This window comes from Phascolarctos cinereus, unplaced genomic scaffold (genome assembly GCF_003287225.1).
Source record: "Phascolarctos cinereus isolate Bilbo 61053 unplaced genomic scaffold, phaCin_HiC Scaffold_5;HRSCAF=322, whole genome shotgun sequence".
NCBI classification, from domain to species: domain Eukaryota; kingdom Metazoa; phylum Chordata; class Mammalia; order Diprotodontia; family Phascolarctidae; genus Phascolarctos; species Phascolarctos cinereus.
The window spans coordinates 380,167,315-380,283,659 of NW_027555958.1; the positions used below are offsets into that span (position 1 = coordinate 380,167,315).

General features: G+C 42.1%; 5 protein-coding genes and 1 pseudogene across 6 annotated transcripts; all 6 read left to right on the forward strand.

Moving 5' to 3' along the window:
• Positions 1 to 8,514: 8,514 nt before the first annotated feature.
• Positions 8,515 to 9,889, forward strand: LOC144457703 (putative E3 ubiquitin-protein ligase TRIML1 pseudogene; annotated as a pseudogene).
• A 15,956-nt stretch (positions 9,890 to 25,845) lies between these two features.
• Positions 25,846 to 31,551, forward strand: CYB5R1 (cytochrome b5 reductase 1). Its single transcript, XM_021003202.2, has 9 exons — positions 25,846 to 26,175; positions 26,615 to 26,764; positions 26,871 to 26,943; positions 27,564 to 27,670; positions 27,955 to 28,084; positions 28,873 to 28,956; positions 29,599 to 29,684; positions 30,214 to 30,313; positions 30,691 to 31,551. Exons 1-9 carry the CDS (start codon positions 26,161 to 26,163, stop codon positions 30,861 to 30,863), a joined length of 918 nt encoding a protein of 305 aa, XP_020858861.1. The 5' UTR covers positions 25,846 to 26,160; the 3' UTR covers positions 30,864 to 31,551.
• A 1,664-nt stretch (positions 31,552 to 33,215) lies between these two features.
• ADIPOR1 (adiponectin receptor 1) lies at positions 33,216 to 53,804 on the forward strand. Its single transcript, XM_021003083.2, has 8 exons — positions 33,216 to 33,513; positions 44,913 to 45,148; positions 46,234 to 46,350; positions 46,840 to 47,011; positions 48,529 to 48,715; positions 49,554 to 49,741; positions 52,526 to 52,719; positions 52,887 to 53,804. Exons 2-8 carry the CDS (start codon positions 45,008 to 45,010, stop codon positions 53,013 to 53,015), a joined length of 1,128 nt encoding a protein of 375 aa, XP_020858742.1. The 5' UTR covers positions 33,216 to 33,513; positions 44,913 to 45,007; the 3' UTR covers positions 53,016 to 53,804.
• A 6,694-nt stretch (positions 53,805 to 60,498) lies between these two features.
• Positions 60,499 to 83,769, forward strand: KLHL12 (kelch like family member 12). Its single transcript, XM_021003240.2, is given in 13 exon segments — positions 60,499 to 60,582; positions 66,780 to 67,013; positions 71,308 to 71,461; positions 72,293 to 72,510; positions 74,434 to 74,583; positions 76,281 to 76,395; positions 79,245 to 79,270; positions 79,272 to 79,352; positions 80,044 to 80,239; positions 81,011 to 81,169; positions 81,462 to 81,560; positions 82,406 to 82,592; positions 82,773 to 83,769. Coding segments are annotated over 12 exon segments (1,695 nt in total). The 5' UTR covers positions 60,499 to 60,582; positions 66,780 to 66,830; the 3' UTR covers positions 82,900 to 83,769.
• Positions 83,770 to 85,869: 2,100 nt separating this feature from the next.
• RABIF (RAB interacting factor) lies at positions 85,870 to 91,289 on the forward strand. Its single transcript, XM_021002970.2, has 2 exons — positions 85,870 to 86,354; positions 90,163 to 91,289. The coding sequence occupies exons 1-2, from the start codon at positions 86,229 to 86,231 to the stop codon at positions 90,406 to 90,408; spliced, it is 372 nt and encodes a 123-aa protein (XP_020858629.1). The 5' UTR covers positions 85,870 to 86,228; the 3' UTR covers positions 90,409 to 91,289.
• Positions 91,290 to 95,377: 4,088 nt separating this feature from the next.
• On the forward strand, positions 95,378 to 103,253 carry LOC110219648 (tubulin alpha chain, testis-specific). Of its 2 annotated transcripts, none has more exons than XM_021003187.2 (5): positions 95,378 to 95,487; positions 96,954 to 97,176; positions 99,426 to 99,574; positions 100,930 to 101,610; positions 102,865 to 103,253. In XM_021003187.2, exons 1-5 carry the CDS (start codon positions 95,485 to 95,487, stop codon positions 103,156 to 103,158), a joined length of 1,350 nt encoding a protein of 449 aa, XP_020858846.1. In that variant the 5' UTR covers positions 95,378 to 95,484; the 3' UTR covers positions 103,159 to 103,253. The 2 variants fall into 2 exon arrangements, with proteins under 2 accessions (XP_020858846.1, XP_020858847.1); XM_021003188.2 differs by lacking the exon at positions 95,378 to 95,487 and adding an exon at positions 96,666 to 96,764.
• Positions 103,254 to 116,345: the final 13,092 nt, after the last annotated feature.

Below are 116,345 nucleotides of genomic sequence, written 5' to 3' on the forward strand. Positions count from 1 at the left end.
GGATGCCAGAAACAAAAGAGTATTTCAATACAAGCAAGCCGTTCTGAGTCTCTGAGCTTCATTGTCTCTTCTGTGAGACAGAGAGCTGTATTAGAGCTTTCCTAAGGCAGCTTCCAGCTCCAAATATTGTGATCTTATGGCCCCTGTGCTAACTCCAAGTGCTAGCTAGAAGGCTAGCTAGCTAACACACTGATTGACAGAATGAAAGAATCTCAGGGTTGGAAGGGATCTCAGGGACCATCTGGTCTAGCCTATATCTGAACGAGAATCATCCTTAACATACCTGCCTTCTTCTGCTTGACTACCCTTATTTGTTATAAGGATTTTTTCTGTTTTTATTTGGAGGGGAGGGACAAAGGAGGGGGACAATATCAATAATGATACCATCCCCCAAAGAAAGCCCCTGAAATATTTTTAATGCACAGAAGAGAACAGAAAGAAGTACAGACAAGCAAGACAGTTTTCAAGGTAATGATGGAATTTTTTCTTTGCTTTTCAAAAAAAGCAAGTGGTATGAAATGGAGACTCATGGTTTCATATACTACAATCTTGTATCGCTTTCAGTTGTGTACATAAAAATGTTGGAGGGGGTTTGTTGCTTAAATTCAAAATTAAAAAAAAGTGAAAAATGAAAAAAAAAACCCTAAACATATTTTGAGATTTGTGATTTTAATGCAAAGGTAGGACTAGGTGAGGACTATAGAAAACACAATGGGAAATATGAAAGATTGTAATAAAACAGAGAGAAGCAATGGCATATAGGACTAGTTTAAAGAAAGCTTTGGGAGAGACCCAAGGAGCAAAACCATTTTCAAAGGACGTATGAGAATAAAAATAGGAGGTCACTAAAAAGGATAAAAATCGAAAAGGCTCACAAAGAATTTTAAAACAAACTTTTATTTTCTACAACCAAGGACTGTAGAACCAATACACTTAGACTGTAAAATCATAGTCCTGGGTGTGCTTATAGAAGAGATAGAAATAGCCCTAAAGAGGAAATATACTTAATTTTTCACAACAGGACTACTATGGAAGAGTTTTGCATGACTACACATCTATAACCTGTATCAGGATGCTTGTCTTTTCAGTGAGGGTGGGTGGGGAAGGAAGAAGGGAGAAAATTTGTAACCCAAAGTTTTAATAAAACACATGTTAAAAATAAAAAAATAAAATGAAACAACAACAACAACAAAAAAAAAGAAATAGCCCTAAAGAGAATAAAGATAGAGAAAATAGCTAGACTAGATCAATTGTATGTAGAAGAGATTGATGGCAACACAGACTGAAGGATAGAGACCCAAGAAAAGGAAGATAACACAAATGTGGAAAAGTCTTGAATTAAAAAAAAAAAGTGACCAAGATGAGAACTACTGACTTATGAATGTACTTTCCTATCTATATAAAGATTTTTATCAGAATCATCTACACGGGTATTTGAGGACATCCTTAATGAGGATATCAGTGGAGAGCAAAATAGATTCAACACCTATGTAAGTGGTCCAAAAAGGGAATGGAGCTGCCTTGTGAAGCAAAGAATTTCTCTTCATTTAAGACGTTTAAACAGGAGGTATATGATGACTCATCAGAAAGGCTGTTAAAAAAAAGGTTCATGCTTCAGGTTGTTGTGTTATTGTTCAGCCTTCATTTTAGAAGAGGACCAATGATATCAGGCAGTGATGTCTTGACTCATGGGTGAATTGGATTTAGGCAAGGCAGAGTTAAGCAAAGTTGCCTGCCTCACTCTCTCTTCCAGAGTCATTGAAGTCCAGTGGCATGGCAAAAGTCAGGACGACTGGTGATGGACCAAGATGAAGTAGATGACGTTGGCATCTTCAATGTCTGACCAAATTCTAAGCACTCCACAGCACCTGTTTCATGGCCCTTGGAACAAATTGTTCTCATCTGCCCATTCCCCCGGGATGACTTCATATAGTTAGGGTAAACATCTCTCTAATTCACCCACAGGTGGGTCACCCTCAAACTGGTTTACCCTGCGTGCTGAGATGGTTTTACTGAAGTGTGACCTCTGCATATGCTACAGCTTCTTGGAGCCATAGGTGAGAGTTGGGTGAAAGGTGGGCAGCCAAGGTGGATGAGAAGTACTGAAAAGGGCTCAGCAAGTCCTCACAGCAGAAGTGATAGTCCTCCCTGAACACCCCATACAGGCAGAGGTAAGAAGATAAGAAGAGGTAAGAGATAAGAAGACCTCTAATGTACCTTCTGACTCTTAAGTTTTTTTAATTTTTAAATTTTATTGCCAACAATTCTGTTCAAAGGTGGCCATCCCTTTCCCTTTTCTCCAGAATCAGAGACAAGAGAGGGAATTAAGACAACCCCTGCTCCCTGCTTCCCACTATATTTTTTGAAGTTCATGCCATATACAATAGGAGGGTTAGTTTTTGTGAAGTTGGAGGGAGAATCATCAGGTCAAATCATTTTCTTTTTTTCGGTAAAGGACACAGCAGCAACATTGGCTTTCATGATTTTTTCTCCCTTTCTCCCTGGGGAAGAAGATGTGCTTACTTATTGATGACGTAGGAATGTGGGTGGATAGACATAAAATGGAACAGATCTGCCAGTGTTTCTATGGCAATCTATTCTCATCAGTGACGGCAGAGGAGCCACAACATTCAGTCTCTACCATCTCGGTAGTCAACGTAGTATTTGAGAAAGTAGCAGTCAGATTTTCAAGGTTGTTGTGAGAGTCCTGAAGTCAAAAAGAGCAGGTGGATCTGATTAAAACTATACAGACAGTCAGTCAATAAACATTTACTAGTAATCTACCATGTGCTAGACACTATGCTAAGTGCTAAGAATAGAAAAGAAAGGTAAAGGATAGTCTCTGCTCTCAAGGAGCTCAGAGCAGGAATCCATGACAAAGGGAATCCAATTTTAAAGTCACTAAAACATCCATTTTCTAATATCTCAAAGGATGGAAGGTCCCAAAAGGATAGAAAAGATCATGGAAGGAAGTATTACCAATGAATCATTTACATTTACTTAGCACTTTTAAGGTGCCGAAGGGCTTTCCTCACAGCAAATCTGTAAGTTAGGGGACAGAAGAATGAAGCACATTTTGCAAATAATAAACCCCAGAGAGGTTAAATAACTTGCCTACCAACCAGTAATTACCAGCTCCAACACTGAAATAACAGCAACAACTACCAATTCATGTGCCTACTTTTATATATATATGTATGTATGTATGTATGTATGTATACATATATTTATGTATGTATTTAGTGTGTGTGTGTATATGTATATGTATATTGTTGTTGAATTGTTTCTGTCCTGACTCTCTGTGACCCTATTTGGCATTTTCTTGGCAAAGATACTGCATTTCATTCTCTGGCTCATTTTACAAATGAGGAAACTGAGGCAAACAGAGTCAAATGACTTGCCCAAGGTCACACAGCTAGTAAGTGTTTGAGGCTGCATTTGCACTCACATCTTCCTGACTCCAGGCAGGCCCGGTGCTTTATCCACTGTGCTACCTGGGTGTGTGTGTGTGTTTGTGAGTGTGTGTGTGTGTGTGTGAATATATATATGGATGTATTTGTGCATAGATATATACATATATAAACATTTTTATGAGGATAGCTCATTAAAATGTACAAAAGGAACACCCAAATTTTCAGAGACAATTTTCTATAACAGGCAAGATCTTCACAGTCACAACTGAATAAAAGGTATAAAGAATATGTTCCTAGCATGTCAAGTATTTGTTGATTATAAGCAATAATAATAATAATAATGATAATAATCAAGTCAAGTCACCAAGCATTTACTGGGTACCTATTATATAGCATGTGCCAGGCGCTTTCCTAAATGCTGGAAGTACAAAGAAAGGCAAAAGATAGTTCCTGCCCTCAAGGAGCTCATAGTCTAATAAGGCAGGCAATATGCAAACAACTCTGTACAAACAAAACATATACAGGATCAATTGCAAAGAATTCATCTCCAACTTCAGAGGGAAGGCACTAAGATGAAGGAAGCCAGGGAAATGGCTTTTAAAAAAAATTTTTTTAGGCAATTGGGGTTAAGTGACTTACCCAAGGTCACACAGCTAGTAAGTGTCAAGTATTTTGTCTGAGGTCACATTTGAACTCAGGTCCTCCTGACTTCAGGGCTGGTGCTCTATCCACTGCACCACCTAGCTGCCCTAGGAAAATGGCTTCTTGCAGAAGGCAGAACTTTGGTGAAGACTTGAAGGATTCCAGGGAAGCTAGGAGGTAGAGATGAGGAGGGAGATTCTTAGGGGACAGTCAGTGAAAATGCCAAAGGGAGTCAGGTTATGGAGTGTCCTTCAAAAAGAGCAGCCAGAAGGACAGTGTCAGCAGATCACAAAGCACAAAGAGGGAAGTAAGATATAAGAAGAATGGACAGGTGGAAAAGGACCAAGTTATCAAATATTTGAAAAGTCAAACAGAAGATTTAATATTTGATCATGGTGGTAATACAGAACAACTGAAGTTGAATGTATGGGAGAGTGACATGGTCAGATGTGTGCTTTAGGAAGATCTAGGAAGGATAGGAGTGGGGAAAGACTTCTGGCAGTGAGACCGAACAGCAGGCTGTTCAATAGTAGGGATGTAAGGTATAAGGCCTACACTAGTATGGTGGTGCAATGATGATGGATGACGGATGATAGATGACAGATGATGATGATGATGTGCCTACTTCGTGCTCAGCACTCTAGTAGATGCTGGGGAATACCAAAATAAGACAAAACTACCCCTGCCTTCAAGTCTGCATTCTTCTGTGGTAGGCAGACGCTCATCTAAAACATTTCTATGGATAATGCCTTGCACAAAGTCAAATAAAAGAGGAATTCTCTTTGCAAAGGTTCTACAGATGTCTCTCTTTACAGATTACACAATGCTGATTACATTAAGCCCAGAAACTATGGGGTCTCCTCAGTGAAATCTATGATCACTCAAGAGAGATACACTTAGCCATCCATATGACAAAACCGAAGTTAATAAAGAGTAAATTTTCTTTTGCACGATTGCACATGTATGATCTATGTCAAATTGCTTATCATCTCAGGGAGGGGAGAGATGAGAGAGGGAGGGAAAAAATTTGGAACTCAAAATTTAAAAAAAATGAATGTTAAGGATTGTCTTTACATGTAATTGGGAAAATATGACGTATTATTTAAAAATAAAGAATTAATATTGCTCAGATTTTGACATGCATTTGGATGGGTAAAACTACTGAATTAGTCCATTTTGAGCCAACATTGCAGATGGACAGTAAGCTGAACCCAGAACTGAAGGGAAGATCCATGTGAGTGCACTTGGTAAATTGCCCAGCACCTTTAGTAATAGCAAGTTGCTCCCTGATGTTCAAGCAACCCTTTATCTTTATCTTTATCACCAATATTCTCCTGGTCATGCTGTTTGGCTGCAAATTTTAGAACACCACAATCTCGGAAGACCTGATCGTCAGTAAAAAGACTCATCACTCGAGATGTAAGCTGAAGCACATTACTAATGTTATGTTCACAAGCAGGGACATAAAAGATATCACCAAGTACAGGTGTGACTGCAAAAGTTGCACTTCTAGCAAAGACAGGCAGCTGGGGCAGGGAGAAGGAGGGAGGAGGGAAGAGGGGGGAGGGAGGAGGAGGGAGAGTGAGAGAGAGAGAGAGAGAGAGAGAGAGAGAGAGAGAGAGAGAGAGAGAGAGAGAGAGTCTGCACCCAAGTGGCATACTGCTATCCCAGCAATATTAAAAGAATCAGAAGACCTTCAGTATGTTGAGTAGATCCTCTCTAAAGGATTTATGGAAAAACATGCAGGAAACATTGCAGGAAAAGAATGGACAGATGGTTTTCAATCTGTAATGGTGTGGAAATACTGATACAAATGAGATCATGGTGCCACTGAAATATTGAAGTGAGTTGACAAAACCCTGCCCTTTATTAAGAGGCTTTCTGGAAGACTAAGAATAGATAAACTGATGAATGAGCTTGTCAAATGGACAATTTGTCCATGTGGAAAATCTCTGTGAAACCCTTACAAAGAGTTGCTATCTTTGCTGCCTCTACTTGGCATTTCCCACTCATTTCCCAACTCTCTACAGTCTGGCTTTTGACCCCTCCACTCTACTGAAACTATTCCCTTGGCGGTTACCAGTGGTCTCTTAACAGCTAAATCCCATGATCTCTTCCCAGTCCTTATCCTCCTCAACCTTTCTGAATCTTTTCACCCCAATAACCACTCTCTCTCTCTTTGCTTGAATACGGTGATATTTATCTCTCCTACCCTTATGATTTTGCCTCAGTTTCCTTTGCTATATCATTATCTGCTTCCAAGGATGTACTAGTAAATGTTTAACAACCAGCTCTCTGAAAATTTACAAAAGACTTTCTTGTGTAATCTACATTATTAACATTTTTGCGATTGCTTTCTTAACTCTAGACAATCAACAAAATAATAAATCCATCCTAATTTGTAGCATTTGACAGTTTGTGAGGTGTAAATGCTCACATTGAAAATTTAACAATCTTCCCCAATTGATAAATGATCAAAGGATATGAACAGGCAGTTTTCAGATGAAGAAATTAAAGCTGTCTGTAGTCATATGAAAAAATGCTCTAAATCGTTATTGATTAGAAAAATGCAAATCAAAACAACTCTGAGGTACCACATCACACATATCAGATTGGCCAACATGACAAAACAGGAAAATGATAAATGTTGGAGAAGATGTGGGAAAATTGGAACGTTAATACATTGTTGGTGGAGTTCTGAAATGATCCAACCATTTTGGAGAACAATTTGGAACTATGACCAAAGGGCTACAAAAATGTGCATATACTTTGATCCAGCAATAGCACTTCTAGGGCTGTATCCCAAAGAGATCAAACAAATGGGAAAAGGACCCACATGTACAAAAATATACATAGCAGCTCTTTTTGTGGTGGCAAAGAATTGGAAATTGAGAGGATGCCCATCAATTGGGGAATGGCTGAGCAAGTTGTGGTATATCAATGTGATGGAGTACTATTGTGCTATAAGAAATGATGAACAGGCTGACTTCAGAAAAACCTGGAAAGACTTATATGGTGAGTGAAGTGAGCAGAACCAAGAGGACTTTGTACACAATAACAGCCATGTTATGCAATGACTAAGATTGTTAAACTGAACCTTTCTCAGCATTATGAGGATCTAAGACATTTCCAGAGGCCTCGGAATGGATAATGCTGTCCACATCCAAAGAAAGAACTATGGAAGTCGAATCGCTATCACTTATTTTTACCTTCTGTTGAGTTTTGTTTCATCTTTCTGATGGTTCCTCGTATTGGTTTTAATTTTTACTTACAACCTCACTAATGTGAAAATATGTTTAATGGGTATGTAAATGTAAAGCCTATGTCAGATTGGGCGCCGTCTTGGGGAGGGTGGGGGGGAGGAAAAGGGAGAAAAATTTTCAACTCAAAAGCATATGGAAAAAATAAAAAAATTTAAATTAAAAAAAAAAAGAAAAATGATTACCAAGAATGACTAAATTAAACTCGCACTATTACCCTTCATACAAAAAAAAAAAAGAAAAGAAATATTTGGAACTCATTTTTCACCTAGCTATACTACTTTGGGACTTCTCTCATTTAGTTCTCTATAGTTGCCCACCTTCCCCCCACCCAACACCATCTTTTTAGGCTTCTCCAGAAGATGGTCTGTGGGAAAAAGAAAAAAAAATTTGTATTTTCTCTCTCACCTGACCTCCTGAGTAATATTTCTAAAGCACAGCCCAATGGCAACTGAAAATCAATAGGAATACATCTGAATTTAACATCTTTCCTCAAAAACTTGCCCCAGTAGGGGCAGGGAGGTGGTGCAGTGGATAGAGCATTGGCCCTGAACTCAGGAGGACCTGAGTTCAAATCCGGCCTCAGACCAAACACTTGACACTAGCTGTGTGACACTAGGCAAGTCACTTAACCCCGATTGCCTAAAAAAAAATTTTTTTTTTAAAAAGCTTGCCCCAATGCCCAGCTTCTCTCTTTGATTCTGAATCTCTGCCTCAGGTCTTGATGCTGCAAATGAAAACAGTTATATATGTAGTAACTAACTCATAGGATTAATTTAAGATTTAAAAAACAAGATAATGATGGTAACATTCATAAATTTAAACAACTATATAATATTAGCAATTATTGTTTGAACACATCACAAAACTACTATCACACTGAGTTGTGTCTTCTTTACCTAGAATATTATAGGCTTTTAAGAAGTGCTTGTTAAAATACTATCAGTGAGGTGTGAAGCATTTGCTTGGCTAGCTCAGTCTCCTGTGAATACAGCCCTGGAACCAATTCCAAGGCAAGCCCAGAACAACAAAGGTGTGATCCAGGCAAGTTAACACCTTCTGGGGTGTGAATTCAGAGACTGGGACCTGGAGGCTCAGGGAGTTATAACAGGGAATACCAGGAGCTCTGAGAGTTCAGATCTGGAGCTATAGCCTCTGAAGGAAACTTCCTATATCAGAGGAAATAAAGTCCCAGGAACATGGATGTCAATGATATGATGGAAAATCTCAGGACAGAACTTACCTGTTCCATTTGCTTGGATTACTTCACCAAACCAATGACTATTGATTGTAGACCAGCTTTTGTCAAGAGTGTCTCTTCTGGAGCTGAAAGGAAGCCCATGCACCATGGACCTGCCCAGTGTGCAGGAGAACCATTCAGCCCAGAGACTTGAGGCCAATAAGCCCCTGGAGGATCTAGTAGTGATCATTACTAAATAGTTCAGATATCATTTACTACAATACTTCAGTTGCCCAAACATCTGTGACCAACACCTAGCAATTCAGAAGCTGTTCTGTGAAGATGACCAGAAGCCACTCTGTCCTGCTTACTCTCCCAAGAACACAGAGCTCACAGTGCGTATCCCATAGAAGAGTCTGCCAAGAACTACAAGGTGAAACTCCAGGAAGCCTTTAGTAGCTTACTGGGGAAAGTGAAAGAGGCTCAATTTTTTTTGGACCAGGAGAGGAGAGTGGCACAGTTTAGGATGGAAGCAGAGACACTGAAGTGGGTCATCACACCGGAATACATCAAAATGCACCCTTTCTTGACAAAGAAAAACCAGGTAGATCTACAAAAGCTGGATAAGGAAAAAAGAAACAATGTGAACAAATTAATGGGGACTGAGGCCAGAGTTTCCCAATATATCCAAAACCTAAAAAAGACAATTGATGAGCTAGAAAAGGATTTTGGGAAGCCAGTGATGGAGATGCTCCTGAATTCCAGAAGCATATTAGAAAGGCGTGAGGTGCTGTTGCTTCAATGTCCAGAGTCTGCTGCTCTAAATTGGACAAATTGTGGAATGAGGGAAATACTATTGACCTTCCAAAGGAATATTACTCTGGATCCTGAGACAGCAAATCCCAATCTCATCCTCTCTGAAGATCTGAAAAGTGTGAAGCTTGCAAGTGTCCAAGTGGAACATGCTATTTTTGTATTAGGGGCTCAGAGCTTCACCTCAGGGGGCCACTATTGGGAAGTGGAGGTGGGAGACAAGAGTGAGTGGAAAGTGGGGATCTATAAGGAATCAGTAAGCAAGAAGGGAAAATTACCTGGGGATGGGCTCTCCCTCATGTGCCTCAAAATGGGAGAGGATTCCAATTTCTGGATCTCCCATACCATGGAAGGTATTCCTGCAAGAGTACCTGTGCACAAGCTAGGCATTTTCCTCCATTATGACTGTGGACATATATCATTTTACAATGTGACAGATAACTCCCTCATCTACAATCCATCCCCCGGCCCCCCCCCTTACCTTCCAAGGTCCACTCTGGCCTTAGTTTTCTCCTGGCCTTCCAAATGCAGAGAACAATCCCAATTCTCTTACTATCTGTCCACTGAATACTCATTGCTGATGCCTTTCTCTCCCACTCTATATTCTGTTGCAGTAGAAGGAGCCCATCAGGTTCCATACTATTGGCATACTGGGATCTACTCTTCCTTCTAAGAGTCATCTAAAGGAGAAGTGTCAAACACATGCAGGCCACTGGGGGAAGCAGATTAAAATGTAATTTGGGAACAATTAACAAAATTAATAATACAATAAAATCTGTGTAACATTACATTTTAAAACTAAGTCAATATGGGGTCAACAGGCATCCTTGTGTGTAGATTAGTGGCCTCTTTTCTACTTGCATTTGACACCACTAATAATGTGAAAATGGAAACCTTGATTTGCTTGAGCTCCCCCCCCCCAATTATCCAGGTAATCAAAAGAACTGTATGAGGAGTGCCTGTATTGGCTTGACATACCAATAATCCTTTGCAGTAACCTAGAGTAAAGCTAGCTAGGCATGCAGAAAACCAATAACTCTGAAGCCAATTCAGCTCATACCAGCTTTGAAGCAGACCTGAGCCATTTGGTAGTTTATGGACCTGCAAGAGACATCCCTGTCTTCAAAGACTTTCCTGCTTGCAAGTTATGAGACTATGGACATATCCTGTTTTATGGTTTTTGGAGACACCCTTATCTCCAGAGACTCTCTTAACTTTGGTTATGGCTCTCAGAATATTCTGTTTTTGGAGACATCTTATCAAGCCTTGAACTATGGACTGCTTATCACCAAGGATGCCTTCTAATTTATGTATCAAAGGGCCACATTCTGATACCTGGAATTCCTCACTCCTCCCTCCCCTTGGGGATGGGGCTCATTGACTCTCCTTTCTAAATTCACCTTTCCCCCCAAATTCCTTATCTTCCTTTGTTTAAAAGGTGTATAAACTCTTCCCATCCATTACCCGGCTTCCTGTTCAGCACAGACTGGACAGCACCTATGTACGTGGGTTTTTTTTCCTTCTCTGCTTAATAAAAACTTTCTTTAACTGTATTCCTCTGGTTTTCTTACCTTTAGGGAGAAGGGGGGCTTAAATCTTGAGAACTGGCCTTTGTGTTCTCCGGGCATCTTCCCGTTTGGAGGAAAGAGAGATCTAAATTCCCTCAAGAAAGTGTCTGCCTCTGTTTACAAATCTGAAAGACGAAAAATTCCAGGAAAAGGGCTCTGGTATCCCCAACAGCCATCCTGCTGTCATTTATATTCATAGCAATGTCTATGAAACCCATCTGCCCAAAAGGCCGATAGCCTAGAGCAGTGCTTCTTAAAACTGTGGGTCACGACCCCATGGGATCGCGAAAATTTTGGCGATAGTAAAAGATTTCTGAACGAGCAACGACCAAAAATTAAATAAAAATCAAATCGTAATGAATCTGAGGTGTTTGGGGGCACTTGCCCACGGTGCATCATAGCGCATGAATTTTACTGAAGCCTTGGTGCTGAACGTGCACTTTGCACTGCGCATGCCCTCACGCCACGCAACACCAACAAATGCTGCTGAAAAGTGAGAAGGAGATCTGGAGTGGAAAAGTTTAAGAAGCCCTGAACTGGAGGAAGCTTTCTGGGCCGAGGAGCCAAAGCCCAGAAACCATCTGATGAAGCCAGCCGAAGTGACCCACATATAGGTCCTAACAGGCACGGTGCAGTAACAGCACGAGCAGCTTCAGGATGGGAATGTGGAGCTGGGTTATGACTCTGCTGGGGATCCTGAGGACTTCGCAGCTTGACGGCCTCTCATAAACGGGGAATTGGACAGGGAGGTGTTAAATGAAGGCATTATGAAATGGGTGAGGTGTGTGTGCTCTAGTTATAGCCCCTAAGGCTGAAGAATGGCTTATCAGGCACGTCAGCATCTGAGGTGAATCCAGGTAATGGTGGGAGACCGAGTGTTGTGGCAAGGAGGCGCTGAAGGATCCAGTATGCAATCGGGTTGACATCAGTGAAAAAATTAAAACTTTAAGCCCATCTAAAAGCCTCTCCTTCTGGATTGGTCCAGGCTGCTAAAATGGGGTGGGAGTGAGTAGGTGTGGGGGGCATGCAAGGTGACAGAGGGCAGATCTAGAAAGAAAACTGACTTATACTGCAGGGGAGGCATATGTTGAAAAGGGGTGATGTTGAAAAAAGAATTAAAAAAAAAAAGAAATGAAGATGTAATTAGGATGCCGTGCCAGGCTGGTGGGAGTAGGTGGTGTTCTTGGTAAGAAACAAATGATCACCATTTATCCCGGTTCACTGCACTGCTTTGGGACATAAGAGAGTTTTACAGAAGACACAAATCAGCCAGTGATACTAATTGTAACTGTGGTATGGGTTGCATGTACATTGGATGGGTGTACTAGAAGGTACTCAGGTGTATCTTCCTCCCTTGGCTTGTATCCTGACTTCTTTAAGACTACAGATACTTAAGATATCATTTTATCATTAGCCAGCAAGAGAGGATTGTGTAGTTTTGCTTATCAGATAGTAGCACTGCTCCAGCCAATAGCCAAATGTTCCCTTTGATATGTGTGTGTGTGTGTGTGTGTGTGTGTGTGTGTGTGTGTGTGTGATTCACTCCATGTACATGCATAGGTGGGCTGACTCTGTCAACCCACTGGCTTCAAAAAGGTATGGCAAGGGGCAGCTAGGTGGAGCAGTGGATAGAGCACTGGCCCTGAAGTCAGGAGGACCTGAGTTCAAATTTGACCTCAGACCAAACACTTGACACTTACTAGCTGTGTGACCCTGGGCAAGTCACTTAACCCCAATTGCCTTAAAAAAAAAACAAACAAAACAAACAAAAAGGCATGGCAAGAAAAAAAAAACCCTCCCTGACCCACATTCTGAATTCTCCTCTATGGATTAATAAATGCAAATAATATATATTGTGCAAAAAGATAAAGGGAAAGATATGGAGTAGGGATGAGACCTGTGATTGCTTTAGTATAGGGAGCTCATATGTGAGAAAAGACCTTCTACCAATGTAGGCTGGCAACTTATCATCTTAGAGAACATTGAGAAGTCAAGTGACTCGTACCTGGTCACACAGCCTGTATGTGTTAGCAGCAGCATTTGAATCTATGTTGACTTCAAAAATAGCTATCCACTATGCCACACTGCCTTTATTGAAAGAAACATCATTAACAAATTAAGGAAAGGTCCTTTTATTTCTATACTTTTAAATGTTTTTAACATAAAGGGATGTTGAATTTTGTCAAAAATCTTGTTTTCTATTTTGTATCTATTGATATAATCATGACTTTTATTATTTTTATGAATATGGTCAATTATGTTTAAAGTTTTTATAATAATGAATTTGCTCTGCAATCTTAGTATAAATCTAGCCTGGTCATAAACATATAAAATTTTACAGATGTTGTTCTTAGCCTCTTTGTCAATATTTTATTCACTATTTTTACACTGATATTTATTAGAAATGGTGGTCTCCATGTACAACAAAATATTTATCACAGCACTTTTTGTAATAACAAGGAACTGGAAACAAAGAAGGCTATCAATTGGAGGACAGCTAACAAATTGTGGAACATGAATATAAAAGACTATCACCATATTATTAGAAATTATGTGTATGATAAATACAGAGAAGCATGGAAAGATCTACAAGAATTGATGAAGAGTGAAGAGCCACAGTAACAATATTCACAATGACTACAACAATGTAAATGTAAAGAACTTGGCTGCATAAAATCAAAAATTAATGTTGTAAAATTATAAAGAACAAGCATGACTCAAAAGAAAAGATATGAGAAGATACCACCACTTTACCCTTGAGGTCCATGAAGTCCAGGAAATTGTACACATTTTCAAACTCTTTAATGTATTAATCAGTTGTAGTTATTTTTCCCTCATTTTTCTTTAAAAAATATCATATGAGATAACTCTCTAGGAAAGGGGGCCTAGGGATACTTTAGAAAATTATGGTGATGTAAAACATGATATCAATAAAAACTTATTTTTTTTAAGTTTGATAGACTTTTCCTATAAAAAAAAAAGGAATGGTCTATAGATTTCTTTCTCTGCTTTATCTCTCTCTGGTTTAGGTATCAGGATTATGTTCATTTCATAAAAGGTGTTTGTTAGGATCACTTCTTTATTTTTTTTTCAAACAATTTATATAATAGAATTCACTCTCAATTCCATCTGGTCCTTGGTAATTTTCCTTTGGGAGTTCCTTTATAGCTTACTGTAGTAGATTTTTGCCAGACACTGCTTTGATTTTCACTGAAACCTAATTTCCATACATTGATAAGTTCTTTAAGGAGGAAGGGAAAATTCAGTGTTTAACTAGATTGAAACATGAAAAAACAATATTGTAAAGTGGAGGAGGGGGAGAGAGAGTTAGAAAGACAGGTGGTGAAATGTAAAATTGACATGTCTCAAAAATCACATTGACCTTGTTGTGACAAGTGCCCAAGTTACCTCAGAACTGAGGCAGCCTCCAGAATTTTCATCCAGCTTTTGAAAATAAAAACAATCATGATGAGGGAATTTGATATTCTTCTTGATCTCACGTGATGACTTGTTCTTAAGCTGCCTACTGTGATCAACACCTGGTTTGAGACTCGGGGAAAATAGAGAGTCATGGGAGTCAATTACTGTTAACTGGATCTGATCTTCAATATATATCCTTATCCTGTGTCTGTCAACTGTATCCTTACAAACTGAGAAGAGCTACTCTTTAATAACCATCTTGCTGGTATTAGGTCAAGTCATTTACTTCATTTCAATTCCTGAGGCTACAAAGACTGTAACCTCCTACTATACCTGTTCAATTTCTTTTTCTAAAATTGGTCTATTTAAATTTTCTATTTCTTTTTCCATTCATCTAGGCATTTATATTTTTGTAAATACTCATCCATTTCATTAAATAATCAGTTTTGCTGTCACGGCATGTAATGGCAAAATATTTCTTCATTTGAGTTTTTATTTTTCATTTTCAATACTGGCAATTTGGTTTTCCTCTCCCTTTTAAAAATTAGATTAGCTAACAGTTTATGTATTCCATTAGTTTTCTTTAAAATATCTTCTAGTTTTATCAAGAGGCTCTTTTTTATTTTTGGTTTTATTTCTTCTTTCATTTTCAGAATTTCTATTTTTGTGTTTGATTAAAGTTATTTAATTTGTTGCTTTTCTAGTATTTTTTAAATTGTATGTCCAATTTGTGGATCTATTTTTTCCCCTCTTTTATTTTTGGTTGAAAGTTTCCGGATATATAATTTTTCCCCTAAGGATTGGTTTAGACTTATCTCAAAAGTTTTGATAGGTCGTGTTATCTTTGTCATTTTATTTGATGAAATTATGCTATTTTTATAATTTGTTACCAATTTTTAAGGATTAAGTTATTTGGTTTCTATTCAAGTTTTAATCCTTCATTCAAATGCCTTTTATTTATTATAATTTAACACACTGTGGTCATTAAAGGATGTTTTTATTATTCCTGCTCTTTTACATTTATGAGGCTTTTATGCCTTAAAGCAGGATCAATTTTTGTAAAGGTCGTATGCTCAGCTAAGAATATGTATATTACTTTGTATTTCCATTCAGTAAGCATCAGAAATCTAGGATATATGTCTAGCACATTCTATTCAGCTCCTTAACTTTTTCTTATTTATCTTTTTGTTAGATTTGTCTAGTTCTGAAGGGTGAACTTTGAGATTCCTAACATGGGTTTGCTTTATACTTCTCCCTATAATTAGTTAACTTTTCCCTTAGGCACTGATACATATATATGTATGCATATAGTTGATATTATTTCATTATCTGTAGTACTATTAATCATAATGAAGTTTTCCTACTTATCTCTTATTAACCATAACTATTTTTACTATTGCCTTATTTGAAATCATGATTGCTACACTTGTTTTTTAAATTTGCCTGTAGCATAATAAATTCTGCTCTACTCTTTCATTTTAACTCTGTATGAATATTTATTTATGTTTCAAGTACTTTTCTGGTAAAAAATATATAATTTGGATTCTGCTGTCCTCCCCTTTAGGCCTGAGTTCATCCCATTCACATCCAGTTATAGTTATTTATTGTATGTTTCCCTTATTCGATCCTCTTTGCAAAGGAGGTGGAGAAAGAGAAGGAATCTAATCTAAACAAGTTTTTAAAAACTGAAGTGGGGGGCAAAGCCAAGATGGCAGAGTAAAAGCAGTGACTTGCTTGAGCTCTCCCCCAAACCTCTCAAAATACCTGTAAAAAATGGCTCTAAACAAATTCTAAAGCAGCAGAACCTACAAAAAGACAGAGTGAAACAAATTTCCAGCCCAAGACAACCTGGAGAGGTGATTAGAAAGGTCTAATGCATGTGGGGAGAGGAGCGCAGTTTGGCGTGGGCACACAGGCAAAACAGGCCTCAGCAAACCTGGAGCAGGCCTCAGAGGACTGAATCACAGGCAGCTGTGGTAGTTTCCAGACTTCTCAACCCATGAACGCCAGAGACAATTTAGGTCAGTAGGAAAAGTCTGTGAACATGGTGAGAGAGAAGCGGGGTCCCAGGACCAGTCCATGAGCTTGGCCCTGGGGTGATAGCTGCTTCCAGAGCTTCCAGCCCACAGACTGAGGGGGAATCAAATTTTGGCTGATCAGAGGGGGATTATAGGGATCTCTCTGCTGGTGCAGGAATCTCTTGTTTTGCCCATGCTTGGATCTGGGTCACAATTCTGGGTGGCAGTCCTGGGGCAAGGAACAGTGCTGGCATGGTGGAGCTTATAGTGGTGGAGAAGAGAAAATTCTCCTCACAGTTCCAAGGCAGAAAAGAGTGCTTGTGGTCACTCATAGACCAGAGCAAAGGCCAGGAAAGGAGTAAACGTCTTGCCCTTGAACATACCACCTTGGGAGAACTGAAAACTTACAGGTTCCCAGAAGTATCTCTGAAAATAGTTGTACAAAACCCCCGAAGCTTGGGACAGTACATTCTCCACACTGGAAGCAGACCTCTACCTTAACAAAGAGTTTAAAACTCAAGTAATTGGCTGGGATCATGAACAAACAAAGGCACAAAAAAAGTCAGACCTAACCCTTCCCAGCAATACAAGGATCTAAGACGTCTCCAAAGGCCTCATCATGGAAAATGCTATCCATATCCAAAGACAGAATTATGAAATTTGAATGCAGATCAAAGCATAATATTTGCTATTTTTTTTTCTTCTGTTGAGTTTTGTTTCCTCTTTCTGGTGATTCTTCCTTTTGGTTCTAATTTTCACTTACAACATCACTAATCTAAAAATATGTTTAATAAGAATGTATGTATATATATATATATCTCCTATATCAGATTGTGTGCCATCTTGGGGAAGGTGGTGGGGAGGAAGGGGGAGAAAAAGTTTAAATTCAAAAGCACATGGAAGTGATTGTTGATAAATCAAAACAAATTAATTTTTTAAAAAAGTAAGACCATAGAATTCTTCTTCGGTAATAAAGAAAATCAAAACATACAACCAGAAAAAGACAACAAAGTCAAAGCTCCTACATCCAAAGCCTCCAAGAAAAATATGAATCAGTCCCAGGACATGGAAGAGCTCAAAAAGGAGTTTGAGAAACAAGTAAGAGAAGCAGAGGAAAAACTAGGAAGAGAAATGAGAGTGATGCAAGAAAATCATGAAAAACAACTCAACAGCTTGCTAAAGGAGACCCAAAAAAATATGCTGAAGAAAATAACACCTTAAAAAATAGCCTAACCCAAATGGCAAAAGAGGTCCAAAAAGCCAATGAGGAGAAGAATGCCCTAAAAAGCAAAATTGGCCAAATGAAAAAAAAAGTCCAAAAGCTTACTGAAGAAAATACTTCCTTAAAAATTAGAATGAGCAATTGGAAGCTAGTGACTTTGAGAAATCAAACACTGTAAACAAATCCAAAAGAATGAAAAATAGAAACAATGTGAAATATCTCATTGGAAAAACAACTGACCTGGAAAATAGATCCAGGAGAGAGAATTTAAAAATTATTGGACTATCTGAAAGCCATGATCAAAAAAAGAGCCTAGACATCATCTTTCAAGAAATTATCAAGGAAAACTGCCCTGATATTTTAGAACCAGAGGGCAAAAAGAAATTGAAAGAATCCACAATCTCCTCCTGAAAGAGATCCCCAAAGGAAAACTCCTAGGAATATTGTAGCCAAATTCCAGAGTTCCCAGGTCAAGGAGAAAATATTACAAGCAGCCAGAAAGAAAAAATTCAAGTATTGTGGAAACACAATCAGGATAACACAGATTTAGCAGCTTCTACATTAAGGACAGAGGCATGGAATATATTTCTGGAGGGCAAAGGAGATAGGATTACAACCAAGAATCACCTACCCAGCAAAATGTAGTATAATCCTTCAGGGGAAAAAATGGTCATTCAGTGAAATAGAGAACTTTTAAGCATTCTTGATGAAAAGACCAGAGCTGAACAGAAAATTTGACTTTCAAATACAAGTCAAGTGGAAATGAAGAGTAAACAGGAAAGAGAAATCATAAAAGACTTATTAAGGTTGAACTGTTTACATTCCTGCATGGAAAGATGATATTTATAACTCATGAGACCTTTGTCAGTATTAGGGTAGTTGGAGGGAAAAAATTATATGTATGTAGATAGATAGATAGATAGATAGATAGATAGATAGATAGATAGATAGATAGAGGGCACAAGATGAGTTGAAGATGAAGAGGTGATATCTGGAGAATAAAATTAAGGGATGAGAGAGAATTATACTGGGAGACAAAGAAAGGGAGAGGTAGAATGGAGTAAATCATCTCACATAAAACAGACAAGAAAAGACTTTTACAGTGGAGGGGAAAGAGGGAAGGTGAGAGGGAATGAGTGAATCTTATTCTCATAGGATTTGGCTTAAGGAGGGAATAACATACACATTCAATTGGGTATGGAAATCTATCTTACCCTACAGGAAAATAGGGGGGAAGGGGACAAGAGAGCAGGGGAGTGATAGAAGGGAGATAGATTGGGGAGGGGGTAATTAGAAGCAACCACTTCTGAGGAGGGACAGGGTCAAAAGAGAGAACAGAATAAAGGGGGGCAGGATGGGATGAAGGGAAATATACTTAGTTTTTCACAACATGACTACTATGGAAGTGTTTTGAACGTGTATAACCTGTATTGAGTTGCTTGCCTTTTCACTGAGGGTGTGTGGGGAGGGAAGAAGGGAGAAAATTTGGAACCCAAAGTTTTAAAAACATGTTAAAAAAATTATTTTCACATGCAACTGGGAAATAAGAAATACAGGAAATGGCGTATAGAAATCTGTCCTCCTCTACAGGAAAAAAGAAGGGGAAGGAGATAAGAGAAGGGTGGGGGGAAGAAATAGAACAGAGGGCAGATTAGGGGAAGGGATATTCAGAATGCATGCCATCTGGTGGGGGGGAAGGGATGAGATGGGGAGAAGGTTTGGAATTCAAAATCTTGTAGAACTGAATGTCGAAAACTAAAAATAAATAAATTTATAAAAAACACAAAAACTGAAGTGGACTGTTCCTACTCTTTCCCTTTCCCTTTTTACCAAACTAAGAGAAATGATTATTTCTCTCAAGTCACTGAGATCTGATTATCCATTTGATTTTCCAAGGAGTCCATTACTGGGGTAAGGTTTTTCACCTTCTCTTTTTGTTTTTTTTTTTCCTTTTTTTGGTGAGACAGTTGGGGTTAAGTGACTTGCCTAGGGTCACACAGCTAGTAAGTGTTAAGTGTCTGAGTCTGGATTTGGACTCAGGTCCTCCTGACTCCAGAGCCAGAGCTCTATTCACTGTGCCACCTAGCTGCCCCTCACCTTCTATTCTAAGTTATTCATTCTATTTTCAATTTTTACCCTAGAGTTCTTATTTCAATTCTAATTTCATTTGTCTTGTTTCATTTCTTTCTGTCATTCTCATAGAACTTGTGGCTGAACCACTTCCCCCCATCTTTGGCTCTACTTGTTCTCCTGGCATTCATCTGAGATTGTCTCATGGGCTTCTCTTAATTTATAGTATTTCTTTATTGTGCTTAGTGATTTTTTTTTCCTGTTTCTTCACATTTTTCCTCACATGGATCTTTTTTCAGCTTCTTCAGGCTTCAGGTTCATTTACCAGAACTTGAGTTCTTCTGTGTTGTGAACTGTTTCCCAGCCTACACTGGGTTCTGGTGACTTGTTTGTGTGTTTGTATTCCTGTTCTTGCCTTATCTTTAAATTTCCTTTCGTAAAAGCTAACCAATGCTAATCAGTGAAGATATGTATATGTATATATGTACACACATGTCAGCAAAGATATACATATAGATATATTACTATGTTGAATGATAAATGATAAATGCTGGAGATACAAATACAAGAGGGAAAAAAAGACAGTCCTTGCTCTCAAGAAGCTTATATTCCAATTGGAAGAAGATGACACATAAAAGAGAGTTGAAAAGGAGAAAGGACTGGGGTGGTACTGGTCACTGGCCCCTTGTCCTAGGGTAACACACCAGAATGAGGGCTTGAGCTGATGGCTTTAGAAAAGATAGTCAAAACCCTTAGAACCTTGAAGGAGAGATGTAGCCTGCCTTGCTTTGGGAAATCAGTGCTAGACTATTCCATATATATTAGTAAGCAATTTAATTGGTTAAGCCAAAATGGCAGTAACTACAAAACTTTACAACTGGAAGAGACCTTATTTATAAATATAGGGCTAGAAGGAGATCTTAAAGGTCATCTAATCAATAAGCATCTACTAAGTACCTACTATGTCCCAGGAAACTGAGGCAGAAAGGAGTGGTTAGCCTAAGGTTAAACTGATAATTAAGTGGCAGAGTGGGGACTTGAACCCAGGTCCTGCCTCTGAAATTATAGGGGGGTCACCAGTTTGCTAAAGAGAGGCAAAGTGCCCCAGGTGGGAAACAGAGAAAGCCAAAGCTCCTTAGCCAATCAGAAGTGAGATAAGGCTTATAAGTGACCACTGCACTTCCATCCTGAGGAAGAAAGGGAAATTCAGCCTCATAATATACATGTATGCACGCGCGCGTGCATGCACACACACACACCCACACACACCCCTGCACAGGTCTCAAATGCATTCATTTATTTTTTTTAATTGGTTTTGCTGTGACATTCCTATGTACTTGGGTACTATGGTTAATTCAAAGAAGAATAAGACCCAGTTTTCAAAAAGCTTCCCTCTAGGAAGAAGTCATGGAATCTTTGCTTGGGAAGTGCGAAAAATGATTATTTTCTTATATTAATAACCAATTTTATATATGGGACCCAAAGATCTTTTTTTTTTTAAACGCATTTCCCCTCATTCAAAGACAAGCCTGTCAAGGACATTTCTGCCCTTGCCCAAAGAATTCATCCTACCCAGACCATTTGATCTAGGTAGAATTCTTATCCCACCATTGTTCATTGACTGGGTGGAGAATAGGCCCTTTTGCATAGACTGCCAGAGGTGAGTGGTCTGGTTTGAGAGGAGTCTCTTTGTAAGAGTGACATGATCAGAGTCATGTCCTCCAGGCCCTATATAGGATAAGCCCGCCTCTCATTATAATATTCATTCTCTCATTAATTGTTAACCAATCAGAGTTGATTTCCACCCATCAGGGACAACCTCTTTTTCCAAAGGCATTTAACTATTTGATGGTCCCCAAGGTTTGTCTTTGGTTTCTGAGACAACCACTGACCTAAATTTCTTGATTATTTGCTAGCCATAATTAATAAATTGATTATTAATTACTCAGAAACTATGTCTCAGACTTTTCATTCACTTTGGAAGGGAATTCATCTAGGTAAAGTGCCTCTATAGCATCCCTGACAGATGGTCACTCAGTCTCTTGGAATTCCTTAAAATCCATGACTTCACAGGTTCCTAATGATTATTAATTCTTTGTTACGTTGTTAAAATCTGCCTATCTATAAAGTCTACCTATACATTAGTCTTACTTCTCCATAGAATCATGAATAATAAAGTCTAATTATTCTTTCCCATGGCAAGATTAATACTAGCTAGTACATAGCACTTTCAGGTTTGCAAATGTTATCTCATCTGAGCCTCACAACAATCCAAGGAGGTAGGTGCTAGTATTATCCCCATTTTACAGATGAAAACACTGAGGCTGAAAGAAGTTAAGTGACTTGACCAGATTGTAAATGTGCAAAGCAGGGTTTGAATTTAGGTCTTCCTAACTCCAGGATAGATGATAGGACTCTTATGCATTGCGCCACCTAGCTGTCTAAGACCTCAGCTCTGCCTTCATAAAGATGAGAATTCAATATATGAGGTGAGAGAGAAAAATGAAAGAAAACATGAAAGTTTTGAGCATAGGTAATCGAAATAAGGAAATTAATGGGAAGGACACATTTCTCAGGAAAGATAAATTGTTAGAGAAATACTGTATTTAAAATGCTCACAGGACTTCCAGATGGAATTGTTGCTCTAAGCATGGGTTCCTAAAGTGGGCGATAACACCCTCTGGGGGGTGCTGGGATGATAGGGGGGAGGGAGTGATAGTAGCCTCAAGTGCAATTGGGGGGGCATTAAATAAAAGTAAGAGGGTGGTGAAAGCATAAGGAAAGAAGCGAAGAAAATTTTGAAAAAAACATTTTGAAAAAAAATTTTGAAAAAATGTTGGTAACTCTGTTGTGTAACAGAGTTAAAGTTGTAGTGATTACATTTTCCAAATAAACACAAAAAAATGCAAGTTATAACCAATCCATTAGTGGTCAAGTCCAAGGAGAAGTCTTAACAAGCAAGTGTTAGCAGGTGAACTTGCAGTGTATATCAGGAAATCCAGCACGCATCAGCAGGAATATGTGCATGTAATGAGCTGTTCATAGGACAATACTATGTGGTTACATGATGCAATATTGCATCATTAAAAGTTCAATACAGGAAAAACTCACAAATTTACAATAACTTATTAAATTTTAAGATGTGTCATTTAAAAAAATAGTATAGAAGAGGAAATGGTAAATCTTACCAAAGTAATCAATGGTGAATGCCTCAAGGTGTACAAATATTTTGGTACATAGCTTCTGTGGATTGCTGGGCAGCGAGTCCAAATCTGGCCTCAGACACTTAGTAGCTGTTTCATCTTGGGCAAGTCACTTAACCCTGTTTGCCTCAGTTTCCTCATCTGTAAAATGGGCTGGAGAAGAATGGCAAAGTGCTCCAGTATCTTTGCCAAGAAAACCCCAAATGGGATCAGGAAAAGTCGGACATGACTGAAATAACTAAACAACAACTGTGTGGATTCATTTTGCTTGACTATGCTCATTTGTTACAAGGGTTTTTTTTTTCCCCTCTGTCTCTCTCTCTCTCTCTCTCTCTGATTTTCACGGGATGTGGGACATGGAAGGTAGCAATAGTAATGATGGGGGGAAAAGGGGCCATTGAACATTTTTTAAAATGCACAGAGAAGAACAAAAGAAAGTTTAGAAGGAAGCACAGACTAATATGGCAGTTTTGAAAGCAACGTGGAATTCATTGTATAATTTTTCATGAAGTAAACTCTATGAAATTTAGATTAATAGTTGTATAGGCAATCCTCTTTTTGTGATCTGTTGTGCATATGGAAATGTTCTTTCCTTTTGGTATTCAAGTTCAAAATCAAAAATTATTTGCCTGCTTCAGCTGCCTTCAAGGCCATTAGAACAAATTGTTCTCATCTGCCCATCACGAGCTTGGGATAGGCATCCCCTAACTTACCAACAGGTTTAAAGGCTATCAGTTACCCTCAACCTGGTTTAGCCCATCTGCTGAGACAGTTTACTGGGGTGTGGCAGCTGAGTGTGCTCCAGCTTCTTGGAGCGACAGGTAAGAGTTGAGTTTCAGGTGGATACCAAAGGTGGATGAGCAGCCCTGAAAAAGGCTTGGCAAGCTCTCACACTAGAGATGCTAGTCCTCTTTGCACACCCCATATACCCATTCAGATATGGCAACAAATTTTTGAATATAGGAAAATTAAGTGAATAGTGGTGCCACTAACAGACATAATGAAGGTACTTCACAGTGTCTCATTCTCTTTAAAATCAAGAAGTCCACCCTAACATCTAACTTCAATACATCTTGCTGCTTTTTCCTCAGTGAACAAAGTTCCTGGCCTAAGTGAAGAGCAAATTTCTGTGCTAAACCACTTTATAACCTGAAATAAAGTAATACAAGAGTTAGGACTGACAGATGGAACTAGGGATGTTTAGCCTAGAAAGAAGAGCACAGAAAGAATGTGACAGCTGTGTTCATGCTTTTGAAGCATTGTCAAGTGGAAGAGGAAGGAAGAAAACAAGCATTTAAGTAGCTACTATATGCCAGGCACTTATCTACCCAACAACCTTGGGAGGTAGGTGATGAGGTAGAAAAGAGTGCTGGAGGCAGATGGAGCAAGCAATACCTCCCTGAGATAGGAGATAAGAGGAAGGATGTGACCAGCCAGAAAAGTGATCAAAGACTATGCATTGAAGCCCCCATCATGGACTTAGCTGTGTGCTTTCACAAAGCACCCTCAATTCCAGTACGACTCTTCCCTTCCCCTTTGTTGTTTTCTTTGCTCATCACCTCCGGACTACCTGATATCCTAGAGCCATGCTTCCTCCTCCCATTCTCTTGTCCCCTTGCACCATTCCATAAAATAGTATTTAAACCATACCTTTAACCTGGCTAACCACCTTTGCCTCCTATGGGAAGTAGGGGCCACTCTGCCTGTGGCCTATGCTCTGCTTCCCAAGTGGAGTAAAGCCCATTGAGGCTCTACCTCATGGGGAGCAGGCCTGGTTGGGTGCATCACTCCAATAAATGCCTTTCTTTAACTTGAAGACTAAGTGAATTCTTTCAGGACATTAGGACCTGCATGTCTATTCCTCATCATTTTAAGTAGCACCCCCACATTCTTGGCATCCACCCTGCACTCATCATCAATGGCTACAGAGGTCTAAGTGAATTCTTTCATACCTGAACTGCTCTCCCAAATCTAAACCTCAACAGCAGGTGTTATTATTATCCCCATATGTGACTTGTCCAGGATCATATAGTTAGTAAGCATCTGAAACCAGATTTCAAGGCTGGTCTTTCAGATGCAGATGAATCTGACCCCTTCTTCTAGGTCCCAGAAGGAAACAATAGGAACAAAGGAGTGTAAGTTACAGGAAGACAAGTTTTGATCCCAGGTAAGGAGAAACTTAAAACCATCCAAAAGAAAAAAAGAACTATCTCCAAAAGGAGTGAGTTTCCCCTTTTTTTCTAAGTCTTCATAGGTTGTAACAGCACTTGGCTAAGCTGGAGTGAGGATTTTCCTTCAGCTCTGCTTGGACTAGATGGTCCCTGAGGTCCCTATCTGATTCTAAGTGTCACAGGGTGAACCTTGTGATCCTCTTCTTCTGGTGACTAGAGGACCGGAGGCAGGTCCCCTTCTTTCTCTCTCCTCCTCTCCACCCCCCAACTAGGCACAGAAGTAACAGGCTCAGGTAACAAAGACTAAAGATTCTGGTGTTTGGGGAGGTACAGATGGTTTACAAGGACATCCCTAAGAGTTACTGAATCCTTCTTTCCTTTTCCTTCTTCCACTCCTCTCCCTTATCTTCTATTACCCTTCTCTTCTTTCTCCTTCTCTCCTTTCCTTTTTTCTACTCTTTTCTCCTCTCCTACCTGATGTGGATACAAACAATGCCCTAAGGGTTAAAAAGAATATTGAGGTTTCACTTTGTGAAACCCCTTAGCTTATTCTGTAACTTGAAAGGCATCCTAAAGTCCTTTCCTGTTATCCTGAATCTGTACCAAAAGAATTGCTTTTGTGCCCCTTATCCTATGTTCTTCTGTCCTTTAATTTTTAACCTGTTCTCATGCCCTTCATTCTACATCATAAAATCCTTTCTTGTCCTGTCTTTAATCTTTAACCCCCATAAAAACCTCTAAAACTACATCATCCTGAAACCTCTCTATAATATCGGGGTCTCGTTTAGCTTTCTGGCTAAGGAGCCCCGTGACGCTTTCTCACGTAATAAAGCTCCCAATGACTTCAGAGAAGGTCTAAGTGAATTCTTTCACACATGAACCAGCTCTCCCAACTCTAACCTCAACACTACCTTCCTTTCTCCTCCGCCTCCCTCCTCTCCTCCCCTTACCCTCTTCTGTCTTTTCTTCCTTTCCTCTCCTCCCCTCCTTTCCTTTAATCTTTCCTTTCTCCCTTCCTTTCTCCTCCCCCTTGCTCTTCCCCCTCCCTTCTCCCCTCCTTTCCTCTTCTGATTTCTTCCCCACCTCCGGGTCTCCTCCTATCCCGCCCCGCCCCGCCCCGCCCCGCGGCGCATTGTGGGATCGGACCTGGGAGGCTTCAGAGCGGACTCCGCACTTGACCATGGGGGTGCAGCCGGTGAGAACCCGCTATTCTTCGTGCCTGCCCCCACCCCGCTTTGCACCGCAGACTTCACCTTATCAGGACTCCGAGGCCCCTTCACCACGACCTGGGGCTCACTCTAGAAGCCCTCCTTTCTGTATTCCGCAGCCCTGCTCTGCATCCCACCAGCACCCAAGCCCAGCCCTGGATCCCTTCTTTGAAGCAAGTTCCCCTGCCCAGTACAATACCCGTTTTTGGGGACAGCCCTTTCACTTGTCTCATACCCCCAAGACACGCCTCACGCTAGACCCTCGGATCTTCCCCTACCCTCCAGCAGCTCTCCGCTTCGCTCAGTCAGACATCACTAGTGAGGCACCACCCCAGTGCTGTAGGACCTGGAGGCTCAGCTTGTGGATATCCCCGTGCTCACAGGCTGACCCACTTACTCTCTCATTCAGACTTCTCTCCCCGACAGAGCACTGCCCTGCTGACCTCCGTGGGAGTGGGACTTCTGTCCCTGCTAGGAGTGGCCGTGGGCTCCTACGTGCTTCGTAAGTATCGAAGGACACCTGTCACTCTTCAGGACCCCAATGTGAAGTACTTTCTGAGGCTGCTGGACAAGACGGCAAGTTACATGTGGGACTGTGTGGTGGGGGTGGGGTGGGAGAGGAGGTTAGAAAAGGGAACAAGGGATGGCCAGGGTAGTGAGATGCTCTTTTAACTGTTTTTAGACTGTCGGCCACAACACCAAGAAATTCCGATTTGCTCTGCCATCAGCCAATCACATCCTGGGACTACCAGTAGGTAAGGAGAGTCTCTGGTGGGCAGAGGACTAGGAAAGGCAGTACTACTTGCTCACTGCATAAAATAGGAGCCCTCTTTCCCTCCTCCCAATCACCTATTACTCCATTTCTTCCTCTTTTCCCTGGATCCTATAGTTCCTTTCCCTTCATGATTTGATTTCCAGTCTGCCAAATGCTATTATGTTCCATTACTAGGGTGTGGGCTCCATTTTTTGCCTACCTTGGCCAGTCACAATCCCCTCCTATCCCCCCTCCCCAGGGATTTGATATCATTATTGCTGACTCTTGCCAGGGTAGGGGACATTAACCTGGACCAGCTCCTTACTGGGGCCCTAGGACAAATTGATCAGGGTTCTTCCAATTTTGTCTGCTGGAATTTGGGGATCATGAGGATCTGACTAGGAGAAAGAAGGGTTCTCCTTTCTTCATAAGTACCTGAGTATCTAGAATGAGCATATTGAGCACACTTCTTTTGCTCCATGATTCATTCTGACCTGGAAGAGAGAGAATTGGTGGGCTCAGATTCAAAACCTACTTTAAAACTTACTGGACCAGAAAGCAGGAAGGGCTGGGGGACCTTCCTGGCTCATCCTCACACCCTACTTCCTACGTGATCACCAGGAAAGCATGTCTACCTCTCTGCCCGAATTGATGGCAACTTGGTTGTCCGGCCCTACACACCTGTCACCGGTGATGAGAATAAGGGCTATGTGGATCTTGTCATCAAGGTATGAGATAGGGCCCCAAATATTCTTCCTTTCCTCCCTTCTTCCAACATTCTCCTGGGCTTTCTGGGAATTCACTGGTGGCCTTTGGGGGTTGGAGAAAAGACGTATGTACAATCCTTACCCTAAACTCAAGCTCAGTCAAGCAGCTGACTCAGTCACTGGTAGCATCTGGAGTTTCTGAAGCTTGGGTTAAATCTGTGAGGAAAAGGCCAGAAGTGAGACTGGGAGAGATGGGGTTTTACAACTGGTGAAATTGGTCAGATGCTATTCTCTCCCCTCTTCAGATCTACCTGAAAGGAGTACATCCCAAATTTCCTGAGGGAGGGAAGATGTCTCAGTACCTAGACAGCCTAAAGATTGGAGATGTGGTAGAGTTTCGGGGGCCAAGTGGACTGCTCACTTATAATGGGAAAGGTATCAGCCCTACTGCTTTCTAATCCTACTAGTTTTTTAGGTCCTGAGGCCTTCCAGTCATTGTCTGCATTATGAATGTACCTGCATTATGCATACCTTTTTGAATGACCTTTATTCTTTGTATATTTCTAAAACTAGGGCTCCTTTTCCACCCATGCATACCTCTGATAATATGAGATCTATTATCCAGTCTCATCTGCCACAGGGAACAGCCACTGTCCTGAATCCCATCAGTTGTAATAGACATAGATATGACCAGAGCAAACATTTAGCTTCCTTCTGTGATTCCCCAAAAGAGCTTTCTCAGCTTCATTTTCATAGTGAGCTAGAGATAGATTTCATTGTAGTTCCTCCCTATTCTTCCCCCACTGGAACAGCTGGGCCTATTAGCCTAGCCTCCTGAGCCCCATTGGTGTCACTAGGGAATGTTGAGTCACACCTGGCCCCATGCCTGTCTGTCTCACCAGGGAGGCATCTCACTGCCTAAGATTGCTCATGACTCATGGTGTAGCCCTAGAACAACTCTGTTTCCTGAGAGTACTGGGATCTGGCAGTAATGAGAGACAGGTGGCTCAACCCTACTCCTATTCCCAGGATATATTACCATCAGTGGCTAGGTCAACTTGAATCCTCCAACCAGTCTGTGAATAAATTTGCCACTGCATTGAGATCCAGAATTAAGGTTCATAACCACTTGATAAAGGGCCCCTAGGGTTTCTCATACATTTCCATTTTCAGTTCCTTACAATGATTTCCCATTTGTCCTCCCTGCCCTTGACTTCTCTCAGGGAAATTTGACATTCACCCCAGCAAGAAATCTCCAGCAGAACCCCGAGTGGCAAAGAAGTTGGGAATGATTGCCGGAGGGACGGGTGTGTGTCACCCTTGTGTCTGCCCCCAATGCTGCTGGCGGTTGGCATGGAGCTGGTAGCAAGTGACACTTGGGTTAGATGCTCATAGCCGGACTGGTAATGATGGGTTGCTGGAGTTCCTGGATCTGTGCAAAATAAAAAAGAGGGATTGAAATCGGGGGTGGGATGTTTCGAACAATCTCAAATCTGGACCTTTTGCAATTGGAATGGAAAGAAGCAGATTAGAATGGCAGAGCTGGGAGGCAGCTCTGCAGCCTCTCACTGAATCATTAGATATTTGTTGACAGCTGCTTCACTAGTCCTAGACTGTGAATTTTTTTTTAAGGAAGTCTTAGATTGTTTCCTTAAATGAATTTTACCATCTGAATTTATATGAATCTATGTGACGTCACAAGATTTATCCAGACCACTCACTAAATTCAGACTTCAGGTTTTCTGGGGGTGAATTGTAATTCCTGTCTGGAAATAGAGGAGTTCTAGAAAACCAGAGAAGAGAAAGAATCAGGAAACTAGGGAATGGGAAATGGAGTAAATATATGGAGTAGGTAATAGGTAGGATTGAGGAGAAAAAGGGCTAACCAGGCTTTTGGCAGGAGGAGCAGTTCCTGACACACAACAACAAGGGGGGGGGTCTTTATTCAGGGATCACCCCAATGCTGCAGCTCATCCGGGCCATCCTAAAGGACCCTGAAGATCCAACCCGGTGCTTTCTGCTGTTTGCCAACCAGGTTGGTTGGATTTGTTATGTACCAAGGCTGAAGAGTGGCTGATGACTGTGGGGCATGATATGCAGAGTGCCGTAGGCTAGGCCTGGGGACTGTTTGAAAACCCATCCCAGCAACAGGCTGAGGTTTGGGCTATTGGAAAGAACATAAACTGGTTTCTGGAAAGTGGGGAAGATGGAAGACCAGGTTCATATCCCAAATCTAATGCTTCCTATGTGACCCTAGGCAAATCCTACCTCTGGCTTTCAGTTTCCTCAGCTGGAAAATGAAGGCATTGGACTGAAGGGCTCCTTCCAGCTACGATCCTAGGAGCTTTCCATTTACTTTCAGTTCAACTCTGTAAAATTCTTATTTCCTGGAGTTTGGAGCTATTCCTTTAATAATGACTTTCCCCACTTCTTAAGGGAGCATCATAAGGTCTGGAGATTGAGGTGTTGCTTTAGAGATTAGGCTTTTGCTTGGGTTTTCTTTGAGGGGGAGAGGTGTTAGGTGGTTCTAAAGGAGTTTACTTTCTCTTTCCCTGACATTTCAGACTGAGAAAGACATAATCCTACGAGAAGATCTGGAGGAATTGCAGGCCTTATATCCTGAACGATTTAAACTCTGGTTCACCTTGGATCAACCTCCAGCAGGTAACTCAACTTTTCTGTCCCTTGCCACACCTAGACATTTTCCTCCTTCGCCCCCTTTTCCCTTCCTCCCTAGCATCTGGGTCCTAACCTTCTCTGCCCTGTTTTCTGATTCAAATGGAAAAAGTCTTTAGTGGAGTACCCACTGCCATGTCTGAATAGGATGAGACCACCCCAAAGACCCTTTTAATATCTATTCATGTTCCACAAGTCCTTGGCAAGGGTGGTACCGCTAACGTGGCTGTGCTTGTGGCCACTTCCTCCATTCCTTAACACTACTTAATAATATAGAGCCTGTGTTACCGTCTACCACCCCCAAGCCATACCCCAGGTGAGAGGGGGAGTCTCAGTTCGGTCTCTCCTCTTCCCACCCCCTACAGATTGGGCCTATGGCAGGGGCTTTGTGACAGCTGACATGATCCGGGAGCACCTGCCTGCCCCAGGGGAAGATGTGTTGCTGCTGCTATGTGGGCCACCTCCCATGATACAGCTGGCCTGCCACCCCAACTTGGATAAGCTGGGGTATCCACAGAAGATGCGTTTTACCTACTGAGGCCCTTACCTTCCTCTAGCTTTGCTCAGCCTAACAACCCCCATCCATCTCCCTATCAGGTGCTCACACTGTAAGCCCCCTGCTACTGACCTACTATCACTGCCCAGTCTTGTTCAACCTCTGCCAAGCCTTTGATCTGGTGTTTTCTCCTGGATCAGCCTCCCTTTAGCTCTGGGAGGAGGCATTCAGCTGGGTCTGAGCAGACTTAGACACTGCCCTTCTTCCAATTCCTGGGCTGCAAGCCTCAGTCTATAAGATCAGAAGGGTGGTGCCTAAGGATATGACTTTGGGAGAGAGGGTTCAAGGATTTATACCCTCACCTTCACTGTCCAGGGATGAAAAGAGCAGTTGGGGGGGCACAGTTTGACTGAAGATGCTTAGTTGTTGCTTCTGAAAGATGGGGGTAGATTTCTTGTGTGTGCAGTAGAAGGGGAGCATTAAAATGGAAAAAGCAGTACTGCTGGTGAGATGTTGGGACTGGGGGAAGGGTGCTCTTCCCCAGACTCCTAGCCCTCATAAGTAAGGAGTCGGAGATATATGTGCCTCTCTTCAATACCAGGACTCCTATTTCCCTCTCCTCATGTCCGCTGGAAGATACTGCCTGCCTAGGGTCTTCTTAGACCTTGTCTTTGTGTAAGGAGCCTCTCTGGCTGTGGAAATAAACGGGCCAAGGCCCCCATGTGGCTTCCATGGGGCTGGTGTGTCTGTGTGTCTGGGGTGACTTTTAAGAGCTTCAGCTGCCAGAGGGTGGTAGCTATGTCACAGTATAGTATTCTTCCCCAACCTTCCATGTGAAGACTGTTGGCACAGCTCTGGTTATGTGCTGAAATGTGCAGTGCCACATATACCACCCACTGTTTTTCAATTTGAGCAGCTGCTTCAAGGAAGGGAGATGGTTCCTAACTTGGGGGAGGGGGAAGAAGAGGAGGGAGATGGGGAAGAGTAGCTGGAGGAGTTGTAGGACAGTTGGAGTGAAGGGACCCTTTCTGAGGCCTGAGGACAAGAATATACCATTCAATGCTATCATCTGTCTGGAGACATTTATGACATTCTACCTCCTCAGGAAGGAAGGAGAGGATTTTAGCTCTTAAAGCAAAGGGTGGTGGGGTATTTTTTAGGTTTTTGTTCAGGTACAGGTTGAATTAGATCACAGGTGCTTAAGCTGGGGGGTGCGAGGAAAGAGATGGGGAGGTGGAAATAGGGGGAAAGGAAGAGGAGGGAACAGGAAGAGGAGAAAGGAAAAGAAGAGGAGGCAATCTTTCCTCTTTGGAGAGGAGAGAAAGGTGAAGAGAAGGGGAAGTGGAAGAGGAGGGGAGAAGAAGGGGAAGAGTAAAGATGAGAAGGAAGGTGAAGAGGGATAGGGAAGAGGACAGAGGAGGGGAAGAAAGGGGAAAAAAGAGAAGGCAAGGAAAGGAGAAGGGAGGAAGAGGGAAAGAGAAAAAAATGAGAGGAAGGAAGAGGGGAAAAGAGGGATTGAGGATGGAGGGAAAAGGGGGAGGGGAAGAGAAAAAGGAGAATGGAAGAGAGGAGAAAGAGGGAAAAAGGAAAGAGAAGGGAAGGGAAGAGGGGAAGGAAAGGTGAAAAGAGGGAGGAGGGCAGAGGTGAAGGGAGGAGGGGAAGGGGAGGAGAAAGAGGAAAGGAGAGGCAGGGGGGAGAAGAAAAGAGGAGAGGGAAGAGGAAGAAGAGGAAGAAAGAGAAAGGGTAAGACGAGAGGAGGAGGGAAGGGGAGGAAGAAAGGAGAGGGGAGGAGGGGAAAGAAGGAAGAGAGAAGAGGGAGAGGAGGAAAAAAAGGAACAGAAGGAGAGGGGAAGGGAGGGCACAGGAGGCAGAGGAAGGAAAGGAGGGGGAGGGGCGGAGGAAGGGGAAGAGGAAAGAAAGGGAGGGGAGGAGGGCAGAAAAAAGGGGAACGAGAGAGGAGGAGGAGGAGGGGAGAGAGCAGAGGAAGGAGAGGAGGAGGAGCAGGGAAGGGAGGGTGCGGATGAAGAAGGAGGAGCAGGGGAGGGGAAGGGGCAGAGGAAGGAGGGGGAGGGGAGGAGCAAGGAAGGGAAAGGGGCGGGGAAGGAGGGGAGGGGGCGGAGGAAGGAGAGGAGGAGGAGGAGCTGGCAGGGTAGGGGGGCGGGGAGGAGGAGGAGAAGCTGGTAGGGGAGGGGGGCGGAGAGGAGGAGGAGGAGCTGGTAGGGGAGGGGGGCGGAGAGGAGGAGGAGGAGCTGGCAGGGGAGGGGGCGGGGAGGAGGAGGAGGAGCTGGCAGGGGAGGGGGCGGGGAGGAGGAGGAGCTGGCGAGGGAGGAGGAGCTGGCGGGGGAGGGAGGCGGGGAGGAGGAGGAGAAGCTGGCAGGGGAGGGGGGCGGAGAGGAGGAGCCGGCCTCCGAAGAGGGAGGCCGAGCAGCTGCGCTCCAGAAGCTGCCCCGCCGCCGCTGCTGCCGCTGCCGCCGCCGCCGCCTCGTCTCTCGCTCAGCCGGGCGGAGGTGACGCGGCGCCCTCTCGCGCTCCTTCCGGGGCCGGCGCCTCCGCGTCCCCGGGGGGTGGAGGCTTCTCCGCCGCTGGGGCCGAGGCCGGTGTCATCACCCGCGCCGGGGATGTAGCTCCAGGGAAGGCGGCCCCGTCAGAGCCTTCGGCCGCTGCCGCCGCCGCCGCTGCTGGAGCTCGGCCCGTAAGTGTGCCCGCGGCCGGGGTCTCAGGGCTCCCTGGGGCCTCGGTGGGTAAACATTTCCGGCCCCGCCCCCGCCGCCGAGGGCCCTCCCCAGCCCCCGGGTGTCCCAGTCGGCCGGGGGAGGGGAGAGGAGCCGTGGGCACCAGCGCCGGGGAGCTCGGGGGGTCAACTGAACCCGCGAGCTGCGCGTGGGCCGGAGATGGGGCGCTCCTGGGGGGACTTCCCGGCCCCACTCCGGACCGGGCGGCCGGGACCCTAACCGGGACGTTCTCATCCTTGGGGGGTCAAAACCCCGAGAACGAAAGCGACCCCTGGCCCTAAAGCCCCGATTGCATGGACACGTTTTCGATGGGAAGGAAATCTCTCCCTTCCGATGTACCAGGTTTAAACATTGGAAGTGCTCCTCTTCCTCCCTCCCCCCGGTTAGTCCAAGAACACGCCTTGATGACTATGCTGGGCCCCCCTCCATGCCCCCTCCGGGCTTTGGCCTCCTGAGGGGCTGGGGAAACTGACCAAGCAGATTATGACTAGATCCGGGAAATGCTGTGGATATAGTCTATCCAGATTAGGAGTTCTTAACCTGGCATAGAGAAACTGCTTTGTTTGAACATATTAATCATTCTATTTCAGTATAATTGATTTCCTATGTAGTCTGTTTTGTGCATTTAAAAGTATTCTTAGAAGGGAAGCTCCCAGGCTTCACCAGCCTGCTAAAGGGGTCCGTGACACACAGTGGTTAAGAACCCCCGATCCAGATTTGTCTTTTAAGTTTTCAGTACTGGCTTTGACATCTGTATCATGCTTAACCTTCCCAGGGTCTGGGAGTGACCTAAATTGAGAATGCCACTAATGTGGTCGGAAAGCAAGAAAGAATAGGAAGCGATTTTCCGGGGGGGGGGGGAGTGGTGGAGGTAGACCCAGGGAAGTTGGACCTAGGTCCTATTAATTCTGAGACATTAGGTAAGTGAGACCTAGACTACAGGGCATAAGTCTGTCTAGAATGAAGTGATAATGACAGATTTTCTTCATTTCCTTAATTCTGGGTAAATGGTGAAATTTCCTATGATGAAGCTTCAGGTTTTTTTTAAGTTTTGCAACAGTTCTCAGTGCTAGAAATTAGACTGGGGGCTACATCCGTGGGGTTTTGACTGATAGAATTATCAAAAGATTTTCTGTCTGGTTTCTTCCTATAAAGTAATTTAGAAAAGCATTTCTAGTCCCCCAAAGGGTGGAGTGTTGGTTGAAATTAGTCTTTGGAACTTGAGTTTCTGTTGGAAACTCAGCTTCAAGGGAGACCCCTGCAAAGCTGAATCTTAAGACGACTGAGAATTGAGAAGCTGTAGTCCCAATGATTGTTAGAATTCTATGGTTCCCAGGGACTGCAAAATGTTAGTGCATTTGGCCTAAGAGACCATTTCCCTCCAAAGTGTTATGGTAACTCTAACAAGTAGTAGAAATTAGTATTACCATTCATTAGGCTTTCTGTTGCCCAAATCATTAAATACAAACTCCATGATCTTGCTTCAGTGGAGCTTTGGAGAGCCTTACAACCCTGCTAACAGTTGCACCAACTACACTGATCCATTTGGTGCCTGTGAGAACATTTTTTGCTCTCTCCCAGCGCTTAACCTGCTTAGAATATCTTACCCCTCACATTGCTCCATTTGCAAATAGTCTATAAAATCTCTTTCAACTCTAAAAAATCCTGTGAAAATAGCTTATAGACTGACATCCCACAAACAGCTTATAATCAGCCTTCAAAGCTCAGCTTATATTCTGCCTTTTTTGTGAAGCCCTTCCTAACCACCTTGTCTGGAAATTATTCTAGATCTTCCTTTAAAAGTCTTTTAGCTCTTACTGACTTGTTCTAGTTATATAATTCTTTGTCTTGTTCATAGTTATTGGTGTTGCTGTCTTTTTGCCTCATCTAAGTTTATAAATGTCTAAAGGGCAGGAACTATATCTTATTCATCTTTATCTCCTGCACCTAGTAGCATATTTGTCAATGGAAGATCAAATTTACTCCATCTTTCGGGCATAATAACTTGGTATTTTGCTCCTCCTATAGGACGTGCTGGAGAAAGTTTTATTTGCTGACTCCTGCAAGATAAAGCCACTTTGAACCTGTCTGTAATCCTATTATTTAGCTGGTTACCATAAGCCACATACTTGGGAGATTTGAGCAGCTTTCTGGGCATCTGTGTCAACACAAAAGACCCTTTAGCATCTAAGATCTTTAGAGTTGTAGGTATTGTAGTAGATATTGTAATTATGTAGATGGAAGTGTGAGGGTATCCTGACTCACAGATCCTTGGGGTTTTTGAGTCAGCTTCAAATCCCAAGGACTTAGTTGATCAGTTCCAAGGACTTAGATGATTGCCTGTACCCAGCAAGGTAATTAACTTTTTATTTCTCTGATAATCCTTCCCTACCTATCTGGCTGAAGTAAGACCAGAAAACTTTCATCATTATCATATTCAAAGTGGATTCCTCATGTACTACTTGAAGAGTCTGTAGTAGAATGAAAAGAGTGCTGGATTTGAAGTCTGAAGATGGACCTGACTTTGAATCCTGCCTCTGCCTGTATGTGTGGGATCTTAGGCAAGGCATGTCATTTCTCCATGCCTCAGTTTCCTCAACAGTAAAATGAGCTAAATGGACTAAGTAATCTGTAAAGACTCTTCCAGGTCTAAAGCTAGACTTCCATAAAGTCATGGAATATTATATATCTAGATCATTCTTAACAAACTCTTGGCATGCAGCCATTTAATGTTGTTGCCTTTGTTCAAGACAGTTGAGTATACTGACCAGTTGGATTGACATAAATAACAATTAAGATTACTGAAAGCTAGACATAACAAACCTCCAGCCAACAAAGGATGCCTTCTAGGTTCAGAGATTGGTAGGAAAACCAGATATGAATACTAATAACTTTGCCTCTTAATCTCCTATGTGATTTTTAGATTTTTGATCACTACACTTCAAGAGCAAACCTGCCTTATAATGAATATAAGAGCCTAGTCTTCTGGGTTGCATTACCAAGAAAAAGCTACCCAAAAAAGTTATAGTATCTGTGTTTTGTCAGTGCCACTTGACAGTCAAATAGGAGATGAATACTAGAGTCTGGGAATTACTGAAAGTAACCCCTGCTCTTGCATTTCCACTTAAAGTAAAATTTCTCTTCCATCCCTTCATGGAAGAATATTAGAGTCATAGAATTTTCCAGCTGAAATCTACCTGAGCAGCTCTTTCTAGACCACATGAAACAGGAAGAGAAGTCCTATTGCATACACCAGAAGTCAACCAGCCTTTGTTTAAAGATGGCCAATGAGAAGAAATCCACAAACTCCAAGGCAGACTATGCCATTGTGGAATCACTCTGATTATTCAGTAGTTTGCACCTGTCATCAAGGCTGATGGTGCTGAGTTTTTTCTGGGCTAAGCAGAGCAAGGCTAATTCCTTTTAGCTGTGTTCAAATGACAGGCCTTCAGTTAAACACAGCTATCATGTACCTCTAGAAGTCTTCCCTTTTCCAGCCTTGCCACCCCCATTTCTTCCAGTTGATCCTTATATGTCCTTTCATCATCCCATCTCTTTCCTCTGGCTGATCTCCTCCCCTAAAACAGATACTTCACATGCGGTCTGATCAGGGCCAATGACAAGTCTATTCCCCCTTTCTTGGAAAGTTATTCCTTAATGCAGCTCAATATTCTGCTTGCTTTTTTAGCTATCCTGTCACACTGTTGGTTCGTATTAAGCCTACAATCTACCAAAGCTCTCAGATCTTTCTCAAACAACCTGCTATGTCTAACTATGCCTGCTACATCTTATACTTATAAAGTTGATTTTTTTTTCCCAACTCAAAATGTAAGACTTGATATTTGTCCTATTAAATGTCATCATATTTGATTTAGCCCAGTGCTCTAGCTTGTCATAACCTGTTATATAGCATATTAACGATCTCTCTCATATTTGTGTCATCTGAAAGTTTGGTAAGGATGCGATCTATTCTTTTTCCAAGCCATTGATAAAAATGTTGAGTAGCACAGAACCCTAGTCAGATACACCCTGCTAGAGACCTTCCAAGTAGACATTGGACCGTTAATATTTGTTTGGTTGGTTTTTGGGGTTTTTTTGAGACTTTATCTTCCTATCTTGCCCAGGCTAGAAGTGCAGTGACCTTTCATGGACCAGACCCCTTTCCTCATCAGGATGTGACCTCCTCCCATTTTACCAAGCTGTGCTGGTTTTATTTAGGCAGCCTGGTGGCCCTCTCCTCCCCAGGGACTTGCCATATTGGTGCTAATCTTAGGACACCAATTGGCTTTGGCCCTACTGCCTTTCAGAACTCCTGAACTCAAGTGGTCCAGCCCCCTTTAGCCTCCCCAGAAACAGTAACTACAGTTGTGCACTACTTATGTCTGACTTGCACCCTTATACTGTGCTTCTAACTATTCAACCATTCCTAAATCGAACGGTTTTGAATCTTCCTAATTATATTGCTTCTAACCCATATTATTCCATCCTTTCTGTAAGAAAGCATGAGAGGATTTTTCACATGCTTTGCTAAAATCTAGATAAAATATATCTCTAGTATGTCCCTGACCTACCAGTTTAGTAATCTTGTCAAAAAAGGAAATTAGCTAAGTCTGGCATGATCTGGCTCTTTGTAATCATCACTTCCTTTTCTAGGTGTTTATTATTTGGCAACCCGATCTTGACTTTTCCAAGAGAATTTGAAGTCAGGCTCATTGGTTTATAGTGTGCAGTTTCTTATTTTCCTCTTGAAAAACAATTGAGTGACATAGTAGATAGAAGAGTTGTGTTCAAATAGCTATATGACCCTGGGCAATTCACTTTGCCTCAGTACCCTCATCTGTAAGATGTACCTCCCAGGATTGTTATAAAGATGAAATGAGATAATACTTGTAAAGTGCTTTAGAAAGCAGCAGCGTTGGATTTCAATAGAAGTAAGGTCCACTAAATGATACGTAAGGATCACGATGGGCAGCAGAGTGACTTAGAAAAACCACATTCACATTCTCACATTGGTGTATTTTTATTTGTTTTTGCAGTGTGGCTGGCATGTTTGACACCTCTGCCTTCAGCTACCTAGGAATGCTAGCTATTTCCCTTTTTTTGAGAATGGACTCATTTACTCTTTGCAAGTCTTGTTGCCAATCTCTCCCATACTTCACTATCTTGCCACTAGCAACCTGAGTGGTTCAGTGATCACCTGCCAGTTCTTTTGGTATCTAAAGCTGTAGTTTATTTGGGCTTGATGGCTTGAACTCAGTTAAGAAAGCCCCTAGCTGTCTCTGATTTCTATCAATTTATTGGCCATTTAAAGGAGAAAAAAGCAAAATACAGATTGAGCAGCTTTGGATTTTTTCCCTGTTGTCGGCCATCACCATCCTAGCCCTCCAAGTTCTAGTCTTTTCTCTTTTTTGATGATCCTCTGTTCCCCCGTACAGCTTGAAAAACTAGCCCTTTTTTTCCTTAACTTTTGAGCCATCCTTTGCTCATTCTGAGCTATATCAGGGCTCAGTCTTGTTCCTTGCTTTGTATAATCTTCTTCTATTGAGTTTTTCATGCATTTGGTGGGGAATTCTTTTTCATTCATTCTTCAGACAACTCATTTTATTTCTCCTCCTCCTCCTGAGGCATCTGGTAGCTCAGGGGCTAGAGCATGGGTCCCAGAGTCAGGAAGACCTGACTTCAAATCCAGCTTCAGACATTTATTGATTGTGTGACCTTGGGCAAATCACTTAACCTTTGTCTGCCTCAGTTTCCTCCTCTTTAAAATGGAATAATAGCACCTACCTCCCAGGGTTGCTGATCAGATGAGATATTTGTTAAGTGCTTAGCACAGGCATAGTAGTTATTTAATAATACTTCTTTCCTTCCTTCTTGGAATTGTTTCTTATGTTTTTAGAATTTCGTTCATGCTTCCTGTCTCTCCTGAGCTGCTTTTTAGCCTGTATCATTTTGGTCCATAGGAGCTAGGCAGTATGGTGCAGTTCTGTAGAAAACACTGTATTTAGAGTCTTTGGACCTTAGCTTGAATCCACATCTGCTTTTATCACTTTCTCTCCGGGTGCCCTTGGGCAAATCACTTAACAATTCTGGACTTCAGTTTCTTCATCTATAAAATTGTGGGAGAGGGATAAAAACTAGATGGTCTTTGATGTTCTTTCCAACCCTAAGTTAATGATCCTCTGTGATCTCTGAAAGTCAAATTTCCCCCATTCTGTATCACTGAGAAGGTAGGTAGAAGAGAGGGTGGTTTGTAGAACCTGGCTGAGCCAGTTTGTTTGTGTCCCTAGGGGAAGAAGGTTTTATTCTGTTCCAGAGAATAAATGTCCTCCAGCCTCAGAAAGCTTTATAGACTAAGTGACCTGGAAAGCTTTCTTTGTCCCAGGGGATTCAGCTCTTCAGCTGACTGGGGATTAGGAATCTAATCATTGATTAAATCTAACCAAAACATAATAAAGAATTAAAGAGATGAGTAGAATTTGGAAAAGTAAATAGACTTCTGGAGAAAATTGAATGGGAATAGAAAGAAATTTACCTTTTTCTCAGCTGTATATGGCACCTTCACAAAAACTGACCATGTATTAGGGCATAAAACCTCACAACCAAATGCAGAAATATAAATAATCTTTTTCAGACCATAATGCAATAAAAAATACATTCAATAAAGGGCCATGAAAACTAATTAAATTAATTCTTAATGTATTTATATAATTAATAATAAATTAAATTGATTCTTAAAATAATTAACTAAAAACTAAATCTAATCCTAAAGAATGCAGAGGTCAAAGAACAAATAATAGAAACAATCAATAACTTTATTAAAGAATGATAACAGTGACATAGCATACCAAAATGTATAGGATACAGCCAAAGCAGTGCGTAGGGGAAAACTTATATCCCTCAACATGCTTACATCAATAAAATAGAAAAAGAGCATAACATTATGCTTTATAATTAATTGCGAATGCAACTAAAAAAATAGAAAAAGAACAAATTTAAAATCTCCACGCAAACATCAAATTGGAAATTTTGAAACTCAAAGGAGAGATTAATAAAAATGAAATTAAGAAACCATTGAACAAATAAATAAAACTAGGTTTATAGGAGAAAAACAATAAAATTAATAAACCATTGGTTCATTTGATTTAAAAAAAACCAGATTGCTAATATCAAAAATACAAAGGGTGAATTCACCACCAATGGAAATTAAGGCAATTATTAGGAGCTATTTTGCCCAATTATATGCCCATTAATCTAACAATCTGAATGAAATGGATGAATATTTGCAAAACTATAAACTACCCAGATTGACAAAAGAGGAAAATAGAATACTTACATAAACCTATCTTAGAAAAAGAAATTGAGCAAGCCATCAATGAACTCTCTAAGAAAAAATCCCCAAGACCAGGTGGATTCACAAGTGAAAACAACTTTGAGGTACCACCTAGCACCTGTCAGATTGGCTAATGTAGCAGAAAAGGAAAATGACAAATGTGCAACAGAATGTGGAAAATTGGGACACTAATGTACTGTTGGTGGAGTTGTGAACTGATTCAGCCATTCTGGAGTGCAATTTGAAACTATGCCCAAAGGGCTATAAAACTACATACCCTTTGACCCAGCAATATCACTACTAGGTCTGTGTCCCAAAGAGATCAAAGAAAAAGGAAAAGGACCTATATGTACAAAAAATATTTATAGTAGCTTTTTTTTGTGGTGGCAAAAATTGGAAATTGAAGGGACACCCATCAATTGGCTGAACAAGTTTCAGTATATAATTGCGATGTAGTATTATTGTGGTATAAGAAATGACAAGCAGAATGCTTTCAGAAGAACCTGGAAAGGCTTAACATGAACTGATGCAAAGTGAAGTAGCAGAATGTTATACATGGTAACAGCACTATTGTATGATGATCAACTATGAATGACTTAACTATTCTCAGCTATACAATGATCCAAGACAATTCCAAAGGACTTATGATGAAAAATGCCATCTATCTCCAGAGAAAGAACTGATGGAGTCTTAATTCAAATTGAAGTGATGGGTTACAGGTCCAAGACTGCGCTCAAATAACCCTTTCCTTGAACTTTACTTGAACTCTTTCACCTGGTCAAGGAGGTCTAGTTGTCTCAGGAGGCTATAATCCTATCAACTGGCCTTTCCTTATCACCTAAACCCAAACTCCCAATTCTTTGTTACTCTAATTGAGTCTAGCCCCCCATTGTCTATTGCCACTCCCATTCAGACACCCTTTCTCCCAGCCCCTCCTCCAGACACCTCAAACTACTTGGCCATTACTAGATCCCTTCCATTGTCTTTCTGTATATGAGGAGAACCATCCTGGCTCCTATTTAGGGGCTGAGACTTCCTCATGCCCATTCATCCTTACAAGTGTCACAAATATTCACATTACTTAAGGGTCTGACCAGTATAGGTGATCTTTAATAAATCTTGCCTTTGGCTGAAAGGCTTGGGTTAAATTCATTCGGGCAGGACCTGCATGTCATGATTTTAGGGTCCCAGCACCCCTAAACATCTGAACCTCAACAGAAGCATGCTTTTTTAACTAGTTTTCTTTGAGGTTTTTGTTTTGTTTTTGATCTGTTTTCTTTTGCTGCGTGACTAATGTAGAACTATGTTTTGCGTGACGGCATGTATATAATCTATATAAAATTGCTTGCCTTAAGGATAGGAGAAGGGAGGGAGGGTGGGAGAGAATTTGGAATTCAAAATTTTTTATTAAGAATGTTAAAAAATACGTGGTTTTACCCATAATTGAGAAAAAATTAAAATAAGGAAGAAGGAATCTAATCATTTCTCTGGCTGGACAGAGGTTTTTCTTGTACTTATCTGAGCAGCCTTTTTGCCTTCTTAATTACTTTCATTTCTCAAGATTTAGTTCTCTCCAGTTAGAAAGTTTATTGAGTAAAGAAGCTTGAACTTGGGAAATCTCATTAAAAAAATGTAGCAGCTGCACCAAGACGCTGAATTTAGATAACTATATTTGAAAAAAGAAAGGGCCATCATGTTAAGGTACAGCAGCTCAGGGAGAGCTTTCTTCCACAATATGCAAAAGCTAAAGAAAAGGAAAAACTATTTCCCTAGTTATAGTCTCCGGGGTCACTGGTTTTTAAAGTCTGGGGGTGGGTTTTTGTGTATGTGATAGAAATCAAGATAACTTGCTTATCACTTTGTACAATCTATTCAAGACTTAAGGCCATCTTGAGTTGAAGTTGTTCAAGTGTTGTATTTGGGCTTCCTTTTTCTTGTTAGACCTCCAGTTGCTTCTCTTCCTGCCCTGTCTCCGTTGCATTAAGACTCTGGGATATCCTTTTATAAGCACTTTACTCTCAGCAGACCTAAGTAGTGGAAGTAGTGTTTCTTACTCTCATTTTACAAATGAAAGAACCAGGCAAGTGGAGGAAGCTTTGATCTAGTTGGAGTCATAGGACTTGTATTCATGCCCCAGCTTTGCACCTGTGTGACCATAGGTGAGTCACTTAACCTCTCTGGGACTTAGTTTCCTCATTTGTAAAATGATCTTTAAGGTCTCTTCCATCTCTAAATTGAGATCAGAGGTTAAATGACCTGCCCTGTAGTACTTAGTGGGTAGAACAGGAGCTCTAGTTCCTCTGTTAGAGCACACAAAAGGCAGCCAGCCCACTGGCATGGATGTTTGAAGTATGCTTTCTTTTACAGTCAGGAAAGAAATGGAGATCATTTGCTAAGAACATAGTATCACAATCCTAGAAAACAAGACCAAATTTCAGCCTGTTTCTGAGGCTGCTGGTGTGGACTGATCTTAAGACTCTTCTTGTCTCTCTTGAGATGCCTGGAACTCATTTTTATTGTTTTGGGTATCAGTGGTTTTTTGTTTTGGCTTAAATATGTGAATTTTTCTTTCATGTTCTAGTTTGAGGAAGTTTCTATTTTGTTACTTATTAGTACCAAGAAAGGATTTCCCAATGTTTGGTTGTATTTAGGAGGTTTCCAGGGACCTCCTGTTTCCTGTTCTTCCTGGGTTCTTCTCTTCTTGCAAGTGTCTCTTGTTTTGCACATTTTATTTTGCACATTTAAATTCTGTTCAGCAAGGAATAAATGTTATTACTACAAGAAAGTGGGCTTCCATGGAAATTGGTAATTTTTTTTCTTTAAAGTAAAATCACATAGTTACTTTTGGGTGTTCTCCATGTCATCCATGCATTGAAATTAGAATTTTGTCCTTGCCTGAATTTAGCACCATCCCAAATTAATTAATATTAATTTGCAATAAGTTTAGAGCTCAGTGATTCATGAGATAAGTAAAATAATTTGGACACTTTCCTTCCATTTTCATGGCCAGTCTGCATATGTATTCACTTTGGAATTAAGAGACTTGTTGATTCATTTGTAATTCAGGGAATTTTGAAGTGATTGTGGGATTTTTCCTGGAAAAAGTAAGGTTTAGGTTACCTGGTTTTAATAAAAGACCTCTGAGTTTGTTCTTGGTGTCCCAAGGAATCTGAATGGATTCAGGCTACAAGTATGTCTTAGAAGTGGCCAAAGGAAGCCATTGAAAAGCAGGTTGGGCCACCTGGATGGCAGAGAGTAGGGGAGATGCTGCCCACTTGACTCCAGCTTCCTGCTTGCAATAAATTTTTCCTTGTTTACGGGGATGGGAGGAGGTAAGAGGGTGATTGTTATTCAGGATTACTTGTTTTTGTGATTGCCAAATCTAAATAATAATCCTGTAATTGCCAACCTCCTAGACCTCACTTGGAGATAAACTATTCTGGGCAGCCATAAAAAAGTACTTTTTGTGTGGAAAACAAGTGTGGTTGCTCATTTACACGTAAAACAAACTGAATACATTTGTAGTTTAGTCCTTTCCTAGCTTTGGTTGTTTTGCCTTCAACTTTTTTGTTCTTTATTCTCAAAATCGAGCCTTTTTATGGACCCCTTAATGCTCCAGAGAGTTAGGAGAATCCCCTCTCTGGAAGAAATGGAGGGAGGGGGAAAAGAGGAGACAGCTATTCTTCTATGGTGACCGATTTGTGCCTTAACCATAGATCTTTGGGCAGTGTGTAGATGTTAGGTTGTCTGTAGATTAGTGGGGCTCTGATAAAGGGTAAAATTACAGTGGGAGGACTTAAGATAGAAATGATTTGAGGCTAATGATTCTTCTTTCTATCAACCTGGAGGTCTGGCTGGTTCTGATCTCTACCCTTGTGCTGGTTTTGAAGAAGACTGGCCTTTAGGAAGCAGAATGAGGGTTGTACAGCTGTATATGTCACTGCCTTCCATTCTATATTAGACTACTGGAATGACAGTGTAAAAAACATAACTTGCTAACACCCTTTGTGTTTGTGTGCTTATTCCTAGGGTCTACCATCAAAGGGAGATCTCTGCCCCCCTAGGACTGGGAAGGTTCAACTTTCAACAATACTGAAGCTGCTGGTTGTGGGGGTGCCAACCAGATGTCTTCCTGCAAAGGATCTGTGGTGGGGCAGGGCAATGGGGCACCAGCCAGTAACAGAGAAGCAGACACAATGGAGCTCGCTGAGCTAGGACCCCTACTAATAGAGAAGGGTAAACGAATGACTCCCAAATCCACCAAAGTAAGTAACTTTTCTGTACCTGTTGCCTTGATGTTCTAAGAAGTCTTTCAGATTCCGCTGTAAGAGGAAAAACCAAACAGAAAATGCAGCTCACATGACTTAGCTCTGAATAATAGGAGAAGCCCCGTCTCATTCAAGAAACACTGGAAGAAAGGTGTCCTAGGGAAAGGTTTGTCCCCTTTGGTGTCTGGGTGTTCTTCCATCCGTTTGCCTGGGTTAAAAGACTTCTTACAGCACTGGGAATCAGTCAGGGCTGCTTGCAACTGTGTAGCCAGTCCTGGGGGTATTGTTACTTTTGAGAATGCTGTGGCCTTGCCATTGGAGGCAGGATTCCTTCTGATTGCTTCTGTCTCTGCCATTTCAAAATAAGATGCTTCCAGAGCCAAAGAATCTGAGGTTGGCTTAAGTTGTTTAAAAGCATAGCTCCTTAAAGGAAAGAAGGTCTTTTAAAGACAGTCTTTTGTTTGGATTGATAGGGATAGCAGCGAATTCTGCATTTGGGGGAAGAGTGGAGAACCCAGTGGTCAGGGAACAGCCAAGCTTCTTGGCCATTTTAGGGTCCTAGATCCTGTTGGCAGGCTATTGAACCCTTCTCAGAATAATGGTTTTAAATTTGTAACATTAATTACATAGAATTACAAAGGAAACCAATTATATTGAAATAAAGATGCTGTTTTTCCCACCCAAGTTCACAGACCCTCTGAAATCTATCCAAGAACCTCTGCTCTAGAAAGTAGAAGGAATTATCCAGGCTTAGGGTAGAAAGGGCTGCCCCAATTCCCTAGTGCCTCAAAGGACAAGCTGTGGGCAAACTCCATCTCAATAGAGTCTTCAGTTTTCTCTTTAATAAATAAATACCTTAAGCTCAGTAGGGATTAGGCTTTTGGGGAAGAGGCCACGTGACCCTGTGTGGTAGGGAGGATGTGCTGAGATTTAAGCTTCTCTGGTCCTGTGTAATGTACCAGTGATAAACTAGGTACACGAAGCATATTCAAAGTAATGTGCAATAAACCATGGATATCTTGCTTTTAAAATAATCAAACAAAAGCGATTGACAGATGAACCCTGAATTTTTCTTACTGCAGGTTGAAGAAGAGCAAACATGTCCAGTACCCCAAGAAGAAGAGGAAGAGGTGCGTGTACTGACATTGCCCCTACAAGCCCACCATGCCATGGAGAAGATGGAGGAGTTTGTATATAAGGTGCTGAGTATGGGTGCTTTTCCTGAAGTTGGGGAGTAACCTGTGGGACAGGGGAATGGGGCAGCAGGTTTAAGAAGTGGCCCCATTTCCAAGCATGTGATGGATCAGAACTGTTCTGTTTATGTGTGTGTTGTTGGGGTCGAAAGGGTATTGCTTTTTTTTTTTTCTTTTTAAATAATGGAAGTAAATCAGAGGCAAGTCTGGCTGGTTAGTCACCAAGGTATTCTGCTGCTTCCTGTGCCTAGTGCAAAGGGCATTTTGAAAAGACACAGACCATTCCCACTAAGAACTGGCTGCAACATATCCAGATTAGCATGTGATAAAGCATGGAAATCTAGAGAGAGAAAATGTATTTATTTATTTTTAAAGAGACGTGGCAAAAATGTGGGTCAGGATTCTGTCAGCTTCATTCAGGCTTTGCTTTGAATGCTGCCCACAGAGAGACATCAGAACACAGGAGCTTGCCTAAAAGAAATCTCTGTATTTCAGGTATGGGAAGGACGCTGGCGGGTCATTCCATATGATGTGCTCCCTGACTGGCTGAAGGACAATGACTACCTTCTACATGGTCACAGACCACCCATGCCTTCCTTCCGTGCCTGTTTTAAGAGCATCTTCCGTATCCACACAGAGACTGGCAATATTTGGACCCATCTGCTTGGTGAGTAGTAGAATCAGAGGGTAGAAGGCGTGACAGTTCAACCTCTCATCATTGAACAATAGATTTAGAGCCAAAGGGACCTTAAACACCATATTCTAACCCTCTCGTTCTACAAACAAGTCAAGGCAATCAACATTTATGAAATACCCACCATGTGACATTCTCTGTGCTAAGCACTAGGGATGCAGAAAAAGGGCAAAAACAATCCCTGCCTTTGAGGAGCTCCCCGTCTAATGGCGGGGAGAGACCACCAACAGACAACTGTATACAAACAAGATGCAGACAGGCAGAATTGGAGGTCATCGAAGAGGGAAGACACTAGCATCCAGAGGGATTAGGAAATCTGACCTTCTTGTGGGAGGTAGAATTTTAGCTGAGACTTGAAGGGAACTAGGAGGTAGATAATTCCAGGCATGGGGAGAGCCCAGGGAAAACTCACCGAGTTGGGAAGTGGAATGTCTTTGTGCAAGGAACAGTGAGGAGGCCAGTGTCACTGGATCACAAAGTATACAGGGAAAGACAGGGAAGGTTTAAGGAGGGGCCAGATTACCAAGGACTTTAAAAGCCAAATAGAAGATTTTATATTTGACCCTGGACATAATGGGGAGAGAGACTGGAGTTTATTGAACTAGATGGGGTTGGGGTAATGTGGTCAGGCCCGTGCCTAGAAAATCACTTTGATAGCTGAGTGGAAGATGAGCTAGAGTGGGGAGGGACTTGAGGCAGAGACAGACTGAAAGGCTGTTGCAGTAGTCCAAGTGTGAGGTGATGAGGGTGTCAGAGGATAGAAAGGCAAGTATGTATACGAGAGAGGTTGTGAGAGGAGAATTGACAGGACTTTATGGGAGGTGAAGGAGAGGGGGGCATTGAGTATGACACCTAGGTTTTGAATCTGGATGACAAGAATGGTGGTACCCTGAACAGTAATGGGAAAATAAGCAAACTGAGACCCAGGAAGATTCATAGACTTGCCCAAGACTGCACAGGCAGAGCAGTGTCTGAGGCAGAATCCAAATGCCAGCCTTCGGATTCTTAATCCCAGTGCTTATTCTACTGCATCGCTCTTCATTGACTCAGATGCCAAGGGGATGGGGCACTTGGAAATGAAATTAAATAGAAGGCTTCCTCCTCAGCTGAGGACAAGTTAAGGGCTTGACTTTAAGTTGCCCCTGATTGGTTGACCCCTCAGCCTTTTTATAGCCCAGGAGTAAGAAATGGAAGAGACTGTTTTGGCCATATGGTCTCTTGAGGGTACGCAGCATTGAAATGTATATCCTTTCTTCTATTTCTTTATCTCCATGTTTTTAAACAAAAGGTTTAAGCAAAGTAGTTCCATTTGAAATAGTGCCCTTTTCACAGAGTATTAACATAGTTCTTCTCTGAAGATTTAGGTGGTTAGCTCCCCCCTGCTCTAGACCCCTAGATCACCTTTCAAACTTTTTCTTTTTAGAGTTAAATGAATATGCTCCATACCAGTGAGCCTCTGGGCTTTTATTCATTGGTTGTTCTTCCTACAGGTTTTGTGCTGTTTCTCTTTTTGGGAATCTTGACCATGCTCCGCCCAAATATGTACTTCATGGCCCCTCTACAGGAGAAAGTGGTCTTTGGGATGTTTTTTCTGGGTGCTGTGCTCTGCCTCAGCTTCTCCTGGCTGTTTCACACCGTCTATTGTCATTCAGAAAAAGTGTCTCGGACATTTTCCAAGTGAGTCAAAAGACCATCATCAGAAAGAGGCCCCTGAACTTCTCTCTTCACCAAGATTGTCAGCATCAACTGCCTGCTTTATGGGCATCACATATTCTTCCTTGCTACTAGCAGGATTTGCTAATGGTTGTAAGGTTAATGACACTTTTTTCTCTAGCTCTTCAAAAATTTTATTGTAGCCCTGTCAACAAATGGTACTTTATTATGGAGTTTTCTGCCAGCAAAGTGACGGTGTGATCCATCCCTATGTCATTCAGGCAGCTTACCCAGACCTTGTATCCAGTGATAATTTAACCTTCTGTTGACCTGGTCCCTGAGCAGGGTGTGGTCATTTCTGTGTTTCCATCTGTCAGTGCTCCTTCAAAGTTTATCTCTGCTGCCCATGCATTCCCAGAAGACCCATGTGTCTGTGAGTTCACTGACATACTTTTTCTAACTCTCAAGTGTGATTAAAAAAAAATCTTGTTTTAGTGCTGAAGGCCTATAGAAGTTAGGAATTGTTTTCAAAGGGCTGGTAAATGTACTCAGATCTGGCTGGGTTTTGGTAGCACCGATATGTTTGAAACACCCTCTAGATGGATAAGGAAGGTAGTAGATAGGGGAAAAAAGCTAAGTTTTGGAGTCCTTTTCAGTCTGGGGTAGAAAAATTCTACCTTTTGGAATTTTAGGGGACAAGGGTAGATTGTTTAAGATTGGAAAAAAAGATGAGACCTGCCCAAAGGGTTATAGGGTGTAGAGGAAATTTGGAAACAGATAGGAAATACAACAGGTCACATGGCAAATATGACACTTGCATTTCTCCCATTTGATTGATCTTATCTTTCTGTCTTGTTTTTAGATTGGACTATTCAGGGATTGCTCTACTGATCATGGGGAGCTTTGTCCCCTGGCTCTATTACTCGTTCTACTGCTCTCCACAGCCACGGCTCATCTACCTCTCCATTGTCTGTGTCCTGGGCATCTCTGCCATCATTGTGGCCCAGTGGGACCGTTTTGCCACACCCAAACACCGGCAAACAAGAGCAGGTAAGACACACGTGTTGTAAACCCAGGAGAGCAAAGGGTTGGTGTAGGATTCATTTGGAAGTCAAGGGGCTTGAGTTTTGGGTCCTCTTGTCTTGGATTTAGGAATCTCAAGTGAGCTCTTGATCCACTTTGAGAACTTTAAATGAATTTTCAAGGCAAAGTTCAATACTCCTTTTAAATTAAAGTTTTAGGGTCAGGGTTTTTCAGTCCAAGGTAGAAGGATTGTACCTTTTGGAATTTTAGGGTGCTAAGGTTTAAAATTGGGAAATGGATGAGATTAGAAACAGTCCACAGGGTTATAAGCTGTAGTAGAAATCTGGAAGCAGACAGGACATATAACAGATCACATGGCAAAAGAAATGCTCACATTTCTCCCATTTATCTTATCTTTCTGACTTGTTTTTGTTGTTCAGTCCAGCTCAGTTTTAATTGTTCAGTTGTGTCTAACTCTTTTTGATCCCATGGATTGTACTGTCCATGGGGGTTTCTTGGAAAGTATACTGGAGTGGTTTGCCATTTCCTTCTCTAGTGAATTAAGGCAAACAGAGGTTAAGTGACTTGCCCAGGGTCACACAGCTAGTATATGTCTGAGGCTGGATTTGAGCCCAGGTCTTCCTGACTCTAGGCCTAGTGCTCTATTCACTGAGCCACTGAGTTGCCTCCTGTTTTTAGATGTGTTAGATTGAACTATTCAGAGATTGCTCTGATAATCATGGGGAGCTAGTAAAATAGCTTAGAATGATAAATATGGCTTCTTTAACATTCTTGATTTAAAATAGTAAGGAAAAAACCATCGCAGAAGACCAGAAAGTTAAAATTAATGTACCCAGAGTTACTACATGTTAGAAAGCTTGGCTATAATCTGGGTTTTATGAACAAAAAGATTTGAAAGCAAACACTGGTAACTGGTGTGGCAGCCCCACAGCTAAATGCCTTTGTGTCGTGTCATTACCAGAAGTTACACTGGCAATTATCATCAACCTGCTGTATGATTAGGCTTCTTAAATAACTTCTGTGCAGTAATTCTCCTCCTTACTCCTGTTTGTACATATCTTCCAGCCATTCTTCTTAGTTTGAAGATATGTAGCCATCTAGGATATCAGGCCCTTAAAGTTCCTCCTTTTTCTAGAGTAAGTGAACATACCACTGTCCTGGATTTGGCAGCCAGATGACCTACTAACTAAAGTCAGCCAAATCCAGGAAATCTGTATCCTATATTTAACAATTAGAGAGTAGCTTTGGGTAAAACATCTAATATTTACATCCCTGGGTTTCTAAACAGAATAGTCAGAGAGGAGACAGAATTACTTCTCCCGGGAAGGTAAAGAATTCGTGTCCTTGAAACTTCTTGATAAACAAAGGTTACTGTGTAGTTAGGATTAGAAGGAAAACAAAATTAGAGGGTAAATTTTATACACAGTTTCTCAGATAAAGGTCTCATATCTAAAATATGTAGAGGACTTTGTCAAATTTAAAGAATATGAGCCATTTCCCCAATTGATACATAGTTAAAGGAAATAAGCAGGCAGGTTTTCAATGAAGGATTCAATACTATGCATAGTCATTTGAAAAAATGCCCTAAATCATTATTTATTAGAGAAATGCAGATTAAAACAACTTTGAGATATCAAATCACATTGGCTAAAATGATAGAAAGGAAAAAGGGGGGGTGCAGCTAGATGGTGAAGTGGATAGAGCACTGACCCAGGAGTCAAGAGGACCTGAGTTAAAATGCGCCTCAGACACATAATACTTAACTAGCTATGTGACTCTGGGCAAGTCACTTAATCCCAATTGCCTCACCAAAAATAAAATAAAAATAAAAATGATAGAAGGGGAAAATAACATGTTGGAGGGAATGTGGAAAAATTGGGACACTAATACACTGTTGGTAGAATTGTGAATTGACCCAACCATTTTGGAGAAAAATCTGAAATTATGCCCAAAGAGTTATAAAACTGTGTATACTCTTTGACCCAGCAATACCACTATTAGGTCTGTTTTCTGAGGTGATGGAGTGGAGGCTAGGGAAGAACTTATATGTTCTAAAATATTTATAGCAGCTCTCTTTGTGTTAGCAAAGAACTGAAAATTGATGGGATGCCCATCAGTTGGGGAATGGCTAAACAAGTTGTATATGATTGTGATGGAATACTGCTGTGCTATAAGAAGTGATGAGGTGGTGGATTTGGAAAACATGGGAAAACTTGCATGAAATTAATGCAAAGTGAAATGAGCAGAACTAAGAAAACGATGTATACGGTAACAGCAATATTGTTCAGAGAATAATTGTGAACAAACAAGTTATTTTGAGTGTTATAAATACTTTAGAAAGGAAGATGCTATCCACCTCCAGAGAAAGAACTGATAAATAGAAGTATGCATACTGTAGTTTTACATATATTTATAAATCTGTGTCAAATGGTGGCCTTCTGTAGTGGGGAGTGGGGAAGGAGAGAGACAATTTGGAACTTAAAATGTAACCAAAAATAAAATTATTTTAAAAAACCCCAAAGGGTATCTAGATTTGGCCCATCTAGATTTACTTCAAATATAACTCTTCCTTTTCTGCTCATATTGTGCATGTGTGTGCACACGCGTGCATGTGTGCGTGCGTGTGTGTGTGTGTGTGTGTGAAATGTAGCACTCAATACACATTACCCTTATTGACATTTATAGATTTCTACTCTAAGATACCAAGTGAAAACTCCTTGAACCTAAATAGATATTTTATTGGTGAAATAACACATAGTATTTATTGTATCTGCTTCCTTCTTCCCTCAGGAGTGTTCCTGGGACTTGGTTTGAGTGGGGTTGTGCCCACCATGCACTTCACTATTGCAGAAGGCTTTGTCAAGGCCACAACAGTGGGCCAGATGGGTTGGTTCTTCCTCATGGCTGTGATGTATATCACTGGAGCTGGGCTATATGCTGCCCGAATCCCTGAGCGCTTCTTTCCTGGCAAATTTGATATATGGGTAAGGACTGATTCCTCTAATCATTGACATGGGAGGTGAATGCTCTCAAAGCTAAGTAAAGGGTCTTGAGAGATAAAGAAGGTAATCAGTCTTTTAATCAAATATATATTTTTTACATCCAAACTGTCTGTGCCTTTAACCTAAAAGCCTCTCTCTACTTTCTGCAGTTCCAGTCACATCAGATTTTCCATGTCCTGGTGGTGGCAGCAGCCTTTGTCCACTTTTATGGCGTCTCCAACCTTCAGGAATTCCGTTATGGCCTTGAAGGCGGCTGCACTGATGACTCCCTTCTCTGAGTCTACCCACTACAGGAATAGAGGAGGAGCTTCCCAAGTGCTTTTTAAAAACTATTTCTTTGCTGAAGCGAAAGGAAGACTTGAGCTGTCTGTTTCTGGAAGAAACCTCTTAGTAAATTCCATACCAACTGAGCCTCAGCCCACACTTAGACCCAATGGGCTGTCAACTCTCAATTTCCACATCGAGGACTGGAAGGGATGGCCTGCCTACGTCATTCCTCTCCCTCCTCAGAACAGTAACCAGTCGCCTCATACGGACAGTGTTTTGAAACTCATGTTGAAATTCCCTTCCACCTCCTTTCTCCAGTCATTTTGGAAATAACTAAAGAACTGAGTGTCTTCAGGAGTTCTGTTTCTGGAAGAAAATGGTCCCTCATTCCTACTTTGTAACCTGGCTTAAAGCTGTCTACTCTTTTCATAGCACACTTTTGAAAACAACCATAACTTGGTCTCAACTTTCCAGGGCCTGGATCTGCATATACAGCAAAGGAACAAAGCCACCCACTTTTACCAAGCCGGCTAATCATGGAAATGTGTCCAGGCTTCATCTAACTTGTTTTAATTCCCCCCTCCACCACCTTATCCCCCCAGCAGAGTAATGTAAAATTAAAGTGAAAGAAAATATTTAATATTTAATACTGAGCTTTAAAAGGGAGCCCTGTTGTCATTGCTGTGTATCTCAGTGCAAAGACTGATCATATAAAGAGGACATACGGTATTTTAGGAGGAGTTTAGGGCCGTTAAAATCTTTTTGCCTAGGGTTGTCTAATAAAGAGGTCATTCCATGCCTTCCTGTGCCTTTTTGAAAAGCTAAACCAGCATCTGTTGACTAAATAGCACAAAACTAGTTGAAGGTGCTTTGGGCTTATAGATGTATGTTGCTGGAGAAATGAGCCAATTCCTTTCAGATGACAGAATCATGGACTGTTTTATCTGAAGGGACTTTAACAGTCTGGTCCAGGGGTCAGGAAACTACAGCCCCCAAAATGAAACCCATCCTGAGCCTGAGCCTCTGCATGGTAAGCTAAGAATGGCTTTTACATTTTAAATACAATAAAACTTTATTTTAAAATGTAAAAACTCCCCCTAAAAAAGCAAAAAATTAAAAAGAATAAAATGTAAAAACCACCTCTTATCTCTCAGGTACAAAATACAAAACCCAAGGAAACTGAGCCACTGAGATCATACAGCTGGGCTAGGACTAGACCTAAAGTGTTCTGACTCTATCTAGGACTTTCCGTTTTATTAAAAACCTGATATTTATAGTAATAGCTCCATTTTTCAATGCCCTATGAGAAAAATGTGGATATGCTATTCAGAAGCCTGGGATAATGTGAAAACTTGGCTTTGACTCTCAGCTTAGATCTCTTTCCTTAGTAGAACTTTGATCAAAGGGCCTAATTAGTAAAGTTGAGATTTGCCTCTTTTCCTTATCCCAAACCAGGTCATAGTGCTAATAAACTAGTTTGACGAGAAGCACACAGCAGTAAAAGAAAGCAAGGAACCTGCATGATTAGCCTTTGGAAGTGGAGATTTGGATGTTAGTGTTGCTCTGGTCACTTCTTAAAACTGCAGCCTTTCAATGAGAATGTAAATTTATCTGGGACTCTTAAAGTATCGTCACTATTCCTGAGTAAGATTCTCCCAATATCCCTAGGGAAGGCAGAATTGACTTGTGTTCATCAGACTTAAGAAAACAAAAATATTCTAGCCAGTTGATCTACTCTTTTGAGGCTTTCATTAGTTTTGTAGTAGATACCCTTTGACCTCCTGTTAGCCTTCCAGCAGAGGAACATTCAGGTACTTAGTTACCTTGATACCTAACCCAGATATCTAGACCATCAGAACCAGAAGCAGCTTTCAGGTCCCTAGCCTGGCTAATGGAATCTCCAGTACCACCTAAAGAGGTAAACCAAAGGCTCAAGTGTCAATTAAATTCAACAAGATATATTAAGCTTCTATTGTGTAGAGTAATACAGTCAAAATCAAATAGAAATGGGCACCATTAAACCTTATGTAAGGATCCCTGTAGGCTGCATATTGACTTAGAAAAACACATTTCTATTTTTTTTTTAATTAAAATATCAATACATTAAAATCAGGCACTACATTTTAATCAGGTTCCACTGCTGTGCTAGGTCCTGAGCCAGGTGATTTCAATATCTACCCTCAATAAACTTAATTCTTAGATGCATTATAAAAGAAAATACTTGAATGTATAAGCAAAGTGGCATAAGAAAATCATTATTTCACTAGCAACTGGGGAAGTGGGAGAGGAAGGCTGGACATCAGGATAGCTTCCTGAAAGTGGCATTTGAGTTTGGCTTAAAAAGATCAATAGAAACCTAACAGGAAGAAGACGTTACCGGCATTGAGAACATTTGGAGCAAAGGCAGAGCAAGGAAAGAAAGAATGGGTGATAGTATGCAGGCTATGGTGAATAATCCAATTTGGGGATACTAGATGATGGGAGGGCTTTGGACACTTGGCTGAGGAGTTTGAACCTCATTCGTAATAGAACAGGAAGGTAATGAAGAGGTCTGATGACAAATGTGACATAAGAGCAGGATAGCAATGGAAACCCTGCTGAATTTGGAATCTGTGGGCATCTCTATTTACTATCGGGGTTGATTAAAGGCAAATCACTTAACTTCTCTAGCCCTCAGTTTCCTCATCTGTAGTGAGACTGAACTAGATAACTTAGAAGGTCCCAGTTCAAATCTATTATCCTATAAACAAATTTATGAGTAAGGAAGATAACTTCTGGCAGCCATGTGGAGAATGGGTTAGAGGGGGTGAGAAGAAAACAAATGGGAAGGTCTAAAGGCTATTTGCCCTTCTGAAAAATGGACCAGATAGTCTGTGATTCTAATTATTGCAGTAGTGTAGGTAGGTGACAAAGGACACTGGAATGGTGACAGTGAAAAGAAGGGGCAAATGGAAAAAGAGTGTGGGGGCAGTGTCAAGCTGGATGACCAGATGTTTGAGCATAAACTTAATTTCAGATACTGAGTTTAAAAGTGATTTGAGGACATCCAAGGGGATATATCAGGTAGGCAATTAGAGAGTTGGAGGTAGGTCTGGAATTTGGAAAATTTGGGCTGGAGACAGAAGCTGAACAGTTGGTAGTAGAAGCTGTAGGAGTGAATGAGGTTGTCAAGTCAGGAAGAGATCAAGGACAGAACCCCATTGCAAACAAAGATCTAGAAAAGACAAAGAACCAGGGATTAGAGAATCAGGAGTGTGGTGTGTCAAAAGCTAATAAAAGAGACTCCAGGAGGGTATTTGTCATTTCTGTTAAAGACTCCAGAAGTCACTGAGGATGAGAACCGAAAAAAGTCAGCTTTGGTGACTTCAGAGAAGCTTTCAACTCCGATGGATGCCAGACTGCAAGGTATTGAGTTGCTAGTGAGGAAATGAGGCATCGAATACAATGTTTCAACAAGATTGGCTACGAAAGTGGAAGAAAATAAGGTGATAGTAGTTGAGTGAAGTAGAAGTCTTGTCATGTTCAGAGCATCATCTAAGGCCCTGAAGGCAGCATGAAGACTTAAGGTTGAACTTTATATTGTGTTGTTCTCCAATGATGCTGAGCAGCGAGGGAGCAACAAGGAAAGGATTGGGTGGTGAAGGTAACTCAGGGCTAAGATAAGCCTTGACCTTCAGAATGCAGGCCAAAAAATAGGAACATGAATAAAATGTTGCTCCCATGGCTTAAGAGATCTAGTATGTACCCAAGCTTTGGCACTAAATATTACAAACTCAGGATCTCATAGGTTCCCTCCAGTTCTATGCCACTTGAGGTCAGGTTACCAGGCATGAAGTACCTACTGTGCCTGGCTCTGCACTAAATGCTAAGGATACAAAGAAAAGTAAAAAAATCCCTGCTGTCAAGGAGCTCACATTCTAATGGGAGAGACAACATGAAGGCAAGTATGGGCAAACAAGCTAAACTGGAAATAATTGCAGAGGGAAAGCACTAGCATTAAGGGAGATTGGGGAAAGCTCCTTGTAAGAGAGTGAGATTTTAATTCTGACTTAAGGGAAACCATGAAATAGGAATGAGGAGGGAACGAATTCCAAGCATGGGGAAACAGCTAGTGATCAGAAATAGCCAGGAAGTCTTATTTGGAGGAGAGAAATGTATAAGGTATAAGGAGGTAGAAGAAAGGTAGAAGAAGATTGCTAAAATAGGAACAGGTCAGGTTACAAAGGGTTTTAAAAGCCAAACAGGATTCTATATTTGACCTTGGAAGTAATAGTGGAACCACTGGAGCTTCTTGAATCGAGGGCGTGATCAGACCTTCACTTAGGAAGATGAATTTGACAGCTGAGTAGAGGACAGGCAGCAGCAGAGAAAGGCTTGAGGCTGAGAGGCCAAGCAGAAGGCTGTGGCAATAGTTCAGGCAGGAAGTGACAACGGACTACACCAGGGCAGTGGTAGTGTCTGAGGAGAGAAGGGGCCACATACTAGAGATACTGTGAAGGCAGAATTGACAGGATTTGGCAAAATACTGGCTAAGGGGAAGGGGAAGATAACAGTATAGAGTCAAGGATGACAACTAGGTTATAAGCTCAGGTAACTGGAAGGATATAGTGACTTGCTTTGCAGGGAGAAGTGAGGGACAGAGGATAGAAAGGTTCTACAAAACTCTGGTTTCTTCCTTTTAAGTTCCATTAATGATTTAACAAAGGGTGTCACAGGAAGAACCAATCTGAACAAAATATTAATAACGGATAAAATAACAAATTGAGTAACCTGTTTCAGTGAGCCAGGAGTGCTACATAAAGCCACTGAATTCAACAAATATTTACTAAGCATCTAATAAGATAAAAAAATCATACAGCCAAGAATACAGTTAAAAAATGAAAAGTCCTTTGCCCTCAGGGAGTTTGAATTCTATCGGAAGCTGCCTGTGGTACACAGAGAAGTAAATATCAGGTTGTAAAGTAATTTCATGAGGAATAGAATGCTAGCAACTGGAAGGATAAGGAAAGAGCTTATTTAGGAAGTAATAAGTAGTATGTGGGCTGTGCTTTGAAGGAATTCAAGGATTTGAAGAGACAGAAGTGAGGAGGGAGATAAAGAAGTAGAGAAAAGCACAGAATGATGGAAGGATGTGTGAGGAACAGTCAGACTGGTTTAGAAGAGTGTAGTCACCTAGAATTGTAAAATCAGAAGGCAGCTACGTGATGCAATGGATAGAGCACTGGCCCTAAAGTCAGAAGACAGTCCAGCCTTACATACTCACTAGCTGTATGACCTTGGGCAAGTCATTTAACCTGTTTGCCTCAGCTTCCTCAACTACAAAATGAGGATAACACCTACCTCCCAAGGTTGTTGTAATGATAAAATATTTGTAAAGCACCTAGGTGCTGTGTAAGTCCTATTATTATCATTTAAAAGGCCTGGAAAGGAAGCAAGATTGTGGAAGGCTTTACATACCAGAATGAGTATTTTATATTCTAGGGGTAGTAGGAAGCTGCTGAAAACTTTGGTGTAGGGCTGTGACATGGGCAGATCTGTTGAAGAAAAATCAGTTGGATAGCTATGTGAAGACTGGTTTAGGGAGGTAAAAGAGACTGAAGGAGGCCAATCAGGAGGCTTTATAAAACAAAGGTCCTATGGTCCAGGCTGAGAGATGATAATGGCATGAATTATTAGAGGCTGTATTTGTAGAAAAAGGATGTAGATGTGGGGGAACTGGCAACTGACTGGATATAGGGTGGGGAAATGGGGTTGAAGAGTCAAGGATGACTTCCAGGTTGAGAACTTCAGGTAACTGAAATGATTGTGCCTTCAATAGACGTGAGGAAGCTCAGAGGTAAGATTTTTTTTGGGGGGAAATAGAAATTCCATTATTCTAAGTTCGATGTGACTAACAAGGTAGAGATGTCCAGCAGACAATTTAAATTTTGGAATCAAGTTCAGGAGAGGTTAGTAGTCACCTACACAAAAATGATTACTAAACTCATAGGAACTGATTAAAAAAAAAACCCACCAAAGAAGAACATATGAATCATGAAGATTGGTGTCCCAATTAAAATCCGGTCTACATGAAGCCTTTCCCAACCCCTCTTAATTCTAGTGCCTTCAGTCTTTTAGTTATCCCGCCTAACTTGTTTGTATATATTTGCTTGTTGTCTTCCCATTAGACTGAGATACTTTATACTTTAGGGCATGGGCTGTTTTATGCTTCTTTTTGTAACCCTTGGTAACACACACACATTACTTGGTATAGTAGGCACTTAATAAATGTTCGTTGACTGACGGTGCTCCTGGACAGACATTTATTACGTATGTGACTATTATGTGCTAGAAACTGAGGATACAAAGATAAAAGAAGGAAACATTGCCTGCCCTCAGGAAGCTTATATTCCATTGGGAGGAAAACTCTGTACAAAGAAAATAGAGCACTAACACCAAAGAACCAGGGAAGACTGAGGTGAACCTTAAAAGGAAGACAAGATTTCTTCGAGGCAGAGATGTGGACTGACTTGTAAAAAAGCAGGGAGGTGGGAGTTGGGAATAGCCAGTTGGGGGAAGAGCTGATTTGGCAGGAATGTAGAGTTTCTGAAAGGGAGAGGTCAGACTCCGAGGAGGTACCCCTCACCCAAGAGGTGGGGTGCAATGTTTTATTACTACACACACCCCCACCTCTAGTAATTATTCAATCGAGCAAAATTCGAGGTAGTCCACGTCCTAAAAGGGACTTGCTTCCTATTCGCCTAGGTCTTAGCGACCTAGTCAAGACGAGGGTACGGCCGTGGGGCCTAACACCGGGGCTTCGGCGGCTCCCGGAGGAATCCTGGGAAAAGTCCTGGAAGGAGACCGCCCGCCTCCGCAGACAAGTGACCGCTGGAGGTCCCCCCAGGGCGCGGATGATTTGGCCCCATTGTGATGCAGAGAACGTGGAGAGGAAGGAAGAGGCCACGGCGTCGATTCTGACCACAGCGGCAGGCGCCCACCGAGCCCCGCCGGACCCCAGAGGTCGTTCTGAGCGATGGGCCTGGAAGGAGACGACGGCTCCGTAGGTTTCCTCCGAGCTCTGAGAGGCGTCCTGGCCACGAGCCCAAGAAAACCGGCCGCGGGCAGGTGCTGAACGGAGGCCCAAGGGGGGCCCTCCCTGCACTCTATACCCACGGCCCTGCCTGGCCAGCCGCCGAAGAGGAGGGGCTTCAGCGCGCCGCCCAACCCCCGTTTCGCTCCGCGAAAGTCTCCCTATCCCTTCCCTGCTTTTCCTACCGGCTCCAAGCAGCACCAGGAAGTGTGGTGCAGAGATGGTCATGTGACCCCGCATCATCACGTGGCACTTGGAAAAAGCGAAGGGGGCCCGTCTTCGCATTCCGTGCGTCATCACGTCGCGCAACGACGACGGCGGCGGCAACGACGACAACGACGACGACGACAACAACCACGACAACCACGATTCTGGCGGCTCCGGGACCGGGAGGCGGCGGCGGCGGCTGTTCGGCGCCCACTGAGCCGCCTGCGGGCCCCGCACCCCACCCCACGCCCTCGGGCGGGGGGCCAGCCCTGCCTGGCTGGGTAGGGCGGGGTGCTGAGGTGAGTTGGGTGGAAGGAGCCACAGTTGAGCCTCCCCCTGCCCCTCTCCACGCCCCGTCCGCGCGCTGCCGCCCCCGTGTGGCCGGGGAGGGACCCGGAGGCGCGGGTCCTGCGGGAGGACGAGGCGGGGCTGCCCGGCCGCTGCGCCCCAGAGCCGCCGCCCCCTCATCCCGGGACCGGCTTCCGTCTGGGGCGGGGGAAGAGGGCCTTTTGTCATCCTGCCGCAAGTTAAAAGTGGACCGACGTCGATCCCCACATTCCCATTACCGTTGCAACTCTCAATCTCTAGGGGAACCCGCAGACCCAGCTGGGGGAGGGTGTTGGGGTTCTGTTCGTGACATGGGGGGTCGTGACGTGGGAGGGATGGCTTCGGTGAGCACTGATTTTTGGTGCAGCGCAACTAGACATTTTTTAAATTGGAGGACTTTAGCACTGGAAGGCACTTTGTTGCTATTTTTTTTTTTGGAAGGCACTTTAGAGATATTTAGTCCAACACCCACATTTTACAGATGACAAACTGAGACCCCTAGAAGTAATGACTTGCCCTCAACGTACACAGGTAGCTGGAAAAGCCAGCTGGCATTAATTCCAGTTATCTTTCTGTCTGCTGGAAAGAGAAGGGAATAAGCATTTATGTAGTTCTTACTGTGTACCAGGAACTGTGCTAAGCATTTCTCTTTTTAAAAACAAGTATCTTATTTGATCCTCACAACCACCGTGTGGCTTTTTTGTTTTTGTTTGTTTGTTTTGGTTTTTTACAGTTTAGGAAACTGAGGCAAACGGGTTCAGTGACTTGTTCTAGGTCACAGTGCTTGTCTAAGGCTGGATTTGAACTCAAGTCCTCCCGATTCCAGGTCCAGTGTGGCTTTTAACCATTGTGCTGTTTAGCTGCTTCACATGTGACATTTCTTTCTGTGCCCTCAGAGTGATTGCACAGGCCCCTTCCCCATTTGTGGTAACACCCCAAACAGAAGAGAATCAAAAACAATAAGCCAAGGTCCTGTGATTTTATAATCGCTCATGCTTTGGTGATTAGTGTTCTCATCTGTACAGTGGGAACAACTGTCACCTGCCATATACAGATGATGTGTGGATTACCCTATTTTTTTTTAAAAAAAAGGATAACTAGTAATGAAAGAGTTGTGATAAGTATACTGCTGCTAATGAGATGGCCTGGAATTGTCTTTCTTTGATATTGAAAAATGATGGTTGAGAGTAAGCTATTAAAGACTCCATTTTTACTTTCATCATTGTATTCTCTTGATCATTTGAAAAGTTTTAGACTAAAGAAAATGGGGCAAACTGCCAGTCTCTCCCATTCTTTCCCCCAAAGAGTGTTTGTTTTTAAAAAGTGGAATGATTCAAATTTGATCAGTTGGCATATTTAATGAATTGTAACTGTGTTGTCAAACCCTGTGGTTTGTTTGTTTATGTAATGATGGCCATAGGTTACTGTTATTGAACCTGGAAGGTAACAGATTTTGCTTCTAAATCAAGGTGGTGGGTTTCTGTGTGTTCAGGGGCCCCAGTTAAGCTCTTGGGTAGAGTTGAGGAGTTTTAATAGATCGTATTTGATCTAATTATTTATTGATGCATTTTAACTTTGGTCAATCAGTACCCAGTAATAGAGATGCCCTTTTAGAAATAGAATCATACAAGGTTAGTTTTGCAAGGCGCTACAACTGAACTAAGACCTGTCCAAAGTTCTAACTACTTGTTAACAAGTAGTTAACAGCAGAACTTGAGTCAGAACCAGTTTTTCAGACTTACAGGCTAGAGTTCTTTCTACCACATTGCACTGTTTTACTCAAACTGTTGCCCCAGGAATCTCTTAGTCAACAAGCATTATTTAAATACTTCCTGTGTGCCAGGCACTAGGCTAAGTGCTAAGAATTTTAATTTTTTTGTGTGTGCTTTTTGGTGAGGCAGTTGAGATTAAGTGACTTGCCTAGGGTCACACAGCTAATAAGTGTTGTGTGTCTGAGGCCGAATTTGAATTCAGGTCCTCCTGACTCCAGGGCTGGTGCTGTATCCACTGTGCCACCAAGCTGCCCCACTAAGGATTTTAAAAAAGGCAAAAACACTTCCTACCCTCAAGGAGCTTACTACCTAATGGCAAAGAAAACAGGCAAACAAATGTATGCAAAAGGACATACAGGATAACTTGGAGATAATCTCAGAAGGCACTAGCATTAAGTAGAATTCAGAAAGGATTCTTGTAGAAAGTGGGATTTTAGCTAAGACTTGAAGGAAAGCAGGAGGTGGAGTCATAGAATCATAGTTTCTTAGAGCAGAGGTGTCAAACAGATGGCCCCAGCATTGCTGGAATAGGATTAAAATTTAATTGGGAGATATTTAACAAAATAAAAATACAATAAAATATAGATAACTAAGTCAATATGCAGCAAGTAATAATAATGATTGAAGTTATTCCGAAGTTTGCAAAGCCCCTTTACATAATCTCATTTGAGCTTCCAGGTGTCTTTCTGAAGTAGGTGCTTCAGTGATTCCCAGTTTACAGATGAGGAAAGTGAAGATCAGAGAGGTTATATGGCCTGCTCATAGTTACCTAGCTCATATCAATGGCAGGATTTGAACCCAGGACTTCCTGATTCTTAGTCCAACACTATGAACTGAATCACTTTACAACTCTAATATAGCCCCTTATGATTCCAGCCTATTGCAGAATTTTCTTTCATCCAGCATATGCCCCTCCCTCTTGGCTTTACATCATCTACATATTTGCCAAATGTGTCACCTCTGTCTTTTAAGAAATTAATCCAGTGATTAAAATTTTCAAAGAGACTAGTGCTGAGGACCTTTTTTCAAGTTGACAACCAGCACTCTCTACCAACTGGAATCTTACCATTTAATTTTCAAGTAATACCATAAGAGATGTTGTAAAATACCATACTGAAATCCAGATATACTATTGCTCTGATTGATTCTGACATGACTTATTTTTAATGAACTAGTTCTGATTTTTAATGATCCCTTTTTTACTACTCAGCCTACCAACTTAATCTTTTTTTAGGGTTTTGCTAGGGATCAACAGCAAGCTCATTAATAATTTAATTGTGTTGAATTTTGGGAATTTACTTTCTAGCCAGTTTTTTTCTTTTTTAAAAAATTAATTTATTTTGATTTATTAACAATTATTCCATAAGCTTTTGAGTTTTAAATTTTTCTCCTCCTCCCTGCCCTGATATAGGCTATACATATACATTCCTAGTAAACATGTTGTAAGGAAGAATTAGAACCGATAGGAGGAACCACAAGAAAGAAACCAAAACAAAACAAAACAGAAGAAAAAAAAATAGCAAACATTATGCTTTGATCTGCATTCAAACTAGTTGTTTTTTAAAAGTCAGGGCAGTATTTACCTCTCCTGTTTTCTGGCACCTGTTTTGTCTTCCTTTTCAAAAATCACCAATTGTAGTTTATCAAATACATCTGCAAGTTTTTCCATTATCTTCTAGGCCAGAAAAACTTTAATACATGTAAAACATCTAAATACTATGTTGCTTTACCTGTGTTGTTCAGTCATTTTTTAGTCATGTTTTATTCTTTGTGACCCTGTTGGGGTTTTCTTAGAAAAGGTGTTGGAGTGGTTTGCCATTTCCTTCTCCAGCTCATTTGACAGATGAGGAAACTGAGGCAAACAGGGTGAAGTGACTTGCCCAGGGTCACACAACTAGAAAGTGTCTGAGGTCATTTGAACTCAGAAAGATGAGTCTGACTCCAAGCCTGACATTCTATCTACTGCGCCACCTAGCTGCCCTATCTACTAGAGTAGACTATAATATCCTTGACAGCAGAAAACACATTTTACCTCATTTTTATATCTCTTTAGCAACTACCACAATGCTCTGTGCACAATATATGTTTGCAAATGTTTATTGTAGGTTTCAGTTCTTTTGAATATTCTCTGTAGTCTGAAGATTGTTCTCCCTGACAGAGAAGATGAGAGCAAAATAGGAATTGAATAGTTATGCTTCCTCTCTATAAGTCTGTTGACATTAATATCTTCCCCCATGTAAAAGACCTCTTTTTTCCTTCTTGTTCTTGCCTTGAACAAAGCTTTTAAAAATGCTCATTTTGGCATCGTTAATATTTTTTTCACCCTGGGCTAAAGTCTTCAATGTTCTTTCAGAGCCATGCTATTCTTTTGTAGTCTTCCTTGGCTAGATGACCCTCCTCCTGTTTTTTTTTCTTTTTTGGGGGGAGGTGGGTGTGCAAATCTTTTAAAAATCTGAGTTCATTTCAGATCTCTTAACCCAACTTTGCTCTCATTTGTGCAAGTTTCCCTGGTTTCCAACACAGGGGAGTCAGCCTCTTTCGCCAGCTTACTTGGCAGATCATGCCCCCAACATGGACATCCAGACTAGCCCTAGCCCCCTTTTCAAAGCAGAGTTTGAAATTTGTATTTGTATAGCATGTCTTGTGACTGGAGGGATGGAGCCCCTTCCCCTGTTAGGGCTAAATACCCACAAGTCTGTTTTCTATTCTGAAGGTTTTGACATTTTAACTGATTGTTTTAATAAAAGTTTAAAGCTGTAAAAAAAAAATCTGAGCTCATGAGAAAATACCCCGTGAACTCATGTCTATCTCTTCAGGCACCCTCTCCCTTTCCTAATCATGAGAAATCATTCATGATTCTATGGTCAAAAATTTGTTTTGTGAGCTCTCCTCTTTCGTCTTCTATTTCCCTTTTGAAGTCTTAGGCAAGGAGAGCTTACCTCTCAAGTTTCTGAACTTTCTAGATTTTACTTTACATAGTCTAAGACATTTCTTTCTCTTTCCGAAAAATGTCTTTCCTTGGTTATTAGAAATTCCAAGTCAAAGTCTGCTTTTGCCCAAGGTTCTGTTCTATTCATTTTTCCAACCAGTATTAGTTGTGAACCTGATTCCTCTGCCCTTTTAAACAAGAAATTGTCAATAAGAAAGATCACGAATTTATCAGGTCAATTTTCAGTTGTTTGTAACTTCAGTTTAGTTATCTTTACCTTAGCTGTCTGGTTGTTGAAGTTGTACAATACCACCATATCTTCTTGCCAGTTTTATCTATATTAGCAACTGATAGTGCATTTCCTCCAGCTGAACAATATTTCTAATGAGATATATTAATACATAAATGATTTATACTATTCATTGACACTGGCCTTTGTTACAATTAGTTGGTAGAACTACTTGTAGTTTGCATACATTCCCTAAATTTCGTTGTCAGTCAATGAATACTTATTAAGCAGTATTCAAAGCCCTTTACCATGTGCTCTGAGGGATACAAAAAGCAAGGACAAGGTAGGGTTCCTACTCTTGAGTTTACAATCAGTTCAGGGAGATAGGACACAAACCTATGCATTCTAGTTAGCAGTACATAGTTTGAATTGGAGGATAAAAGAATGTATGAAGAATTTCTGGTTAATAGCAGCCACGTTATGCAATAACTAAGAATGTTAAACTGAACCCTTCTCAGCATTACGAGGATCTAAGACATCTCCAGAGGCCTCGGGATGGAAAATGCTGTCCACATCCAAAGAAAGAACTATGGAAGTCGAATCACTCTCACTTATTTTTACCTTAAGTTGAATTTTGTTTCATCTTTCTGATGGTTCCTCCTATTGGTTTTAATTTTTACTTACAACTTCACTAATGTGAAAATATGTTTAATGGGTATGTAAATGTAAAGCCTATGTCAGATTATGTGCCGTCTTGGGGGGGGGGGAAGAAAAAGGGAGAAAAAATTTTCAACTCAAAAGCATATGGAAAAAAAAATTAAAAAAAAAACAAAAAAAAAGAATTTCCAGTTAGGAAACAAATGAAATACAGTGCAAATGTGAGGATATAAAGATCTGTATTAGGGTGGTGGCAGTGGAAACAGAAAGAAGAAACAGAAGAAAATGACAGGATTAATAAAGCCTTGTTAATGAAGTTCAAATAACGTTAAGTTCTACATTTTCTTACATAAAAGTTCTCAAGAATTGTTCAAAAATCATTTTGCCTTTTCTCGATATTGGAGTTATCTGTGGAACCTTAAGGAGATAAACTTTCTAATAGTTATGTGGTAGCCTCCTCCCTTGGGAAGACCTCCTTATTTAAAAACAAACCAGAATCACTTATTTTTGAAACTCTTAGAGAATGCTTCAGGCCCCTAGACTTCTAGAAATGACCTAGCATTTTTCCTCTTTTACTTACAGAATCCCAGGACCCCTTTTTCATTGTCTCCATATTGCTTGGGGAAAGGCAATATGGCTCCCAAAGACATAATGACAAATTCACATGCCAAGTCCATCCTCAATTCAATGAACTCTCTCCGGAAGAGCAACACCCTCTGCGATGTTACATTGAAAGTGGAGCAAAAGGACTTCCCTGCCCACCGGATTGTGCTGGCCGCTTGTAGCGATTACTTCTGTGCTATGTTCACTAGTGAGGTAAGTAGAAAACTAACTCAGAACTCCTACTTAGAGCTTGTTAGCCATGTGTATCAAATAGCAGAGGTTTGTTTTAAAGTCTGGTGAATTTTGCATGATAATTTTTAGGCCCCAGTCTGAAGAAAATTAGTTCTATCTTGTCTGTGAAGGCATCTTAGGAGGTGAGTATAGATGGCTGTTCTAGATGTGTGGGACAGCTAAGGGAAGAGGTACTAAGTCTGGAGTATGAAAAAGTAACAAAGAGATTAAGAAAAAGTTTACTTAGCAACAAATGGGATGCCTGAGACAAGAGTATTAAGAGATGCTATAAGTAAGGAGCCACTGTCATCAGGCCTTCAAACCTAGAATAAGTTGGCTCTGTATGCTTATTGTTTGTGGAGGGCTGAGCAAGAGAGTTTTTCGGTGTTTCACGGCCTGGAATAGATTGTAAGGAGAGTCAAAGAATCTTGTTGATCACGAAGAATCTTATCCTCTAACCCCAAAATGATAGTGTCAGTCAACAAACCTTTAGAGAGGCTGATTGAGTGAAGATGTGTCTACTAGCATTGAGTGTCAGAGCAGACAGTGCCATGACTGTGGGTTGTATTATTTACATAATAACTTTCTTGCTTGCCTAAAATTTGACTTCTTTATTTAAGACACTGAGTCTGGGGCTAATTCTAATGTGTATATCTGGAATAGGAGAAATATTGAAATCTGAAATGTAGTTCCAACAGATCCAGTCTTGTTTTATACCGGTCTTTGGTAAACAGACTCTCTCAGATTCCTGACTTTCTGGCAAATTGTATGATTTAGAACACCAGAACCAGATGATTTTGATCCATTTAGCCTTGAGATAGTTTACCCAGCAGCTGCTGAACATCGAATTAGAACTGCTGACTGCTAATTATATAGTGTACATCCTGTTCTTTGGCAGCTTGAACATAAGGCTATTACTTATTCATTTTTTTTTCTTCTACAGGCATCTGGTTGAAAATTATGACTGTAAAGTTGTCCTGTAAAAGAATTCTCCCTCCACTCCTTCACAAAAGCATCTTTTGTAGCATGTTTTTATGTGTAAGAAGTGAAATAAAGATAAGAAAAGGGGAGAATTTTAAGGGTATCTTGAGTAAGAGAAAGGTAGAAAACAGTATCACATTTTTGAAAGCTGGTAAGAATCCGCAGGAGCAATATGATGTCATTGAAAGCTCATTGGAGTAGTAACAAATTGGATTTTAGTCTTAGCTCTATAACTTATTAAGTCTAAGAATCTTTTAAAGACCAGTTTCCTTATCTGTAAATGTGAATAAATAAGCTCGTGAAACCATGGATTTGAAGCTAGATGAGACATCAGAAATCATCCAGATCCTTCATGTTACAGTTGAGGAAACTGAGGCCCGGAGGCGTTATGCTTATGTTGCCTATCTCAGAGGGTTATTTGGATTAAATGAAATCATATATGTGATAGCATTTTGAAAAGCTGTAAAAATATTGCGCAAATATATTTTCATCATATAATAATGGTTATATTCATGTCCTAGCAGGGAACCTATACTAACACTCTCTTATCTAGGTAGACACAGCTTCTTTGTTGTTTGAAAAATGCTATACAGTAGATGTACTTTGAAGTCTACCCATTTGGTGATCATTGTATTTAGTAACAGTGTGATTTTTTTTGTTGAATTGTGTAATAACCGCTTTATTATACAGAAGCGTGTTTTAAATATTTCTAAAGCATCAAATACTCTTAATAACACCTGACCTTTTTAAAAAATATGTGGTGATTGGAATTTGTATAAATTGTTTCTTTTGGAAAGAGCGATGTAGCATTCCGTCCCTTCTTTGATCATCTTCTTTCCCCCAATATAGCTTTAAGAAAAGTTTTTGTTGTCTTTTGCTTTCCTTACCATTGTCAGCTAATTTACTTTAGCACTGCTGACCTTATAGGAGCATGCCACATGCTGGTACCTGTACTTGTCTCCATCATCTAGATAGATAGATAGACAGACAGACATAGATAGACATATATCTATAGACATAGATTATATATAGAGAAATAGAGGTTTATATATAATAAAGGTATATGTGTATGTGCATGTGTATCTATCTATCTATATATTTTCTTTTTTAAAATTATTTCTCTTTGTCTTCAGGATTTCACCCTTGATAGCTTTCTATTACTCATGGATCGACTAGAACTTTAGTCTATAGTATCCCGTCCGTCCTTCCTCTAAAGCTTTTGAAACCTGTTCTCTCCAAATCAAGGCGCATGTCAGAGTGCATCCAATTAACATGGAGTGGTCACTTTCTCCTGAGGTTCCCGGCATTTCCACCCTAACAACCAGTTCCTCTTCGTTTTGTTGTTGTTATTGAGTTGTTTCAGTCGTGTCTGACTCTTTGTGACCCCATTTGGGTTTTTGGGTGAAAATACTGGGGTGGTTTCCCGTTTCCTTCTCTAGATTATTTCAGATGAGAAACTAAGGCAAACAGTTAAGTGATTTGCCCAGGGTCATACAGCTAGTGTCTGAAGCCAGATTCAAACTCAGAAAGAAGAGTCTTTGAGACTCCAAGTCCAGTTCCAGTAAGACTCTAATAGAATAGAATTTCTGCATGTTGGTCCCTCTCTGTTTTTTGATGAATGAAATAATTATTATTAAGGCAAGTCAAGAAATTATTAATTGTTCTGCTTTTGGCAGAGAGAGAACTCCAGCAAGCTGTCTGAATAATTGAAGTCTTATCCTTACTATATCACTGTGATCCATTTCCCCAAACTCCTCATCTCTTCTCTCTTTCTCTCTTTGTGGTTTTGCTTTTGATTCTGCCTCTGTTGATTTTTAACCTAAATGTTCTCTATGCTACTTTTCTCCCTTAGGTTCTTAGATTTTCTCATGGTAATTTCTCTTTTTAATATAAAATGCTATGATTTCTCCTTTTACCTATCCTCTTTCTTTTCAATAAAGTTGTAGGTCTCATCTCACCAAACTTCAGAGGAGACCTATGAGGTCCAATTTGTGTCCCTTTGTAGAATTTCTAGCTGATTTTGCCTCTTAACTATAATATGGGGCTTTGTGTAGGAACAGCTAAGGCCATGTGTTTTTTGATACTCGCTCCTTTCTTAGGATTTTGTCTCCTCTGAACAGGATGTATCTGCTCCTAATCTGTCTACACTGTAGCAACTCTCTGTGATATCTAGCTTGATGGATGGATTAACATAAGCAATTTCCTCCCTTCCCATTCCTTTTCAGTTTACAGCCTTTTTGATTAGATTTACAAGGTTTCATTCAAATGTATTAGTAGCCTTTGTTAGGTTCCTATTATCCTTGGCCAGAAGCCATCATCCTTATAGTTTAAGCCATCACACTGTCAGACACTATCTTCATAACCAAAAATGTTCAAATCAAAAAAAAAAGTTAAAATTTTAAAAATGTTCAAGTTTCTTACTAGCTGTGTAACCCTGGGCAAGTCACTTAACCCCAGTTGCCTAAAAAAACCAAAACCAAAAAATAAATAAATAAAATAAATAAAATGTTCAAGTTTGCCTTTGTCTTCTGATGTACCTGCCTGCAGTGATGCATACACCACCTGGATACCAGAAGCTTCTGTTTCCTGCCTGACACTTCATGATCTTTAGCCGTATTTTCTAATGTTTTCCCCCTGACCAAAGAATGCCTTCTGTAACATCCAACAAGTGTTCATCCTCATCTTTTGTCAACAGTTCAACTCAACAAATATCTCATTAGGTGCTTGAAAGCAGTGTTCTAAGATGTAGCATCATCTGTAGAATATTCGGTGTTTGCTAGTTTTAACGAATAGGTTGGGCTCAGGATGCAGTAGGAGAAGGAAATCATCCTGAATCAAATTTGGGAAATTGTGCAGTGCTTTCAGTGATCCTAAGCTGCTAAGTGCTGCAAATGCCCATCTCATAATACCATTGTTCTCTAGATGGTATGTCTTAGACTACTATGAACATTGCAATACCATTGCTAAATTCTTGTCAAAATAGAAGCCTGTAGCTACAGTGTGTGTGTGGGGGGGGGAGGAAGTACCAGCGTCTAGCTGCATTTCTTATCTCTTTCAAATTATGGATTTGACTAAGGAGGCTTTGTACTGCTCTACTTTTGATGTATTTTCATGTGACTAGGATAAATGATAAGAGTGTGCCTCTTTGGTATGTTGTCTCTATTGGCTTCTTGTTTTCACAAAACTTAGATATAGTGTTGCAATTTTGATAGACCTTCAGGCTTCATCAAATGAGATTCTACTTGTATCCCCTGGAATTTCAACCACTGTGTATTATTACTCTTTGAATCTGCAGCTCTCAGAAAAGGGGAAGCCATACGTTGATATTCAAGGTTTGACTGCCTCCACCATGGAAATCCTGTTGGACTTTGTGTACACAGAGACAGTGCATGTGACGGTGGAGAATGTACAGGAACTGCTTCCTGCAGCCTGTCTGCTTCAGCTGAAAGGTACGCCAGTCAGGCAGAGGTTTTGCTTTTCATGATTCAGGCATCTCTGAAGATTTTTTGATATTAATTGATATATGGGCAGTCTGTGACAAAGAATGTATGCAACATTTTTTTGTTCCCAGTTTAGGGAAACGTACCAGATGGGGAGTATCAGTTGCTATAACATGCAAACAAGAGTGTCAAATTCTCTTCAAAAAGGGCTTTTATAAATTCCTGGGGACCACGATTTCCAAACTGTAATGAAGTTGAATACAGTACCCTCCCCCATGCCAGTTTTTCCTTTGACACGGGTTATGCTTCATTTCAGTAGTTAGAGGTTTCTATATAGTCCACACAAAGCAAATTGCGTTAGGATGACATTGTTATTTTTGTACATGTTTGTGGATTTAATTTTATGTCCTGAACTGCTGCCTTTAGAATTGTAAGAGGTTGTAGCTAACCTTTCTGCACCCAAAATAGGCCTCATTTGTTTGGTAGACTTGCAGAATGGAATTAAGATTACTAAATAACTTATTTAAAAGTTGTGTACCTTGTTTTCCAAGACCTTTGAAATAATTTTTATTACATTCTTTTAACCTCCCTGAAAATTAAATTGATTTTCTTATTTTAAAATGAGATATAGAGAAGTAAAACAATCTTGATGAAGGTTGAATGAACAGTTAAAAGGCAGAATCACATTTAGAATTTCCTACCTTCAGTTTTTTCAGTCTGTACCTCAACCATGGCTTCAGGCTTTCAACATACAACAGTAAAGCTGGGTCCAAAGAAGTAGACAGACTCAGCCCCTCCAAGGTGTCTTGAAGTCTCTGTCATTGTTGGTGTTTGTCATAGGTGTTAAGCAAGCCTGCTGTGAATTCCTAGAAAGCCAGCTGGACCCATCCAACTGCCTAGGTATCAGGGATTTCGCTGAGACACATAACTGTGTTGACCTGATGCAGGCAGCTGAAGTCTTCAGTCAGAAGCATTTTCCTGAAGTGGTACAGCATGAAGAGTTCATCCTTCTGAGCCAAGGAGAGGTGGAGAAGCTAATCAAATGCGATGAAATTCAGGTATGGATGTGACTTGGTGGTTTTACCTCACACAGCACCTTATGTGACTGTCTTGGCCACAAAATGTTACCAGCTGTTGCTAGTTATTCCCTCTACCATTAAGGGAATCACTGTCTCTCAATATTGGGATAAACTAATGCTGGTAGAAGGGAGTATCTCTGTATAGGGGCATTTCTTGCTTTACATAAATGGATCATCCTGCAGACCTCTATGCAAAGTGATTTTTTATGTAATGTGCACATACCCAAGGATGTGGGGAAGGGAGAGACAGAGGGAGGAAAACAGTTGCACGCTTGTGCAGGGAGGGGGGCTTACACATAGTTCAAGAACATGTGGGGGCCAGGAACAGAGAAGTGAGAGCAGGAGGAGGAGCCCCCAGGGGCAGGGACAGCTATACAGGGGCCTGGCTGTAACTGAAGGAAGAATATGCAAGAGGGAGACACATAGGGACCAGACATGGACACACACAGAGGAGGACAAATGACATGAGGGGGCCAGGGCCAGACATGAAGGCGGGTGGGAAGAGCAGGGCAAAGATCTCCGTCAGAGCTGGAGGTCTCACGTCAGGCCCCTGCTCTGGCGGCACTGGTAGTGATCTCTCCATGTGTCCATTCTTCTACTTTCACTTGAGTTTTATTTTTTTGTTGGGGTAATAGGAGGCCACAAGTGCCAAGCCAAGGGGCAAGAGTAGAGAGAGAGCAAGGACAGTACTGTCCAGTAAAGTTAACTTAGGTAGGTTTTTTTGGAATGTGTATTTCTTTCAGAATTCTTTAAGTAAAGTTGAATTTGCATTATATAAATTATATAAAGCAAGAACTATCTGTATATGAAATTATATTGCTACCCTAGTAAATCTCCATTTAAGTAATGACAGAGCAAGAAATTGCATAATAAGGCCAATCCCGGTCCTAAATCCCAATGCTAGTAATTTAGCAGAATTTACTTTTCTTGAATAGGCTAGTTATCTCCTCTGACAGTACTAAAAGATTAATTGAAAATCAACTAGTGGCATCTACTACAGGTATGTATGTCACTTTGTACGGTAGATATGTTAACTGAAAATTGGGTTTTGGTAAATCACATTCTAAGTGAACTAGGACAGCCTCCAGGGAGGCTGAGTGTCATTGGTGTGTGTGATTGAGAAACCCTGTAACTTACACTGAGCTAAGTGGAATTACCTTAAGCCAAGAGATATTAGTTAGAATCTAGCATGTGGCTCTTTTGTTCCAGTGATTTCTGCCATGTCCACTTTAATAGTGATAAAATACTGAAAGTTCAAGATGTGTTTCTCAACAACTTGAGTTCCTAGAAATTTTAATAGAGAAGCCTCTGATAATAGAATGAATGCAGAAAACTACTACTCTGAACCCTGATTATTACAAAGTCAAAGACTGATGGAAGGAATGTAGCATTCAAACCTAACTCTCCCTTCCCTAACTAGGGGTGAATTGCTTCTATTTTCCCTATCTTCCAAGTGGCCTGATTTAGACTCTAAGTGCTCTGTTTCACACTCTTTGTGTTATTATGTGTGCTAGGAACTGTGCCTCTTATGTAAAGAGAAATTATGAATGAAAGGTTAATTTAAGGCCCAGTTTTGAGTTAAAGATAACAAATGCCCTCAAGTTTCTGAAGGCTAAGAAAGAGGGAAGAAGAGGAAGAAATAAAAAATGAAAACATATCTTACCGCCTATTTGTTATAATATTGGAAATACTCTTATCAATCTGGCAGTAATTCTGTGTCTGACCTGATTTTAACCATAATACAGGAAACTGTTCCCTGGGGCTGGGCCACTTATGAAAGGGGGTTTAGAGGAAGATAAAAATGATGTCTCTTTAACAAAGCTTCATCTACCCCATGAGAAACTAGAGAAGATTAACTGAATTGAATAGCAGTGACCCATATTCTCTATGGTACATCGGCAGGTAGATTCAGAAGAGCCAGTCTTTGAAGCTGTCATCAACTGGGTGAAGCATGCCAAAAAAGAGAGAGAGCAATCCTTGCCTGACTTGCTACAGTATGTCCGGATGCCCCTGCTGACGCCCAGGTACATCACGGATGTGATAGATGCTGAGGTAGGTCCTAGGAGGTGCCCAGACTCTACCACCTCCTTTGGTTTTGCTGTAGCTCAGCCCCATGCGCAGAATAAGATTTCCATTCTCTGTATGTGGGACATGGAATTTTCCTAAGAGACCTCCTTAGCCAGGAAGCTGGGGTTGAAGGGTGCTAAAAAGAGACATATCCTTGAATACCATGACTGAACTAGGAGAGTGTATTTAATGTTGCTCATCTGTAGCCAGAAGTACTGTACATGGAAGCTTTTAGTTACACATGTGTCAAGTGAACTAATACACGTCATTGCATTTTATTTTGTTATTTTGAACTTGTCATTTAGATTCATAGACTTAAAACTGGCAGGGCCATTAAAGTCATCTATTCCAGCCCTTTCATTTTACAAATGAGGAAACTGAGAGTACAGTGACTTGTTCAAGGTCACACAGATTGCCTGTGTGGCAGGAGCAGTCCTTGAAGTCTTCCTCCTTTCCACTGTGGCATGCTGCCCGCTCAGGCTCTTGGCGCTGTGCATTTCAAAGATTTAACCGTTTCACATAGCCAACCACCAGCAACCAGCCATGTTCCCATCTCACCTGCATTAAGGACATCCCAGATTGACTAGGAAAATAGGACTGACCAGTAAGGAACAGAAATCATTTCTTATTTTTGAGACTGTGGGGAAGTCAAGGTAACTGGTTGGGGTGAGGAGCCTACAGCCCCCAGGCCACATGTGGTCTTGAGGCCACAGGTTCCCCGCCCCAGGATAAGCTAACTGAAAGTATCTTTAAAATGGTTTATTACACAATTCTACTTTGATGCATTTTAATCATCAATTTGATGATTATAAAATATAGCTGTGAGCCAAGTTGGCTTATAAGCCCACGTTAGCCCCCTAAGCATCAAACAGTTATTTGTTGTTGTTATTGTTGTTCAGTCATTTCAGTTGTGTCCAACTCTTGGTAGCCCTATTTGGGGTTTTCTTGGCAGAGATACTGGAGGGGTTTGCCATTTCCTTCTCCAACTCATTTGAGAGATGAGGAAACTGAGGCAAACAGAGTTAAATGACTTGCCTAGGGTCACATGGCTAGTGAGTGACTGAGACTGGGTTTGAACTCAGGTGTTCCTGACTCCAGGGGTCAGCACTCTGTCCACTTTGTCACCTAGCCTGATTGTTAATTCCTCTTCCCTCTTCCCACAAAGACCCAGCTTTAACTATTTTTAAAAATCTATTTGGCAAGGAAAAAAAATAGAGGCTAAAGAACTCAGAGATTTTTAGTACCATAGCTCATATTATCTTTATCCTGCATGTCATCCTTCATAACTCCCATACACAAGTCCTTCCCAGGCACCTCTGCTTGCCTTTACTCTGTTCATTTTCCTGTGCCATTCACACGAGAATTCATTGGGTGGTCAGGCAAATGAGGGAGCTGGGTGTGCTTGGGGCTTCTCGAACAGGGTGTCCGTCCCTTTCCTTCATGCTTGGAGGTCACTGCAGCCTCACAGTGTTCTCCAGCAGATTCTTGAAAACTCTCAGTCATGGACATTTTCGAAGCTTCTTCCTGTTGTTTTGATGGGTCTCAGCAGCCCTTGTGGAGCCCAGAGCTTCCACCAGTTTCATGGTTCTGTATGTTCAAAAGTCAGTTCTTATTTAATGTAGTTTGCACTTCCCTGAAAAATTTATTGCTTGTGGTTCATTTACACATTGGTTGTGTTCCAGCCTTTCATAAGATGCAGCTTGCAGTGCAGGGACCTGGTTGATGAAGCAAAGAAGTTCCACCTGAGGCCAGAACTACGAAGTCAAATGCAGGGACCCAGAACAAGAGCTCGACTTGGTAAGGATGAGGTGTGGCAAGTGGATGGCTGAAAATAGGGGAACAGAAATGACCTCGAGTGCACGGCCATCCCAGGTCTGAAATAAGTGGTTTGTTTTTTTGACCTTCAAATTCCCTTCTCTGTCATCTTTGCTTTCCGCTGGCTGTCGTTTAACCCCTGCTAGATCAATGGAAGATGAAGACATTCACCGGTATGCTTAAATTATAACCCAGAGCAAATTATGTTTTAAAAGAACTCTCTTAAGGCATTCATTTCAGTAGTACAGCTGCTCTCCAGACATGTAGTCTACCCCTGCTTGGATAGATGAAGATTGAGCACCATCTCCCAAACCTGTGTACAAGGGCTCTAAGAAATAACCTGGCCTTTTAGGGACTGATGCTAAGAAATGCTGGAGTTCCTGAGATCATAGGAGAGCTAGAGTTTGAAGGGACTTCAGAGGCCAGCTCACTGAACTCCCTCATGTTATAGAGGAGGAAATTAAGACCGAGACCCCATATGTAGTAATCTTTAGAGGCAGAATTTAAACCCAGGCCCTCTAGGCCCGGTTCTCAGTTGCTTTCTTATTTTGCAGGACAGATGACCCAAAAAGAGTCAGCAGCTGTGTTGACAATTGGGACATGACTGACTTAATTGAGCAGCCATTTATTAGCAAGCTCCTGCTTTGTGCAAGGCATTGTCTTGCACTTGTCATAGGATAGTAGGATGGAGAATTGTAAAGAATCTTAGCTAAGGTTAGGAAAGAAAAGATCTTACCAGTTCCAAGCCAGCAAATGTTTTATTAAGCATTTACTGTGTGCAAGACACAGTGCTATCCACTGAGGATTCAAAGACAAAACAAAAAGCCCTGCCATCATGGAGCTTACTTCTCCTGGGGAATTCCAGGTAGAGGTGACACAGTGTGATAGATCAGAGCCACTTAGTTCCATAGGAACAATTATAGTACAGTTTGATTATACTGTATTAATAAAATTATCACCAAATTCCACTGATCAGGAGGATATTATGTGGGTTGTGCCTGTATTGTTTGGTATTGCCCACAGTGCCTACCATACATTACTAGGCATATAGTAGGCACTCAGTAAATATTGTTGAATGAAACTGAAATTTAACTGGTTAACTACAGAGTCTAAGGTAGTTCTATGAACATAGTGCCTGCAGTCTTATGAGCAGGCAACGGAGAGTGAGGGGGTTTTTGTGTGCAGGTTAACCCAGGAGACTTTTTCAATCCAAACCTCAGTCTTATTAATTAATGGCTAATATTTAAAGTTAATGATAAATGTTTTGATATTCCTTATAGCACCTCCCTTGCCTGCAGCCTTTTCAAAATAGATTGTTTCTCAGGCATATTATCTTAGTATACATCCTAGAACTATACGGTCTATACTGGTATTATCTTTATACCTAGGAAGAATTATAGCCACAACATGAAATGCAGCTTTTTCATAGATGGGTTCTGTCAGGAATGGGTGGCCATGCTTGTAATGCAGGGCATTTTAGATAAGGCCAAGCTTGCTATCTTCATAGGTCTCTTTCCTTTAAGCATTGTACCCACCTATTCCCATTCATAGCACTTTCACTCTGTGAACGTGTTGTATAAAGGAAAAGGTGATACTTCCACCTAAATGCCACTGTTTTTTGTGTGTGATGATGCTACTGACAGGAACTGATATGTAACTGAACAGAATTTTGCATAACCAATGGGTCTTTCTCACATTTTGCAAACATTAAGGTTGTCTTCTGATTTGTGGCTTGTAGCCTCTGGTACTCTGTGTGACAGTTTTTGTTCAAGAGATCCTAGAAACTGAAGTCAGAAGAGACTCTTACCCTCTCTTTCTTTAAAATATCCTTCTAAGTAGAGATGACCAGCTTATTGAAGGATTGGGTAGATCGACAGGATTGGGTAGATCGACTAGATTGATCTACAAAACCCAGAGAAGTAAAACAGCTCCTGACAGCCTGGTGTCCTCTCAAATGGTCACCACTAGTGATGGGTTCAGAGGAAAGTTAGGTTATGGGTCTGGTGGTCTCCTAGCTCTGAATGGCCTTGCCATGAGAAATCTGGCAAGTGGGTGGCAAGGGGTTTGGAAAAGCTCATTTCAGAAATCAGCTTTGGTCCTTCACTCCCAACCAGAGAGAATCTGTGGGAGTGTATGCTCACAGGTTTAGTGTAATCTGAAAGGTCCCTTTGGTCAAAACTCTTCTGACTTTGCAAAGAAAGAAAGGTCTGACCATTGCCTCTGAGCAGAGAAAGGGACTTCTTTATTTGGCCTTTGGGAAAGAAGTTGCCCCTTAGGGGGTGAGGCTAAGCTCTAGAGTATGTGCTAGTTTCCTGGCAGATTCAAAGCAAGCCTAGGTTATGATTGCAATTAGTAATAGCCCAATATGTGACAATCTTCTAGAAACTGAATGAAAATCATCTGCCCTGAGGTACTCTAGGAGAACAGAGGCAAAGGTATTAATGCTGTCAAAACAGGGATTTTAAAAAAATTATAATTATTCTTTGAAGATGGTGAAGAAGCTTTCTTTTTCTAGTGAGCAGCTTTGATCAGCTGGTAAGGAGTTCATTCAGGTGGCCAAATCAGGGAAGCAGTGTCATAGAGACAAAGAAGAAACTACAGAAATCTATTCACTAGTTCTTAAGCCTCCAGCTATTCTAGGGAGATGGGGTTAAAGCGAAGAGAGTATTCCCCTGTCCTTAAATCTGTATCTTCAGATTGTAGTTTTACTCAATGAGAGACCAAAGAGAGTAGATGCCCTGTAAATGTTTCTGTCTGGACTTCCCCAGAAGAGACACTACCTCCAGCTAGGGATGGAAGAGTAACCCATCCTTTTCTTATTTTGTCCTCAGGAGCCAATGAGGTACTTCTGGTGATAGGGGGGGTTCGGCAGCCAGCAGTCCCCCATCGACGTGGTAGAGAAGTATGATCCCAAGACTCAGGAATGGAGCTTTTTGCCAGTAAGAAGTAATAAAAACATCCCTGAGCAGAGAATTTCAGTTTGCATCCCTCACTTTCTGAGTGCTGATAAATTGCATTATTGCCCTAGAGTAGCCCGTAAGGATAATCTCAGCTTTTGTCAAGGTTGTAAGTCATAACTTTGCTGTAAAGGTCTGAGTGCTTCTGAAAGTATTGATACTTGGCACAGCCTTATTGCAATTCTGGAGTCTGTGCAAACAAGGCTCTGAACTATCTTATTGGTGATCACACGGATGTTCCTGTTTATCATTCATGCAGTAGACTCTCAAGAGCTAGGGGGAACTTCATTGGACCCCCTGAATGGAGTCATATGATCCTGGGTGTGATTTGAGCAGTAATGTGGCCAAAATGCTTTTCAGAATCCAACCAAGAAAATTGGTGTCATGTTCCCCCAGGGCCTGTGAGACTAAGATAAATGGGGAAAAGAGACTGGATGGTAACAAGACATTAAATGAGGGACCTAATAAGATATGTAGAGATGATGAGTCTTCCAAAAAGATCTTAATGGAGGCATGGAAATCATGTGTGGAGGGAAGCTTGTGAAAGAGAGTAGTGAGGACTTCCAGTAGAGGCTAGGATAAAGTATATGATAGCAAAAGGTAGCATTCAGGATTTTTTTTTCAGGAGCACACGTACCTAGCATTTGCCATTTGTTCTCTCCACATATCATAGAGCATCACTCGGAAGAGGCGTTACGTGGCCACAGTATCCCTACATGACAGAATTTACGTAATTGGTGGCTATGATGGCCGCTCCCGCCTTAGCTCAGTGGAGTGCCTGGACTACACAGCTGATGAGGATGGAGTCTGGTATTCTGTGGCCCCCATGAATGTCCGGCGAGGCCTGGCAGGTGCTACCACTCTGGGAGGTAGGCATGTGTTAGGGTAATAAATACATTCATCCATGGCTGTTGTAACATGGAGATTGTAACATTCCTATTATTAGGCATAGGAGTGAAATTGGGGAAACTGGAAGACACTGACAAGACCAAAATTATAGCCCCTTAAGTATAATTGAAGCCTTGGTACCAGTCATGATGGGTAGCAACTGGATAATCAAGTCCCCATGTCCTAGCTGCAAAACCAGGATTAAAAACTGTATTTTAATCTTTCCCTTGCCTTGCATTGCCATAGAGTATTATTTTCTATCCTGCTCTCAAGTGCTTGATTAAAATTCCTTATCTTCAGATCTCTGTGACCTCAAAAAAATTTTTTTAACCTAGAGCTTCTCAGTTTACTTCCAGCATTTGTAAGGGAAATTTCTAACATGGAGATTGTAACATTCCTAACACAAAGGCATTAGAAGTCTTTCTTTTTGTTTTTTCATTTATTTGTGATTTGAGGAAGCTAGGTGGGTACTAGTGATAGAGTGCTGGATGTTGGAATCAAGAAGACCTGAGTTCCAATATAGTCTCAGGCACTGTCTATGTGACCCTGGACAAGTCACTTAATCTCTCTCAGCCTTAGTTTCTTTTTCTGTAAAATGCAGATAAAAATAGCACCTACCTACTTACTGACCTACCAGGGTTGTTTTAAGGTTCAAATGAAATATTTATAAAGTGGTTTTCGATCCTTAAAGTACTATATAAATGCTAGCTACTGTTCTTATTCTTATATTATTGTTTGTGTATTGTGAGCAGATATGATCTATGTCTCTGGTGGCTTTGATGGGAGCAGGCGGCATACCAGCATGGAGAGATATGACCCAAACATTGACCAGTGGAGCATGTTGGGAGATATGCAGACAGCACGGGAAGGTGCTGGACTAGTGGTGGCCAATGGGGTGATCTACTGCCTAGGTACTTAGCCTGGGACTTAAATATGGGGGGCTGTGTTTCAGACACTGCTTTTTTGCATATGAATTCTTTCTCGCCAAAGTACAGGCTAGTCCAGAGACTTCCATTTGGTGTGCTGCTTTCATAAACTAGATTACTACTTCCTAATAACTAAGATCAATGTAGTTCTAAGAATATGGTGCAGTCAATATTTTATTCAGAATGTATGAAACTGCAATAGGAAAGCTGAGAACAAACGGGGAAATAGAAGCATTCCTCATGAGAATCGCCAGAATGGTCCTGCTTTGTGTTCCAGGAGGATACGATGGACTGAATATCTTGAATTCAGTTGAAAAGTATGATCCCCACACAGGACACTGGACTAATGTTACACCAATGGCTACTAAACGCTCAGGTGAGGAAAAGTCAGATTTGAGTTGGGACACATAGCAATGCTGATGGGCTCATTTTAAGTGACTGTCCAGTATCGGTAAGGCCTCATAAGACTAAGAATCTTGAACCATGGGTTCTATCCACTGGTTCTGACACCTGCTTTTTTACAAAGCATATACAAAACCACTTCTTTTCTTTGCCTTTGTTTTCCCCATATAAGAAGCAGTTGTCATGAAATGGACTTCAGTCTCCAGTTATCTGATAGGATGTTGTAGGCAATAGCTTAGCTGTTTTACTTTCACTGAGTGAACACTTTTTAGAAGTAGAGTAGATGGGAACAAAGGAAGAGAGACGGTGTTGTAAATGGTGTTCTAAATCTTTATGAAGGACTTTAATTGCATATTATTTTTTTTAATTCATGAAAACTGCTCATCAACCAGCAAATGTTTTTAAGTGCTTATTATATGCCAGACATGTGCTAAGAGCTAGGGATAAAAAGAAAAAGCAAAAACTGTCCTTGCACTTCATAGTATCTCTTTATTCTCCTTCTCACCTTGATGCTTTTCTTTTTCTATTGAGAAGGAAGTTAAAGGTTGAATCAGATTTGGACTAGAAGAAGTTGGGGAGAAAGATGAGAAAAAGAATCATTCTATTTCTAATTTTCTCCATCTCAGACCCTACCCAAAGGTAGGTCTTCATGTGGTAGTAGATACCCTAGGACTGTTCTGTATCCACATCCCTAGTCGTCTCAAGGTGAATTAGCAATGAGGAATGAGGAGCAGGGGTCTTTAGGTTCTATTTCTATGATCTAATTAGAACAATCCTAAATTCAGTAGTGCTTACTTGATATCTCCTGTTTTTCTACAGGTGCAGGAGTAGCACTGCTCAATGACCATATTTATGTTGTGGGAGGGTTTGATGGTACTGCACACCTCTCTTCTGTGGAAGCCTATAATATCCGAACTGACTCCTGGACTACAGTTACCAGTATGACCACCCCACGATGCTATGTTGGGGCCACAGTGCTTCGGGGGAGGCTCTATGCTATTGCAGGGTGAGGATTCAGGAACTAGGCAGGACTCATCATATGTCTAGGGCAAGACTCTGTGGGATCCAATCTTGTTTTTTTGAAAGGGGGAGGGTTTAGGAGTGGGGCATATTTTGTATTGAACACTAGTTCATCAGGGGAAGGAGCAGAGCTTTTAATGCTCTCTTTTGCTTTTTCCCCCCCCAGCTATGATGGGAACTCCCTACTGAGTAGCATTGAGTGCTATGACCCCATCATCGACAGCTGGGAAGTGGTGACATCTATGGGGACCCAGCGGTGTGATGCAGGCGTGTGTGTCCTCCGTGAAAAGTGACCAAGGGTGGAGTACCAGCCAAAGCCATTGACCAGTTCAAGGGGCAGGTTGGGGGAGAGCCAAGGATCCCTTGCAGAAATTTCTTTCTCACTGTGTGGACGGGGCGATTACAGGCACCAGTGCAGTGATGGCTATACTTATTTGAACTCCCCTATGTTGGCACCAGCTCCTGGGAATGGGTAGTTGACAGAAATGCACAGGAAAGCACTTTGAGTGACATGTGAGAGACCACTATCTTCTCACTCCATCGTCCAGGGAGCCTTTTCCTGGTATTCTCCAGCCTACCTTGTGCTTAAGCAGATGTTGTGTGTTGTGCCCGATGCCTCCCAGAAAGCTGAAGTGGGCGTGACTTCCTGGGTATTTGATGTGCCCAGCTTAGTTCACAGGGTGCCAACCTGTTTTAACATTGGTTAAATCCAAGCCTTTTTTCTAAGAAAAAAGCCTGTTTTAGTGTGCACTGGCAACTGGGGACAGCAGAACTCTTTAAGTTTCATTCCATAGGACACTAACAGCCTCAGAGAAACCAGAGGTTTCCTGTCAAAACCTACAGGCTGGAAGACTGGGAGATCATCAGACACCCTAGGGACAGGAGTGCTGCTGAAATGAGTGAGGGTAATTGAAAGGAATCCAACTTAATATAGAGTGTGACTGGACTTGGAAACACTCGTTTTATCCTGGAAGAATAAGATGGTGTACCCATTCAGAGATCCTTCTCCCCTGTTGTGTGTAATGTAGAGCTTTGTTTCTCTTGGTGTTGGAGACTAACATCTGGAGGAAACAAAACAAAGCAAACCAGCAAAGCAAACCAGTGAATGTCATCACTGTGGAAGTGGAATGTGCTAGGGGAAGATCACTGATTTTTGCAATCAATTCACATGCTGTTTGTCTATATCAGGCCCCATCTCACCATGGCAAGGTTTGCCTGGAATGGATAGAGCCTTGTTTTCAGCAGGGCTCATCCTTCAGAATGGTTCTTGCTGCTGCTCAGTTTTATCATTTTTTTCTTCCTAAACTGTTCCCAACCTCTCCTTGAAATCAATGTTTCCATGTCCTAGTGCTGCATAATCAAGGACAAGCAGAAGTGTTCTGTTAGGCTTTCTGCACCTTTGGCGGCCTTCTGAGCCATTTTACTGACTAGGCCCCACTGAGAACTGAAATGAAATGTTTGCTTTTGAGGGGTGGGGAGAGAACACAGTCATCTGAGTAAGGATGCACTTAATATTTGATCTGAAAATCTACTTGGGCCCCTTTCCCTGAGTCTTGTGTTTGACTCTCCTGACAGAGTTAATTTCATTTGTATTTTTTTATGGAAATATTAAAAATCACATGTCTTGAGTGCAGTGTGTGGCTGATCCTCACTGTACTCTAAAGGCCTTCATAGGAAAAAAGGGAGAGGATCAGCTTTAGGTGCCTTCTCTAGAACTTGATTTTTACCTTAATCTCTTAACCCCTGTGTACTTGCTTCAGAGCATTAGGCTCTGCTACAGTTAAAAGATAGGAAACCAGCTGCTGTTCTTTTGTAGGGATCAGAACTGCCTTCTATCATTTTTCACTAACCCAGGTCACACCACTCATAATCTGAATTTGCCCTACTGCCCTACTGAATAAGTTTACTCAGTAGGGAGGGAAGGGCAAGGAAGAAAAAGGAGGGAGAAACATCATAATATCTGCTTGGTTATTTTAGGGGTATACAGTTAGAGAAGATTGTATGCCACATCATTGTGATTGGGAAGCAAACTTCACTTTGGTCCCTACTTTCCCAAAGAATACCATAGTGGGATTTCAGAGGAGCTGGATTTAAAACCTTAGAACTTGCAAATGGCTGGTTAGATCACTCAAACCGAAGTCTGTTCTTTCTCCTATAAAGTGGAAGTAATAATTGCCCTGCCTACATCACAGGGTTGCTGTGAGGATGGAATGGGCTATAACGCAGGTGGGAAACACTATACAAACGTAAGGTGCTAATTTATGATTCCTTTTCCTAAATGAGATTTTCTTTATCAGGCCTTAACTCTTCAGTATTCTAGTCACTTCTAAACCACATGCCTTCCTAAAATCTGCACCCTTACCAGGACTATCAAGTCCTTTCTACAAGGACTGGACCTTGACAGGGAGGAATTTGAGGCTATTGAAATAGGAAGCCATCTTTGAGAAAGGCTACCAAGCTTTTATAGTCTTAAGCAACTGGGGGTCTTTTGATTCAGTGTTTAAAGCAGTTTCCAGAATTAAGTAGGTGGCAACCTGGCATAGTGGATATGCTGAAGTGAGGTAGCCCCAGAGTAAGAAAATGGGAGTCCTGCCTGATATACTAGCTGTGTGACTTGGGCAAGTCACAATCTCTGTGACCTCCACGAATATTTAAGACTGTGAACCACGCTTATGTCATAAGTTTAAAATCCCTCCCGACCTCACGAATATAACAGAGAGGTGGAAAAGATGAAAGGCTAAATTTAGGTCAGAGATCTTAGAACAATCATCCACAACTTCGTGGTTCCAACCTCGCCTGTGTAGTAACCCAAATATAAAACGGAGACACCGTTTGTAGATCTAAATCTGTGACCTTGGGCTTAAAAGTGTTCATAGATGTTAGTGGTTATGGATGAGAGAGAGATATGGGGTAAAAACATGCAATTGTCTCTTCAGGCGTCCTTTTCTTCACTGTACCCAAGGCCCTAAACAGTAAGAGAAAAGGCAGGCATCTTTTGAACCGCCTTTAGGTTCAAACCTAGGCTGCCAGGGAAAATAGATGGTCTGCATTTTCTAGCAAAGCTGAGCTTGCCAGGGAGAGGTAGGGAATGTAGGGGGGGGCGGGGAGGTCTCGTCGCTGTGAATGTTATGTTACACACACACACACACACACACACACACACACACACACACACACACACACACACCCACACCCACACCCCCCAGCTCAAGGAAATAGCTGCAAGGAGCGTGCCGAAAGCGTGACGTAAGGTTAAGTAAGCCTCCATCTAGCCTAACCCTGATCGAGATTAAGGAGGTTGGGTGTTGACATCCTTGTGCATTGGCAGCGGTGGGAGGAGAGTTTTACGCCGGTTCCCAGGAGTTCAGTGTCCGTGTCACAAACCCACTCTGACGCAGCTGACCACCCAGGATGGGCAATGGAGGACAGCGCCTGCGTAGAACCAAAAGTAACCGAAGACGCCTGCGCAGTTTCGGAATGACTCTGGAGACCCGAGAGGCAGCGGCTGCGCACTAAAGAAAGAAGGTGTGGAAGAAGGCTCCCACGCTGTGAGGCAGTCTGCGCCTGCGCAGTAGAGGAGGCTAAGGGAAGTAGTGGCGGTGCTGGTGGTGGCGGCAGCGCGATGGAACCGGAGGAACAGGTGAACGAATTAGTGTCAGCCGAAGGCCGGAACAGGAAAGCTGTGCTGTGTCAGCGCTGTGGATCCCGGGTGCTGCAGCCCGGGGCCGCTCTCTTCTCACGCAGACAGGTATCAGGCAAGAAGGAGCCCACCTTCCTAGCATAGAGGACTGGGCTGCTGGGTCTGGAGACCTCGCCCTCCTTGTCCACAGCCCCGCCCCTCGCGATGTAAGAGCTTTCCCTCTCTCGGTCCGAGCCCCGCCCGTCACCTCGCGAGATATCCTGCCTCTAGCTCGCGCCTCGTTACGCGAGACCCACCCTCCTTGGGTTCCGCCTCTCCGAGCTTGCGCGTCTGGTTCCCCTTCCCCCATTGCTGCCCTCTGGCGGCGCCATTATGCGCCTGCGCCCTGGCTTTGGGCCTCCCTTGACCCCGGTTTTTTTTTGTCGTGTCTCGGTTGGAACCCATAGCCGGGAATGGCCCTGACGCCTACACCCGGGGCCGGAGCCGCGCGCGGAAGCTACCCCGTGAGGGTGGGGCCCAGGGTCCGGGAGCCTTTGAAGTTTTGGGGTGCAGAAGCGCGCCTTTTTGGTGCCAGCGGCCCAAGGCCCCGAGTGAACCCCAGGCCGGACCGGGTGCCCTGGCGAGGCCTCGCTGCCAGACACCCAGGAGCCACGTCCACACCGCGGCCTCGGGCCGGACTCGAAGCCCTGGAAAACTGAGGGAAGGGACATTCTGAAGATGGCCTTTCCCACCTCACCCCCTAAAGAATTCTTCTTCAAAAAATAATTAACCTTTAGAATTTGGGGGTTCTTAGTATGAGGAATAAAAACTTCTTATCAGTCGTTCTCACGCTGTTGCTGCTGGCCCGTGACACTCCCACAATGACTGCAGCAATGGCATTGAAAAGACTCCTGTACAGCCACGCTCAGGGTCAGATTATTAAACTATGAGGGTCCGGTTGAGAATGCCGAGGGTAAATGATAGTTCAGCTCTCGAAAGTCAGTGCTTTTCTGTCTCCCCACCGAAAGGAGGATTTCACGCCCTTTGTTTTTGGGCTCCCTCTTGCTCGGCTGTTTTGATTCCTGGGTCGGTAGAGTTATGCCTGTGCTGAATAGGTCTCGGAGCATTTGGATGAGAGCTGGAGCTTGCTTTCCTCCGGTACTAATGGTTTCTTTCTCACTAACGAGCAAAGACTAGGTTTCCTAAAATCTGGAACTTGTAAGTTTAGTTCGTTTGTTACAAAAATTAAAAACGTATTTAAAAGTCCAGTTAGTAAATTACTATGATGCGTTTTATATATAGCGTATAGCAAATATATGAAGTATATAGTAAATATTACAGTAAGTTACTATAAATAAGCAACGTTTTTAAATTGAAGCCCAGCGCACCGCAGTTGGTTAGTGGCTGAGATACAGCCTTTGCCTAGGTCACGTGACTCGGTCTGATAGTCTCTTCAACCCTCGCATTTGCTTCATTTTATGGGCAAACCTAATTATACGTGTAGGGGCAGCTAGGTGGCGCCATAGTGTATGGCGCCGGGCCTGGAGTCAGGAAGACTCATCTTCTGGAGTTCAAATCTGGCCTCAGACTAGCTGTGTCACCCTGGGCAAGTCACTTAATTCTGTTGGCCTCAGTTTCCTCATCTATAAAATGGGCTGGAGAAGGAAATGGCAAACCACTCCAAATCTCTGCCAGTAAAACCCCAAATGAAGTCACAAAGAGTCAAACATGACTGAAAAACAACTGAACAGTTTTACATGAGACATTATGTTCTTAAACTAGCAAAAGTAACTTAGTCTGGGTGTTTTCTAGATCCTGTGATCTACTTTAGGTCTGGAAGAGCCACGTGTGTTTCAGTATTTAAAGAAAAAAGGTCCCATTTTCTCTCAAAAAATAAGGGAAACAAGTTTTTGATCCCTTGATGAACACCAAGCACTGGATTTATGAAGACGGGGAACAAAAGTCTCTGCCCTCAATGAGTTTACATTTTACTAGGAAGCAGCATGTTCACAGATAAATAAATACCTGACACATACAAAATAAGTGCACAGTAACTTGGAGATGACCGTAACAACTTCAGCAATTAGGAAAGACCTTTTTGGGGAAGATGGCATTGAAATTTAAAGGGAGCTGAGATGGAGGGGAGAGGAAGGAAAGCATTCTAACCTATACAAAAGTAACCCTAGAATTCCTGGTACAATTCTGTTGACTCTAATCCAATAGCATAGTTTCCCTTGATGATAAATGCTGCCACTTATATTTCACATTAATGTTTGCAGAGCATTTTACATATATCATTTGATCTTCACAACAACCCTGTGAGGCAGATGGCTATTAGGTTTCTTCAGTCTATGAAGGTTTTGGGTTTTTTTGATATGTGTAGGCACTGGATACCAGGTACCTTGATGCTCTCTGCTCAGTATTCAACCAATACCCTTAAATATCCCAACTGAAAAACACCTTTCCCATTACTTGACCTGCAGTTGAGGGAGGTCTTTGGCATTGCAGTAATTTGTTTGGAATATTCCTGTGTCACTGCCTGGTATGATAAGCCTGACTATCCAGGAAGCAAATTTAAATGGGAACATTGAATAAGAGTGAACCTTACAGAGTGGGCACTCAGCATAGTCAGTAAGTGTTGTTGAATATATATGACTAGTAAGTAATAAGAGATAGTCTAGTGAGTCAGGGAAGAGTTGTAGTGTATTGGTCCATAAATGAAAACACAGTTAATTTTTTTTGTTGTAGTAACACCTAATGAGTAATGCCAAACACATAATCTGCTTGATCTCTGTTTAATAGAGATATTATTAATGCACACTTGCATCAGGGCTTAATCTGTGGATATCAAAGCTGTTTACAAAAGTTAAATTCTCAGGGATTGCCTGAAGTCACATAGTGTGTCCCCCTGCAGATTATTATAACATGATCTCATCCATGCCCACAAGACTGAGTGTTGAAAGAAAATATTTTCAGGGAAATTAACACCCGTAAACATGAAATGGCTTCTTTGTAGTGTCATCAGAAAAGGCACCGGTGAATTAGCAAATAGATGTCTGTGTATTAGGATGACTCAGACATCTATCTGAACAAAAGGTAAGTACCGGCAGGCAGGAGTTGCCCACGAAGGGGCTCCTGAATGAAAACTAAGGAAGTCCTCATCAGCATCTATTGCATACTTCATGATTATACTTTGCAGAGAACTTGCCTACCCTGTTCTTCCTGCCTCTCATGTCTGTCAAATCACTTACCATTTAAGGACTTCCACTTGAGTTCTTTGGCCATCCCCAATGCCATGTCAGTACTCTGAAGCAATTGTCCTGTTTCACAGCTGGTTGAAGACCATAGATATACTAGAATTTAGATCTAGAAGGGACTTTAGAGATAATAGTCCTATCATTTTACAAAAGAAGAGATCACTAAAGTCTAGAGGGAAATGTGATGAGATCAGCTACTACTTAGCTGGCATTGGAAACCATGTAGGATTGGTCAAGTGTTAGTCGAGCTGACTTGGCAACACTGGAAAATTAAAGTGGTTTTCTGGTTTCTTTGATTTTCTGGACTGCTGATGGAGAATCCTGGAAGTTGGAAGGGTGGAATTCCAGGGATCTTGGGCATGGAGTCTCAAGTCTTGAGGCTGCCTCGGAATCCTAGGAACACTTCATTTAATGTGGTATATCCAGTCTACTTAGGGAATAAGAGAGCCAGGATTCTCTGTACTGCTACATGGACAAGACACCAGCAGTAACTAGAACCTTGGATATATCAAGAGTAGCACCAGGAAGCAGTCCATGAACTATCCAAAATCCCAACTCAAACTATATTCCATGTTCCCCCTTTTAAAATTGTTATTACATGAGGTGGTACAGCAGTGAGTATGATCAAGAAACAGGGTGATGTGTGATCCCATGTGACTCTGTGTTCTCTTGCATGGCAGCTATTCCTTCCTTCCATGAGGAAGAAGCCAGCTCTGGCTGATGGCAGCAACCCAGAAGGTGACTTCCTTCAAGAACACTGGCTGGTTGATGACATGTTCACCTTTGAGAACGTGGGCTTCACCAAAGACGTGGGGAACGTCAAATTTCTAGTCTGCGCAGATTGTGAAATTGGACCCATTGGCTGGCACTGCCTAGATGACAAAAATAGTTTCTATGTGGCTTTGGAGAGGGTTTCCCACGAGTGACTAAGGGATCTTCAGCAGCAGCTTTCCATGGTGGAAGCAGCAGTCATTCTGACCTGATATAACGGTTCTGCTGCTTTCTTCTCTATACTAACGTAAAGTTGTGAGTACCACAGTGTCCATTTGGACATACAAAGGGTTTACCCTAACTTGCTTCCTTGAGACTTCAAGTGCATATGTCTCAAATATTTCTCCCTGTAGCGCACTCCTCTTCCCCATTCTGGTTTGAGTGATATAGGAAGCCAGGTGCCTCCCAGAATTCACCCACTGGCCTGGCCATGTGTCTGTGTCTCTCATTCAGGTGCTATTTTTTGTTTCCTGCTGTAGGTGACAGTCAGATTTTTACTGTTCTGATTTGTTTGACCCCTTTCACCTTTTGAAATCCTCATGTGGTTTCTCATCAATGGTCTAATCCCACACTTACACCATAAATTTTTAACCACTTTCTGGCAGCCACCACAAAGAGAAGTAATTCACAAGATGTGTCTGAGATTCTCCGTTGAGTATCGGGGTGGAGAGCACGTAAAGAAGGAACCACTGTTAACTTGCACGTGAAGTTTACAGGCTTGGCTCATGTCTGAACAGATGACTGTCTGAGTCCCTTCTTCACGGAAGAATTATGTCTAAAGAAAGCATCATCAGTACAGAGTTATTGAACCTAATGGACATGGGGCAGGGTGAGAATTCTTGGTGAGATGGACATTTTCCTTATCTTTAACACTCACCATCCTAACAAATGCCAGAATGCAAACTTTCCATCCAGTTACCTGTAATCCTATTCAATTCAAGTGAATTCATGTTTCCTGACTGCTAGGAAAACCTTGGCCCTTTTGGTTTGATACGGATCCAAGAGGGCATTAAATATGAATGAGTTGGTATACTTACTTGTTTTACTCTCTTCCATGGTTTCCGTTTACTCTGTCATTTCCAGCTCATGGTACCTTCTCTCCAATGATGTATAAAGTAAGGTTTAAAGCAGCCTCCTGGGACAACTCAGGAGGCTGGGAGTTGAGATAGAGAGGAAGCACAGATCATTCAAAGTGCAGGCACGATCTCGAATGATTCAGTGCCTCACACCTCTTAGTTTGGTGCTCTGTTCCATTCTCTCACATCTTCCTTTCCTTCTCCCCTGACCCCTTTAACACATCTATAGAGTAGGCTTCTCCATAGAAGAGTATCTACAGAGAATCAAAGTGGAGCATACTCTTGGTATATTTCATGTCATCGACATGCTCAATGAATAAGGGCACTTGGTATTGCAAGGTATGTTTCAGTGCTCCACAAGGGCCAGCTTCTTTCCTCCAGACTCAATTCTTCACTTACCATCAGTTATTTATACAGTATTTCATTTCAGTTAGTTACAGATTTATTGAGGAGCAGAATGGGACATACAAACATCTCAAAATAAAATTCTGAAACAGTCATCTTCAAAAGAAGATAATTTTCTGTTGTGTCACAAAGTTATAACACTCTTAAAAGGTCATATTTTCTGGCATATCCATTAAAATGAGATACATTTAAATTTAGTTCTCTGGGTCAGTATATGCTAATGATATCTGTGATGTGTAAGGAAGGGCTGAAAAACACATTTTGTATGTTTTTCTCAGACTAGGATAAAAAGCAGGCCGAATGAGATGTATAACTGTACCGAGTATGTTATTAGGGCCACAACAGTGCCTGGGTGCTGGGAGGAGAGAAGGGAAAGGTGGTAACTACTGAGCTGGGGGTTTTTCAAGCCAAGCCAAGGCTTGCTTCTGAGCTTTCCTTGTCGGTCCTGGAGGTGTCTTTAAATGTCCCCATTTGAATGGAAGGGGTTAAATACCTGGAGATGGGAGGTAACCATCATGAATGAGGGCTAAAGGCCAGAAGCTCAAGAGATACCTCCCTGACACAGGCTCAGAAATGCCCCCAGAGAGGCCTGGCAATCTTAATTAATGTTTTACCTCCACTCAACTCTGGGTGAACAGGATATGCTTGTTCTCCCAGAGCTTTTCCATCACTGTTCACCCCACCCTCACTGGACTAGACTGTCTCTGGTTCTCATTTCAATATCATTTTGTTGTGCTAAAGGGAAAGGTATGGAAAAAGTAAATAAAGGCCCCAGCTCCTCCTCTCACAAAGGGCTCTGGAGCTTTTGGTCTGCTTGAAAAGCAAGCTGGTATAGATGAGAGCTCCTTACACCAATTTAAATTTCTGAACAGGTACGTCCCAATTTGTTGTTTAGTTGTTCAGCCATCTCCTATTCTTCGTGACCCTGTGGACCATACCATCCATGGGATTTTCTTGGCAAAGATGTTGGAGTAGGGTTTGACATTTGGGGTGACATTTCCTTTTCCAGTGGATTGAGGCAAAAAGAAGTTAAGTGCCTTGCCCAGGGTTACACAGCTAATAAGTGTCTGAGATCAAATTTGAACTTGGGTCTTCCTGACTCCAGGTCCAGCACTCTGTCCACTGAACAGCTGCCTCCTAATACCCTCCTCCAAAATGACTTATAGGGATTTGGTGTGTGGAAATAAATACACATAAATAGTAGAGAAGAGGTTGAAATTACAAAACATTAAATTTGGAAGTGGAATGAGACTGAATGAAGAAAGGAAGAAATCCAAGATACTGAAAGTTGTAAAATGTGATCAGATTTAACAAGCACTTAAAGGTCCTACTCTTCGTAGAGCACAGGTGTCAGACCCACAGCTGGCAACACTTCCTAGTGAAGCCTGAACCAGATTAAAATATAATTGGGAGATATTTAACAACATAAATAAAAATGTAACAGCATAAGTTGTTTGAATCCCTATTCCTGATGAACAGTTCAGTGGCCTTTGTTTCTATTTGAGTTAGACACCGCTGGTGTAGAGTATTGAAAAAGTTTCAGTTAAGACATGGATCCTGCCTTTAGGGAACTTAAAACCTCAAAGGAAGTTTTGACACATACCTAAAGTAACTAGGACTCAGAACAGTGCACAAATGAGGGTCAGAGTGCTACACAAGTTGGTAGAGGATGTTCCAGAGTGAAACAAAATGTCAGGGTTCCAAAAGGATTGAGGATCCCTGGGTTATTGGGGAAGGAAATAGCAAACCACTCCAGTATCTTTGCCAAGAAAACCCCAAGAGGGGTCACAAAGAAAAGCAACTAGGGGGCAGCTAGGTGGTATAGTAGATAGAGCTCTGGCCTTGAAGTCAGGAGGACCCGAGTTCAAATGCAGCTTCAGACACTGGACACTTACTAGCTATATAACCCTGGGCAAGTCACTTAACCCTGACTGCCTCACCGAAAAGCAAAAAAAAGAAAAGCAACTAAACAATAATGAGGTTGTTGGGGTATGGTAAGACACTTGGAAGGACAACTGAATACTATGAAGAGCGACAGGGGAGGGATCATAATGTTCAGTGGCATCAGTGTTGCCAACTAATATCTACATGAGGAAGGGCTTCCCCCTCCTCCACACCGAATGGTAATAAAGCGGTTTTTAGCTGTGAGTGCTGCCCGCCTTTAGGAGAACAGTGGAACTTTTCCCCTAGTAGTAGCAATGATGGCTGAATAATACCGTACATTTCTAAAGCACTTTATCCTACATTTAAAGCATTTTCAAAATGTTCGTTTTCACTGAGTCACTCATGATCTCTCCCCGTATTTTTGTGATCAATAACATTTGTAAGTGCAGCTTTGAAAAATTGGGGATTTTTTTCTGATACACAAATTGCCTAGCATTGAATCTGGGGCCTTCACCTGCTGGAGGTGCTGGAGAGAGATAATCATTTGCAAATATTTTATGGGCAAATGGGAACATTGTTCTAGTGCTACACATCAGTGTCTTTGAATACACAAATAGAGTTTGTAGCTTCTTGGTCAAAGAGCAGCCAATCTGAAATCAAATGACACAATTGAGACACCACTGTTGAATCTTCCCCAATTGTTCCCCAACCTCAGTTCATTTAGAGTACTAGGATGGGCTACAGGACTTCTTCACAGCTAGAATTTTGGCTTGGGAGAATGGAATTTAGCCATCTAAACCTGACTTCGTAAATTGTGTACACCTCAGCCCATCTCATACACCACTACCACCTCCCTGCCTGTCAGTATTTATCCTTGAGAAGGACATGTGACCATCCCTGGGAGCAGTGGGGTGGGAATGGAGAGAAACTGCAATTTCCGTTAGAGGCTGGAAAAATATTAAAGGCAAATATATATATAGGCGATCATTATTAAAGGGTGGAAGTGCTTTATGCAATCCCTTGACGAAGCTGAATGACCCTTCATTCCCTCATTAGTCTGCTCCTACCAAGCAGGGAATGGACTAACTGGTTAACCAGAAGGGACAGAAATTGCAGACAGATGTGCTCTGGATAACAGCTGAATCAGGACTGTGAGGTGGGTGTGGGACTCAAATTGTGAGATGAACCAACCTGAAAACTCTAAAGATTGACAACGAAATGACAATGGATGGGCTTTTCAGTAAAACGCAGATAATTCCGAGTGTGTTCGGTATGTTCCCAGAAAACCGTCCCTTAGAATAAGGTATTTTTAAAAAAGAAAAGCCAAGGCACTTAAAAAAACAGATCATTCAAACGACCCAACAAAGAGCTTCCCAGGGTGCATTTTGGGGGCAAACTCAAAACTAAATTCTAAGGTATGCATATATTGGCAAGAATGCGAGTAGGAGGGAAGCCAAACGCCAGCTCATCCCTTGGACTGACCTTTATGCTTCCCACATGCACGAGGCGAGGTAAAGACTCAGGTCTCGGAGGAGACACCTTGGTCTCGAGGTGTGCAGTCTCCTCCCTCTCCCTATTACAAACTGCCCAATGAGCAGCTGCGGCGGGGATATTTCATAAGCGCTGTCCAGTAAGGGAAGGAGGGGCGGACTTCTTTGGGAGCCCGGCCCAGTGAGAAGAGCGGAGAGTGGGGCCCAGCTCAGGAGGCAGCCCAATGGGAGCCGAGATGAGGGCGGGGCCCGAGGCTCGGCGGGGCTATATAAGCCGCTGCAGGAGGCGAGCGCCCTCCGATTTGCTGTGTTGGCAGAGACCCGTAACCTGTCTGCGGTCAACAGCACCCTCCCATCTTCACACATCGGAGCAACCATGGTGAGGGGAGGACCGTGTGGAAGGGTCCTCCTGGTGGGAGGGGGCAAAGGAGCACTTTCCTACCCACGTCTCAGGGACTCCGTTATCGGGAAGTCCCGGGGCCGTGTTACAGCCCTCGCACATGGGGTTAGGGCGAGATGAGTTGCGCTCTAGCAGTCCAGCCTGACACCTTGGAAGAAAGGGGAAAGGGGAACGAGCTGCCTAGTTACTAAGTTGCCTTTCCCGATCGTTGGCCTCAAATCTTCCCCCAACCCCGTCTTTGACGCTTGGAGGTCTCTCGGGATCAGGCAGGAGTTTCTGACCCTCTCCTCCTCTGTCTCTTTCTCCTGGCGTCTCTCTCTGCCAAAGGACAAAGTCTCCACTGTCCTTGAAGTTTGGACTCCCCGAGGCTGAGGGGAGGGAGTGAGGAAACTCATAGGTTTCTCCTGCTCCTGGTTTCGAGCTGGTTCTGGGGCCCCTTGGCCCGATGCCAGCCAGTGTGGACTGCAGCCTTCACAAGCATGGGATGAGGGGGCGGGGCGCAATGTGGAGTTCCAAGCTTCATTCCTATACTAGCTGCCTAAGATTTGTGGGTTTCCCTGTTGTTGCCCCTCCCAGCGCAACAGGACAGATGTGCCTTTGTGCTGGGTCCTTTTAAATATTTGAAGGGAGGTTTTGGGGGTGGCATAGTCCATCCTGGCCCTACGACAGCCAGGTTTCCAAGCCCTGCTAGCAGGGGTCAGCGCCCTTTAGAAGCTCCCTTTTTTTACCTCAGAAAGGTGCTGATGCCCTTCAGGCTATGGAATTCAAACATCCTAAGCTGATCTCCATGAGAACTGATCTACCTGGGAGTGGGAGGAAGGGTCGTTGTCTTTCTAGACTCATTCTGGAGAATGACTAGATGTTTTCCAGTTTGTTTCATCCAATTTTGCTATAGGTGGTGAAGACAGCCCACTGGAGGGTTAGGGAGGCGGGGAGAATGCCCTTGCAACTCACACTGCCCAGCCTTCTTGGTTTTAAGCAGTTCAAAGAGGTGTAGGGTTCTTGGCCAATCTGTAACTAAGTCCTCCGGCCTCTCCCAATTAGGGAAGGGGAACAGCCTGCGGGTTTGGGCAGGAGAAGAGGGGGAGGGGTGGAATAGAGGTCTGAAGGAGAGCTGGCACACAGTAATTAGACTCCTTGGTACAGGAAGTCCAGCATTCTGGAAGCTTGGGGCATGGAGTCTGCCCTAGACCAGGCTTTCAGATAATGCTGTACAAGCATAGCAGTGTCCATGATTTCCCTTCTGCAGCTAGCAGGTGATATTGCCTTTACTTGCTGGGTGGTAATGAGTTTTGAACCAACACGAAGAGTATCTTACCTGGTAGGAAATAGCAGAAAGGCTTCTGCCATTGTTCCTCCTAAACTCTCCTTTCCCCACTTCTTCCCCCACCCTGAAAAACAGGAACAGCAAACCTAAGCTCATCTGTGTGTCTCTTCTCATACAGCGTGAGTGTATCTCCATCCATGTCGGCCAGGCTGGAGTGCAGATGGGCAATGCCTGCTGGGAATTATATTGCTTAGAGCATGGTATCCAACCCAATGGTACCATGTCCAGTGACAGAACCCTGGGGGGTGGTGATGACTCCTTCAATACCTTCTTCAGTGAGACTGGAGCTGGCAAGCATGTCCCCAGAGCAGTCTTTGTAGACTTGGAGCCTGCAGTAATAGGTAAGGAGTGAAAAGGGAGCAGTGGTTGGGGGAAGAGGAGAAAAGACAAAGAAAGGCTTTCCCTTCCCCCAACCTGGACTCCTTGCCCCAGGCCCCAAAGTCCTTGGGGAGCCTGCAATGGAATTCAAGCCTGTCTTCTTGCCAAAAACAACAGCAAGGCCTGTTGCTTTTGTCCAGCTGCCTCCAGGAGAGGGCAGAGCTGAGGGCCCAGGGAGGGAAGAAACTCCCCAAACTCTGCCTTGCATCTAGAGCTGCTGTTCTCTGGCAGTGCAGGGAACAATCCCAGGCAGTCTACTGGAGTTAATCATCTACCTGTGGGTGGAAACTGATGTCCAGCTATTCTCTCATCAAGCCTAAGGAGGCCTTGGGCACGGGAAATGGGAACAGACACTTTTCCCTTCTGCTGCTCCCCCTCCCCCTCCAAAAAGAAAAGCATTTCCAGGTGGACTAATCCAGGGGAATGGGATTCTCACAAAATGGCGGGTGCTCAGCTAAAGTAATTTAACCAGTAGCTCCTTGCAGGAGATGGGTTGAATTGGCTGTTGCTGGCTTTCTGAAGGCCCCTAGCTGCCTTTCTTCTTAGCCTCCCTCAAGCCGGGCCTCCTTGGCTTCCTGCCCTGGGAACCTCATACTTTTCTAAAGCCATTGCTGCAAATAGGTGACAGTGTGGGGAGTTGTAAACCTGCTATCTGGCTAACTATTGTTTAGTATTATTATCATCAGCATTTCTAGATGCGAGGCAGAGATTGGAGTCATCAGAGCTTTGATGATGAATTTCTTCCCTCCCCAGGCCCAGCACAAAAGAGCCCTTCCCCGTTAATAACAGCTAGAATTTACCTAAAGGGCAGCTAGGTGGCACAGTGGATGGTGTGCCTTGGAGTGAGGAGGAACCAAGTTCAAATCTGGATTTAGATACTTACTAGCAGTGGGATCCTGGGCAAGTCACTTAAGCCTGTTTGCCTCAGTTTCCTCATCTGGAGAAAGAAATGGCAAATCACTCCAATGTCTTTGCCAAGAAAACCCCAAATGGGATCACAAAGAGTTGAGCACGATTGAAACAAACTGAACAACAACAAAAACTTATATGACACTTCAAGGTTAGCCAAGTGCTTTACAAATATTACCTCATTTTATCTTTATAATAATCCTGGGAGGTAGGTGCTAGTGTCGTCCTCATTTTACAGATGAAGAAACTAAGGCGGACCAGGGTCAGTCCAGTAAATATCTGAAGCCAGATTTGAATTAATTTCTTTTTTGTTTCTATCCAGTGCTCTATCCACTGGGCCAGCTAGCTGTCATCTGTCAGGTTCTTCGTTATCTCCATTCCAGCTCTTCCTTTTTCCTTATGAATCAAAGCGGTTGCAGATCTGTATCTGCAATGAGTTGATTGAGAATTTCAGGTTAGTGCACTATAGTAGAAAGAGCCAGACTTGAAGATACCTGGGTTCAAATCCCGACTGCTGCTGGACATGTCACTTTCCCTCTTAGACCCCCTCCTCCCCTTCCCATTTTCTCATTTGTAAAATGGATTTATTCCTACCACTTGTTCCACAGGGCTATTATAAAAATAACTTTTTAAGCTGCAGAGGGCTATAGAAATGTTTCCCAGTCTCCCTTCCCTGAGCCCTAAAAGTTAAAACAACTAAAGGCCTAGAAGTTAAATGTCTCCTACCCAGACTCTAAAATCCACACGTCTAAAGTCTGGAATGAAAGGTTTAGTTATCATAAGCCAGACTCTTCTCCATTCTAACCTCTGTTTTCTGGTGGAATTCATTAGAGGGTAGTAATGTTTTGATTATTTTGCAAAATATAGTCCAGTACACTAGGGAAGACCTGAGTTCAAATTCAGTTTCAGACACTAGCTGTGTGATCCTGGGCAAGTCATGTAGCTACTGTGTTCAGCTGTAAAATGGGAATCATAATAGCCCTTATCTGCCAGGGTTGTTGTGAGGATCAGATGAGGTAACAGTTGTAAAGCATTAATGTATTTTCTCCTATTTTTTTAAAAATTTTTTTTAGCTAGGCAATGGGGCTAAGTGACTTGCCCAGGGTCACACAGCCAGTAAGTGTTATGTATCGGAGGCCGGATCTGAACTCAGGTCCTCCTGACTCCAGGGCTGGTTATCTATCCACTGTGCCACCTAGCTGCCCCTATTTTCTCTCATCTAGTAGGTGCTTTAAAAATGCTTCTTTTCTTCCTTGCACTGACCTGCCCTTTCCTTCCCTCACCCCTACATTCTTCCTCCCAGATGAAGTTCGGACTAGCATCTATAAACAGCTATTCCATCCTGAGCAGCTGATCTCTGGCAAGGAGGATGCCGCTAATAACTATGCCCGAGGCCATTATACTGTTGGGAAGGAAATAATTGATCTTGTATTGGAGCGCATCCGAAAACTGGTGAGCTGGGCAAACATGGCATCTCCCCTTACCTCCCTCCCACCCTGACTTTCCTGGCTGGCTACCATTAAGTACCCAGTGATCACCATTTCCCCAAGGGTCTTTGGGACCTTAAGGTAGGACTCTTTGTGTAGAGAGGGTAAGAATAAAGGTAACCAGACCACTACTGATCCTTCCTTGTTAGAATCTTCTTTCAGAGTTGACCTGTCCAACCATTTTTCTGGTGTCCTCTCCCACCAAAGGAATAGTCATTCAGTCAACATCAATGAGAAGTATTTTGAAGGAGGATGCTTGTGGGTGGTGATTAAACCATGGTAAAGGACAATAGTTAACTCTAGGACCTTTCCCTAGAGCAGGCTTCTTAACCTTTCACATGTGGTGAAAATTATTTTCAGAATGTTTTTAGATACATAAAATACATACGATGTCCTGAACCCCCAAGCTACAGACTCCTGTCATAAGGGAAATTATCCATCTAGAGTTAAAGTGAACTGATCCTTTTGTCACTCAGAGAGGTCTGTTGGCTTTTTTAGTCCTACCTTAGAACGGGGGGGGGGGGGGGTCCTGATAGTCTGTTTGAGCCACATATCGGATACAGTCCTTTCTAAATCCTAGCAGATAGGGAGTAAGTAGACTTGTTGGCTCCACACCCCTGTGATTATTGCCTGTCTTTATCCACATTCACTTGACATAGCTGTTTTCTAGCCAAGTAATTGTGAATTCGGGGCAATGCTCTCCAGCCTTAGAAAGGTAGCAGTTAATCTTGTTTCTTCAGTATATCCCATTCCCTACCTGGTGGATTAAGAGCTAGAAATGTATCCATCCTGTAGTGGGAAAAATAGCCCTGAGTCAGAGATTCCTTTTTTTGTAGGAAACAGCTCTGAGAAGGCTTTAAGCCCATCTTAACAGAAGAAACTACTAAGCCCTGTATTAGGAAGATCCTAGTAACTGTGGAGAATGGTATTCTCCCTAACACCTGCCTTACCCCCAAACTACCATGACCTCTAGTGATGATCAGATCTTTCAAGATCTTTTCAAGTTTTTTATAGTAGAAAATAGAGGCTGTCTGGTCCTCTGGAAGCCAACAACCATAGCTTATATCCATTGTGTCCATACAGCATCCTAAGACCATTTAAATACCTTGTAGTATTTATATCTCTTCCCTAAAAGCTACTGGGATGGGAGAAAAAGGGATTGGGAGTATGTTCTTTTATGTTTTTAAAAGGAAATTCTTTTCCCAGATCAAGAAGGGGAGGTATCCTTATACATGTGCAAGAGATTGTGTATTATTCATCATCACCTGCCATCTTTTCCACTTTGACATGCTTGTTTTCTTCCCTTCTCGCTTCCCTCAGTCGGACCAGTGCACAGGGCTGCAGGGATTCCTGATATTTCACAGCTTTGGGGGTGGCACAGGTTCAGGTTTCACCTCCCTGCTGATGGAGAGGCTCTCTGTTGACTATGGCAAGAAGTCCAAGCTGGAGTTTGCCATCTACCCAGCCCCACAAGTATCCACAGCTGTAGTAGAGCCCTACAACTCCATCCTAACCACTCACACTACACTGGAGCACTCAGACTGTGCCTTCATGGTGGACAATGAAGCGATCTACGACATCTGCCGCAGGAACCTGGACATTGAACGCCCTACGTACACCAACCTCAACCGGCTCATTGGCCAGATCGTTTCCTCCATCACTGCTTCCCTGCGCTTTGATGGCGCTCTCAATGTAGACCTTACAGAGTTCCAGACCAACCTAGTGCCTTATCCTCGAATCCACTTCCCCCTCGTCACTTACTCGCCCATCGTCTCTGCTGAAAAGGCCTATCATGAACAGCTCTCTGTAGCAGAGATCTCCAATGCCTGCTTTGACCCCTCCAACCAGATGGTAAAGTGTGACCCGCGTCATGGCAAGTACATGGCCTGTTGCATGCTGTACCGAGGTGATGTGGTGCCCAAGGATGTCAATGCCGCCATCGCCACAATCAAGACCAAGAGAACCATTCAGTTCGTGGACTGGTGTCCCACTGGCTTCAAGGTAAGTAGGAGGCAGGGAGAGAACAGTGGTGGGTGCTGGGAAGACCCCTAATATTTGGCCTTGGGATGTCTTGGCTCTAAAACCACGTGAGTTCTAAGTGTGTGACATACAAGCCTGAGCCAGAGCCCAAATAATTGTCTTCCCTGCACTTCCACTGTCAGGGGAGAGAGGAAGCTCCAGGTTCTTGGGTGGTTAGAGGAGTTATTGGATACTTTGGGGGAACACAAGTACGTCATTTGATCTGAGGCAATTGATTAAGTTATTAGTGAGACTAGGGGACTGTCTTTTGCCTCTTTTTGCGTCCCCAGAGCTTAGCACGGTGCCTGGCACATAGCAGGCACTTGATAAGTATTTGTTGAAGTGGATGAAATGGAATTGAAGAACCTATGCCCTTTAATTCCTGTCCCCTTCCCCCTTCGACTTGCCGTGGAGGTCAAGGGTAGGGGTAACCCCAGCCTAAGGTGTTTCTTTTGACTTACCTTGGCTCTCACGGGTTTATAACCCAGACTTTGGGATTCTTGATTTCTCTTTAAAAAAAAAAGCAATTGAATCATATGGTCTAACCTTCTCTCATTTTACAGAAAAGAAAATTAGCAACTTAATGGACTTCTCTGGGCCTGAGGTATCACAGCTAGTCAGTGTCAGGACTAAGACTAGAACCCAGGTCTTCTAATTACCATGTTGATCATCCCCAACACCATCATGTTGCATCTCAGCAGTACACGTTTTAAAATTGACACCCTCTCAGATAATAAGTACTTACTTTTTAAGCAACTGGGAAAGACTGCTTGGAGAAATTTTTACTACTTGTATTACTTTGATTGATCACTAGGGCCTGAGAGGTAATGTGCAATAGGATATTTTCAAAATGAAACGTGTGGGTTGTTTTTTGTCCTATTGGAAAGTTAAGTCAAAACCACCACAAATGGTTAAATGATGAGAAGTTCTGTTGAGTAAGGATGTCCTGGCCTTCTCAAAGAGACAAACCTCTTTAAAGTAACCATTGTAGGGAAAGAGAAGAAGCATGCCTCACTTATCCTGAAAGCAGCCAGTTCATCGTGAAAACCAGGCTCTTTCATGGCAACCTTGCCAGAGGAAGGAAGGAAGAAATCAAGACTGGTGGTATATTTGTCAGAGAGCATGTGTTCCTACAGAGGTGTAGACCCACCTCAAAATACCTCCAGGTTAGGGCAAGACAACCTGAGAACTGAAGAACCCATCAGCCAGGACTAACCCTCCTTCTGTCTCTTTCAGGTTGGTATCAATTACCAGCCCCCAACTGTGGTACCCGGTGGAGACCTGGCTAAAGTTCAACGGGCAGTATGCATGCTCAGTAACACAACAGCCATTGCCGAAGCATGGGCCCGTCTGGATCACAAGTTTGACCTTATGTATGCCAAGCGGGCATTTGTGCACTGGTATGTGGGTGAAGGCATGGAGGAAGGAGAATTCTCAGAGGCTCGGGAAGATTTGGCTGCCCTGGAGAAGGATTATGAGGAAGTAGGCACAGACTCTGTAGAGGGCGAAGATGAAAGTGAGGAATTCTAGAACATATCCAGCAAACAAGCTCTTCTGGCCCATCCATCTTTTGTATCTTTCTCTTTTCCCACCCCAAAATAAAATCTTTTCTTACTTGCAATAAATATGGACTTTTTTTTTACATGGATGCACCACTGAAGCTTTCAGACTTTGCTGCTTTTCACTGGTCTTTTATTGTCTTTTCTCTCCCTTCTTTTAGCTAGACTGAAAGTAGAGGGGCAGCTAGGTGGTGCAGTAGATAGAGCTCTGGCCTTGGAGTCAGGAGGACCTGAGTTCAAATCCAGCCTCAGACACTTGACACTAGCTGTGTGATCCTGGGCAAGTCACTTAACCCCAGTTGCCTCACTGAAAAGCAAAAACAAAAAAAAAAAGACTGAAAGTAGAACAGAACAATGAAAGCTTTGAAGATAGACAAGTTTAACCCCATGTTTCTCTCTCAGACAACTTCCATTGGCTCCTCAACTTTACACTGGAACATGGATCGTTCTCTATGTGTCCTCAAAGGGCCTTAAGTGGGAATCCTTTCCCACTTCCAGAACAACTACCCCTGTTTTTAGACTTGAGTCTTCCCAGAATTCAGTTTCCCATGGGCTCTAGCACTTCCAAATTGGGGTTGGGGCTAAGTTTGCATTAGCTGGAACACCAGTTCTGAGTCTGGGGCCGACTTAAAATCGGATTTTCCTCCCTAGTGTTACTCTGGGATATCATAAGTGGCTACTTTATCTGTGGGATCAGTCCCACATTGCAGAACCCAATCATGCCTAGGGAATTATCATCTAAGATTCTATAGTCCTATATATCACCCAACATAGTTTTTTAACTAGTGGGTTTATGTCTATATTAATTTATCAGGCTTCAAATGAGTATGCTTACCCCTCACCACCTTGTTTCCCCGTTTTCAATTCTGTTATTTTTTTCCTCTTCCTGTCAGTCTCCCGCTATGCAGTGTGGTCATAGGCCTTTTTGCATGCCACATAAAAATGACTACTTTATCCAAATTAGGCTTTTAGCTTCTTTTCAATCTTTGTCCTCTTTTCCCCTCGTCTCCAGTTCCCACCCACCCCTCACTCCCTTCCCTCTCCTGACACACCCATTCTTATCTATTAAACACCCTAGTGGCTCCTGGCCATACTACTTTGGCAACTGTAACCTTGCTAACAACCCAAAGTCCTTCCAGGGTTGCTCCGAACTCTTCCCTCAAGGTAAGTCCCAGCTAACCAGATTACCATTATCGTTCCTTTACAAAGAAGTTGATTTGCCTGGGGTTAGGACAGATCTAGGGGAAAATGATTTTGAGAAACCTGTCAGCTCCTGACCAGTAGTAAGCCTTTAATAAATGCTTTGTTGACTAACAAGGAAAAGAGGTGAGGTCTGTTCTGCCGTTTGCCTGTAGGATCTTGGCAGCCATCTCCCAGTGACCTATGACCCACAGACCACAGCACACAGTCAAACCTGTGTAACCGGCTGCCTCTCCTCATTGCTTTCAGAAATGTTTCCTGCATAAATGGATGCTGTAGATTGCAATGGAAAGGCTGACCTGGATTTAAATCCGGCCTCAGACCTCACTATCTGTGTGACTTTAGGCAAGTCCCTTAGATCTCACTTGGCACCTTTTAGCTCTACATCTAAGACCCTCTGCTTCAGGCCTCCCCAGTCCTTTGGGCTCAGCCGGATTTCTTCCTTTCCTTCTCCCTTTGGGGAAGTGGAAACAATCCCTCATTTCCTTATAATTTTCTCTGATAATGACACCCACATTCCTGTTGGAATATAAGGTAATATCTTGGTCTATGAGATAAGGATGTATCGGGATGGATGTAGGACAGGTGCAAGCCTCAGAACTGGCACAACCAGAAGACTGGCACCGTCACCGAGGCCCCAGGGAGCTCTGTTAGCCTCTGAGCTATTCTTCATCTTCCTCTTCCTACTCAGTTGCATAAAACTGAACTTTTTTTTCCTCTTAATAGAGGGGAAACTGTCCCCTGTAGTAACAAGGTGGGGGAAAGTGTGGAGGATCACTCTTAATTCCCTCCATGTCAAGGTACTCCCATCAAGTCTGTCTTCATTGGCATGCGTCCCAGCAGAAGCCAACTTTTTTTTTCTTTAACCAGACTCGTGATTTCACTGGTGTGAGGAAACTCCCTTAACCAATCAAGTTCTGCCACATTTGGCCTTAGAAAGTAGCCCAGGGACATTGAGGTTTAGTGACTAGGCCCAGGTCACCCAGCTGGTGTACATCGAAACTATGACCTTCCTGACTCCAAAGCCCACTCAATCCATCAGCCATATTGTTCTTAGGTTCTTGGGGTGGGGGAAATGAATGATTCCTTACATCTGTGATATGCTCCCACGTTACAATGATTCGATGCATTTCAGCAAAAGGCCTGTGAGGTAGACAGCACTGAACTTACTCTGAGTAACCTCCTCAGCCAAAAGCCTGGATCTTTCTTAGTGGAGGTGATGTTGCGGTTTAGAGGTTTAGGGTGGTGAGTCCCCAAAGTCAGAACACGTGGGGCCTGTCTGGATGAACTCGACCTAAGCCTTTCAGCCAAAGACAAGGTTTATTAGAACATGCGCCATATTGGCCAGACTCTTAAGGAATCTAAGAATCTGAGCCCTTGGCTGGACTCTTGAATCAGCACTTTAATGAAGACAAGATGGACCTTATATACAGAAAGATTGTGGGAGGGATCTAGGAGTGGCCAAATAGTTTGGGGTGACTGGAGGAGGTGTCTAAGGAGGAACTGGGTGGGAGTGGCCAGTAAACTGGAGTGAAGAGAAGGCCAAGGACCTGGGAGAACTGAGATTAAGCGTGGGAAGTTAGCCAGGGGCAATCGGGAGGTAACAGAATTGGGAGATTGGGGGTAGCCATAATGAAAGGCCAGTTGAGTGGATTCAGCCTCAGGCAAACTCCAGGGATTTGGGAAAATCCAAGGATTTTCCTTTTTGGGGTCCAGATCCCAAAGTCAGTCTTTTCCTTCTAGGGGTTCAGATCCCATCATCATCAGTAAGGTAGAAGGAGATTTGTGAGGTCTCAGTCCCTTGTGGAAGATATGACACATCCACATAGAAAAGGCCCTACTGAGCACAAGGGAAAAAGCTTGGCTTACTGCCTTCAGCTGGGTGGCTAAGTGGATAGAGTGCCACGTCTAGAGTTAGGAAGACTCATCTTCCTGAATTCAAATCTGGCCTCAGACACTTACTAGCTGATTGCAGACTGTGGGCAAGTCACTTAACCCTGTTTCCCTCAGTTTCCTCATCTGTAAAATGAGCTGAAGTAGGAAATGGCAAACCACTCCAGTATCTCTGTTAGGAAAACCTCAAATGGGGTCACAAAGACTCAGACACAACTAAAACAACACCAATAGTCAGTCATGAGCCAGATACTGCACTGAGTGCTAAGTGCTGGGGATACTACAAAAACAAAAACAAAAAACAAACAGAACCCAAAACAAAAAGCCCAGTCTCTGCTCTCAAAGAGTTCACAATCTAATGGAGGAGACAAAATGTAAACTATGTACACATAAGATATGTACAGTATAAACTGGAGATAATCAGAAGGAAGGAACTAGTATTCAAGGGCACTGGGAAAGGAGAAAGTGGCCTTTTCCCTTGGACTTGAAGGAAGCCAAGGAGGATAGGACATAGAGATGAAGGAAGACAGAATTCTAGGCATAAGACAGTGAAAATGTATGTAGTAGGGAGATAGAATGGAAGGGAGGATCACTGGATTGCAGACCATGTGGAGGGAATAGGGAATAACATGACTACAAATGTAGAAGGGGACAAGATTTTGAAGGGGCTTTGAGTGACAAATAGAGGATTTTATATTTAATCCTGGAGGTGTTAGGAAGCCATTGAAGTTTATGGGGGTAGGGGGGCAGAGGGCAGATTTTTTTTTTTGAGGCAATTAGGGTTAAGTGTCTTGCCCAGAATCACACAGCCCGTGAGTGTTATCTGAAGCCGGATTGGAACTCAGGTCCTCCTGACTCCAGGGCCGGTGCTCTATCCACTGTGCCACCTACCTGCCCACCGTGGTCAGATTAGAATGTTAGGAAGGTCTCTGACAGCCAGGTGGAGGATGGACTTGTGGTGGGCAGACCAACCAGAAAACTATTGCCAGGTGTGAGATGGTAAGGGCTTGAATCAGGGTGTGGCCACATCAGAGTAAAGAAAGGGGTGTATACAAAGGTGTTGGAAAGGCAGAACTGACTGACTGGATTTGGCAACTGATTAGATATGGGGGCAGGGAGAGTGAGCCTTGAAAATGACTTGTAGGTTACCAATATGGGTGAACTAAAGAATGATGGTACCCTTGACAGTAATAAGGAAATTAGGAAAATGAGGGTGCTTGAGGTAGAAAGAGGATGAGTTCAGTTTTAGATATGTTGAGTTTAAGATGTCCAATAGGCAATTGGAGATGTGAAATTGTAGGTCAGGAGGGAGGGTGGGGTGATAGGTCTGGATAAGATCTGGGGATCATCCAAATAGAAACAATGATTGACTCCATGGGAGCTTATAAGATCCAGAGCCCTAACTCCATCTAACCCTGTATCTACCTAACCCCTATATTTAGCCAACTCCCACTAGATCAAGCTTTGCACCACTTAGACCAGCTATAATAGAATTTGTTGTTCAGTTGTTTTCAATCGTTTCTGACTTTTCATGACCCCACTTGGGGTTTTCTTAGCAGAAATACTAGAGTGATTTGCCTTTTCCTTCTCCAGCTCATTTTACAGATGAGGAAACTGAGGCAAACAGGGTTAAATGACTTGCCCAGGGTCACATAGCTAGTAAATGTCAGATTTGAACTCAGGAAGAGTCATCAGCGCTCTAGTCACTCTTGCCCGTGATAGAATTATAAGACCATAAATGTAAAGATATAAGAAACCTTAGATGTATTCAAGTCCTCCCTTCTACTTAATAGATGAGGGAACTAAGACACCGGGGAAGTTGAGACTTGCTGTAGTAACTATCTGAACTGGAATTTGAACCCAGGTATTACCAACTCAAAGTCCCAAGCTCTACTCTCTACTCTATATTGCCTCTCTTAAGCTCTTTCACCACCTTCCAGCAGTGTAAGCAGCTCTTTTTGAGTTGCCATATTTTCTAGAAACACTGAACCCAGAGCCTGCCAGAAGCCCTGAATGTGTCAAGGACAAAGCAGCTGACATAAGTTGTTGTATCCCAAGCTGGATTCCCTGTGTGTCCTTGGGAGGCAAGGCGGGTACCAGCCAATCTGTGCCAGGCTGGAGTCCTTTGCAGATAAGTAGACCCTCCTATCTTCACAGTCTAGCAGTTCCCAAAGGAGAAGAATGAGATTTTTGTCATCACATTGTTCCTCCCCTCAGGAAGGTTTTGCCCTTTTCCCACCCTTACTGCACCTTTCCCCCTCCCATGCCAGGTCCTTTTCTGTGGGGATTTGTATTTTCTCCTCCTTCTTTTGTTGTCCTGTCATAAAGATGCAAACTTCTGTAAGGACTGGGAGCTCTTCAGGGTCCACATGCATGTTCATTTCTCTTGTAATAAACCTGGTTTTCACATAAGTCTCATGACTGTGACAGCAGTATTCATATATCCCCAACCTGCTTCTTGTTCAAGGCATACTCATCAAATCAATAGTATCATTGATTTTGGGAAGGGTTTGCCAACTGATTACCCTATGGATCAACTTGCCTTCCCTTAGACACCTTCTCCCCTCAACCAAGCACCCCCCAAACCACTCTCACCGCCCTCCTCCCCCTTACCCCACCCCCACTAACCAAAATGGCCTCCTTAGCCACCACTCCCTCCTATATATCATCTTCCCCTATTAGAATGGAAGCATTTTGAGAGGAGGGACTGTCTCCCTTTTTATATTTGTATCTCCAGCCTTCTAGCCTGTAGCATAGTGTCTGACACTAGGAAGCACTTAATAGATTTTTTTTTCATTATTACAGTGGGTTTTCATGACTCATTTACGTGGGAGTGCCGCTTCTATGAGGACCCAGCCCAGCTCTTCCCAATGAGGGCTCTATGGCTTACTTAGATGTGGTGCTGAGAGGGAATCAGGAAGCAGGTAGCAGGAAGTAACTCCCCATTCACCATGCTTCCCTGCCCCAGCTATATCTTCGGGGAAGGACAGCAGCATAATGTGGGGCTGGGGCCCGAGATTACAGAGCTTGCACCTGCTGCTCGCTATTTCCATGGTAGGAGGTAGAAGTGGGTGGGGAGAAAGGGTTCTTTCCCCTATCTAAACCTCAATTTCCCCATCTCTAAAATGATTTGTTGCTGCTTAATTAGTCATATATGACTCTTCATGACCCAGTGGATCATACTGTCCATAAGGTTTTCTTGGCAAAGATACTAGAGTGGTTTCCCATTTCCCTCTCCAGTAGATTAAGGCAAACAGACGTTAAGTGACTTGCCCAGGGTCACACAATTAGTAAGTGTCTGAGGCCACATTTGAACTCAGGTCTCCAGGCCCAGCACTCTATCCATTGAACTACCTAAAATGATACAGATGAATAAACAAAGTAACTGAGATTTACATAATGTTTTACATATATTTGAGTCTCACAACATCCCAGTGAAGTCAAAACTACAGACATTTTCATCATATTCATTTTACAGATGAGGACTCAGGTTAAGTGAGCCTCCAACAGTCACACAGCTAGTCTCAGAGGGAGGACTTCAGCCTTCAGTGGGTCAGTTAACAAGTGTTTATTAAGCCCAGTTTTTTCTGATTCCAAGTCCATTACAATGTCTACTGTAGCCAAGGGTGTGCTGATAAATGTTTAACAACTGGTTTTCTTTCTTTTGTTTTTTCATCTTCTGCAACTTGTCTTTATTTTTGTTTTAAACATATCTCCACATTAGTCATGCTGTGAAAGAAGAATCAGAGCAAAAGGGGAAAATCTCGAGAAAGAAAAAACAAAAAAAAGAGAGAAAATAGTATGCTTCCCTCTGTATTCAGACTCCACAGTTCTTTCTCTGGATGTAAATAGCATTTTCCATCATGAGTCTTTTGGAATTGTCTTAGATCATTGCATTGCTCAGAAAAACTAAGTCTAACAAAGTCATTCATGGAACAATATTGCTGTTACCATGTATAATGTTCTCCTGGTTCTGCTCATTTCACTCAGCATCAGTTTAACAAATGGCTTTCTGAAAAAGGAAAAAAAGGCTTTATACAAAGCAACTTAAAATTTAATCTAATTTATTAACATTTTCTCTATCAGTTGCTTTAGTTTAGGTTTTTTTCAGTGAGGCAATTGGGGTTTAAGTAATTTGCCCAGAGACACACAGCTAATGAGTGTTATGTTTCTGAGGCTGAATTTGAACTCAGGTCCTCCTGACTCCAGGGTCGGTGCTCTATCCACTGTACCACCTAGCTGCCCCGATTTGCTTTAGTCTACACCACAGAGTTGGCAAATTTTGGCCTGACACTAAGTACAAAATGGAAGGAGCATAGTTAGAAGTTTGAAAACTATCTGGAGGTCTTAGTGGATTGCAAAATCAACGTGAATTAGCAGCGAGGCAGCTCAGTAAATAGAAAGCTGGGTCTGGAGTCAGGAGGACCAGAGTCCAAATCCAGCCTTACTTACTAGCTGTGTGACTCTGGGCAAGTTACTTCACTTCTGTCTGCTTCAGTTTTCTCACCAATCCTCGAAGGGCTGTTAAGGTCATACTTGTAAAAAGCTTGCTATGCTATCTGGCAGACAGTAAACATATATTAAATGCTTGCTCCCCTCCCCCTTCTGCATCTACTATGTTATCACAATTTTTAAAAAGCTCCTGTGATCTTGGGCTACATGAAGAGATGACTAGTGTACAGGAATAAGGAAGTGATGGTCCCAATATATGCTGTTCTTGCCAGATCATATCTGGAGAATTGTGTAAAGTTTCCAAAGCCACATTTTAGACAGAACATTGAAAAACTGGAAAATCTCTAGAGGAAGGCAACTAGGGTAGTGAAAGGCCTTGAGATCCTGTCCTATGTGCATCAATTTCAGTAAGTGGGCATGTTTAAACTACAGAAAGGAAAATTCATATGGTGACCTAATAGTGACCTTCATAGAACTCACACGAAAGAGGAATTAGATTTATTCTTTACATCTCCAAAGGACAGAACCTGGAGCTAGCCAAGAGCCAAATTAAGACTGGGTAAAATCTTCCTAACAACTAGAACTAACTCAAAGTAGAATAGGCTGCCAAGAGAGGTAGAGGGATTTTCCTCATTGGAGGTCTCCAAGGATGATGTCACAAGATGACCACTAGTGGCTTACAGTAAGGATTTTTTTCACATCTGGGTAACACTAGTTGGGCATAGATTTTTTTTCATTTTGACCATAGAATTCCAATATTCTGCCATCTTGAAGGCTTCTTTCAGCTCTTTCTTCTTCATATTTTTAATTTTTATTGATTTATTTTTTCATAAATCTCCTTCACTTCTGAATGTCTTTCTCCCCCTTTTCACCCATCCAGATATTCCTTGTTACAAAGAGTAAAAAAGCAGCAGCATAAAAGAAAATTAAGAAAAACTGTAAGGTTGTACCCTCTCAAACTTAAGAGCGTATGACTTTTTAGAATGTAAGGGGGTGATGACAGAGAAAATAAATCTAAAGGATGTTCCCCTTAACATTACATAGTTATTAGTCTTATTTTTTTCTGATGCATTAAAAAGTTTTGCTCAATTTTTTCTACTCTTCTTCCTCTTTTTTTTTGTCACTGTTGAAAATTCTTTGTAATAAGGGATAGCTGTTTGAAAGTGAGAAGGGTTAGTGATGCAGGGGAAAATCTAGAGATATCAATAAAAATCTTAAAAAAAGAGAGAGAGATGTTCCCCTTTCAGATTTTGAGTGACAAGTTGTCCTGGCTGTTGTTCAGATTTTGGATGAATTTACAAGTTGCCCTAGTACAGAGCAAAAAGCCATTTCAGACTTTTAAGTCGCTCTATTTGTATCAGAAAAGGTTAAGAAAGTGGCAGGACAGTAAGCTGGGAAGCAGAACTTGACCCCTGAGCACAGATTATTCCTGTTCCTTTTCTCCATCCACTAATTTACATGGATAAATACGTCAAGATTTAGAGCTTAAAAACCTCAGAATCCTCAGCCACCCTGCAAATAGAGGCATTTATTAAGCCATTATGGGCGAAGTACTGTACTAAATACTGGGGACACAAATGAAGGTGAAAACCCTGAGCCTGGGAGTTGTTTTGATAATTAGTAAGCAGATGGGGCAGTCGGACAGCTAGGTGGTGAGCCTGGCCTGGAGTCAGGAAGATTCATCTTCCTGAGTTCAAATCTGGCCTCAGACACTTACTAGCTAGGTGACCCTGGGCAAGTGGCTTTTCCTCATTTGCCTCAATTTCCTTATCTGTAAAATCAGCTGGAGAAGGAAATGGTAAAACACTACAGTATCTTTGCCAAGAAAACCCCAAAATGGGTCACAAAGAGTCGGACACGACTGAACGACATTAATAAAAGGCAAATAACCTTTATCTGTTGGTTTTTTTTAACCTATTCTGCAAAGATGAACATTTTCTAAGTGTGTGATGGCTGCAATAAATTAGGCAAAGGACACCCAGGTCCCTACAACAGAGAATTTGAAAGGTTAACCCTAAAGTCATTAGCTTGCTGGAGTGGCCCTATTCTCCCTTCTCCTGCTTAGGAGCTGCAGCCTCAGTGTATGCTGGTCCTAGGGGAAAGAAAGAAGTAATCAATTATTAAGCCCCTGGTACTGCGCTAAGTTCTTCACAAACATTATCTTACCCTATCCCAACAACTGTGAGGTTGGTGGTACTATTAGTCCCATTTTTACAGTTGAGGAAACTGAGGCAGACAGAGAGGTGAAGTGACCTATCCAAGGTCACATACCTAGTAAGTGTCGGAATCTAGACTTGAACTCATGTCTTCCCAACCCCCTAGCCATGTAGAATTTATTATATACTTAAAAGCAAACACTATGAAATGGAGATCTGTAGTTTCATATAGAATCCTCTTTTATGTTCTACTATATGTACGGAAATATTCTTTTTTTTTTAGATACTTAAGTTCAAAATTTTAAAAAGGAAAATGAATGAAAAGGGAGGTAGGCTAATCATGAGAGGAAATTGAGAGGTAACAGATGGTCAATCCAAGTACAGTGATGTTATCTGCAAAATTTTGGAAGACTTAGAGGTAGTCTCCAGTGTCTAGGGTGACTCCTCTATGGGGGGATTTATGGAAAGACATGCAAGAGTGGAACAAAAAAAGAAGATATAGATAGATCAGTTACACCAGGTTAGGTGACCTTCCTTTCTGGTGGAATGGGAACATAGGACCAAGACAGGCATCATTTCGAAGGGATGCTGAGGGTAGCAGCTAGGCTATACAGCATCATGGATTAAAAGGAGACCACACATTTTGGGGATCATTCACTATGGAAAGGAAGCTAGACTTTACAAGGAAGAAGCCTTGTATTGTTCTGAGTATCCTTGCTCTGAGGCAAGTCTGTGTTCACTCCCATTATAACTCTGTATATGGATACATTGCAATCTGTACAGTGATGGAAGCAAGGGAAGATTTGAATATATTTGTAGGTTAAGTGGAAGGGACCATAGAAGAGGGAGTGATTGAAAACACATGTGAGTAATAGAGGGTGACTGATGAATCAAGCTTCTCAAGGAGGGAGGAGAGCTCAAAGAAGAAAGTCACGGCTTGACCTTAGCTTTGCATTCATTATTCCCAAATTACCACATTTCCCTGCTTAGTCCTCAGATCTGAAATCTAATGGATTTCTGGTTTTGACTATGATCTCTGAAGTGTAGGAGTATTGTATTTGAGCCAAATCTGTCCAATTTCCTTGGGATTTCTTGGCTTTAAATTGTTAATTACCCAATAAATTCCTCCAACACATGTTAGTTCCCTTTGTGACTCCTTAGGGGTGGTATGAGACATGAATTTCATGTTAGTGATGTGAGTATTGTATATGAACCATGAATCCCTATTTCATTCAAATTGCTTTTAAAAACCACCATAATGATATTTTCAACATGTTATTTTCAAAGTTGTCTCGTTCATCAGTGCTTCCTTCTGAATTTCTTTGTTTTTTTAGGTGCATTAAAAAAAAATTAGTGGCCCCTTGGAAAGGAAAAAAGGGGCCACTGAATTTTATCTTTTTTTGGGAAAGCAACACTATTGCTAGGTCCCTTCACCCAATCTACCACTAGAAAAAAGACAAACCCTTGTGTTTAGCATGATTAAACAAAATAAATGCACACAGTGGCCATGTAAAAAAATTTATTTTTCTTCTTCATCTTGAGTTCATCATATCTCTGTTATGAAGAGGGAAACACGCTTTATTATAAATACTCTGGAGACACGGTCATTGCTTTGGTTAAAATTGGGTCTTTTAAAGTTGTTGTCTTTACATTGTTGATGTTAATACATAAATTGTTCTCCTGATTCTTTTCACTTTACCCTGCAATGGTTCATACAAGTCTTCCCAGGATTCTCTGAAATCATCCCTTCCATGATTTCTTACAATGCAATAATATTCCATTGTATTCACTTACCATAATTTGTTTAGCTAGTTTCCAATTTATGGACACTCCCTTAGTTTACAATTCTTGGTTACGACAAAAAGTTCTGCTATAACTCTCTTTCCACATATGAGTCCTTTTCTTCTTTCTTTGATCTCTTTGGAATATGTCTAGTAGTGCTATCCTTGGGTCAAAGGGTATGCACAGTGTATTTGGATATTTTGGATATGGTTCTGGAAGGACTGGACAGATTCACAACTTCACCAACAATGCATTATGTCCTACCACTTCCCCTTTATAATTTTCATTTTTTAAAAATCATCTTTACCAAACTGAAAGGTATGAGGTAGAACTTCAGTTATTTTAACTTGCATTCCTTTTATCATTAACGATTTGGAGATTTTTTTTTTTCATGTGTGTGTTGATAGCTCAGATTTCATTTTTTGGAAATGCCTGTTCAAAACCTTTGACCGTTTATCTTTTGGACACTTATTCTTATATACTTGAATAAATTATGAATGTATCTTGGACATCATTACAAGAGAAACTAGCTGCAAAGTATTTTTCTCAAGATACTATTTCCTCTCTCAGGATCCCACCTCCTCAACTACAATGAAGATGATAAATTGGTAAACTATTGGTAAAACATATGATTTTTACCACTGAAGCAATTTGCTGCCCCTCCTCTTCTCCCCTTGACTTGACCCAATCAATGAATCTTATCTTTTCTTCCCCCTCAGCTTTTAATCTATCCATCTTGCCTTTCCAGGACCTATCCTCCAAAGTCAGCATTTCTTTGCCTTGTAGATATTGCCTCCTTATTATTACACTCCCCCTTAACTTCCCTCTCCCTACTCCCACCTGATTCCCTGTTGAGTTTGATGCATTTGCCAATGTCTTCTCTTTTTTCTTTAAGTAAATTATTTATTTTCAATCAACAAAAATCTGCCCTTTATCCTTCTTACCCCTACCCCCAAATGAGAAAGAAGAAAAACAAAACCTCTGTTACAAACATGTATAGTCAAACAAAACAAATTTCTTCATTGGCTATCCCCTTTCTACCTTTCAATATATCTTGTTCTGCCCACTAAGTGCATCTCTGTCAAGAGTTGGGTAGCATGTTTCATCAGTTCCTCTGGAATTGTGATTGGCCATTACTCTGATCAGAGGTTCTAAGTCTTTCACAGTTGTTTGTCTTTCCAACATCGTTGTTATTATAGAAACTGTTCTCTAGGTTCTACTTCATATTGTGGTCCTCTTCAAAAATGAAGAATTAATAACAACAACTTCATACTGTGTCACTGCATATAAATCTACCCAAGTTTCTCAAAAATCATCTTCTAATAATTTCTTTTTTTAAAATTCAATTTTGTTTTATTTTCAGTTCCAAATTCTCTCCCTCAGAGCCTATTACAAATAATGAATAGTCATGCAAAACAAATTTCCTCATTAGCCATGTTCCCAGAAAAAGAAAGAAGCAGAAGAAAATATGCTTCAATCTGTACTCTGAGACCATGCATTCTCTTTCTGGAGGTGGATAGCATGTTTCATCTTGAGTGCTCTGGAACTGTGATTGATCATTGTGTTGATTAGAGTTACTAAATCTTTCAGAATTGATTATTTTTACAATATTGTCATTACTGTATAAATTGTTCTTCTGGTTCTGCTCACTTCACTTTGCATCAGTTCATACAAG

Excerpts from the sequence above, each read along its gene's own strand:
- LOC110219648 (XM_021003187.2), top strand. Across the intron at positions 97,177-99,425 it reads CTTGGAGCCTGCAGTAATAG|ATGAAGTTCGGACTAGCATC; the intron begins GTAAGGAGTGAA and ends TCTTCCTCCCAG. Across the intron at positions 99,575-100,929 it reads TGGAGCGCATCCGAAAACTG|TCGGACCAGTGCACAGGGCT; the intron begins GTGAGCTGGGCA and ends CGCTTCCCTCAG.
- CYB5R1 (XM_021003202.2), top strand. Across the intron at positions 27,671-27,954 it reads ATGTGGATCTTGTCATCAAG|ATCTACCTGAAAGGAGTACA; the intron begins GTATGAGATAGG and ends TCCCCTCTTCAG. Across the intron at positions 30,314-30,690 it reads CTTGGATCAACCTCCAGCAG|ATTGGGCCTATGGCAGGGGC; the intron begins GTAACTCAACTT and ends CACCCCCTACAG.
- ADIPOR1 (XM_021003083.2), top strand. The coding sequence starts at position 45,008 with ATGTCTTCCTGCAAAGGATCTGTGGTGGGGCAGGGCAATGGGGCACCA. Across the intron at positions 47,012-48,528 it reads TATTTGGACCCATCTGCTTG|GTTTTGTGCTGTTTCTCTTT; the intron begins GTGAGTAGTAGA and ends TTCTTCCTACAG. Across the intron at positions 52,720-52,886 it reads CTGGCAAATTTGATATATGG|TTCCAGTCACATCAGATTTT; the intron begins GTAAGGACTGAT and ends TACTTTCTGCAG.
- RABIF (XM_021002970.2), top strand. The coding sequence starts at position 86,229 with ATGGAACCGGAGGAACAGGTGAACGAATTAGTGTCAGCCGAAGGCCGG. Across the intron at positions 86,355-90,162 it reads CTCTCTTCTCACGCAGACAG|CTATTCCTTCCTTCCATGAG; the intron begins GTATCAGGCAAG and ends CTTGCATGGCAG.